The sequence below is a fragment of the Marmota monax genome, unplaced genomic scaffold, assembly GCF_021218885.2.
Source record: "Marmota monax isolate L192 unplaced genomic scaffold, Marmota_monax_Labrador192_F-V1.1 WCK01_AAM20220418_F8-fsc00071, whole genome shotgun sequence".
NCBI classification, from domain to species: domain Eukaryota; kingdom Metazoa; phylum Chordata; class Mammalia; order Rodentia; family Sciuridae; genus Marmota; species Marmota monax.
The window spans coordinates 9,513,304-9,630,803 of record NW_026695217.1 but is presented as its reverse complement, the minus strand read 5'-3'; the positions used below and the strand labels follow the sequence as shown (position 1 = coordinate 9,630,803).

Sequence of the window (117,500 nt, the reverse complement as noted above, 5' to 3'; positions counted from 1 at the left end):
GGTTGAGCAGGAGCGAGAGCGGGCCGAGCACCTCCGGGCACGGGTGTGGGCGGCCCGCGGCCTTACCTCTTCAGGCCGTGGCGCGCGTGGCGCAGCAGCTAAAGCGCGGCTGCGGTCCCTCGCTTCCTGACAAGATGTCGCCGACGGCGGGCAGTCGGCGGCCCCGCGGCTGCGACGCCAAGGCGCCGCCCCAGCCGGGAGCAGACGCCTCCCCGCGCGCCCGCCCGGCCCTCGCCCGCGCCGTGAGCCCCGCCCGCCAGCCCAGGCCCCCCTGCCCGCACTCTGCGCGGAGCCCGCGGCATCCCAGCGCTGCCCCGGAGGCCCAGATCAGGAGTTAATCCGCCGGAGGGAGCGGTCAGCCCAGGCCAAATTGCCGCCGCCACGCTCAGCGGCCCATTCACATGCCCGTCACCTTGCTTCCTCCTGGTTCACAGTATCTGTTGCTCTGGCTTTCAACCTTTCTTTTAATACAAGCCTTTCTTATCTTTAACACACCAGTATTCATTAATTGATTAAAAGCCGCGTAGTGCCAGGCGCAATGGCATACTTTGTAATCTCATTGACTGGGGAGACTGAGGCAGGAAGATCAAAAGTTCCAGGTCAACCTGAGCAACAACACCGTGTAGCCCGCTCAGGAATGCATTAGCACCCAGAAGCCTGTGGCCTGTGGTTACAGTGTGCAAAAGTGTCTGATGTTGCCCGGAAGGCCTTACAGTTTCCAAAAGCCTTCCCCTCTTTCCTGCTTTTATAGAAAGAGGCCCTGATACAGTAGCACAGAAAGCCTTGAAAGGAAAGACCTTCTGGGAAATTGCAACATAATTAACAAGCAAAAGCAGGCCTGTCTATGGATGAGCAACCCAGATCCAGCTCCCACACTGGGATTAACTGGCTTCACTGCCTTTTCCTTGTGTCTGTGCCCTCCCATCCCCCATCTCAGATTGAAGACCCTGAGAGGGCACTGGCCCCAATGAGATGGTTTGACTGTCCCTCCTGAGAACCTGAAGTTCTACGTTCAGGGCAGCTTCCAGAAAGAAACCACCATCTGCTGCTCTGCAGTCCCCACCAAAGCTCACCTCTCCTCTTACTAATGTCACCTTCTGCCCCTTGACACACCTCTGGGACATTTTAATTCATTCCCCTTATGCTTAGGCAACCAAAAGAACCTTGGTGGATATTTAATAGTGAGGAAGAAATGGTGACATGCAGTTACACAGTTGATCTCAACTTTCACTGTATAACTCTGCAAAACTTAGTGGTTAGAGCAACTATGACTTGACTTGTTGGGATTCTGGGTGAGCACTAGTCTCACCACTAGTGCTGGAAAGGCTCAGGTAGCCACTGCATGGCAGGTGGAGCTGACAGCCTGGGCTGCCTGGGTCATGTACAGACAGCTGGAGCAGCCTCAGAAGATCAGGGACATCTGCTGCCTTATCCTAAGATGCTAGCTAAAACTCAAGCTGTGAATGCCAACTCAGGCTGCAGAGAGGCCCTGTGCTAAGCCAGCTAGCAGCCATGTTCAGTCTGCAACAGCCACACCCACACCTAGTGTGATACCAGTTTTTTTATAAATATTTTTTTTAGCTATAGATGGACACAATATTATCTTTATTTTATTTATTTATTTTTATGTGGTGCTGAGGATTGAACCCAGTGCCTCATTTGTGCAAGGCAAGCGCTCTACCATTGGGCTACAACCCCAGCCCTGTGATACCAGTTTTTCGGTAACTCAGAAATGGAATTAGAAATAATCTGATTTTTTTAAATTTGTCCCTATTTTCCATAATTAAATGTTTTGTTTTTATTCTTTTAAAGGTGTTATTACATCAAGACTTTCCATTAGAAGTGACAAACAATTCATCTTGGGAGGTCATCTACTGGCTCAGGTAGTTAGATACAGGGTTTCAATAATATTAGGACTTGGCTTCCTTCTGTCTTTGAACTCTGCTTTCCTGCTAAGGGTTTCCCTCTTCTCAGTCTAGAAATAGACTTCCTCCCACAGATGGAGAAAGAGCCACTTGTGTCCCCAAAAGATGTTGTCTCAACTAAGGACCATCAGCAAGAGAACTTCCAGTTATCCAGTCTGCGCTCAGGTGGTGGCAGGTACCTAAGTGGAAAGGTCAGCTATGCCCAGGCCATGTCCCCATCCCTGCAGATGGTGCTAAGGTGGAAGGCAAGAACTGACAGTCCGATGAGACCCATATGGAACAGAGAAGACAGTGTGCATGCAAATGACAAATATCCATCAATATATTTGTCTTTGTGTTTAAATAACAAGGATGAGAAAGATGGGATTTGATAGTTCTTGGGGGTAGGGTTCCTGGGATATAATTGACCTTAAGAGGGCACAAACTATTAAGAAATCTAGCTGGGTGCAGTGACACACACCTGTAATCCCAGCAGCTCGGGAGGCTGAGGCAGGAGAATAGACAGTTCAAAGCCAGCGAGGCACTAGGCACTAAGCAATTCAGTGAGACTCTGTCTCTAAATAAAACATGAAATAGGAATGGGGATGTGGCTCAGTGGTCAAGTGCCCCTGATTCAATCCCTGGTACCCCTCAAAAGAGAGAGAGGGAAAAGAAGGGGCAGGGGAGAGAAAGAAAGAAGGAAGCAAAGAAAGAAATTTACTGTGATCCGAGAGTTACCTATGGAATTGTGTCCTCTATCAGGGATATGAAGTGCTCTAGAACCCACTCATGCAGCGCTACACAAGCACCAGTGTGGAAGAAGTTCAGTCTGTTCTATGGGTGAGATTAGGACCCATGAGCAGAGATGACCAGCTGTAAGTAGGGTAGATGTCACTGGCTGGGGACTGGGTAAGCAAGAGAAAACTGTTATGAATGACCTCAGGGGCTCACAGTAGACATGGAGTCAGTAGGAAATGGACAGACACCAAGGACTCAAAGCAGGTCCCAGCAGGACAGGTGAGAGAAGATCTGCTCCCTCAAGCATGGGGGAGGGATATTGTTTTAGCTTTCTCACTGCTAGGACTGAAAGATCTGACCAGAACAATCCTAGAGGAGGAAGAGTTTATTTAGGGGCTTAGGGCTTCAGAGGTCTCAGTCCATGGACAGCAGGTTCTATTCCTCAGGGCTCAGAGTGAGGCTGACCATCATGACAGAAGAGTGTGGTGGAGGGAAGCAGCTCACATGATGATCAGGAAACAGGGAAACTCCACACTCCAGATAGAAAATATATACCTCAAAGGCACACCCCCAGGGACCCGCCTTCTCCAGCCACACCCTACCTACCTTCAGCTACCACTTTAGTTCATCCCATCAGGGGATTAATTCACTGATTGGGTTAAGGCTCTCATAATCTCTCATTTCTCCTTTAAACCTCTTGCATTGTCTCACACATGAGCTTTAGGGGGACACCTCACATCCAAACCATAATAGAGACTTCAGTGAGAGCAGCTTGGGAGGCTACCCTGGAAAGGAAGTTCTGATGCTGGACTCCCTAAGGAAAAGGAAAACAACTGATATTTGCTACACAGGCATAGAGATTCAACATTAGAAAACCTGCTGGCCGGTCATGGGGGCGCACACCTGTAATCCCAGTGACTTGGAAGGTCAATGCAGGAAAATCACAAGTTGGAGGCCGACCTCAGCAATTTAGTAAGACCTGGTCTCAAAAATAAAAAGGGCTGGGGATGTAGCCCAGTGGTAGAGTACCCCAGGTTCAATCCCCAGTTGTGAAAAAAAGAAAAGGAAATGGGAAAACTGCTGGAGACTAAGCCTGACCACAGTGGGCCAGACATGAGCAGCGGGAGTTCACCCTCCATGTACCATCCTAGGCTCCCACCTCCAAGAGCCCTCCTGCCTATGCCTCCAGCACTGCCACTCCCCCTGGGTATCACCCCATCCTGTCTGCAGGACTTGTCCTAAGTCAGTGAGGCCATAGTCCATGAGCTTCCTCCACCTCCATTTCTCTCCTTCTCAGAAAGCTCTTCTCTATGTGGCAGGCTCTGCTCCCACCTCTCCTGGTCTCTCCCACTCTGCTCCCTCCATCAGCCCTCCCAGTGTCCCTCCATGTTGCCGAAAGCTCAATCCTTGTCCCCAATGCTGATCCAATAACAAGGACACAGTTTTGAGAAAAAGGAAAAAGGTTTATTGCTTTGCTAGCAAAGGAGAAACAGAGGGGACTCCTGTCCCAAAGGCTGTGCTTGTGCCCATCAGCAGGAACAGGGGGCTTTTAAAGAGGTGATTCAGAGAAAATGAGATTAGGGATGAGAGATTAGGAAAAAGATCAGGGAAATGAACATCAGGGAGGAGGTCAGGGAAAAGAAGATCAGGGAAGAGATCGGGGAGAAGTTGTTTGGGAAAAAGAAAAAAAAACATGTAAATTTCAAAGCCATAAGAGATATAGTCAAAGCATCAAGTGAACCCCTGTTACATCCAAAGACGCCTCCCTGCTTCTCTCTGAATATCTGTCCCTGTCTCTGTCTCTCCTTTCAGTACCCCCAACAAAGACATCCCCAGGAGCCCCTGTCCACTCCACCCTCTTCAGAACCCTCCCCCGTGTAGGTGCTAGAATATTTCCTCAGCCTCCCTTGCAGCCAGGGCGCAGTGCTGAGATCCAACCTCTGCTCCGCAGCGGCTCCTGGCACTTGCCTGGATCCAGGTCGGCCAGGGCCAGGAGTAGCTCCCTGTGAGAAGAGGACACCACAGCTGAGTCCCTACAGCAGCAGCTGCAGTACAAAGACCAAAGTACAAAGTGCTGCAGCCTCAGAGCAGAGGTGCTCCCAGAGCCAGAGCTTCCTCTCAGAGCCCCAAGCCTGATGCTTCAGCCCTTCCAGAGGATCTGGGAGCCTCAGCTGGATTCAGCCAGATGGATCTCTGTGATGTGCCTGTAAGTGCTTTCTCTCAGCACGCTGGACTGTCCCAACCCCTTCCTCTGCGGTAGGCTTTCCAGCGCGCTGGGCTTCCTGCATTTTCCCCTTTTCAAACCGCCTCACCTCTCTTCACTCACCATCCCTGTTTGAGGCCAGGAATCTGCTCAATGTCCAGCCCCTCGCTGGTCTCCCCACCCTTCCAGCCCTCTGGCCACTGGTCCTCCAGCTTAGCTTGTCAACCTCTCCTGCTCATGCGTCAGAGCCACCTCTCCCTCCCCACACCCCAGCCCTTCTGCTGTCCCAGTTTCTGCAGACAGCATCATCATTCTCCCAGGTCCAACCAGGGAATCAGCAGTCTCTGAGGCCTGCAACCACATGCTGGGACCACCACACCCCCTATCCTCTGGTTGGGGCTGACCAGCACAGTTCCCAAGTGAGGGCACAATCACAAGTATTGAGCACCTTTGTGGGCCTGCAGAGAGAGAAGCCAGACCTGAACAGAGGGTCTGCATCCAGGCAGGCATACCTGAGTGCTGAGCTCTTGAGGATTCCTGGTCCACATCTGCCAGAGAGCTGCAGCTGATCCCGAAGGAGCTCACCTGGGACTGGAGAACCAAGAAGACGAGTGTTGAAGACCTTCAACTGCAACACGAGCTGTTCAACTGCCCCTTCTCTCCTGCCTGCAATGCTGGAAGTGCCCCAGCCAGGACTGGCCACACCTGCCAGATGGTGAAGCTCTCAGGGGACGCTGGATGCAACCCTCTGTTGACAAACTGACTTTCCTTCTTACTGGTGGACACTGAAAACTATTTTCCTTCTGCTTCGGCTGTAGAATGTACAAGGTGGAGTGCGGCCTGTTTGTGTGCACAACTCTGCTCTGTTTTCTACTCTTAGCCTTTTCTTGCTTTGATTTCCTCTTCTAATGATTCTATTTTCTTGTATTATTTCTATTTTTGGAAGGTTTAAAATAACTTTTTAACTGCTTGAAAACTGTTAACTCTCCAGAATGAACATAAAAGATTGGCATTTGCAATTTTAACTCAATGAAACTTGCAGAAGGGCTGGAGATGTGGCTCAAGTGGTAGTGTGCTCGCCTGACATGCGCGGGACACTGGGTTCGATTCTCAGTACCACATAAAAATAAAATAAAATAAAGATATTGTGTCCACCTAATACTAAAAAATAAATATTAAAAAAAAAACTTGCAGGAGTTTGTAATGTGAAACTCACATTGGAGGCAAACATGTTAGACATTTTAATTGGAAATCAGTACCAAAACATTTAAATTCTTCCTAAGTTGAGGAGGGATATGAGTAAAAAACTAAGGGGTATGAGTAAAACAAGGAATGAGTAAAACTAAGAATCAGTAGTTTGCGTTCCCTTTCTTCAACACGGCCTGTGACTCCTATAGGTGCTGGGACATGGGCAGGCCAAGGTTGGAAGGAGCCGCCTCTGAGCCTCATCCCCTGCCCACCTACAACCCTGAGGGGCGTTGTCTACCCCAATGTGAATTTGGAATACTCAGCTTTGGAACCCCGTCATTGCACAGAACGGCTGGTGTGGGATCTCTTCCCAGTGAGCATGGCTGTGGGGATGAGGATGGACTGGCAGCACCAAGGTCCCCACCATCCCTGGCCTCAGGTGGCTGCCAGGTTCCAGGGGTCACTGGAGTCCATGCACAGTGGGTGGTGAGAGCTTGCAGTGTGCATAGCCGTGCCAAGAGCAGGACATGGGCCACCCTGGCCTCAACCTCCAGGCTCACTGAAAGGTCCGTGGCTCCCAAATTTGAGAATTGCCAAAAGATACAGACTCCACTCCAGAAATCAGAACCAAGCACTGCCTGCCTGCCTGCGCGTGCACCCCTGCTGCTCGCAGGCCCCAGGTAATAAATAGCCTTTATCCTGTTCCTCAGACAGCACCTAACTACAGCCGCTACACAGTTTTCAACAGAAGCTTGCCATTTCACACCTGCCAGCAATGCAGGGGGTGGGGGCCAGCCCAGAGGGCCCGCAAGGGGTGGGGGCCAGCCCAGAGGGCCAGATCGAGCACACAGGCCCCAACCCACTGCACCCCTCACTGGTGACTAGACGCTTCTAGAAGCATTCAACCTCAAACTTATAGTGATTTGTCTTGGGTTTTTTACTTTACACCAGTATGAAAGCAATATGCATGTAGAAATAGTACTTCAACTTTTCATTTCACCTTTTCCCAGACTGGCCATAAACAGTATGAAGCTCTTAGGGCACTGGAGAGCAGCCGATCCTGGTCAGCTGCCAGCACAAGGCACAGTAGCCTTTGGTAGGACTACTCTGCTGAGCCTGGATGTTCAGGGTCAGGTGCATCCAAGGCACTTCCAGTTGAAGATATCAGGATGAAGCCAACATGAACCCAGGAGCATCTCCCCCACATTCTATCACAATCCTATAAACAGCTCTGTATGCTTCCTGGCCTCCTCAATCTTGAGTTAAATAAATCTGTGGCATGATTATTATTGATTTTTTGGTGTGTGTGGGGGGGACCAGGGATTGAACTCAGTAGCACTTGACCACTGAGCCACATCCCCAGCCTATTTTGCATTTTATTTATATACAGGGTCAAACTGAGTTGCTTACCACCTCACTTTTGCTGAGGCTGGCTTTGAACTCATAATCCTCCTGTTTCAGCCTCTCGAGCCACTGGGATTACAGGTGTGTGCCACTGTGCCCAGCTGAGTCATGTTTGTTCCAATAAATGAAAATTCTAACTGAAAATTGGGACTTAAGTGAGTCAAACAAAAATATTAGTCAAAGACAGAAGTAACCTGCCCACAGTTGCTGAGGAGAAAAATAGGTACAAGGACCTGGTGCACTGCAGAGGATGTGTCCTGGGAATTAGAGAGGCACAAGGCTCTAAACCTAAGAGTGGGCCTCTGAAGGGCACCAAGACAGTTGAGAATCAACCAGACTGCAGTGACACACATGTGTCATCCCAGCAAGTTGGGAGGTTGAGGCAGGAGGATCACAAGCTGGAGGCCAGCCTCAGTAATTTAACAAGACCCTGTCTCAAATTAAAAAATAAGAAGTTGGGGTTGGGGCTGGGGCTGGGGCTCAATGGTAGTGCACTTGCCTGGCCTGTGTGAGGCAATGGGTTCGACTCTCAGAATCGCATATAAATAAATAAATTAAGGTCTATCAACAACTAAAAAAATAAAATAAAATAAAAAGGAAGTATTTCCTCAATTAGTTGTAACCTTTAAAAATAAATAAATAAATAATAAAATAAAAAGTTCCAAGGGTGTGACTCAACAGTAGAACGCCCTGAGTTCTATCCCCCCAAACACACACAGAGTCATGAACCAGCCTCTCCAGTGAAGACCTGGGGCTGCTCTCAGGGCCCAACAGGTGACCACCCCACTCTCCTCCTGCAGCCAGTCTGCAGGCCAGTCTTGACCTTCCTTTTTTTTTTTTTTTTTTGTATGTTCAGGGGATTGAACTCAGGAGCGCTTGACGACTGAGCCACATCCCGAGCCCTTCTTATTTTTTATTTTGAGACATGGTCTCACTAAGTTACTCAGGGCCTCGATAAGTTGCTAAAGCCAGCTTTGAACTTGCGACCCTCCTGCCTTAGCCTCCAGAGAGGCTGGGATTCGAGGTGCAGCCAGCATATCTGACCGTTTCCTGTTTCCTTCTGGTCCTGGCAGTGGCCTGATTGGCTCCACAGCAAGGGGGACTCACCTGTGTTTGGGAACAGTCCAGCTGCACCTGGCCAGTTTGGAGTTCTGAGGGCAGGGAGTTTATTGGCATTGTTTTCCAGAACAGACCCAGGCATGAGGCACAGCCCTCCTGCCTTCCTCCCACTCTCAAAGCAAAAATGCCCATTAAAAGAGAGAGAGCTGGGGAGGAGGTGAGGTGTGACTGGAGGCCCCATCAGCTGCTTCCTGGGGTCCAGCCACTTTTGTTGCCTGCATCTGGGATTCCTGTGGTGATGTCAGGTTCCACTTCTCCACATTTCTGCCGACACCCACATAGTTAGTCCTTCTGCACTGGCTGGAGGCTGCGGAATGCCAGCGTCTCCACAATGACCGGGGTGTTCAGTGTCAGGCGCTCACCAGCCGTGTCACAGCCACTTGTTTAGAGAAAAGTCCATTCAAATCCTTGGGCCTTTATTTATTTATTTATTTTAAATTGATTAATTTATTTTTATTTCATTTTATTTTGGTATGGGGGATTGACTCCAGGGGTGTGCAACCACTGAGCCATGTCCCAAGCCCTTTGAATATTTCATTTAGAGACAGCTAAGTTGTTAGGGCCTTGCTAAATTGCTGAAGCTGGCCTTGAACTCGATATCTTCCTGCCTTGGTCTCCCGAGCTGCTGGGATTGCAGATGTGCACCACCATGCCCAGAACCATTTTTTAATTAGTTTTGGGTTTTTTTTGTTTTTTGTTTTTTGTTTTTTTGGTGCCAGGAATTGAACTCAGGTGGGCCTTGCTTTTGCTGAGGCTGGCTTTTAACTCACAATCCTCCTGTCTCAGCCTCCAGAACTGCTGGGATCACAGGCGTGAACCAATGCACCTGGCCAATTAGTTTGTTTTTTATGTTGGAAATGAAGAATCACTTTCTTTGGATACAAGTCTCTTATCAGACATACAATTTGCAATCGTTTCTCCCATCCTGAGGGTCCTCTTCTCACTTTCCAGCACAGAAGTTTTAGTTCTGATGAAGTTCACTTGGTTTCTTCCTCCTTTTGTTGCTTATGTTTATGGAGTCAGAGCCCTGCACCTACTCGATGGCCACGGCTCACTCTCAGTGGCTAGGTGGCTGTGTTAATGTTGTGACCCATCCCGCCGATCGCATGCATGGGTGAAGGAGGACTCCAGCTCCATGCATTGGCAGGGGATGCCCAGCTTCCCCAGAACCATTTGATAAGAGTGCTGTTCTTCCCCTTATTGAATCGTCCTCACACTTTTGTGGAAATTCACTCAACCATCCACCAAGGACCACAGAGGATGGAAGCTGATCCAGTCAGCATGCTGTTCAAGGCCAGCACCAGAGTGAGGCAGGCAGGCACCCAGCAGGGCAAGCCATCACTTCTGAGCACCTTGCAAACATCAATGCCCTATGGGTAAAGCCATTATTCCTTCCTGCAGGAGAAACAGGCACAGAGAGATGACATGATCGGGGTGAGGTCATCTGGCTGGTAAGAGAGAACTGGGGTCAAACCCCAGGGGGTTGGCTCCCAAACATGCAGAACATGGCTCCAGCCATTTCTCCAATTCATGGAGAAGAAAATGCTACTGTTTTTAGAGAGGGAACAGCAGCATCTATATGGCAGGACTGGGTGGGCATCAGGGTCCACCTGGTGGGACTGGGTGGATGTCAGCATTTCTGTGGCAGGACTGGGTAGGTGCCCAGCTCTGCTGTCCTGCTCAGCTGCCAGGTCCCAGGTCAGCAGAGGGTCTCACAATTCAGGCTCTGCAGCTGGGTGTGGTGGTGCACGCTTGTAATCCCAGAGGCTCAGTAGGCTGAGGCAGGAGGATCACAAGTTCAAAGCCAGTTGCAGCAAAGTAGCAATGTCCTGAGCAACTTAGCAAGATGCAGTCTCAAAATACAAAATAAAAAGGACTGGATGTGGCTTGTGGTGAAGCACCCTGGATTCAATCCCTGATACCAAAAAAATAAAAAGAAAGAAAGAGGAGGAGGAGGAAGATCTGGGGCTCAGTCTTGAACACAGCAGGTGTCTGGAGGCTTCTTCAACCCCACTTAGGTCTAGCCGCCTCTCCTGGAGGGGTTTGAACACAGGGAGCCACAGGCTTGGTTGGTGGCCTATGCACAGACTGTGCCCTCATTAACACTCTGGGGCTGTGGGCCCCTCGAATGCAGTCTTTCCTGAAGATGCTCTCACTCAGACAGGAAAAGTAACATGTGAGAGACCATATGCAGGACACTGTGGTCATCCATACTCAGGAAAGGGAGACACTCCAAACAGTAAAGGCTGATGCTGGCCAGCTGCCTCGTCGGAGCGCAGCACAGGTGACCTTCAATTCCGAAGGGGAGGTGGTGGGTGCCCAGCACCAGCGTCCACCTGACTACCATGGGATAACAGGTTTGTAATATAGGCCCAGAGGAAATCACACCCATCCCTACAGGGTCTGTTGCCCTGTAGAAAGTGCCAAGAAGAAATCGGCCAAAGGCCCTTTTCCACATGACACACCACTCGCGCCCTTGTACTGTGACAAATCACCACAACTAGTGGCTGACCACCAAGCTTACCAGCCCACACCTTTCAGGGTCAGGCCTCTGAATTGGGTCTCGACTCAAGTGGCCACCAGTTTCGTCCCTTCTGAAGGCTCCAGGGAAGAAGCCAGTTCCTTAAAGGCCATCTGTTTTCCGAGCTCATGGCCCCTCCTGCCAAGACATCACTCTGACCTCTGCTCCCCTGTACCCCCTCAGACTCTGAGCCTCCTCCTCCCTTACTAGGACCCTGTGGATACTCCAGGATATGCTCCCATCTGGGAAGTCCATCCTCAGCCACTCCCAGAGAGTCCCTTGGTACACAAGGTCACGTCCCAGGACTAGGGGGGACATCCCTGGGGGCCACTGTTCTGTCCTCCACTCTTCCAAGCAGCCTTCCTCTTCCAAGCAGCGCGCAGAGCCTGACTTGCAGAGGACCAAGAGCCGTGCTCCTCTTCACAGGCCTGGGAAAGACCATCCCCCTGGGCGAGGCCGAGCCTCCAAGCTTGGCCCCGCCTCCAAAGGCACTAGGTCGGGGGAGAGCCCGGTGGCTTTGTTCTCGCTGCTTGCATGACAATGGCAGCCACCCTTTGATGAGCCCACACCACTGGAGCAAACAGTGTTTTCTTTTTATTCACCAGGAAGTGAAAGCTCAGGGGAGCAAATGGACACCCTGTTGCTGAAAGCTCAGTCCTTGTCCGGATGCCAAGCCAGTAAGGAGAATGCGGTTTTGAGAAAAAGGGAAAGGAGGTTTACACAGGGGGCTCCTGTCCCAGAGGCTGTGCTTCTGCCCATCAGCAGGAACAGGGGGCTGTTAAAGAGGTGGCTCAAAGGCGACGCTCTAGGTGGTCTCTGTTGCAGCTGTAATTCACTTGTTAATTTGGGAGGTCTTCTGCTGCCATCCCCAGAGTCTGGATTACCCCATTCCTATGGTGGGTGTGTGCTCAGGGACAGATAGCTCTGCCTGGATGGGGGAGAAGTCATCCTGTTTCCCCTGAGATTATGGAGGGGAGAGGTTAGGGAGGAGCAAGGGGAGAGGAGGAGAAAGAATCAGGTCCATTTTAAAACTCAGTCGCAGTGGCAAGGGCTAATTCAGAGCATGAGTGGACCCTGCTACAACCCCAAGATCCTACATTTGGGGGCCCTCAGGCCTGCATAGTCCTTAGGCTTGGTCTGCTCTCCCCATCCGGGCTCACCTCGGTCCTGCAGTCCTGCGGGTGCCAGCCAGAGGCCACTGGGCCCTCAGATCTGGCAGATGTGGGCAGTGGGTGCAGCCCACTCCAAATTCTCCAGAATGCAGGAGCCCTTTGGGGCAGGAGCCATGCTCCCCTGACCTTGCTCAGTACACAATAGGTGTCCCAAAATGGCATGTTCCTCTGCCTTATTCACCTCTGTGAGCACAGCCCACCCGGAAGGTCTTCAGCGGTTCCCAAGCCTCCTTTACTCTGGAGAGGGAAGGCCAGCCTCTCAGACCCTTGGTGCTCCCCCTCCAGGCTGCTGTCAAATCAAGATTCCTTTGCCTTCCACCTGGAAGCTTCCGGGATTTGTGAGCCTATGTGCACTGGATGTGTCCTGGGCTTGGACAAGGAGCGATCCCTATGGCCCTTTGTCCATGCAGGGAGGGGAGGTGGTGGAGCCGGTCTGCTCCCTGCCCAGCACTGAGCAGGCATGGTGGCTGGTGGTCAGGTAACTGCTGTCTGCCCAGATGTGGGGCACAGCTTGGCTGAGATACTGAAGTGCAGTCCCAGTGGCTTTCAGATCAGGAGATCAGGAAGGCCACCTCTCCTGGGGCCCTGCTGCAGGACACAGGGGAGGCTTCTCAGGGTTCTGGACCTGTGGGCTGTGGGGCTCTTCCTGCTCAGGACAGGGAGTGGGCACTGGCAAACCCACCAGGTACCAGTGGATTCAGAGCAAGGACACTGCACCGCGGCTTGGGAGGTACTGGTGTGAGCCCTGCTGGGGGAGAAAGGGGAGGTGGCACCCAGAGACCAGAGAGGGCTCCCAGAGCCACAGGGTGCACAAACCTTCCTAGGGTGGCTCTGACTCTGGGGCTATGGGTAGTGCTGTCCCCCCTGCTGGATGCTGTGTGTGAAGGGGGTTGGGTCCCCTTGCCTAGAAATGCAGTCACTTTTCATCACCCCCCCAGCCCCCCTCCCTCCTGCCCAGTGCTCACAGGCCCTGGTGTGGGGCAGGAGGTATTGAACCCCCATAGTCCCACTTCTCCAGGGCAGCCCCTCTCAGTCTCCAGAACGAACATTCCTTGTTGAACTGTGACGTGGCCCAGCTGTAATGTGCCAGGTACAGGGGAGGTAAGTGGGCTCTGCCAGCCAGAGCTAGGCAAGTTCACAGGAAGAAGGAGCCTTGGGTGCAGGTCCCTGTGAGTCAGTGACAGCAGGATATTACCCAGCACATGAGGCACCTCCACATTTGGCCTTGAGGAAGCTGGGGCTGCAGGACCCCGACCAAGCCCAGGTCCAGGGACAGGGTCCCCTCATAGACAGTCGCCCCACCCTCCCCAAACTAATAATACACACGAATCAGAAGGCAGGCTGCAGGCCCTGGCCATGCAAGGAGAGAAGAGCAGAGGCCTGCCCTGGCCTGTCCCCGCTGGCCTTGCCCGAGAGCAGCAGGGCTGCTGGGCGCCAACAGGGCCTATATTGAGAGGATGAGCGTGCTGGGGGGAATGGCAGGCATGTGCCCAGCTGTCCCTGCCCGCCCTGCCCTGGCTGCCCATAGAGAGGGCTCTGCCGCAGCCTCTTCCTGCCCAGGCTCCCAGTCAGCCAAGGGCTACAGAGAAACCCAGCCCTGTGCTCTCACCCAGCTAGGACCAGGTGGACACTGCCCTCAGGGAAGGACAGGGATGCTCACAGGGACCAACAGCATGAAGGGGAACCCATGGAGGTCATGGAGGACAGAAGAGTCAGAAGCCTGCTCAAGGAAGGGGCAGCCCCATCATCAGGCAACTGGCTGAGGGATCTAGAGGTGACCCCTGCCTCTGTCCCTCCATCCCAGGAAGGAGCCTCCCAGGACACCCTACTGGACAGCAGCAGGAGATGTCTGCTTGACAAGACACTTCCTGGTCCCCCCAGCCTCGATTTCCAGATCTAATAAATGGGCTCCCAGAGGGAAGTTCCCCCACCTGTCAGCCAGCAACCCTGGTGTAAGGAACTGTGTAGGTTCTGGGGCCACAGTACAAGAGAAGCGTGAGCCCTGTGCTCAGGGAGCTCTGCAGACCAACAAGGCCCAGGTGGGAGACCTGGGCCTGACAGGGTGTCCAGCAGCTCAGGGCCCAGCTGCCTTGCACCCTGGGCAGGTGCACCATCACCTTCTGCACAGGGGCCAGTCAGGAGCACACAGCTCTGTGCAGAAGTCCAGACGCCCAAGAGGGGTGGAGGGCTGGGAGCCTGGCCTTCTGCAACAGGCGTGGAGGCACAGGCGCAGGCGCAAGGGCTGAGGCTCCTGCCAAGCCCCCAGAGGAGGGACAAAAGGAGGACAGCCTGAGCCTGTACCATGGCCCCTGGGCCATCCAGGTGGGGTTTGCAGGCTCCTTCTCCCCCAGCACGAGACCCCGGAGGTGTCTCCAGGGCCTCCCTGGGCTCCAACATTTGTGTTTAAAGCTGTGTTTTCTTACCCCAGGAGGTGAGCAAAAAAATAATAGGACATTTGTCAGTGTCCCTCTGCTTCCTTCTAGGGTCAGGCAGAGCATGTGAAAGAGGTCAACTGGGCCAGGAGTCTCAGAATGGGAGCCTGTGCCTGCATGGGCCTGACACTGTTGGCCGGCCCTCAGGGTTCAGGGAGCTGTGCAGGGGTCCTGGGCTCTGCCACCCTGTGCAGGCAGGCTCAGGCCAGGCTCCAGCTCCTTGTTTTGAAGGCGGGGCTCTTCTGGAGGACAGACCAGACCCAACAGGCCTCTTCCCCATAAGGCACATGGGCCATGAAATGGCAGAGGGCCAGCGTCCAACCTGGGGACCCAGGCGCACACCTCAGCTCTGGCCTTCCGTCCCCCCAGGGTGTAGCAAGAAGGTGACTCCTGGGCCCCTCCCAGAAGGAGGGAGACCAGGATCCTTCATCATTCAACACCCACAGGAGGACTCAGCATGGCCTCAGGGCCCAGGACTCCACACAGCTGGTTTAGAGGCACCAAACACCCACTGAATTACAGAGCCCTGGGGAGGAAGAACCTGATATTTCCAGTCTCCCTTTCTGGAAGGGAGACTGGGCCCCAGTGGGGCTTGAGGTTTTGACCCCTTGGCCCTCTTCAATGACTTTGGAAAGGCTTCTGTACCCATCTCAGGCCATAAAAGGGCAGCACCTCACTCCCCAGGAGCCAGGGGCAAGTGCTGTCCCTGGTTCCCTCTCATCACAAACAACAAGACCAGAGCCCCTGATCTGTTGCTGTGATCCCCCAGCCAGCAAAGCTGGCACAGCACCCTCTTTACAGATGAGGAGACTGAGGCTCAGATACACAGACAGATGGCGTGAGGGAGTGCCACCTACCATCATCCAGCTGCGTGTGTGCTAGCCCGTGCTCCCCTGGACTCCCTTCCTGCCACCATCTGCTCAGGAGCCTGCTACTGGGCGGGGCAGCTGTGAGGCCACCCCCAGGTGCCTGAGCACAGCTCCCCAGCCCTCCTGCAGCTGCCCGTGCACCAGGCCAGTGGGTCCTAGTGGATTCTCTGCTCCCTTCCCAGCTGACCGGCTGGAAGGCTGGCAACTCCCCAGCCCTGAAAGGCTGCAGCCTAAAGTGTCTGGCTATTAAAAAGGCAGAAGAGCCCCTGATAAGAGAGGGATGGCTTTACCATTCCTATTTAGACATCCGAATCACTCCCTCGTCCTCACCCTCTGCCACCAGATTCCCCTCCACCCGCAGGAAGGCTCATTTCACCACTCAGACAGGAGCAGGCGCTGATGTAAAAATAGAGGCTGGCGGAGGGAGCTGGCACTGTGACTCACGGGTGGCAGGCTCCGGGACAGCTGTGCCTCCCCTCCCCCCTCCTCTTCCACTTCCCATTCCCCGGGCCCCTCCTCCCCTCCACCCTCCTCCCCTCACTTTCCTCTCCCTTTCCCATCCCGCTCCTCTCTTTTCTGTGTCCCTCCCTCTCCCCTTCCTCTTCCCTTTCTGCCCCTTCTCTCCTCCCACTCCCACCCCTCTTTTCTATCCCTCCCTCTTCTCTCCCGGCTCGTCTCTTCTCTGCCCCTTCCCTCTCCCCACTTTGCTCTAACCCTCCCCTCCCCTCCCCTTCCCCTCCCTCTCTCCCTCTCCCTCTCTCACTCTCCCTCTTCCCTTCTCTGCCCCTCTCCCTCCGTTTTCCCACACAAAGCGGGGACTCCAGGGCAGACAGGTGAAGCCTGCTGCCCAAGCAGGTCTCTTTCTGTTTTCTTTTTAAATATTTTTAGTTGTAGTGGACACAGTACCTTTATTTATTTATTTATTTTTATGTGGTGCTGAGGATCAAACCCAAACCCAGGGCCTCACACAGGCAAGAGCTCTACCACTGAGCCACAACCCCAGCCCCCCAAGCAGGTTTCTTCAGACATTTACTAGTTAACATTTCCCCCAAATTATGCATGATGAGGAAGGAGACCAAAATAGCACAGGCTTTCATCCTCCTGTGGTCTTTTAGGGTTTTCTATAGAGAATATTCTGGCTCTAAGGACACTCCTGCCAGCCCCAGGGCACCAGTGGACTTAGAGGAAGTGAAAGGGCTGAGACCCAGGCTGCCCATTCCCCACATTCCTCCAGGGCCCCCAGTCTCCCTGGCCAGGACCCAATGACTGAAATAGAGGCCCCAGAGTTTCATGCACCAGCCAGCGCTCACCCATTCCCAGGTCAACAGCTCTCCATTTCTCTTCCCATAAAGGAGTATGCACTCAGCAAGGGGGCCTGCAAGCTGCCCCTATCCTGGGCACCATCCCACACCCCAGCCACAACCTCCCTCCAAGGCTTGGAGGGCCCACCTGAGCCTGCAGGAGGTACCTGTGCTCCACCTGCCACCCGACTGGCACTCCTGAGGGGGCTCAGTGGGACTCTCCTTTGCATCAGAGGTCCAGTTTGCAGAGAGGATGATTTGAGTTGCTGTTTGATAAGTGTCTGTCTCCCAGATGGGATGGTAGCTCCCCATTCTTCTGGCTAATCTTTGTACCTCCTAGGTGACTGTTCCTTAAATAAATGCATGAATATCTGAGGCCCGGAGGGTGTCAATAAGCAGGTCAATAATGGGGTGACACAGTTCTAGATCTGGCTGGAAATGAGCTGAATTCTGGATGTCTTGATGCCCCACCTCAGGCTGGTGAGAACCCCTGCCTGAGCACTCAGAGAACCAGAAAGCTGGGTGCAGGACACAGATACTCCCTGGCTGAGAAAAAAAATCCACCATTCCTTGGAAACAGGACCCCCCATCCCCATTCAGGACTGGGACTGGTGCAGCCGGCAGCCCATCCCAGCAAGCTGGTACAAGGTCCTCCCTCCTCAGCCCATGTGAGCAAGAACTTGGAGGTGCTGCGGGGCCCCAGCTCTTTCCTGGCCTACACAGACAGGTGCAGTCAGGGAAGAAACACAATCTCCCCCACCCACTGGGAAGGCAGATCTGGTAGGCTGTACCTGGCACCCCTGGAGTCTCAGCACAAGTGTCCTAGGCCTCACTGGGCCTGGTGTCCTGCTTTCCACCTGGCTGCCTACATGGAGCACTAGAGGTTGAAATAGGGGTAACTCAGAGGCAGAGGTGACATGCCCCAGCCACCTTTAAGGCATCACTGGAGAAGTTCAGGTACAGCCACCCTATGCTATGGAGTGATAGTGTGCCTCACACCACAGTCCAGAGACAGCAGTGTGTGTTCAGGGAGGAGTGCTGGACACGCGGCCCTGGAAGAGGCCCCTGTAACTTGAAGCACTTCAGAGCTTCACAAGGAAGACCTCAAGTTCCCCTCTCCCACAGAGCGGGCTCTGTGAAATCCTGTAGAGCAGTCTCCTGGCCCTTTCCTGTCATGAACTCTGCCCTCCAGACATGGAACTCAGCCTCCTAGGCAGCTTGGACTGGAGGCCTGAACTCAGCCTCTGATCTGGGTTCTCAGTGCACTATTGTCAGTCAAGTGTGCAGGGCTCTGTGGAGCCCAGGGAAAAAATGAGAGCCACAGGTGCCACCTTGCACCCTGCCCAGTTCAAGCCCCTGCCACAGGTGACCAGCAGGTGTGATGAATCTGCCCACATTCCAAACACCCTCCACTAGAAATGGAATTTAGGGCTGCCGGGCTAACCTAACCTTTTCTCTTCTGTTTATTAATTTTCGTTTTCCACTTTAATGCTTTTAATATTAATGGCACGTGTTTGTTGGAAATGAAGTTAAAGAGACACAGAAATATAAAAATGGCATAGTAATCACCTGTCACCCCCACAGCGACTGATTACTTTGGCCTATTTCCTTTGTCTCTTTTTGCCCTTCATTCCTGTTTTCCACAGTTTAGTGGATCCCTGTGGGCCCTCAGCATGTTACCCTCAGGCTCCAGGCCCTTGGACATCCAGCTGGTGTCCTGGACACTTGTCAAACTCAGTGCATGTTTGGGCCCAGATGGTTTGTGTCAGATGTGCCAATGTGTACTTCATACTATCAATGAAAGCTGGGTTCCTCTGAAACTCTAGAATTTAGCCCATCTTAAACCTTTATCCAAACTGGGTAGGGAAAAAATATGTTTTTTAGTAAACATGCTGTCATGCACGTGTTTTATTAAAATCTTTTTTTTTTTTTGGTGGTTACCAACTGAGCTATTCTCCTGCCCTTGTTTTACTAACATCTTAAACTTTACCAAGTGTCTGCTTCTCCTGATATCTGGATTTGGCAGCATCAGTCTTGGAGGCCTCCAAGATTTCTGATACCAGGCAGCAGGCCTGAAAGGACAGGTTACTGTTCAGTACGAAGTACCACTACCACCTTGCTCTGTCACAATTGCACCTACAGACCTATTTCCTTATGGGTTTATTACCTTCATTGTGTCAGAATCTGTTAAATTTAGGGACCACAGCTCTTGGGATTATTGACTAGTTACTTAAAAAAATAGGTATTGCATTCTCCTATAGAAATTAAAACCTTTGTTGTGCCTTTAAAGCATGGGTAAGGGGTCCTCCTCCCCTTACCTACATCCCTTCTCCAGATGGGGCTCAGCCCAAGCCTCAGCCCCAGGCTTCCTCACCCTCCTCCCACCTCGGGGGTGGGGGGTGCTCCTCTTGGGTGCAAAGCAAAGTAATTCCCAGTTTGGAAGAGATGGTGACTGTCTTAAAACTGGCTCATTAGGCTGACTTTGAACTTCTGATCCTCCTGACTCAGCCTCCTGAGACCCTGTCTCCGAATTTAAAGACAAATTAAAAAAAAAAAAAAAAAGAAAGACTGGGGATATGGGTCAGTGATTGAGCGCCCCTGAGTTCAATCCCCGGTGCCAGGTGTGTGTGGGGGTGCTCACTAGACGCAGAGCACAGTTCCTTCAATTAGACCTGCAGATTCAACGGGGAGCCCCGTGAGAACAGTGGAGATGCGCTCTGGGGACACGGCCCTAGGCAGCACCATGGCCAGCGCCCGCCGCCTGTCCCGGCTCTGAGAGGAGGGAGGGAGGCAGCTCGCCACCCCTGAGGGCATGAGGCCACCGGCGCAGTGCCGGAAGGGGCGGGAGATGATTTTGTCTCCTCTGCAGCCCACCCTGGTAGACAGACGACAGACACGTTGTGCAGCAAAACAGGTTTTAATGCTTCGAGCTCCCATTTCCTTCCACAGGGCTTTGTTTTAAATATAACAAAATGAGGTAAATCACATTGGGTATGTACACGTTATGGACAGGCGCCGGGCTGCGGCGGCGGCGAGGGAGCTGTCTCAGGGGTCGCCGCCGCGGGCGGCCGAGGCCAGCCCCGCAACGCGAGCGCGTCCATCGTCCTGAGGAGAGTGCGTGCACGGGCGCGGGCGCTTAGAAGCATTTGCGGTGCACGATGGAGGGGCCCGCCTCGTCGTACTCCTGCTTGGTGATCCACATCTGCTGGAAGGTGGACAGCGAGGCCAGGATGGAGCCGCCGATCCACACCGAGTACTTGCGCTCGGGAGGTGCGATGATCTGCAAGAGAGCGAGTCAGGAAGGCCGCCCGCCCGCCCGCCCGCGCACCCACCCACCAACCCGGCCGGCCGCGGCCCACCTTGATCTTCATGGTGCTGGGCGCCAGGGCCGTGATCTCCTTCTGCATGCGGTCAGCGATCCCGGGATACATGGTGGTGCCCCCCGACATGACGTTGTTGGCGTACAGGTCCTTCCTGATGTCGATGTCGCACTTCATGATGCTGTTGTAGGTGGTCTCATGGATTCCTGCCGACTCCATGCCTGGGGTCGCAGGAGGCAGCGTGAGCGGCAGGGCAGGGGGCGGCGGGACCTGGGGGCGGCGGGGCTGGGGGAGGGGTAGCGGCGGGAAGGGGGAGGGTGAGAGGAGAGGGGTACCCCGGGCGGCGGGGCCGGGGCTCACCGATGAAGGAGGGCTGGAAGAGCGTCTCCGGGCAACGGAAACGCTCGTTGCCGATGGTGATGACCTGCCCGTCGGGCAGCTCGTAGCTCTTCTCCAGGGAGGAGGAGGAGGCGGCGGTGGCCATCTCGTTCTCGAAGTCCAGGGCCACGTAGCACAGCTTCTCCTTGATGTCACGCACAATCTCGCGCTCAGCTGCGGGGGACAGGGGTAGCGGCGGCGGCCTTAGCACCGAGCCCCGGGGCGCGCGCCCGCCCGCCTGCCCGCCCGGGCCGCCCGGGCTGCGCACCTGTGGTCACGAAGGAGTAGCCACGCTCCGTAAGGATCTTCATTAGGTAGTCGGTGAGGTCGCGGCCGGCCAGGTCCAGGCGCATGATCGCGTGCGGCAGGGCGTAGCCCTCATAGATGGGCACGTTGTGGGTGACACCGTCGCCGGAGTCCAGCACGATGCCTGCGCCGGGATGGGACAGCGCCTGAGCCACAGGTCCGCGAATGCGGGTCCAGGGCGCGGCAGGAGCGCGGGGCGGGGGCGGGGGCGGGGGACGCGGGGCTGGGCGCCCGGAGGGACTCACCCGTGGTCCGGCCGGAGGCATAGAGAGACAGCACCGCCTGGATGGCCACGTACATGGCGGGCACGTTGAAGGTCTCAAACATGATCTGGGTCATCTTCTCGCGGTTGGCCTTGGGGTTCAGGGGGGCCTCCGTGAGCAGCGTGGGATGCTCCTCGGGGGCCACGCGCAGCTCGTTGTAGAAGGTGTGGTGCCAGATCTTCTCCATGTCGTCCCAGTTGGTGATGATCCCGTGCTCGATGGGGTACTTCAGAGTCAGGATACCTCTCTTGCTCTGGGCCTCGTCGCCCACGTAGGAGTCCTTCTGACCCATGCCCACCATGACGCCCTGACAGAGGAAGAGACACCATGCACCGGTTACCGCGGCTGGCATCCGTAGGACCCATAGCACTTGGACCATCCCAGCTCCCTCCGGAAGAGAAGCCTGACCTGGTGGCGGGGACGGCCCACAATGGATGGGAACACAGCCCTGGGGGCATCATCACCAGCGAAGCCAGCTTTCACCAGGCCAGAGCCATTGTCACACACAAGGGCGGTGGTCTCATCTTCGTCGCACATGGTGTCTGGTTTCTGCAAGGTGGTGACCAACAGCAGTCACTGAGAAGCCTCTGGGGAGAAAAGGCCCCCATGCCCCAGGACCTTCCACTCCAAGGACCCAGGGACACCCCAGTGCTGAGCCTCAGTGCAGCCAGGGGAGCCTGGGGCACAATGGCAGGGGCTCAGGAATGCTGTCCCAGAGGAAGGGCACACTGAAAAGTTCTCCAAGGTGGGTCCAGAGGACACTGCCCGCCAGGCCACACTGCACTCCACCTGCTCCAGGAGCTGGGCTCTAGCTCAGAGGGATTAAAGCTGGACTGTCTGCTCCTGGCCAGCTAGAGGTGTAAGGATTGGCCCACAGACCAGCTTTGGTGCCCCATCTAGGGAGAGGTGGTCTGTTCTGGACACCCTGAACAATTTCTGACCCAGGAGGGACACTTGCATTTGTCTGCCATCCTGAGAAAAGTGGTTCTTGCTGCCACTGGTGCTAGGGTAGGGGAGCTGTCTTCAGAAAATAAAGCAGTGGTATGAATCTCCTTAAGCACATCCTAAAATTGATGTCCTCAGGCATGTCCTGAACACTAGGGAGAGCAGTCCGACTGGAGAAGTTTCCAGCTGATTGTCTTCTCCTTAAAGCCCTTGAAATGTGGAGTGCCATGGCACATGCCTTTAATCTCAACTCCCCTGGAGGCTGAGGCAGGATGGCGAGTTTGGGGCCAACTTGGGCAACATAGTAAAGCCCCATCTCAAAACATAGAGCACCTGGGACTTGAAAGAGGCACAGGGTGGGGCAGGCCTGGGGCTGGACAGCTGGCTCTGCCCTTGTCCTTGGAGTTCCCCTTAAGTTCCCATCTTGTCCTGTCCCCTTTCCCACTCTACCCTACCTGGGCGGGTGTCTACACCTGCTGTTCTTCGGCTGGGGCCCTGGTCGCTCCAGGAGGGAAGCGGGCTTCACTGGGAGCTGTCCGCTGCAGTGACCGCTTGTCCCCTTGCTCAGGTTTTATATAGCCCGTGGGCGCTCCCTCCACGCCGCCCCGCAGGAATGTTGCTGCCCTTCTCAAGCCATATTTGGGTGTTGGACACTAGAGTCCCTTCCTTCAGCTGGTTCTCCACATGGGCCACGCCCGGGTCCCCTGCACTGACCAAAGAAGGAGCAGGCTGGCCCTGGCCCAGGTAACCAGGACCAGGCCGTATATGGAGTGTCTCCCCAGCGGGCTGCCCCTCCCGACCCGCCCAGTTGCCTGCCAGAGTTGGGTGGGGCAAGGGCCCCTGCGCACCCACTGGGCTGGTTAGTGCCCCTGCTCTGGAGCTGCACCTGTTTCAAGGCCTCCCTGCAGTCTACCTCACACCCACTGGGCACTCCAAAGGTGCTGACAGCTGACCTCCTGCTCCCCTCCCCTCCCAGCTCTCTTCCAGGTCCCATTGCTGCTGCAGGCAGCTTCCTGAGGAGCTGGCAGCCAGGTGGGCTCAGAGGGGAGCCCTCCAGGCAGGAAAGGAAGGGAACCCTCCAGGCAGGGAAGGAAGGAGCCCTGCGGGATAACCCCCTCCCTCCCTAATCCAGAGGCCTGACCCCGACAGCCCCTCCCCACCCTGGAGGCCACTGAGGGGAGGGCGTGGGGAGGGCGTGCAGCTGTTGCCGGCAATTGGCGTGCAGGGCGGAGCAGTGGGAGGAGGCGGGGCTTGGCAACAGGCCTTGAGGGAGCCAATGGAGTGTCACAGCCTCCAGGAACTCTTGAGGGGTGAAGGGTGGCGTGTGAGCCCCCTCCTCCAGGACCCCCAACCCTGCATGGCTGGGCTGAGCTGGCATCCTCCTCCCACCTCCTCAGTGGCCGCTGAATGTGTCCCTCTCCTGGGGTTGAAAGAAGGGTCCTAACCTACAACTAGCTAGGCCTGGAGGTGGAGGAACGGTCTGTGTGGGGGGCGTGTTCTCACTGAGAGGACCCATGCTGGGTTCCGCATGGCAGCGGCCCTCTCCCGCAAGGGCTGAACAAACCCTTTATATTTAGAGGATGATGTCCACTGGCCAGGCTGCTCCCAGTCCACCTTGGAGTCACCACCTGCCAGAGCTGTGCTGGGGCTATTTATACCACTGATATATGGGGATCTGCCTTTGCGTTTCTAGGACTTGGATCTGCTGTGACAAGGTGGAGCGGGGTCAGCGGAGGTCATCAGTGGGAACTTGGCTTCATTTGGTGGGGTACAAGGACAGCCCAAAAGGAAGTGTTCTGTGAAGAGCTCAGTGATGGGTGCAAGCCAGAAGGGAGGCCCTGGCTTCTTTGCAATTCAGTTCAGGCTTGGTGTGGAAGGAACAGCGAGGGTAGGAGAGTGCCCTGGTGGGAGTAGCAGCCTTCCTCGGGTTGGCACTGCCATCCAGCAGTGGAAAGGGGCCGCCGAAAGCTTTTCCAATTACTCTGGAGAATGGGTGACCACATTTCACTTTTAATGCTAAATCGGCCTGCAAGAGTGGGTGGTGGCCAGAGTGCACTGTATGTACCTCTTAAAAGTAAGTGCTGTTTGGGCCCTCGCCAGGTAGACCTGCCTCTCCTAGGGCAAGGAATCTGAAGGGGGAGTCCCTGAAAGGCAGACACTGACAGCCGTGAAGAGAGGCCCACCTGGCACTTCATCCATGTGACTGCTGGCTTGACAGGCCCCTGACAGTCACCCAGGGCCCCAGACCACTCTGGCCTCTCAGTGGCCAACAGACCAGAGACTGGTGGAGGAGCACTCAGGTTCAGCCACACAGCGCAGCTCCCCTCTGCTGAGCAAGTCACTCCCGCACAGACCCCAGCTCAGGGAGAACCCAGGCCTTGCGTGTGAGGGAAGGGCTCCAACACTGACCTATACTCTTGGCACTTTGAACACTTATATTTTGACAGGGGCTCACCAAGTTGCCCTAGTGGGGCTCTGGATCTTCTCCAAGGAAGAGGCAAAAGCTTCTTGAAATGCAAAGAAAGGACTTCAGGAGCAGTTGTCCCCTAGAGAAGACACTTTCTCTCACAGGCTACCCATCCACAAGTGCAGGGGATGGAGGCTCCAGCAGAGAAGGCCTGGTCCTTCTGGCCTCTTCTTCCCCTAGGATGGCTACCTCCAGACTGAAGATTCAAATGCAGTGGGGCCCTCTGAGCCCCTTCCCCACACCCAATGCACTCTGGGGTCAAGCAGATCCTGATCTGCCTCCCCTGACTGCTAAGTGACCTTGGGTAAGTCATTTCTGGAAGGTTCCAGCATCCGCAGCTAGATCAAAGTGTTCCATGGGACTGAGCCCAGTTGCACTAATGAGTGCCTGGGCCCTGGGTGTCCTTCCTCCAGTGACTGGGAGGGCCTGCGGGGGCGGGGGGGAGGGGGAAGGGGCTGGAGAGGTCAGGGACAGTGGTGGAAGGGCCAGTGCAACATTCACCGTATTTAGAGCTTGCGCAGATAATTCTAACATTATTAAAAGTGACAAAACCCAAAACCAATAAACGTCCCATGTTTCAACTTTGGGAGTGCAAACTATGGCACACGCCTATAATCCCAGTGGCTCAGAAGGCTGAGGCAGGAGGATCACAAGTTCAAAGCCAGTCTCAGCAATGGCGAGGTGCTAAGCAACTCAGTGAGACCCTGTCTCTATTAAATAAATAAAATGCAAAAATAAGTCTGGGGATGTGGCTCAGTGCTCCTGAGTTCAATACCCAGTACCACTCCCCCCGCCAAAAAAAAAAAAAACACCCTCTTGAGGACTAAGGCATGCATTCCCAAGGGCCAAGGGCTGTTGTCAGGGAGTGCAAAGACCTTGTGGCCCACAGAGTCTATGTACACAGAGGACAAAGTGGACCTGCAGGGCTGAGCTCTCCCTGGGGTGGAGATAGCTGGAAGAACATCGAAACTGGCTCTGCAAGAGGGGTGGTATCAGTGGGCTGGGGCTCAGCAGCAGAGTGCTTGCCTAGCAAGTGTGAGGCACTGGGTTTGATCCTCAGCACCATATAAAAATAGACAAATAAAGGCATTCTGTCATCTACAACTATAAAAAAAAATTAAAAAAAAAAAAAGAGGGGTGGTATCAGGAGGGGCGAATGGGGACCAGGGCTGCAAAGCAATGGCCAAGAACAGAGGAGAGCTCACACCTGCTCCCACAAGAGGCCACAAAACAGAGGTAGACAGTCCCCGTCCTCCTTCCCCATGGAACCACATCCCCTTGAGGGGGGTCTCCCATGTGGCCCAGGTCAGCCTCAAGCCTGTGATCCTCACAACCTCCTGAGTCTATGGGTTTCCTAGTGTACCTGGCTCCATACACTATAAGAAGCATTTCAGTTTCTTCTGGCTGGGGGATTGCAGGGGGTTATGGGTTGGATGTAAGGTGTCCCCCAAAAGCTCCTATTAATGCCAAATTGTTCAGAGGTGAAGTGATTAGATCCTGAGCTGTCATCTAACTGCCCATGCCAGTCTGAATGGATGGACTGGGTGGTGACCGCAGGCAGGTGGGCGTGGCTGGAGATGGGCATTGGGGCTGTCCTGGATGGGTCCATCTTCCCTGGGCCCACCCCTGCCCACTTCTTCCCTCAACCACACCACTCCTCTCTTCCCAGCAACCGAGGAATAAATCTCTGAAACCTTGAGCCAAAATACTCTTCGCCCCTTTGTTGTTCTTGGGTATTTTGGTCTCAGTGATGGAAAGGTGACGGATACAGAATCTTGTTTCCTTCCTACTTTTAACTTTTTATTTGTGTGTGTTTGGGGGGGGGGGGGATACTGGGAATCAAATTCAGGAGTGTTCTACTTCTGAGCCACATCTCCAGTCCCTTTTTTCCCCAAATGTGTTTTCTTTCTTTCTTCACATGACTTTCCTAAATACAGGCTTTCCCTTCCTCCAGTGCTTACTGGGCACCTGGCGTCTGGTGAGTGCACTGCTCACACGCAGCAGGCACTCAGGGTCTCAATAGCATAGGAAGAGAGCTCCTCAGCAGGCCCCAGTGTGCTCGGAAGGTGCTGGAGGCCTGGGATCCAGACCCGGCTCCAGGCTTCAGGCTGTCAGACAGCTCCTCCACTTAGGGCCCAGCTGGTCTGCCTGTCCTGGACCCCCTCACATACCCCCAAGGCCAGCTACTGGAGTCACTGCTGCCACCCGAGGCCCCCAGTGGGCCTTGACAGTGTGTACAAGGCAGGCAAACACCCTCCACAGGATATGGGTTGCACCCAGAGTCATTGTCAGTTACTTGATTTACCCAAAATCATTTATGATAAAGAGTGATATGGAAGGCAGAAAAATGTATTTAAAACCATGTCTCAATTCCATTTTTACTGTTCTGTCCACTGTTCTGGAGCTTCGAAGCCCAAACAGCCAGGGAGCAGCCTCCCTCCCTGCCAGGAGGGCCACACCTCACCACAGAACCCTGGGGCCTGGGCATAGGCCTGGCTTCCCGTGGAACCCTTCCCTCCTCACACAGGGGATGATTGTGATGGCAGGTGGAGGTGGGAGGAGCCCGTGTCCCCAGAGCACTGTGTCATCACAGTTAATGTCCTGTGAACTGAAGCTTGGTCTTCTAGCCACTAACTTGTGACAGTACCTCCAACAAGCTCCTAACCTGGCTCTGACATGGGGCTGCCAAGTTCCTTCCCAACAAGCAATGGGCAGGAGGGACCGCAACTGGGCTCTGCACCACATTTGACTTCTGACCTTCTCAGCTGTCGGGCAAGCAGCTAGTGAGACTCGCCTGGCCAAGAGTGGCTGGCCAGCAATGACTGCTATTTTGCTTTTATCTAAAGCCAGACAGTGCCCAGTGACAACTGGTTAGGACAGAGAGCTTGGAGAAAACGAACCCCAGGGGTCTCCAGCATGGTGAATGGTGGTGACAAGGGCAGCCACGGTGAGGACTGAAGGAACTCCACCAGCACCAGACGACCACCCACAGCGACAGCAGGGTGTGGGAGGTGGGGGGGGGGGTCAGAAGGCAACACCAACTGTTATCCACTGAAGTACTTTCACTGAAACTCATTCATTTATGTGCAAGTTAAAAATGCTCGCAGTGACTTAATTAGTTATCAAACTCACATGACTTAGGCCCACTGTTTTTTGCTTTTAATTCTGTGTTAAGTCAGTAAAATTTGACATTTATCTTGCTAGACAGGTATTTCCCACTAGTCCCAACCAAAACAGAAGTCAAACACCCCAAATCCTCTCCAGTGTCATAAACATCAGAGATACTCCAGGGCCCTCCTCACTTTTAAGGGTCATGGACCCCCGAGGCCTAGAAGTGATATGTGTACGTGCAGCCAGAACCAGGATGAGAGCTGCAAAACACACTGGACCACGTTACAGAGAACAGAGAGAGGGTCAGCCGGGTATGGCGGCCTATGATCCTAGCACCTCAGGGACTGAGGCAGGACGACAACCAACCCAGGCAACTTAGGGAAACCCCATCTCAAAATTTTAAATAATTAAGAAAATAAAAAAGGCTGGAGATGTAGCTTGGTGGCAGAGCGTCCCTGCATTCAACTCCATTACCACAAAATAATGAAGAGAAAGGGCAGTAAATGCACAGACAACTGATATAGATTTCAGTGGAAAAAGAGAAAATGCCACATAAAAAGCCAAAATCACAGTACAGCAAATTATATCAGCTTTCAAATACAGCACAGAGAAAGTTCTGCTGCACGTGCTACCACAGTGCACTAGCTCCCCAGTGTTTAAGGCCTAAAATTTTTATAATTGTACTCAATTAATTTTATAATTGGACACACTTTTTTTTTTAAGACACACTTAAAATTTTATAATTGGACACACTTGTACAGATCTTAGAAAGTGACCAGTTGTAGAAAACTTTACATTTGTCCCTGGACGTAATATTCATAATTTGCTTTCAAAACAAACTCAAAGTACGGGTTGGACTTGAGGCTTCCCAGCTGGTCTGCCTGCAGCAGGCCCTGCACCTCTGGCAGGTACTCACTGAGCCGGACGCCTGTGGACAAGCACAAAAACACTTTTACTGCACAGAACTCTCTAGCATACTGTGGCCCGTGGACCAGGACCCATGCCTGTTCGAACCGCCCCCCTGAGGTCTCCTCTGCAGGTGGACAGCCCCTCCCTGCAGGCTTCAGCAGATGTGGAGTCTCTTTCCCACAGTGTAGGTCACACTTAACAATCACTTGAAAACAACATTGAGTAGTTGCTTCCCCAGCTGGGAAACCCTTTGGCAGAGAGGCTGTCAACAGCACTGGTACAGTGTCTCTGGGGTAACAGCTGGGGGCTAACCAGCAGGCAGCACAGCCTCTGTTGGCCTGCAGAGGCCACACCAAGGAGAACCAGCCAGATAGGCCAGGCAAGGTGAGGTCTCCATGGGTACAAGAAAGCATGAGAAATTTCTTCATTTGACAAGTGAAGAAAAATGAACAAAAATTTTAAATTAATAAGACAAAGATATAATTTGTTACAGCACCGTAAGTTCTGAAAACCAGTATTGGTTTTAAAAACAAAGTCCTCCCAGTGTCTAGCACCATTTTTTTTTTGTATTTCTCACAGAAAGAAAATATGGATTAATAAACGTTAGAGGCTAAATCTGAAATGTGTATGTTACTTACTGCCATTAACACACTTTTAGCAAAGACCTTTTCTCTGTAAAGCATTATTACTCTTGAGAAGACACCGCCTGGGTGTCAGAAGGTCAGCCTCCAGAAAAGCCCACCTTGCATCTGGCTTTAGGGCACGAGGCCCGTCCTCCTCCAGGGCAGGGGTTCAGGAGGCTGCATATCTCCTTCCCCGTGACTGTGACCAAGCCAACCCTTGGCCTGCTGTATACAGCCTTCAATCTTCAAGAGAAGTCAGGAAACAATACTGATAAGCACCCCCAATGAGCAAGTGTTGGCAGCTGCCTAAACAGAAACCTCAGTGCTCCCCAGGGGACATGGCATCTCACTCCACCAGGCAAGGTGCTTTGTCACCAGGGTCACTTTCTCATCTGTAGGATGAACTCAGCCATAGGTTGTAGCCACCCTGGGCCCCCAGAGCCCACACTGCAGTGTCAGCTCACATTGGAACCTGTTCTTACTTGAGAGCCCTGTGTGGAAAGGGCCCCAAAGGCAGGACAGCTACATGCCCCTCTAAGTTATAGGAGCTTCTCCTGGTGTCCGTCTGTGTACAAAACTCAACAATTCCGTGTACAACCAGGACTTTCTGTTCTTGCTCTCTCTCTCTGTTCCATCATTTACTGGGTGTGGGTGCTGAGCACCAAGAACTCAGCTCTACACATGTCCATGAGCACCTGCTCACAAGGCTGGGCCCGAAGGCCTCCCGAAACTTATCAGCTCAGCTAGAGCCTCTGCAAGTGCAGAAAGCTGCCATGTCCAGTGTCTTCCCAACTCCAAACACGGAGAGAGAAAAGGCTCACAGACACAGGTTAGCTCTCATGAACTTCCAGCAAAAGGCTCTGCAGCTCAGAACACTGGCTGTGGGGCCTGGTGCTTCTCTGGGGTCCCTTCTTTATGTGGCTAAGCCAGAGACCCTGGCCTATGGGAATGCCACACAGGATAGAGGCATGGCAGGAGGACCTGGTCTAGAAGAGCTGGGCACACTGATGTGCACATGATTCCACATTTAACAACCAACATTCTCTGAATGACTCCCACATGCCAGACAGCAGGCCAGGCATGTTGTGTGAGAATGCACCATGTATTTTGCAGGTTTGTGCACTGAAGGCGTTCAGTGCATGGATGTGCTGACTTGATGAACAGTTCTTTCATGCAGGAGGGCCCTGGGCTTACCATTGTGCACCCCTCCCAATGATGATGGAGTGTCTCTGCCTGGAGCTCAGTCTGTTCTGCACACTGCCTGGATTCTGGCACCCCACACCCTGACCTCATGATTCTACAATAAACATGAGTCATATTTGTTTTCATGTATAAAATGTGCAGTCTCTCATCTCTTGACCAATATTCTGAATATTTTAAGCTCCTGGAACGTGAAAGGCAGTTTATAAAAAGCTTGTTTTCTCAAATTCACCTTTCCCTCAAGAATGAGCACTGGGGGCTGGGGATGTGGCTCAAGCGGTAGCGCGCTCGCCTGGCATACGTGCGGCCCGGGTTCAATCCTCAGCACCACAGACCAACAAAGATGTTGTGTCCGCCGAAAAACTAAAAAATAAATTTTGAAAAATTCTCTCTCTTAAAAAAAAAAAAAAAAAGAATGAGCACTAGAGGAGGAAAAAAAAAAGAATAAGCTTATTTACCTATTTATCACCAAATGAAATTTTGCTCACTGCCTTCGGCACAAAATACACAAATAAAACACATCCCTGTCTTGTTTGAAAATGAATCCTAGTCTTAAATGGATTTGTACAAATATCTTCTAGTTTGTTCTTAAACACGGTATGGCCAGTGACCCCTCATAGCTCATAATACACCCCAGAGCTCATAGCTAATTCCAAACCTTCAGCCTTCAAAAGATTTAAATGGAAAATCAAGAGAACTCTTACTGCCATCAGTTGCAGGTTTGGGGAGTCACACCAGTGGTGGCCATGGTGTCCCTCCTGTATCACTACTTTGCTTTTCTTCTTCTTTTTTTTTGGCATTGGGAATTGAACCCAGGGGTGCTTTTACCACTAAGCTACACTCTCAGCCCTTTTCACTTTTATTTTGAGATAGAATCTCACTAAGTTGCTCAGGTTGGCCTCAAATTTGTGATCCTTCTGTCTGAGCCTACTGAGTTACTGGGATTACAGGTGCATGCCACTGCATCTGGCTGAAACTGCTTTATCTTAAATCCACTGTCATTTGACATCTTGGCAAATACCCATTATCCTAAGACTTGTAAACTGAGAAGTGATACTGTGATTTTAAAAAATTTTTTATACCAGGGATTGAACCTAGGGGTGCTTCACCACTGACCACATTCCCAGCCTTTTTTATTTTATTCTTGCAAAGTTACCTAGGGAGGGCCTTGCTAAGTTGCTGAGGCTGGCTTTTAACTTGTGGTTCTCCTGCCTCAGCCTCATGAACCACTGGGATAACAGGCATGTGCTACCATGCCTGGCTGATACTGTAATTTCTTTTCTTTTTAACACAATACCGTTGTTTTATGTATTTATTTTTACGTGGTGCTGAGGATTGAACCCAGTGCCTTACATGTGCCAGGCAAGCGCTCCACCACTGAGCCAAAAAACCCAACCCCTGATACTGTGATTTCTAATGGTAACAAAATGCTTACCATCTTTTAAAAGTTTCTGCAGGATTTTCACAAAGACACTGTCTTTAGACACTTCAATTGGATCATCTTTACCATCTGAACTGGACCAGCTAGAAAACAAAACACATGAAGAAAATAGCACCATCACTCTTGTGTCCCCATATGGATGTAATGGGGATGGACAGCGCTCTCTGTGATGGTGGTCAAAGCTGAATGACAGGCCTGCAGTGTGGACATGCTTCCAGACACCACGGACCTCTGACTTCCAGACACAGGAGGAACCTCAGACAGCATATTCCAGTACATGGGTGACGGTTACGAATTCAAGCCTGTCTTCCACTGCCTGGGCGGCAGAAGGGAGTTCCTCCTCTAGGGGCTCACATGGCCCTGCTGTGAAGTGCTCAACATGCAAGCCATCAAACACCAGCACCAACAAGAAGCAGGACAAGGCTCCTCTTGGGTGCCTGGGATAGGACAATAAACTGAGGACCACAGAGCGGGTGCTTGAGCGCCCCAACAAAGCTCCTCCAGGGCCTGGCTGCCACCTCCCAGGACCACACCTGGGCCCAACTCCCCTGGGGCTCATGTCTGACCAGGACTGCCAGGGGTGGAAATCCCCCTCTGCACAGGCAAGAGGGCTGTGGCCTCCCAGCCTGACTCAAGCAGCAGGTCACATTCTGTGGCAGCATTGCAAGTAGCAAACTGCGTGAGCATTTCCTGCTGTTGAGCACCGGCACCCCCACGAAGAACAGCTGGATCGGGACACGTACTCGTCCCTCTGCAGGGCTCTGCAGAGGATTTCCAGCTTCAGGTCGTCAATGTTCACGTCTTCATCCTTCATAGCAAAACAAAGCATCCTGGTTATATTCTGGCTGTCACAAAGAAACAGTCTTCAATTTTATTTATGTCAACTCCTAATCCTGCATAAATAGTGTCTTTGCTTTTAATATTGATACTATAGTTTATCATTTTTAAAAACTCCCTTTGAGACATTAGTTCTGTTTAGAAAGGGAAGCCAACTGCATTATGCAAGTTAGCTTTGGATCACTACACTCCAGGTCATCAAGAACTGCAAGAGATAGATTTTTTTTCTTTCTTTCTTTTTTTTTTTCATGGTGCTAGGGATTGAACCCAGAGCTTTGTGCATGTGAGGCAAAGCCTCAGGTTAAGGTTATTAAATGAGCTTGTTCAAAAGCTAACCTTGTGGGACTGGGGCTGTAGCTCAGTTGGTAGAGTGCTTGCTTAGCATGTGTGAGGCACTGGGTTTGATCCTCAGTACCATAAAAAATAAAATAAAGGTATTGTGTCCATCTGCTATAAAAAAATATTTTTAAAAAACTAACCTTGGGGGCTGGGGCTGTAGCTCAGTGGTAGAGCACTTGCCTAGCACCTGTGAGGCACTGGGTTTGATCCTCAGCACCACATATGAATGAGCAAAATAAAGGTGCACTGATAACTAAAAAAGTGTTTAAAAAAAAAAAAGAAGCTAACCTTGTGTTTTTAAGATCCACCAAACAACTCCCATTCACCCTGCCCTAACAGAAGGCCTTCCTACAGAGCAGCACCATAATCTTTTGAAAGTGAGAACACTCCCCTTAAGGTGAGCGCTGTGAGGAAAATACCTCAGAATACTGAAAAGCTGCAGTTATCTATCTGTGCACTAGAACATGAGAGTTACCAGGAACCAGAGCCCCATGGCAGCTCTACTCCAGGCTGGGGCCTGAGAGCCGGGGCAACTGTCTCACCTCTTCGATATACTCTAGCAAGTCCAAAGCCTTCTTGAAATCATACTCGTTGGCTCTTCTGTTTTCTTCACAGATGTACAGCTGCAGCAAGTTACACGAGGCAAGTCATTCTCAGCTATCAGCGTAATGCCAGAGAACTTGGGAGAAGCCACCCTGTCCTACAGTGAGCTAGAGGCTTTTAAGGCCAAGAACCACGACCCAGGTGGAGGCCAGCGAGCTGTACCACAGTAGGCTGGCCTGGTGAGGTGTGTGTGTGGGGTGCTGGTCTTCTCAGGAGGAAAGAGCACTGGCCAACTTGCCCATGCAACCCCCTCCCAGCCATACCCTCGGGAACACTTGGTTCCCAGAAAAGGGGCATAGGCGGCACCTGTGAACCATACAAATCCTTTTCTGAACTATTTTGCTACGGAAAACTGAAGAGTGACATTGTAGAGGAAATATCAGTTGCACAGTGCACTCTTCCAGGAAAGTGAACTACAGGTGACTCCTCCTGGTCACGAGAGGTGGATCTGGAGGGCCAGGGGAGCAGCCCGGGGAGGTAGAGGCTGGCCAGCACACACTGGGGTGTTATGAGCACGGGAACAGGAGGTGCAACACCTACACTGATGAGCTGTGGAGCTGTCAGCACGGGCATGGCACCGAGGCGCAGCTGTCTCTCTGCCAGCAGCTGCTCAGGCAGGGTCTCCTGGTGCAGCAGGAAGCGCTCCTGCTCAGCCATTGCTGGTGTTCAAGGACAGAGAGGGAGAAGGATGAGACTTTCACTTCTGCAGTCACAAAGCAAAACCGACAACAAAGAGCTCTAGAGCCACAACATTGCTACGTCACAGCACTGCTGCACAATGACCTCAGGATGCCACCAGTACTGCTTTTTCCTGGCTGCTTCAAGAGGGGCGGGGCCCAGACTTTAGCCCCAGTGTGGCCCAGCCTCATCCACACAGGGGAATGGGGCAAAGCCACCAGGGCACAACAGGAGAAGAGCAGTGCCTGCACTGACATGAGGCCAGCCTACTGGCCAGCACACAAAGCCTCTGCATGCGCAGACTCTCTGGGCTGCTAGGTAGGCATTGCTGTGCAGTCAAAGTACCTGCAGCACCACACACACTCAGTTTTTTAAAAAGCATGTTTGTGCACTTCAATATCTAGAAAAGCAGATCCAGAGGGCAGCTCAGGGAGCGAGAACCTATTACAACACAACTTATTTGGTGTGTTTTTTCTAAAATTTACAGATTTCCCATATGGTTATTTATTTTCCCATATAGTTATTCATATAACTTTAAAGTCATTACAACAGTCTGCAGGGAATCCATCCGAGAGACCTGAAAATAACCACTGTGTAGACCTCAGCCTGTCCACACAGCAGAGGCCCCTCCTCCAGGCCTATTTACTTCACTACTTGCACATGTGTGACAGTGGTGCTAGGGGCTTAGCTTGGAGCCTTGCACATGCCAGGCAGGCCCTCTACTACTGAGCTACACACACTCCGGGCCCTCTTCAATTTTTATTTTGAGAAAATTACAAATCTGTAGCTTCTGCGGGACCTGGCATGTCTCTGGGCGTTCTGCCTGGCCCGCTGCTGGACGGTCTGACTACACACATCCCCCTCTCATGGAGGGTGCAGTTGTCATGGCACACCACGTCCACAGACTTCAGCAGGTACCACCCGATCACCATGGTTCAGAGTCAGGCCCACAGAGTGGACACAGCATGCTACAGTCACCTAGTATTAAACACATCCAGGCTCTCTCAGTGGTTCCCAAATCAGAGGTGTGACCTAAGAGCCAACTGCAATCTCTGGGTGATGGCTCTTGGGTTCCTATGATCTAGGGCTGCCTGTCTTTTGCATTGCCGAAATGTTAAGTGTCCAGCTGAGTACGCTGTAAAATGTTCTGCCCTTGAGGCACACTGGCTGCCCCCTTGTGACCAGATTCAGGATGAACACTTCAGGCAGAAATAGGCAGGCGACAGCAGGTACCACTTGTCACACCACCCCAGGAAGCGTGGGATGTGGGCTGTGTCTAATCTGTGTACCAACACTCTGAAACCCGGCAACATCTTTCACCAGACCCTGAACTGAACGGGCCTGCCATCTTTTTGAGATGGGGGCCTTGCTAAGTTGCCTAGGATGGCCTTGAATTTGCTCCTGCCTTCGCCTCCAGAGCTGGTGGGACTGTAGGCATGTGCAACAGTACCCGACTGATTCTAGTGTCTTTTGGTGACCAATCATTTGCTGTAATTGCAAAGTGGTGACATCAACCACCCTGTCCATATTAGCTGTCAATTATTTGTAAAGAAGCATTTTACTGACCCCCCCCTTTTGGGGAACACTGTGGATTCATGGACTTTTACTTTTTTTTTACACACACACACACACACACTCTCTCTCTCTTTTAATTAATTAATTAATTATTCTGAGACAGTGCCCTAAGTTGCTAAAGCTGGCTTCAAACTTGTGGTCCTCCTGCCTCATCCTCCTAAATTTCTGGGATTATGGGTATGTGCCACCATGTAAAGCCCTGGCTTTTCTTTCATAAACTGTGACATGCAATCCTTCGCCACCACCTTGACACTGAGAAGGAGCTCTTCAAGGCTCTTGTACTTTCTGACCCAGCAGAACCCTCCTAGGTCACCTGGTCAACAGCCCCGTTTCTTCTCACTGGAAACTGGAAGAGACACCAGACTGCACAGGGCTCGTGGCATGGGACAGTGTGGGGCCCTTCAGACAAGACCCCACCGAGATCTGCAATTTGAATATGTAACAGTTCTCTTTCATTTCACACTTGTGACTCCCTTCTCGGTTCTCAAAAACAAAACAGTATTTCCTCACTTCTTCTACAAAACAGCTTCAGAACTGCACCAACAGCACGGCCTATGAGAAGCCCCATGTGAAGCCCGAGCTCTCTCTGCAGTCCCACCTTAGAATACTGTTGCCAAGCGTGCATAACCAGCCTTCCAGTCATGCTCACTTGAACATACACACATACATATATATATATATATGTATATATATATATATATATATATATATATTGTATCAGGAATTGAATATAGGAAATGAAGGGCGCTTAACAACCAAGCCTCATCCCCATCCCTTTTTAAATATTTTTATTTAGAGACAGGGTTTCACTGAGTTATCTAGGGCCTTGCTAAGTTACTGAGGCTGGCTTTGAACTTGAGATCATCCTGCCTCAGCCTCCCAAGCTGCTGGGATTACAGGCGTGTGCCACTATGCCCGACTTTTTATTCTTTAGGAATTCTGGCTTAAAATACAAATTCTTTCCAAAAAATAAGGATTTCAAGCACATAACCAAGTAACTGCAGGAATGTGGAGTACACAGCGCCTTATATGAGAGAGGGCTACGCACACTCCAGGCGCTAAGCAACATTGTGACCTTTACCAGGCTCTCCTCCAGTTTCATTCTTACCTTCAATTTTTTCTTGCAATACATCCTCTGAAAGGTCCGATGCTAATGCAGCCAATTTACTCAAGCCAAGAAGTGTTTTTTTCTTGGCAAAATAACGAGTCTCCATATTTGCCAAACCCAGAAGCGTTGCATGAGCCTACAATAAACCACAAGAGGCAGGGTAAGGTCCTGGTGTCAACCTGACTGGGAAGCAGGGCTCGGCACACCCTGAATGCTGCCTCCCCTGAGCTGAGCCCATGATGGCACACCAGCAACCAGCACAGCCAGCCTGCTTGGAGCCGCAGTCTCAACTAGGCAGGCCGCTGGGTACCTGCCAGGGGAGTGCTTTACTCAACCAACTGGAATGAGCTAGCTCTGAGAATATTCTCATTACAATAATGGTTATGCACGCTTGGCAACGACTGCTCCAGAGATTACTGTTTTGTATCAGTAGCCAAAGCACAACGGCTCACTTTTTTTTGAGGTATTAGAAGTAATGACAACGTCATCATAAATCAATAATGCCAAATTTATCGAATTATTCCAGAGTGGGAGGATTTAATAACCTGTAAGTACTACCTTCTAAATTTGTAAACATTGTTTATTATAAGTTGACAAAAACAAGCACATACATTTATGGAGTGCAAAATGAGGTTATAACACACACATACAATGTGGAACTCTTAAATCAGACCAATGAACAGCTCCTTTACCCAAGGACTTATTTTCCAGGATAAGAATACTTGAAGTCTACTCCCTGAGTGCACCGCTGTCAACTGGCAGCACGTAAGCAGCACCTTTCCTCCCTGGGCTGCAGTTTGCATGGTGGCTGCAGCCCTCTGCCCCTCACCTTAGCCTCTGCTAGAGTCTGCTCTCTGCTTGAGTGACTCCGTGCTGGACCCTGTGGATGGGAGACTACAGTACTCGTCACTCTAGTCCCAGCTTATTCCACTGAGCAACAGGTCCACCAGGGTCACCCATGCTGTAGCCAATGGCAGATTTGTTTCTAAAACTGAGTGTCGCACCACCATGCACGTGCCTGTCATTCACCCACGTGGATGCAGCTAATCCCTCAACTTGGTCGCTAATATAGTCAGTGCACAAGTGTGGGTGGCACACTGATGTCACATTGTCTGGGGACACCCAGAAGTCAGCAGCAGGATGTGTGGCCACTGCTGATCTCTGAGCAGCCCCAGCACAGCCCCCACTGGCTGCATGGGGGGACACTCCCACCGAGACCAGGCTGAGGTTCCTTCTGCTGCCTCCTCCCCAGCACCATTCTCCTGTGGTGCTAAGGAGGCTGCTCTGTAAGGCATGCACTGGCCTGCAGGACTGCCCTGTACTCGCTGTGGTGATACCAAGCGTGCTCCTCTGTGGCATCCATACCACTTCTCTTCAGAAATGTCTACTCAGGTCTTCTGCCCATTTTTAAGTTGAGTTCCTTGTATATGTCTTAGACACAAACCCCTGCTCAGGAGCACAGCCATAAATAGTGGTTGAATTACTAAAACCAAATGAATTCAGAACACACCAACAGCTGCACACACCCATTTCACACAACCGGGTCCTTCTTACCTTTTCCAGCTCTTGGCTATTAACCTCGTGTAGCCAGCTGAGATGTTCATGAGCTTGCAAAAAACTTGCCAACTGTCCATGTTGAGAAACAGGCTGAGACAATAACTTGCCCCGCTTTCCTTTTTCCAGATACCAACGGAAGAGAAAGTCTGAAAAATTCTACAAGTCACAGAGGTGAGAACCCATTACTGCTTGTCAGTGCAGCTCTAAGACGCTCTGGCATGACAACAAAATGCTAAGCAGCTTCCAAAGCCCAAAGTAGGTTCTCCTTTTAAGCAATAATTTCCTATGCTGTTACCACATCGATACGTATTCCTACGATAGTGATTTTCCTGTTTGCCTAATTCAATCATCTCACTGGACAAGCCAGTAGGCTCAGGTTCAGAAGGAATCTCATTTCATAATCACTGGCTTTGCTACTGGCAGAATTGGAATGTGCACAGGTTGGTGAGGGAGCTGTCAGCCATGAGTAGTAGTTAAATTTAACTAATGTTAAAACTTCAGTTTCTCAGGCGCCGGCCAAGAGCCTCAGTGGTCAACAGCCACGTGTGTCCAGCTGCTCTCTCTTGGACAACGGATATAAACATGATCTCCACCATCACAGAGCGTTCTACTGGAGAGCATGGGACTGTGCCATCCCCCAGCAAGGCCTCGCAGGCAGTGCCATGCGGATAGCCACGGGGGCTGGCATGGTGAGTGGGAATCCAGGCAGGCCCCCAGGAACCTTGTGCTGGGCACTGGAATGCGGTGCACATGGACTTGAAGACCAGGGGAGAGTTAGGAGATATTCGCACCAGAGGTCTCTTCCCAAAAGACATGAGACCAGAAATGAAGCACAATGGTAGAGGTGGTGACAGAGCCCTGGCCACCTCCCTGCCGCGCTCAGCCTCGCACTGCAACTGCAGAAGGAAAGGGCTGTCCCAGGAGAAAACACTCATCCCACCACACTGCTCTTTCACCCCAAAGTCCATGCCACAACTAGAAACCACAAGACCAAAGAGGAGGTCAGCTGAGGCTGACCCAAGAGTGAGCAGGTTGTAAAGTCAGCAGGGCTTGAAGATAATCACAGAACACGTTAAAGGAAATGTACACACGGAGGGAAAATGCCCACAGATGATCAGAATCCATAACAAGAATTTAAAAGTCACAATGGGTGGAAAGCACACAGTTCAGCACTACTGTGAAATTCTGTACATGAAGCGCCCCATAGCTGGGCCCTGACCACACAAGGAGCCAGTGAGGTCCCACAACACCCTATAGATGCCTGGGCCCTGAACACACAAGGAGCCAGTGAGGTCCCACAACATCCCAATAGATGCCGCTGTGGGTCACAGGACGCACGGCACCTGCTTGGGCTGCACTAAGTACAGGTGCTGCTGTAGATACAAAACGATGGCACCTACCCCAAGGCCCCAGGGACAGATGGAAGAGAGCAGCCTGACCACAGGGTGGCCCACCACCCACATGCCCAGCGCCTTACCTGATCGGCGAACTGAGTCATGTAGCGCTGGAGCCTGCTCTGGTTGTCAGTCTGCTCACACAACTGTACTAAGATGTCAAAGTCACAGTACTTCTCTGCTAGAGAAGCAGCCCACAAGTACTGGCCCAGTGTGACTGAAAATGAGAACAGAAGGAAGAAATCCTGTTAGCAAACATTAAAGACATAGTGAAAACAGTACTTGAAACTTCCCTGTGTTCATACTGCACACTAAGAATAACCAAGGGGACGGGGACCTTTCTGGCTGCTGGCACTAGTTTCCTAATCCATATGCACTGCCAAAGTGCAGACACAGTCCACTGCCTCCCTGCAGCTTCCAGACACGATGCTGTCTCCCACTTCCCGGCCAGCATGCCTGGCCCTCAGCTCCACAGCATGCCTGCTTGGCCCTCCCCAGTCATGCCACACTCTGCTGTGAGGCTGCTCCTGCAATGCCCGAGAACTGGGCTCTTTAGGTCACTGTTTAATCAACTGCCCTCTTTGGTCTATCCCTTGGGCCTTGGGGTGGGTGCCATCTTTGTGTGTCCACAGTAGCATCTGTATGTACTTGGTGTAGCCCAAGCAGGTGCCGTGCCTGAAGAAGGCTGACTAAACACACAGGGACAGCAGTAGTGTCTGCAGCACTCCGAGTTCTTGGATAGGGCGGGGAAGACACCACCACACTGGCCAGGCTGCAGATCCACTGCTGGACACCTATAAAAGCTTAAATTGGGCAACAAAGAAAAGGAAAGACCCTTGGTACTCTTGGTTTTAGTTGCTCAATTTAGGTTTTCCCAAGGTGTCCCATATGGAGGCACAGGGACATATGGGTGTCTGACCCCTCCTTTGGTCCTGCACACTCAGACCCAGAGCCTCCACAAAGCACCCTGCACTCACGTAGAGGAGACAAGAGGTCTGAGCGTCTCTGCAGGTACTCCATTTCCAGGCTGTTATATCTCTCCTGGTCACTGGACCTGTCCAGAGACTTCAGCTGTGAAACATAGCCATCCAGAAAGCAATCAATCAGTGCAACCAGTTGCTCCATTAGGATGTTGCGGAGATTGCTGTCTGCCTGCGGGTAGACAATCTTCAGGATGATCCCGTGCTGGCGCACGATAGCGGTTCGGATGCCAGCGGGCCCACTTGTTGCTGTGGAGTCACAAAGAGTTGTTGGCTGTCAGGGTTTCCCAGTGGCTGAGGGAAAATCAGTTGCCTAAAGCCCATGTGATATCACTGCTACAGGGAAGCATGTTTGTGTGCAGGTGACACTGGCCTGTGCCCTGAATGAGCCGCATTCCCTGTGGAGCTCCCCTCAGCAGTCAGGCAAACCGCACCTTCTTCCTTCTGAACTCTGCCAAAGCTTCGGCACCTCCTTTGTGGTGCTACGTCAATGTAACATACAGCCCATTGCCTAGGGCCAGGCCTGTTTTTGGGAGCAGCTACTTGTACTGAGATACCAGTGGTATCTACTACTTGTACCAGTAGATGTACAGTGAGTACCAGTTAAAACAAATGCTGGGGGAGTTTACAAGTGCATGCGAAGGAATGAGTAGCAGACCAGCACTGTCATGCTGGAGGTGGCACTGGGGTTTATTCATGCCACTCACAAACCTGTGCTCAAACATAGCTGCCAGCAGGTCAGGCTGTCAGGAGCACACTGAGCAGGCCCACCATGTGCCATGGGGCACATGTGGCTTCTGCTCCTACAGACTTGCTCTGGGGATAACGGGCTGTAAGGAACACCCTGTGAGCAGCAGTATTCTACCTGTCCATGGAACATATTCCGGTTCTTTTCCTCCTGCGTCTTCTCTCCTGTACAAGGAGCTTCTATTTTGGCGATAATGACTAGCAGCCTGCAGCATGTCCTGAGAAAACGAGACATATTATCACAGACAGATGTGACATGGTTTTACTTTTCCTTTTTTTGTGGTTCTGGGGCTTGAACCAGGGCCTCACATGTGGCAAACAAGTGCTCTACCACTAAGACACAGTGCAGTCCAGATTGATGAGCTTCAGAAGGATGATCTGAAACACCAAAGTCTATTCTCAGGCCAGATGTGGTGGCCACAACTTCGATCTCAGTGACTCAGAAGGTAGAGGCAGGAGGATCACAAGTTCAAGGTTAGCCTTGGTAACTCAGCAAGACTCTCAGTCTCAAAAATATATAAATTTAGGGCTGGGTATGTGGCTCAGCGGTACAGCGCAGGCCTAGCATGTGCGAGGTCCTGGGTTCGATCCTTAGCACCACATAAAAATAAATAAATAAAATAAAGGCATTGTGTTCAACTACCACTAAAAAATAAATATAAAAAATACATAAATTAATTTTAAAAAAGACCCTGCCTAAAATAAAAAAGGGCTGGTGATGTTCAGTGGTAACTCACAGAATTCAATCCCTAGTACTGCAAAAACAATAGATACTCAGCACTTTTGGTTCTTTCTGCGTTTTTTTTTTGTACCAGGGAACCTGAACTTGTGATCCTCCTGCGTCAGCCTCCTGAGCCACTGGTGTGTGCCACCATGCCTGGCCTCTGCCTTTTTATTGTGGTACAAGAGACTGAACTCAGAGTATCATACATGTTTGGCAAGTGCTCTACCACTAAGCCACACCCCCAGCCTTTTTTTCTCTTTGAGACGGTCTTGCTAAGTCAATTACAACAGAGCAGGGACAAGGAAACCACCTTCTCATCTCTCCCTCTCAGGCTCTGGGCCACTGATGCTGATGCAGCTGGACTACCTTGAGAACAGTGTTGACGTCGACGGCCACCTCCGCCCACTCGAGGGAGTCCAGCGCCGTGTCCCTCAGGACCTGCTCCTCGTGCTCCAGCAGACATTCGCAGATGGTATCCACCTGGGAAACCTGAGGGCAGAGTCACTGCTTAGCACAAAGTCATGGAGGCTTGGGGACAGCTGTGCCATAGCCTTAGTTTCCAAGAACGTCCTCAGATCATCAGACAGGAGAAAACCTACTACCCAATAATATTGGACACAAAGTTGAGAGACAAGGAAATTAGAATCTCCCAAATTTTAAGATTGCCCAAGCTTGTGCTGTGGCATGTGCCTGTAATCCCAGGGGCTGGGGAGGCTGAGGCCCCAAGCAACTTGGTGAGACCCTGTCTCAAAGGGCTGGGGATGCAGATCAATGGTAAATGCCCCAGGTTAAATCCTCATTACCAAAAAGAAGAGCCTCCGAATCACCAAGTCTTATAAATAGGTGAAACCTGGATTGCTACCAAAAAGATTTTTAAATTCACACTCCAAGTAGCTAAAGTACTTGCTACCTGCTGCTGTGCCTCAGGGTGGGATGTGACCTTCACACAGCCCTAGCTACCAATGCTGTTCCTCTGCAATGGCAGTAATGTGCTCCTTCAGGCCCAACTGTGTTGGGTGAAGAGCTGGGAAACCAGCTCCTGGTTCCTTGCCTTCTGGTCCACACAGGTGCTGCAGCAGAGCACTGGACAGGTTCAGGCTTGCTGCCCCAGGGAGCCCCCCCCACCCCCCACTTGGCCCAAGCAGAGCCACTCTTGCAAACCGGAGCCTCCACCTGACCCAGCCACAGGTGCTGGAGTAGCACAGTTACTTTTTGAGTAGAAAGGTAAGAATGTTTATGCTGTTGAGATGGAAACAATGGAGCCATTCACTGTTGGCTGCCCACAGCACAGATTTCACCTTTGTGCACTCAAACCTCAGACTAAAAATGATGGGAGAAAAAAAGTTACAATGTTGCTCAAGGTAGTATGCAACAGGCCTACAGGGTTAGGACTGTACCCAATATGTAGACTTTAAAAAAATTATTCCTTAGGGGCTGGGGTTATCCTCAGCACCACGTAAAAATAAATTTAAAAAAATTATTTCTAAAACAATACACTACTTAATAGTAAATAACTGCACTGGGTTTTATAAGTAACCAGAGAAAAATTAAAGTGAGTGGGGAGGATATGTATAGGTTCTATGCAAACATTACCCTGTATTATACCAGGGACTTGTGGATTTTGGCATTCATAGGGTCCTGGAACTGCTCCCCTGTGAACACTGAGAGATGACCAAGGTAAGAAATCAAGCACACTCACTGTACCCACATAGCAAGTGTCCACCTTGGTGCTCTCGAACACACGCTGGCCTGAAGCTGCTCCCAGCCCCAGGCGGTGCCACTTCCCCAGCTGCAGAGGGGCCATGCGGGAAGAGAGCCAATAGTGCAGGCTGTCAGTGCACTTTCCATCAGGCCGCCAAATAGGACACGCTCCACGTGTGGCCCTCCACCAGAGGCCATCAGGGCTACATGCCTACTCAGAATGCAAACTCACCACCCCACATGGACAGACTGCACATGTGAGGTGTTCACACACCCCTCTTCCAGCAATCCCTGGCAGTGTGGCCATGCACAGGGAAGGCGAAGGAGGCTGGAGAGCAGCACACCAGGGTGATGGGGACGTGCTGAAGACACCTTCATGTGGCACAGTATTGTTTTCAGTTTGGCTGCATGGTGCTCCTAAAGAGCTACTCGTGAATTATGTACCCAGTTAATGACCTCCACTCAGTTGGCGGGAAGCTATATATGCCTTACTATAAATTCCCTACTGTGCTCTGCCCTGCAAGCCAAATGCAGGAAAGGAACTAGACTCTTGCTCAGGTCTTTATGATAGTTTTAAAATCTACTATTAATGATATTTTTTAAATCTTTGCTTACCCCATAAAACCATGCTGGAATAAAGACCAAAGAAAACACCAAGGTTACAATTTGACTTGTTAATTAGGAAACCTGAGGTGGATTATCTTTCAATTTTCTGCCAAATTTCTTACATTAAAAATTAAAACAGAGCCAAAAAGTGCTACTGGGACACAGCTTAGAGGTGGAACACTTGCCTGGCACACACGAGGCCCTGGGCTCCATGCCCAGAACTGCAAAACAAAGTGCTACTCCTCACACTCCTTAGGAACTAACCAACCCAGCGTCTAAAAACAGGAAATTCAAGCTCAACACATTCCCAAGACTGAACAGAAAGTCTGAGTTTAGGTGAAAGTGCAGCAAGCACTAGAGAAGAAGAACCCAGCCCAGCCTGATGGACTCGGACACAGCCTGGCTGCAGGAGTGGAGAGCCAGAATCAAGGTGCCAGCAGAGCCTGATATTCCAGATATCACAGGGGTGAAGGAGGAGCTGCCCCCACATCTAAACAGACAGCACTACAAAAAGAGATGGCATGAAGTGGGCATCAGCAGGAACCCAGGAGGGAGCTGAGGTGGGGTTCACTACAGTGACCACTACATAGTGGCAGATAAGATCCAGGGTGCAGCCTAGGATGGGTCAATGCTCCCGGTGAGCATGATCCACCCAAGCGGAGGGGGACAGCCACTGGGAGGCAGAGGATATGCAGATGTGGCAGGTGAGAAAGCTGAGAGAACAGCCACTCCACCTCTGGCCTCTGCAGTGACCCACATTCACAAGGGGCCAAGGCTGGAGTCCCCAGGGAAGGCTAGCTTTCCGAGGCAGCCAGGAGGGGCTGTGGAGGCAGGAACCCCCAGGTACCCAAAGCAAGCAGGGAGTACATTTAGGTCAGCTGTGCAAGCTCTGTTACAGAGCAGGTAACAATGAGTTGACACCTGAGGGGCAGTGACCATAAAACTGGGAGTTTAATTTAAAATGTACATAGGGTCTTCTAAGATTCAGTTTATCCTCACTCTGCCCTGTCTGAGAACGATCAGCAAATGGTGCCCTCTGCAGATCCAAGAAAGCCAGACAAGGATGCCTCTGACCTCACGGAAGAAGACGTCTGCAGGCGTCAGGCTGGGTGGGATCTCCCGCTCCCTCTTGCTCAGCGCCGCCTGGATGGCAGTGTTCACAAGGTCTGGCCGCCGTGAGTGGTGGTTCTTGAGAGCAATCGCTGCAGATAGCTTTTCCGCGTGTTCACAGAGCAGCCGGCGGGTTGCCATTGGTGTCCCTCTGACTGGAGATGTGTGCAGACGCCCAAATAGGCCAACCTTGCAAGAAGACAAGCACGTGTCCCTGAGACGACGCTCACTGCAATCTGTAGCCAGGGCAGCTTGTTCCCTGCACCTGCAGCCACCTGGTCAAGCTTTACCCAGGCAAGGCTGCCAGGAAGCCTGGACATGCCTGTTAGGGCCACCCGAGTCCACCCTAGATATCCTTAGTTCCTGGTCGTAGTTTTCAAAATGGTCAAACTATTCTTTCCCACCTATGCCAATCACCTCTCCTGTACCTTCAGGGCTGGCTCCAGCTCATGGCCTGGCATGCTGCTGCCCTGCACACCTGCTGGCTCCCACCTGCTGAGGTGGCTTCTGGTGGGTTCCTGGAATCCAGCTTTCCTGAGCACTAGAGGAACGACCACAGAGGAACCAGGAAGCAACCAGGACACCGTGGCCACTTTTCCCTCTCATCAATTAGCACCTGCTCCTCTCACTCTCACTTCCTCATCTGCTAGCAGCTTCCCTTTTCTAAAATACAAGAGGTTTCATTCCACACTGCTGTTCTAAGGATTTTATTTTTTCATAACATTTAACGACAATAATGATGGTAAAGATTTTTCTGGCACACAAGGTTAAACCCAGGGTTCCTACTGAACCCAATCCTACTAAGTCAAACCCCATCCCCTTTTATTTTTTGTCTTGAGACAGGGTCTGGCTAAGTTGCTGAGGCTGGCCTTGAACTTGGGATCCTCTTTGCCTCAGTCTCCTGAATAGCTGGGAGTACAGATGTGCACCACTGTGCCTAGCTAGATATCTTGCGTGTGTGCATGTGTATGTGTGTGTGTGTGTGTGTACCGAGGATGGAACTCAGAGGCACTTGACCATTGAGCCACACCCCCAGCCCTATTTTGTATTTTAGAGACAGGGTCTCACTGGGTTGCTCAGCACCTCGCTTTTGCTGAGGCTGGCTTTGAACTTACAATCCTCTTGCCTCAGCCTCCCAAGTTTGCTGGGATTATATACGTGTGCCACTGGCCCAGCTAGAAATCCTTTTTGTTTTAAAATATTTATTCTTAAGTTTTAGGTGGACACAATATCTTTATTTTACATTTATGTGGTGCTGAGGATCGAACCCAGTGCCCCCCTGCACGCTAGGTGAGCACTCCACCACTGAGCCCCAGCCCCATATCCATTGTTTTTAACGAATGGAATGTTTTGCTGAATCTAACTGTTGTAATTCAGTCAACCTGTTCACCTGATTACCTTAAAACATTATTTTAAGAGTCACTCAGTCATTTATGATTTGAATTTATCCCTCAACATTCTGTCAGGTGCAGCTCTTCTATAAGGCTCCTGATGCCTGCATTTGATGGCCCCTGCATATAGCAATAAGTGAAGCAGGTGGGGCTGGGCCCACTTCTGCTCCTGATAGCAGACACAGGACCCTCCTTATCAAAGTGGGTAGTGGTGTCCTTAGGTGCTGATCTCACTCCCACCCTCAAAACAAGGACATAGCCTCATTGGCCATGTACTGGTTCAAGGGAGGCAAGAGCTCTGTGCCAGAAGTGTTTCCTTAGAGGTCCTGGTCCCACATACTTCCTGCCTGTTACCACAGCAGTTCCTCATCAGAGACAAGATGTAAAGATGGAAGGTAATGAAAACATAAAGGCAGAGCCAGAGAGGGGCTTCCAGACCCTATCAGGTGCTGCCAGTGACTGAGCCTCCATTCGGGTCTCTGGGCCAGCAAAGCCACAAGGCTCATGTGGTGGCCTCTGATAAGCAGCCTGTCCACATGTGGTGCCCCACCCAGCATTCACACCCTCAATAAGGTGACTCCGCCCTGCAGAAGATGCTCTGGAGATGTGTGCTCTGCTGTGACCAACATCACCTATCAGCACAATGGGAACAGACCGAAGTTCTTCTATGAAGGCACGCAGCAAGCCTGCATGAAACCCTGTTTTGAAAGAAGCTGGTCTGATGAACACAACAGCATCAAAGCTAAAATGACAAAAAAGCTGATGTGGCATTTCTTTGGAAAAGTGCTCCTTTCTTCTCTTAACCTAATTTTCAAGGCAGTGGTCACCCTGGAGTAGCAGCCTTCACACGCCCTGGCTTGTTCATTTCTGCGTCTGCACAGGGAATGGGAACTCGAATCAGGCCACTGGGAGTGCCAGAACAGAGTGGGCACCCTGGGTGTGGGGCACCAGAGCAGCCCGAACCCTCAGGGACTCTCACCTGGTGCAAAAAGTCCACCAGGAGGCCATGGGCTTTCATCTTGTCTTCCAGCTGGTGGAGGATGATCAGGGAGGTGTTGCTGAGCCCAGGTGCCTCTGTGAGAACACAGAAATAGAACCCAACAGAGCTTTCAGAATCACCACGGCTAGTCAAGTAGGGTGTGAAAATACCTGAGAGGACAGGGCCAGTCCTTCGAAATAATTATTTACATTACTCCATTGTTTTAAAATTTAGAGAGAAATTTGAAGGGTTTGACAAAATTCATATTGTACTTACTCAAAACAAGAAGCATGCTCTGTTTAGTTTAAATACTGTAGTTATACGTTTGACAGCTTCAAAGAAACAGCTATGGAAAGGAGCTGGGCAGCAGGGCTTTCATCCCACGTCTGCCTAAAGCAGGACCATTAAGGATAGCACTCTGCTTCCCATGAACCACAGAGGGGCCTCCATGCTGCAGAAGAGCTATGTGTTAGGGAGGTCACCCAGGGCAGGCTGGAGGACATGACATGCCCATCTCTGGTACCAGACTCGCTGGTACCTAGGAGAGTCTGCCATTTCTGTTAACCAAATACACAGTCTGCCAAGACCATCATCTGATCTGGAGCCTACATGCCATTGAGTTCCTCCAGAAATAAAATGGAAGGTGCAAAGCAGCCTGCCTCTGAAGGAGCAGTCAGTGCTTGCACCCATGTTCCCCTAGATGCTCTTCTGCTATCTAGATCTACCTTGAGTCCTGTTCAAGATCTACTAATGAGGACAGTTACAACTTCTAAAATAAAATCAGGCGAAAATTCTCAATTGTTTGAGAAACTAAAATATAGTTTCTCCTCAAATGGGTCATTCCTCAAAGTCAAACTCTTCTTACCTTCAGGAACAGACTCAGCCCACCGAGGGTCAGAGGCTGGGTAGTCATCCACCACATCTACACTGATTTGGGTAACGGCCCTATCCAGCTCAGAGTCAGAATCCAAGTCGGAGTGGGAGGAAAACAGCTCGTCAACCGTCATTTGAGCATGACCCAAGTCTTTCCTGAAACAAATTGGAAAAAAAAAAGTATGAAGGGAGGCAAAACATTTCCAAAACTTACCATGGAAAATTCCTCAGGAGGTTCAAGTCCTATGTATGGGTTTCAGCCTTTAAAGTACTGTCAATTATAACTAATTACAATGGGAAACCTCAGCTGCAGCCATGAATCCAACAAACACACTGAATGCTTGCAACATGCAGGCACCAGACACAGGAGTTTGAGCAATACACCAAGGCCCTGGGCCTCAGAACGCACAGTGTCAGGGGGAATCAGGCAATAGCCGGCGATGGCTACATGTGTGTAGCACCGGGACAGGGAAGGACAAAGGCCACTGAGCCTGCAGAGGGGCGGGAAAGCTGCCACCTGAGGCCTGGCAGGGCCGGGAGGAATGCAGCAGGGTGTATGCTGCTCACAGCACACATCCTCAGGGCAGTAAGGAGGCAAACTGTGGCAAAAAGTACCAGGACCATGGAAGGCAGTAGGCAGAGCTGCCATGGCCCATCCTTGTTTTCCAGGCCATTCTGACTCTCACCCTGACAGGTGGATAGCGGATGAGGTGGAGGTCACTGCAGGAATCCAGGCTGATCCTGCTTTGCAGCCTAGATCTGCTCGTGGTGAAGAGGCTGCTTCCCCAGGACTCCTGACTGCCTGAGCTCCCAGCCAGGATCACCAGTGGAGTCAGGAGTCTAGGGCTCAGACCAGCAGGAGGCCCTCAGGAGCAGGTGCTGCTCCTGGGGCCCTCCCAACTCAGGCTCACATCTAGCCATCATCTTATGCAGTGTCCACTGAGGGGGCTGAATAGAGCCCTCATTCTTGTCCAGAAGAACCTCAGAATGAGACCTTGTCTAGAAATAAAGCATCTGCAGAAACAACCAGTTAGGGTAGGGATTAATTTGGCCCAAATCCCACAGTCGGTGCCCTTACAAGACCCTGAGAAGATGGTCACACTGGAAGGATGGGCTGACACACCAACAAGCCCAGCAGCGGCCTTGGCAGCCAAAAGCGGGCAAGGAGGGGCTCCTGCAGAGCCTCAGAGGAAGCCTGCCCCACAGTGCCTCAATCCTGGGCCCTGGCTTCTAGAACTGAGACAACACACTTCTGGTGTTCTAAGCCACTGAGTTTAGAATATTTAGTTTAGTTCTAACCGCCACACATTGACAGGCTGCTTATCAGAGGCTATCACCAGCAGCCACAGCAACTAAAGCAATCATGATGGTGGCTTGCTGCCTTGTTTATATCTGATGGAACAGTAATAAGTGCAAAACTGGTAAGATCAGATACTCTGAATCTCCCAGGAAGCCTGAACCACGCAGCACAATGAGACTAAGGGGACCGCTTTAACAAAGCAGAAACAAGCCTGATGGTGCCCGCACATCACTAGTGGGCCTGCAGCTTCACAAGTACCACAGTACGACTGTCCATGGCCTTCAGCTGCAAGCTGGGCTGCAGGGTCCTGGCCTGAGATCTGTAGGCAGCAGACACAGTGAACTCTGGGGACTTCAAAACAGACGCATCAGCTAAACCAAGCCCTGCCAGCACCACACCTGCACTCGGCCAACTCCGCCCAGGGGTATTCCCAATCTGTCCCAAGGCTCAACAGCTAACTGGGGGCAAAGCAGGGCTGGACCGCAATCCTCAGGAGTGTCTGTTCAAATGTGAATTCACTGAGCCTTTTAAGGAAGGTACCAGAACACAGAAGTGTACAGGAAAACGCTAAGATGAACTGAGATTTGAGCCCGCCCCATGGGGCTCAGCCACTCACTGTCCCCATAGAGTACCAGCAAACCTCGTTGCACAGTGCAGACACTGGCAGGCATGGCAGTGGGCAGCAGGTCCAGTATGTCCTCTCTACTGGCACCTGCAACCTGTAAATGAGGTCATGCAGCCAGTGCTGAATGAGAGAGAGAAAGAGAAATGGGGCAGAAAGACCAGAAAAGGGCTAAAATGCTCTCCTGGTAGAAAAGCAGATAGAGCTGATGAGGGAAACACAGAAAACCTCTAAAAGCACGACTGGCCAGGTGGAACCTGGAGACCCAGGCACATTGCAGGTTACGGGGAAGAGAGAGGCAAGGAAAGCAAGATCCAACTAAAAAGCCACACAGCAATGGGGTAGGGGCAGGGATGCTGTCCTCTGTGTTTCCGTGGTGCTTTCAGGAAGCTTGGCAGGCTCGCCCTGGTGGTGCCCAGGAGCCCTAGGCTGTGTGCGTAGCTCACCTTCCCGCCCTGCGTGGTCTGGTCCTGTGCTGAGGCCTGCTGTTCCAACAGACCTGCCTGCCCTCACGATTAGGAGCTCAAGCCTGGGACAATGGTGTGCACTCCTTGTATTGTTACTCCAATTCTGCTCTGGATCTACAAAAAATTCCTGAAGCCATACATACATCCTGATTTCCCCTTTTGCTAGTTGTATATGGCCTAGAAAACCCGTACAAGAATCCAATGATACGAACGAAGGCAGAGTAGACTGTAAGGTTATGGGCAGAAATGGATTACCAACAAAGACTTACAGAAATCTAGATAAAGACAAAGACAGGGCAATTTCCCCAAAGGATCTCAATTGTTTTAAAAATGGACCTGATACTATGAAGTACTTTTTTTTGTGATTGTCTCTGACCTTTTTCTCTGAAACCAGAATTTAGGATAGACAGTTTATTTACCGATACTTAGAGGAAACATATAGTGTTTACATTTAAAACACACTTAATTACGTTTAACGACCTCATTCCCTAGTTCCACTTTTATCACGGACGCTCCCATTTCTAGTGCTGCTGGGTTAATAATATGAATGAACAGGCTGTGCCAATGAGCACTCAGTACTTCAAGTCCTTGGGCCTATAGCACTCAAATTCTGCTATCTGCTCTAATTCCAGAGGTCCTTTTATTTCACAGCACAGATGACAGCAATGTGGAACATCAGGAAAAAAACTACTGCCCAACACAATGAAACAGTTTATCCATGACAGTCAGTAACTACTGCTCATTATTCTGACCAAGATGGAAAAGATAGAAACAGGAAACTTCTTTGAAAAATGAAACATCTTTTACATAAATGTCTGATGTATTTTATAAGATTATAAAGCTGTTACATTTCTTCCATTCCTACAAATGTGCTGTTTGGTTTTTTAAAAAATTACAGAGCAAATTTCCCCAAACTCTCACAAACAAGAGTTTATATCTTCTGAGCTAAGTAAAATGAAAATCCAGATAACATGAAAAGCAATTTTAAAGAAAATGTGCACAAAAACAGTAATGCTACCTTAGCAAAAAAAAGAAACTGCCACGTGTCGCTACCCTCTGTGCCAGGGCACCTGGCAATGTTTGCAGGCAATCTGGGCGGTCCCTCTTGGGGGAAGAGGGACGGGTGCTACTGGATGGCCTGCAATTCACAGGTAGCTCCGCAGTATGCACTTGCTCCCTCGTCAATGTGCTGAGGAGCCATGGGAAGCAGAGCTGGCACTGGGTCCTAGGAAGGTGAGTGGGCCCAGCCAAGAGCAAACAGCTAGCCAGCCGAGGCCCCTCGCACAGGCCCAGTAGGGACAGTCAAGCAGCCCACCTATAGGACCCCAGCTATGCTCCAGCAGCCTCAGCGCCGGGGCTAGCTTATAGGCGGCAAAGCCCAACCAAAGACCAGTCTCATCAACGCCAGAAACTCCTGTTTGCCTGCTACACGAGGAGCCTCTGAAAGCTGTCTTCGTACACACTGCTCTCCAGGAGGTTGCGGGTGTGTTCCATAGGAGGCCCTGTTTAGCGAGCCCTCTGTGCCCACCAGGTTCAGTGACCCCCAAGTTGAGAGCCAATGCTGGCAAAAGCACTAATGCTAAAGAAAACCAACCCTCCTGATGACCCCACCCTCCATGTTGCTCCCATCCCAAACCAAGAGGTCAATAGCCAGTGCTGGCAGCAGGATGGCCCTGGTCTTGAAAACATCATACCGTACCTGCAGTACTGCAGAAAAGCAGCTTTCAGCAGCTTGGTCCTGTCTTCCTGGGCTACTGTCCCATTCTTTGTGGTAGGCTCAAAGACCATGCTCTGCAAGGACACAAGCCAGAGTTCAGAGACGAAGGTCCAGAATATTCATGATGGCTGACGGAAGAACCAGATCACCTGAAGCCCCAACACTGCTGCCTGTGCTCCAAGCTAAGGCACCTTACACCTGACAAATACACCCCACCCCCACCCCTATACCTGACACACATGCTCACACTCCCATGCCTGACATCCCTACACCTGACACACCCTACACCCCTCTAGAGATTGTACATGTACTCGGCATCCAAACACATGGCCAGTGCTGACCAACCCCCCAGGTCCTGCAGGAAAGTGGACAGCTCAGTGATCACACCCTCAGCAAAACTCCCTGGGGAGCTCAGTAAGACCAACACCATCTATAGGTCTGCTCTCACACAGCGCCACTTATCACACACCACTGAGCATGTGGGTAATTAGTACTGCCTAGCACATGTGAGGCACTGGGGTCGATCCTCAGCACCATATAAAACAAAATAAAGATATTGTGTCCACCTACAGCTATATATATATATATATAAACATTAAAAAAAAAGAGAGCATGTTGCTTTCTCTAAAGACTGTATCAAATCACTTTAAATTACAAAAATAGCTTATGTTTCATATACAATTCAAATGGAAAACATCCAAAACAATACCAAATATTTTTAGTCTCCTATAAAAGATTTAAAAAAAAAAAAACTTCACAGAAAAGGATAGGTATCTCAGGTTTCAAGATTACAGGGGAAAAGTGAGTTTTTCACCCCACTTTCTCCCCTAAAACTCATCCCAGCAAACAAAAAACAAGCACAATCTGAACTCAAACTCTTGGAGTCTAACTACCCAGGAAGAAGAAACCAGAGGGCATTGGCAGTGCTGGGACAAGCCACTACATGTGGAGAGGGTACAGGTGTGAACGACTGAGGAATAGTGCAAGGGAGCCCAGGGTGATGGCTGTGCAGATGCGGCTTCCTGAGATTTGACCATAGAAAGAAGTACCCTGAGAAGCGTTTTTCAGAGCTGCTGGAAGGTGTGGGGTGATAGATGCAGACATTTAAATAAGCAAATATGAGCTGACACTTTTCCATCCTCCAAGACCCACAGAGAGTCCTATGATGCAGGAGATGCAGTCAGCATGTTACCAGGCTTAGGAAACCAAAAGCCACGTTCACTGTGTCACTATGACGAGAGGTTCTGTGTTGAGATGGCACAGGAGGAAAAGCAAATCACCTGAACCCTCACCCCTAAGGTGGCAAAGTGGGAGACAGCAGACACACATACTGCTTGAAAGTGCAGAGGAAAGTGTCAGAAGGAACAGCGCAGAGACTTAAAAGCAGTTGCTCTGGGAAGGAGGACCAGGGCATGATGCAGATCAAAGAATGAACGTTCTCATCTAGGCTTCTTAACACATGTCTGGCTTCCTGATGGGCAACATGGGATGGGAAACCACATTACATCACTGCTTGGTCCAGCAACTGAAGATGCCAACGACTCCTCCAGCTCTTCTGCCAGCAGGGACACACTCTCCCTGCAAGTGATAGACACCAGCCCGCTGTTTCTAGAGAATAGGAGGGGAATGCAGCCACAGGAGCCCGCGCCCAGGATGCCATCTCCTGAGGGAAAAAGCACACACAGACAGGACGCTTTGTGGAGCCCACCTTGTGGGGCAGAAGCCGTGGCCATGAAGCACCAGCATACTTCCCTCCCTACTGTGTGCACTTGGCTTCTCAGCTCCAGAATCAAAGGCCAAGGACCAGCCACTGCTTTAAGAAGCAGACCCTGGGGGCTGGGGATGTGGCTCAAGTGTTAGCGCACTCGACGAGCATGTGTGAGGCACTGGGTTTGATTCTCAGCACCACATAGAAACAAAATAAAGATACTGTGTTCACCTAAACTAAAAATATGAAAAAACAAACAAACACAAAAATAAACCTCGTGCCCTCACTTCAGGATGATAAAGCCAGCCCTGCAAGACAGCAGAGCAGGGGCTCAAAGGAGTACTTCCTCTGGGAGGCTGGGACGGCAGCCCCTTTCACTCTGTGGCGCCCTCTGGCCTGATTCTGCCTGGTCAGCCACTGGATGGGGTGACTAGGCCTGCTGGCCTTAGCACGTCTGCCTGCTGCTGGTGCTCGGGGACTAGGGCATAGGCTCCATCCTCCACATAGCCCTCTGGATCACCTGGTGGAGTCGCTGTGGCCTGCCTGCACTGTGGGTGCCTCCACGCAGGAGTCCAGCATCTGGACTCCAGGCAGACTGGTTTAAAGAACATCAACTCATAAAAGCCACCCTCACTGGCACAAGTGACCTTCTTGGTCTCTTCCCCTGGAGAAAACTATCTTTCTCCATAAATGTAACAGTCTGGGGATTCTACTGTCCTTGTGGTTTCTCAGGAAGATCACTCCAGCTGCTCCAGATGTGATATGAAGTCTCAGTGACTCCTGGAGGTACTATGCCCAAGCAACATGTGGGGAGAGAGGGAGAACAACAAGGCTGACCAAGAGCTGGCAGCTGCACCTTCTGTGACCTCTACTGCACCTTGTGAATTAAAGCTGATTCTCTCCTGAGGGAGAGAAAACTTCCCAGTCCCAGTGGTGCACACGTGGACAGCGTTCTCAGTGTACAGGTAGGCGGTCTGGCTTGAAGAGTCTGGGACCATCAACCGGCACATGACCAGGTCTTCAGACTGAAAGGAGAATTTAGAAACAAAAGTACATGTTTGTATGATTTCATAATCGCATTCCTATGACAGCAGTCCATGAAATGACAGGCTAGTTCACCAGGCTCCTTGTGAAGACTCAAACACTGGCTATCAGATGACCTACAGAGCATAGCAGGACAGTTCTGTACACACTGCTATGGATGGTCCCAACCCTGGGACCCTTCAAGTTCCTGTTAAAACCTGACCCCACAGTGAGGGGTCAGGAGGGGCCTTGGGCTACTCAGGAGTGAGAGATCAGGGCCATGGTGAACCCGCCTGCCCTCCCACCACAAGACGATGCAGCAAGGGCGGCCCAGAAACCCTGGGTGTGGACCACTTCCAGCACTGTGTGTATGATTCACTATTACCTGTAACTCATGCTACATACAGCAGCCCAAAACTTTGACAAACATCAGTCAGAGCAGTTATTTGCTGAGATGCACATAATCAGCATATTTGGAAAATGTTTTCAGGTATTCCAATTACAAGGTGATGCCCACAACGAATGTGAGAGAGAAAACAAAGCTTAACCCACCACACTATTTATTGTAGGATTAGAAAATCCTTACAAATAATCCCCGGTTAACATTTAGGTTCTGACTCTTCTTTCACTGTCAAGACATCACATAGAAGCTCAACCTCATTTGGCATGTGAAGGCTTCAAGGCCAGCATCAAAATAAAATAAAACAAAAAGCACATCAAGCACAAGAAAACTGAGCCAACTGTTCATGTACAGAACCAGAGGCAGAAATGGAAATAAAGACCAAATTAAATGATAAAATTAGCAAACTGCCATTAAAGAAATTATGTTACAAATGTTACATTAAAGTGGGAACCTAAGATTTTATTTATTCTAAAATTGTTTTCTTTATATCCCTTTGCACTAGCAGAAATTTTTTTCTAACAATGAATATGCCTTTCTTGTAAAACAGGAACATTTGGTAACATTCATTTCCATTTGAAATAAAAGAACAAACGAGCCAGGCTTGGTGGCGCATGCCTGTAATCCCAGCAGCTAGGGAGGCTAAGGCAGGAGGATCGTGAATTCAAAGCCAGCCTCAGCAACAGCAAGGCACAAAATAGGGCCAGGGATGTGGCTCAGAGACTGCGTGCCCCTGAATTCAATCCCTGTACCAAAAAAAAAAGAAAAAAGATTTTCTTGTGGGATTCGGTTAATGTCATGCAGAGAAAAAAAAACAGAATTAGAAGAATACAGCGGGTAAATGCAGGGCAAGCAGCTGTGAAGGCTTCCCTGAGAACACACAGCTGAGGGCACCAGGAACTCAGCGGCATTTGCGAGCTCTGAGGAGCGCACGTGCTGCTGCCTAAAGTACAAGCCCTCTGTGGACCCTCAGAGCTCCCTGGAGTTCTGAATGGAGCCCTACCACCTTTGGCCTCCTCCTGCCTTGCACCAGTGTTTCCTGCCCACTCGGCAACGCAGAAATGGTGACCCAGGGCTGCAGCAGGGGTCACAGACTACCTACAGCACCTCTACTCTCAGTGCTCAGCCACAGGTGGGAAAAAGGACGTTGAGATGGAAAAGCCAATGAGGCAGTGATATTGGAGAGCATTTCCAAGACCTACAGATATAACTCAGAGAACAAGATCCCAAAAGTGTTCAATGGTTAGAAAAACACTCAAACGTGTTGAGCCACTTTGTAACTTGACTTACCTGAAAAGGTGGATTGTACTGAGTGACTTCTACTGTAATTGCATCTGACATTTGGTAGCCGTTATCTTCCACTGTCACAAGGGAGTAATAGACCAGGCAGGGGTTGTCTGCAGGATGCCACGCAGCTGCCAAAATCAGGAGCCCATCACTAGCCAAGGAAAAAGAGAGTCTGCAGCCTCTGGGGAAACAGCCTGGCAGGTTCTTACTAACTCAGACATGCTCATCGTGTACCCTGGCATCCCCGCTCCCAGATCCTGACCCAAGAGAAAAACCAAACACGCTCACATCATAAACTGTGTGCAAATGGAACATGACTGAGCAATGCAAGAAATCAATCCCAAATGCATTATGTTAAGTGAAAGCAGCCAAACTCAAAAGACTGTGTAGCATATGATCAATTATATGGAATTCTAAAGAGGCAAAGCTATGGAGAAAGCAGATTGATGACCACCAGGGCAGAGGGGAATTTTTGAGGGTGATGGAAGTGTTCCTCCCCCTCTCCCCTCTTCTCTCTCTCTCTCTCTCTCTCTCTCCTCCACGAGGCTCAGCAAGCACTCCACCACTGCCCAGTGCACCAGTCCTGTTTTATATCTTGACTGAGATTGTGGTTGACTGCCACATTTGCCAACTCAGAATCATACTTTAAAAATGATAAAATGAAGAAAATGATAAATATTACCAAATGTAAATGAGGACTCAATAAACTTGCCTCAATAAATCAAGAATCAACACGTCACCTAATTCAGGAATGGCCCAGAATAGTCCTCAGGCCAAAATGAGCTCAGGCCCAGAATGTAACAGAAGTTGTTCTAGGAAGCAGATTTAATCACCACAGGGAGACAGTATGCCTAAACTCAGGGCAGAGATGTTACAGTAAGGACTCAAGGGCCCAAACCCAAAAGCTATGCTCTAGCCCGTCACAGGACAGGCCTGCCAACCGGCAATCTAATCAGTTCTTCACAGTTTAGTCTTTGTCCAGAGGAATAACATTGCTTTTAATTTTAGGCACAAGTTATTGAAATGCCAGGCTGCTATATTGTGAAAAATCCTTGTTCTCATTAAAGTTATGTGCTGTTCTTACTCCTCCAAAGCTGTTGCCCCAGCAGACAACACAATGCTCTCTGATCCCAGCCTTTTCCAAACACCAAGTGGCAGTGCCAGCAACCTTCCCTCAAGCCTCAGAAACACCAACAGGGAGGCCAGCTCCCCCCACGAACAGTCACACCCAAGAACATGGACGGGCAAGTGCCCAGACGACGTGGCACTTCACGTCGTGCAACTGTCCTCAGTTCTCCCTTGCGCTCCACATCCACTAGAACTTTTCAAAGAATTAAAGAATTCTGGCTTAAAATTGTGACATACTGGCAGGGTCCTATGAGGCCCAAAGAACTTTCCACACAAGAGGGGTTGGAGCGAAGTCTCAGAGAACGGAGCCTCTCCGGTAGTCAGTCCTGCCCAGAGAGACCATAGGACAGGTACTTTACAGACTGCCCACCCAATGAACAGCCCACTTAGCAGGGAGGGTCAGGACCAATTTTCTTTGACATAGTTGTAAAGCAAGCTTCTTATATGCCAGTAAAAAAAGCTTCTCATCTGCCAGGCATGGTGGCTGACGCCTATAATCCCAGTAGCTCGGGAGGCTGAGGCAGGAGGACTCTGAGTTAAAGGCCAGCCTCAGCAAAAGTGAGGCACTAAGCAACTCAGTGAGACCCTGTCTCTAAATAAAATACAAATAGGGCTGGGGATGTGGCTCAGTGGTGGAGTGCCCCTGAGTTCAATCTCCCATACCAAAATAAATACATAAAAGTAAAAAGAGAGGAAAAAAGCTTCATATCTGAAAAACCTTGAAGCTACTTCAGGTAGCAGAGATAGGAAGATAATTGCAATTTTGTACATCAGTAAAAATTGACAAGTTATATGGGAATATGTAAGGTAATAAATTTAAGATTAAAAAAAATCCAAGCTTCATATCTGAAATGAAACTATACGGGCTTTGTTATTGCAATAGCCTCACAAAAGAACTCATAAGCCTGCTCACTGAAAACATAAACCAGGCTGCAGCACTAAATCAAAAGTGTCAAGAGCACTGAGGAAGAAAAACACTCTGGAACAGAAGTAGCCCAAACGTGGCTGGAATTTCCTGTGCATCCTGGTAACTACCCCCAAGGGCCTGAGTGAGATCTGGACTGTGTGGAGCTCAGGAGGGCAGGAAGATCAAGGGGTGAGCCAGTCTCCGAAGCCTCACAAGGATGTGTCTAGGACCACACTGGGAGCAGGAGCCCCCAGGATGGCAATTCCTGAGCATGCTCCCTTCCCCATTCCCAGCCTCTGCCTCCAAATCTGAGAACGGTGAAGCCCATGGTGAGCTATATCCAAGTAGCAGTGCTAAATTTCCAAGTCTGATAATGGAAACAGGTAAACCGTATTTAATTAAAATGCCTACAGAGATACGTGGCTTTTCCAAGGTTTTCAGAGACTGCAAGGAGGAGAACAGCGAGTCTAAGTGCCCAGCTCACACAGCAGGGCAACAACCACAGGACAGGCAGAAGCTGTGGCACCACTCTAAGAAGCAGGAGCAGGAAGGATTGCTGGATGTGGACAGACTGTGCTGGAGGGCTACAGTCCTGTGGACCCCCAGACAAAAAAGGCTCCACAGACTGTAGGAGGCAGATTTAGAAGAGCCACCAGCTTATTTCCCAAACTGTTTCTATCTTTCTTAGGACAATTTAATTGCTTACCAGTTTTGCTTCAAGTCCAAATACCGAATGTTGACCCCTTCTTTAATAGCTTCATAGTTACTTTCAGATCCCTAAGTGGAAATATCAAAAACATAAGCTTCCCAAGCACCAGAAGCACTCCTTTTCCCTCTGTGCCCCCGGCACCTAATAAAGCCGCTCACAGCTGCTGCGTGAGTGGTGCATACACCTGGAAACTGATGCAGCAAGTGACTAGGGAGCACCCACCATGGGGACACAAATACCTCACTACGCTTGTAACATCCAACTGGTGTTCAAATAGCGAAGGGGGAAGCTGGTATAGCCATGGGCGTGAAGTGCCATCCTACCCAGATAGCATCGGTGACGTTCTCCTTCAGGGCTCGGTGCACATCCCAGCTGTGTGCCTGCTTTTCTGATGACTCATCCAACTCCCATTTACTGATATTTGAGCTGGTGAGGCTGTAGAAGCTGGAGCTTCCACTGTCCCAGAGAACACCTGCAAGCTGCACAGAGGGAAAGAAGTCACGCTTCCTAACGGCTCAATGAGACCTCAGACCCCATGTGCAGGATGGCTGAGCAATCAGTGCTCATGATGGACTGAGGAGGGAGGGCTGACTGAAACCCAGCAAGAGCAAGGTGGGGGCACAGGCCAGGAGAGCAGAATGGAGTGTGGAAGTACAGGGTCCTTCAGGAAGATGTCCTCTTCAACTGTAAAATAAACCTGAAAAATAGCAACATATAGCAAAGTCCTGGAGGTGGGTCAGCAGCTCTGGTAAGCAGAGCAGATGTAATGGCTTCTGAACCCAGAGCCATGAGGGGACCAATAGCAAGGAGGAAGGCAAGGCTACACATGGCCGTGCAGCTGCAAAAGCACAGTCATGATCATCAAGCCGTGTGTGAGGTTTACCTGGGTGTCCAGGGTGATTCTAAATGGGGCGGGCAGGGCCTTCAGAAGTACACTGGCCTGGTCCAGCAGCTTGGGCAAAGCTTGCCAAGTGCAGGGGCTTAAACTCAGCACCAGGAAGAAAGGAATGGAAGGGGACCCAGAGGGGAGTGATTGATTTGCCCCAATGCAGACAGAGGCTAGGAAAGCACCAAGGTTCTGGGTGGTCACTCAAGAAGTGATGATGCCTTTAGCAGAACAGTCGAGAGACGAGCTCTGTACACTTGGTCCAGGGCAAAGAAAGAAGCTGGTAAATTTGTTTTCAGACATGTTCTGCTTTACAGTAGAACACTCAAGAAACTAAGCATGGTAGTGCACACTGGGAGCCTGAGGAAGGAGATTCCCTAGTTCAAGGTCAGCCTAGGCAATTTAGCAAGACTCTGTCTCAAAATAAAAACATAGAAAGGGATGGAGAGGTAGCTCCATGGTACAGCACCAGGTTCCATCCCCAGTGTTGGGGAAAAAAGGAAACTCAAGGAAGCAGGAGAGAAAAGCAACCAGCAAGAAGAGAACTGTGGGGGTGGGCGCGCAGCAGATGCCAGCAGGGGAGCCACCACAGACTCTGCAGCCTGGGCACAGCCCCCAGCTCTGCCACTCAGTGGCACAATGAGGAGGCCCTCTACTTCACAGGCTGTCATAATGATGGCATGACATGATAGAGCCTTGGCAGAGAACGACACTGCATAGTGTCAGCTCCCACCTCCCCTTCCCTAGCTATGCACAGGTACGGACTTCCAAAAGGGTTGGAGCATCAGTTATGAGAGAGAGGATACTTGCAATAATTTTAAAACGTCAACTCAATCCTTATGAAACACATTTTAAATTTACAAACTAGTTTAAAATCATATGGAGGCAAAACCAACTTCGTAGGAAACTTTCAGCTAAGAAATGAGCTTCCAAAACAGACATTTTATAAACTTACCATGAGATCACTACTAGCAGACAAAATTCCAAAAAGGGAGGAAACCCTCCGACCAATCCCTGAAAGCATGCCTTGCCCCTGTGGCAAGAGGTGCTGATGGATCTTCCCCGAGCTTTCAGGTATCAACCGAATTAGCTGGCTTCCTGCAGAGGACAAGATGAAGCTTCCTCCCTGTGAGCAAACAGAGAGATTACATAAGCGTCACCACCAAGAGGAAGAGAACAAAAAATACTTGAAGCCAAGTAAGGTGGCAAAGGCAGTAAACCCAGCTACTCTAGAGGCTGAGGAAGGAGGATGGCAAGCTCCAGGGCAGCCTTAGCAATTAGTGAGACCCTGTCTCAAAATGAAAACTGAAAAGAGCTGGAGATGTGGCTCAGTGGTGGAGCACTTGTCTACCATGAATGAGGCCCTGGGTTCAATCCCCAGGACCACCAAAATAAACAACAACAAAAAAACCTCTTTGATGCAGAGAAAAATCATCCTCACCTTAAACAAATTTAAAAGAACGAGTAAAAGCACAACATTATTTTATTGACATAATTAAGAATCTGTTCAATACGATGACATGATTATCTTGGTGGTACTAGGGACTGAACCCATGCTAGGTGAGCATTCTACCAATATTTACACCTCCAGCCCTTCTGACCAACATTACGAATTCTACACAGAAAAACTTTTGCAGCAGAAAAACAATTAATTATTTTTAAATTTGATTTTTAAGTAATAGGTTCACCATAATGCAAGTTAAACAAGTCAAGCGTTGGGCATCAGTAGTCATTCTTTACATCATTCAGATCATAAAACACTTCTAAAAGATGTGAACACTACTCACCACCACCCAACACCAGCCCCTCAGAACTCCCAGAGGGGTCTCGCTCCACCAAGTGTGCAGTGGCAGACTCCCACTCTTTCTTCCTCGTTCCCTATGGGTCCTGGCCCTACTGTGCGTCTGCTCAGGAGCCATAGTCCCAGCTCACAGCTCTCCCGAGTCATAAAGCAACACTCATCTCACACCTTGACTGCTGTGAGGAACCTGCAGATCTTGTCCCCTCCCAAGTCCACGCATGTTTCTGTGTAGGTGTCCTCCCCCGCGAGACTTGGCCAGTAGCGGATGGACCCTTCTCTAGTGGCAACCATGACAGCAACGGCCTGGAAACAAAGCCACAACAGTCAGCAAGGAGGCCTCACAGGCAGAGTCTGATGATGCTGAGGAAGTCAGAGCAAGGACTCTTTATCTTAAAACTGCTTTTAAAGTGAATGAGCAGTAAAACTGCCTTTCCTTTGTTAGAACGATTCTAACACTTATGTAGGTTTGCCTAGCTAGCCACAGTAAGGATCCAGAAAGTCCCACCACCCCCAAAGTGGCAGCACCTTCCCACCCTAACCTCTGGCAACCCATTTCTGCTGCTGCAGTGAGAACATGACATGAAATCACAGAGAAGGACGCTGACTGCTCCTCAGTCTCCCGCCTCAGACACACTGGGTCACTGTAGGCATTGCCGGCTCAATATGCTGTGTTGAGAAGCACTCCACATGGAGGTACCCCTTCAGCTGCCCTGCTACCTGCTAACGGACATCACAAAGGAAGCAGCTGTGCCACCTGTGTGGTATTCCTCCCTGACCCCAGTTTTCACTTCTCCAGGGTGAAGAGCCAGGAATGGAACTGCTGCGTCCACAGTACGAGCCTTGACCCGTGAGAAAGGGAAGCCGCGAGGCTGTCCCACCCCACCCCACCCCCTGTGAGCAAGTGCAAAGAGCAGAGCCCCCGGGTCACCAGGTCCTTGCCAGCACCCGCAGGCCAGCTCTGTAAGTTGCAGCCATCTCTGGGGTGAGTGGTATTTCATTGCTGTTTCTCTAAGGTGAAGCTGTTAAATGCCTTGTGTGCTTACCTGTACCCTACATCCTGCCTGGAAAGTTTCATTGTAGACCTGTGCTGCCTGTTTGGTTTTCTCCCCAGTGACCCTTGTTAAACTGCGCTGTTTCTTATCCAGCTTTGAGATCTCTTTTTATATTCTAGACATAATTTCTTTCTTGGATGTGTGACCTACGAATATTGTCTCCCTGTCTGTAGCTTGTCTCTTCATTTTCTTATCTTAAGCAAAGTTTTAACTTCGATCTTATTTTAATATTAATTTTCTCAATTTTTTACTTTAAAGGATCATGATTCAAAGATTTCTAAAAACGGTGCCCAATCTCAGATCATGACAATTTATCTTCTTTCTTTTTCTAAAAATGTTTTCTACTTTATATTTAGATCTATGATCCATTTCAAGTTAATATTCACGCAACTCGTTTTTTAGAATTACAGATTGCCAATTGTTCCAACACTATTTACTATGTCACCTTCACTGAAGTGCTTCTGCATTTGTCAGAGACCAGTGTAGTCCTCGAGTGGGTCTGGAAGGTGCCCTCTGTCCTGCTCTACACCGTGGGTTTGAAAGGCACTCTTCACCCTGCTCTATACAGCCCCCCCCCCACCTCTTTGTCAGTGCCACAGTCTTATTTCTGTAGGTTACAGTAATGTCTTAAATTTGGATTGGATGTTTCCTCATTCAGAATGCCCTCATTTCAATAAGCATTTAAGTCACCTACCTGAATGGAATGTGCTTCACCTGAGGGAACGGAGAAGGACAGGGCCACCAGGTCAGCACTCCAGTGGAAATCACTAGGTGGCAGCTGGAGTTCTTTGCAAACAGATAACTAGAGACCACACACAAACAGAAAGTCTTTTGTATGAAACCCAAGTCTTTGAATGTGCAAATGATTTCTCTATTTCCTTTCTCTGCATATTGCATATTCTGATTTGTTGCTAGAAAACAACATCTACAAATATTCTGTCCTTTTGTAGCTCTTTTTGACCAGGCTACAGGAATTTAACAACATTCACAGAATTGGGACAACTTAAGATCCAGGCTGAACCTTGAATACCAGTGCAGTTCTAGATCAGACCTGTGGACAAGAGTCCTTGGGTGAAAAGAAGCTTCCTATGCACCTTTCCCAAGCTTGTGTGATTTGAAAATTAGCTTGACCAGAGCTGGGGTGTGGCTCAGTGGTAGAGCGCTTGCCTAGTGCATGCGAGGCCCTGGGTTCGATCTTCAGCACCACATAAAAATGAATAAATAAATAAAATAAAGATTAAAAAGAAAATTTGCTTGACCAAAAAGTAACTAAACCAAGTTGCCTTGACAATGCCTCTTTGACTCTGAGCCAAGTATCAAAGCCCCTGCTGCCTCAGAACCATCCCTGGGACCTCCCCATCATGTACACTCCTCATCACAAGCGCCGTCTTCTAGGCAGCATCATAGAGGCCAATACACACGCGGTAAGGAGGGGTGGCAGAGACACTGCACAGGAAGAGGCTGCTGAGGGTGAGCCACCGCCACACCAGACACTGACCACACTGTCGGGGCACACTCTGAAAGCCACCTAGCAAGGGTATCACTTTTCCTATTTTATTAAGCACCTTGTAGTAGATTGAACAAAATATTGTTGTCTCTTCTTGAAAATAAGCACCCTCAACTCATTAGCTGATGTGGGCAGCGTTGTAACCTCAGACTTCACTAAGCAGAAGAACTGACATCATGTTTTGTTTGTTTAATATTTATTTTTTAGTTTTAAGTTGGACACAATACCTTTGTTTTATTTATTTTTATGTGGTGCTGAGGGTGGAACCCAGGGCTTCGCACGTGCTTGGGGAGCGCTCTACCACTGAGCCACACCCCACCCCTGGCATCATTTTTAACTTCAATGTCTCTGATTTTATGAAAGTAAATAATGTGACTCTGCTTAAAATTAGTGCACAGGTGTGCTGTGCTGACAGTGCTCCTGTGGACACAGGAACCATTCCACAGACCACTGACTTTCCCAAGAAGTGTGGTAAGCATCCACCCCACAGAGCAACATGCACAAGAAGTGCAAGGAATCGTGCACCCAGGGAAGGCATGAAAGACGGGAAACCTAGCAGCTAAGGGGACACACTAGAACAGCTGGAGCCCCACTCCCAGAAAAAGGCTAAAAGCACACAAGACTGTGCTGAGGCTAGAGCACCCTGAGCCAGCAGTAGAGCTGAGAGAACACTGGGAATTGGAGGAACAAGGTGGAGGAAGGCCCAGGGACCTGTGTGGAGCTTACTCTTTAGTAAGACGACAGTAACAACTTGAGGTCATGTTCACTTTATTTGGTTAGAATGGGTCTTTGGGGAGGGAATAAAATTACAGACTTCAATTAAAAAATTACTGAGAGAACACTTTGTTCCCAGGACACAAATGTGATGTGCACTCAGCATTTCGTACACAAATCCCTTAAGCCCACGTAGGCACAGACAACCATCCTCCACCAACTCTGAAGAACTAGGGTAGAAACAAAGAACCCACCAGTACTCCCCTTTACCTTGGTGACAGGTGACAGAGTAATCTTCCAAACAAGCAGTTTCTCTTTGCTGACTAGGCAAGCCCAGCCACCTTCATTTATGTGAACAGATAGCTGGTCATCAACTGTGGAGAAACAAGGATGCAATCAACCTTAAATCCCAAATGAGGAAAGCTGATCAACATTCCCTGTGCCACAACGGCCACTGCCACGTTTCACAAGATCAACTGACAACAGGAACTCACAGGAGATCAACTGACAACCAGGAATGCTCCTGCATATTCAAGAATCACTGACTTCTAAGCAAGAGATCTTTTAACTTTGATATTTGCCTTTAGAAATACATAAAGGTAGTAACTGCATTTTGGGCCTAGGTTTATGATTTTTGTTATAAGTAAATATCCCTACTTTCTATTAGAAATATTTAGCTGAATTCATAATTTAACTGAAAAGCAACACATTTATTATTTAATAACCCCCCTCCCCTCATTAACTATGAAAAGCATTTCAAGGAAAAAAAAATCACATTCCTTCAAAACAATATGCCTTTCAAATCAGAGCCCCTGGAAGTAGGATGCAGGCCCCACCACACGGAGCCAAGGGTATTCCCCACAGACAGGACAAACCTGCGGCGCCTTCCGCACACATGCCAGGCCTCCACAAAGGGACTGATGGCCCTGGAAATGGCACTGGTTTGAACTCTGTTCTCTGAGTTAAGGTGGGGGAACCTGAGGCACCCACAACTTACAAGCTAAAATGTCGGAGCATGCCCAGGCTGTGCTGGGACTCTGCTGAACTGGAGCTTCTGCCTGCTCAGGAAGCCCTTGTCATCAACACACTGTAAGCTCCAGGCTCGTGGTGGCAAGCCTCCGTGGCCTGACTCAACACTGGCCATGGGCATCATCCACAGGAGAAGCCTGGAGTTTACACCTCTCAGTGTACACATGCCCATTTCCAGGACCGGCTCTTCTGAATGCCTAGATTTGAGGCCAGTGTTGTTTGTTATCAACAGGTTGGTAGCTTGGACAAGCAGTGTGTTCAAAGATTTAAATGCAATGCAAGCTGAAGATTTTCAGGGGAAAAGAAAAGCATATTTAAAGCAGAGCAACATATAACAGAGGTTAGTAATCCCTTCATTTAGAATGGGGTAATATATATAATAATATATATAACATATTTCAGTACCAGGGCTTGAAACCAGGGGTGCTTAAAAACTGAGTCACATCTCCAGCCCTTTTTATTTTAAGACAGGGTCTCACTAAGTTGTTGAGAGTTTCACTAAGTTGCTGAGCCTGGCCTCAAATGTGTGGTCCTCCTGCCTCAGCCTCCCAAGTCACTGGGATGACAGATATGTGCCACTATGCTCAGCAAGAATGGAGTACTAAAAACTCTAATGCTATTCACAGTAAGCGATACACAAAGTTACTTATGCTGTAATGTACTCTGATGCCGTGATTCTCTTCTATTTTTGTTGTTGTTGTTGTTGTTTTTAATGCTAGCTGTGAACAACTAAACTGATTTCAGTAACAAGCTGCAATATGAAAAACACTTTCAGAAAAGCCAGAGTCAAGGGGTCCATAAACAACTTAGGTACATACAGAGAGCAGTCTAAACTGCACGTCCCACTCTGCTGGAGACTGAACCCCGGCACACTCTACCATTGAGCTACATCCCCTGCCCTGTTATTTTTCACTTTGAGAGAAGGTTCCATTAAGGTGCCCACTGGCCTCAACCTTGACATCTTCCTGCCTCAATCTACCAAATTGCTAGGTTTATGGGCACACACCACCATGCCTAACCCAATTCCTCACTCTTTAATGTTGCTCTTCCAACTTTGTGTTGACCACATCTTCTGAACTACTACAATGAATCTCAGCCAACAGAACCTTCTGAGATCACGCTACACTGGTAATTCCATGCCACTGTACACACAGCCTCTGGGACACCACAAAGGACCCAGAAATGGAGTGTGACCTGAACTTACTGTACTAGTTTTGGGAGTTGCTTTTTAAAGCTAAATTCCATATATCTGATCAGTTTTTTTAATGGGACTGAATTCTGCACAGTACTTGAAACCACTGGACTTAAATGTGATAGTGTCAGAATGATGCCTTCTGTTTCTCGAATACATTGTGTGTCTGACTGAAGCAAAGAACCAGTCAGACGCTCTGCCCTCCTGCAGGTCCATCCACACAAGAGGCCTGCTTCGCTCCCAGATGTTGACAGGTGAGTGGAGGGAAACACCTACCCTCTGCCAGGGTCAGGGCCTCCATGACCTTAACAGGGAGAGATGATCCGAATGTCTTCACATCGTAGTTCACAGACTCAGTTACGGAGTGGTGCGGGAATGCTCGTGTAGGTGTTCCTCTAAAGAGAAGAGACCACATTACTTCACTTATCACTTAGAACTTTTCGCTACCCTAGTGTTTATACATGTATTTACGTGATGAAAGGATCTTGATAAATAAGGAGGTGAGCTTAAACACTGGCACATGCATACTGTGTGAGTAAATTCATTCAAAAAGGGCTGACAGGATTTAGGAAACCCTGGCTCAACCAGTAATGCTCAGTAATTACTGTGAGAGCAACATGCCCCCAACGAGGGGCCAGAGAAGTCACTGTAAGAGCAACACAACTCCATCCCTGTGATGTTCCCTCTTGGCTTCTACTCACTGAATACCTAGAACTTTTCAAATAAGATGAAATACTAAAACATAAATTGCTGAACATTTACGTTTATCAGTTTAGGCTTCTTATTACAAAGAAATTAAAAATTGAGTCTATTAGTACTGTGTCCTATCACAATGAAAAACCGTCCTGTACGCTTGTGTATGTAGAAGCTATAAAATGTATGCTCATAAAATGCTGGTGTATGATGAACTTACTCCCGGGCTCTCACTAGCAATTAAAGTTACTAAGTACTAAAAATCCTACTTTCTATATAATACTTAAAATAATAAAAGGAACAACTCTACATACAAGGGAAGCACATGTTTGTAAGTTAAATGAAGCTCTGAGGTATGACCTGAGGTGTGTCCTTTCTGTTTTGATGGGGAGTGGCTGATTGTTGAAGAAGAGAGGGGTGCGCAGGACAGAAATGGGTGGGTGAAGCCATAGACCTCCTCTCTGGTGTGAGATCATTGTTGGCTGAGATGAGATGATCGATCTCTCAGGTATGATGAGTGTGAATACTAGCAGTGCACGGAGGCAAAGCAGAATTTGGTCTCCTCTATTAAACCAATGAAATTTTCTTACACTATTGATCTGAGAATGGGAAAGGTTTAGGAAACATATTTAGTTTCTTTCAAGATAATTTGTATTTCATGTTGTCTTCTATTGGGTCTTTGCTTATTAACAAAGGGGAGTCTTCTTAATATTTTAAATGAACTAAGTTTTTGCTCACAATTATATAACTTTTTGTACTTGCGTTTAAAATAATTTATTGTCACTGACTAAACAGATGACTAAGATATTTGTTTTAAGCCTTTTGACATTTTTGACAAACTTTCCAAAATCAAACTCTAAATTAGATCTTTTTGACCTTGAATTAACTTTGGGATTTTCTAGTTGTGTCTCAAGAAAGCCATAAAAAAGATATGTTTCTCATCTTGTAAGACAGATGATGCTGGCATGGTGGCATACCTTTCTAATCCGAGCAATTTGGAAGGCTGAAGCAGGAGGATCATAAATTTGAGATCAGACAGAACAATTTAGCAAGACCCTGTCAAAAAAAATTTTTTTAAAGGGTTGTAGATGTAGTTCAGTGGCAGAACACCCATAGGGTTTATCCCAAGTACCGTGAAGAAAAAAAAAAAAGATTAATTAGGCTTTTTTTTTGGCAGCGGGGTGGGGGTGGGGGTACCAGGGATTGAACCCAGGGGCACTTAGCCACATCCCCAACCCCCTATTTTTTCAAAAAAAATTTTTAAGAGACAGGGTCTTGCTGAGTTGCTTAGGGCCTCACTGAGTTGCTGAGACTGGCTTTGAATTTGTGATCCTCCTGCCTCAGCCTCCAGAGCTGCTGGGATTATAGGTGTGCACAACTGCACCCAGCTTATTAGGCTTATGTAATGTTAAGTTATATGAGAATCACTGTCAAATAATAAATGATGCTCAATCTTCAAGATATACTTAAGGGATATTGGATACCAACAATAGCGGGGGACAGGAGCTTTACCAGATTGAACAGAGCAGAGTCGGGGGAAGGAAGGGGAGATGGAAATGGAAAAGAGTAGATGACTGTTTTCATACATAAATACACAACCAATATAACTCCACGTCATGTACAACCACAAGAATGCAAAGTTATATTCCATGTATGTATGTCAAAATACACTCTACTATCATTCAGGTATAACTACAAAGAACAAAAATAAAAAATTAATACTTAAGGATAGTTACTGATATGACTGTTTCAAAAACTGTATGAGTCCTTGAAATCCAGCATGCCATCAGTCACAACTGTGGTCATGTTAAAGTGTTCCAGGCCATGGAAGTATATTTCCTGGCTGGCTGCTGGCTATGTTGATTCTCATCAGATTTTAACCACATCTATTCTGTCTCTGCTACCCATAGGCAGAGATGTTGATTCTGCTGCAAAGCACTGGGCATCAGCCACAGTCAAAAACTGCTTCTTCTTTAAGCAGAGTCATAAAAAAAACTCTGATAGCATTTACATCATATCACGGAACTGGGTAAGAACTTCCAGAATCTTAGTGAAGAAAGAGATGATCCTAAGTTCAAGTAGAACAAGAATTACTTTTTCTGCCTACTTTCCTGCTACTTCTGCCAACTTGATCCCTTAAAATTTTGGAAAACTATTCAAGAATTTTCTTATTTTTTTTTTAAATATTTATTTATTTATTTTTCGGTGGACACAACATCTTTGTTTGTATGTGGTGCTGAGGATCGAACCCGGGCCGCACGCATGCCAGGCCAGCGCGCTACCACTTGAGCCACATCCCCAGCCCCACGAATTTTCTTATTTTTATGGCAATATAATTATTTATATAAGTTCAGTAAAAATCTGCTCTTTATGGGAGGGTATACTGGAAATACTGGCTCTATCACTAAGTCCATGGGGTATCCCATTTGAGGGTATACACAGAAGTGTACCTTAGTGTGGTACACCTAACCCCGAGGTTAGCCAAGTCCAATCAGACTCCTTACCAAAAGTTCCAGCAGAGCAAACTTAAAAGGTGTCTATGTGGTCAATCACAAAAATCCTTAGAGACCTAACGTAAACAGTCTGGCCAAGTCTGATGAGACCGACTGGTCCCACACCTGCAGTGGGAATGGGGTGACTGTAGAGAGAAAAATCATTTTTTGGAGAAAAACTCCAGTACACTTGTTATCAGATCAGTCCTGTTCACTGTTTTCAAGTTTTTATTATCTGTCTGTAACTGTACAAGATCCTTAATTTTCTAGGTTCCTCCAATCCATGGAATCATGGAATCACTAAGAACAAAATTCCTGTTCTTGAAGCCTTGTAAACTAAAGCTGGAAAGCTTCAAGGGATAAATTTCATGTCAGACATGAGTTCACCAAGCCACAAAACCATAACCAGAGACATTCAAAGGCAAACCAGATAAGAAGTTGATGACTTCATGCTGTGGACAGCTTTTCCCAAGACATGGGAACAAGATTTCCCACAATAATGAGGTGCTGATCTCTTCTGACTTTTCCTTGCTTATGCCTACCTCATTCACTTGGCAGGATAATCCTGTAACTAGAATTTCATTCAGTGGCTACTGTGGTAAGGTGATAGCATGTCAAGTTCACCCCAAATCTATACATGCCTTAAGAGACTTTGGTCCATCTAGCAGGTAACTTTAGCAGCACCTCTAAGTATCTCTGAAAATTGTACTTGTGGTTCCTTTTAGTTAGACTTCTAGACCCAGTTCTCACTCTCTGCTTTAATTTAAGTTGGTCATGGAATGCTAGATAAAAGAATTTTTGCTACCTACTTGCTAAACAAGGAGGAATCTGTGCAGTCACGAACACTTCTTGTTGCACATGGATGAATACATCAGATATAGTAGATTCAGTTACAAAGAAAGCAAAGAAGGAAGGAATTGAACAGGCTACTTGGTTAAAATGACTCATCTGGCTCATTCTGTGATCTAGTTGACTTTAGTTGGTTTGGTTCATGTGGACCCTAGTAAGAAGCATATTTCACATTTTTGGTATTATCCTCCAGTCCTAACAGTAGTCTTCCTTCTCTCCGTTTGCATGCAGCCATCTATCAAATGTCAAATCTCTCTTCAGCCAGAATGACAAAAAACCTGAAGGAACTGTTGATCACAGGGACGTGGTAACCTATGAATGATGTGTCGAAAAACTGGACACCAGAATAAAGTAACAAAGTAGCGTCACACCCTTAGTGCTGGTCCCACTCTCACCTAAGTGAGATCCTGACCAAACGGTGGGAATTGTTAAACAAAAATGATGGAAAGCCGCCGTTTTGTACTGAGCTCCTGCACCAGGCCCCAAAGACCAGACCACACCGAAATGGAGTCGCACAAGTCAAATGCCACATCATTAAGCTGAAGCTTTAAGGGCAGGCAGATCCCAAACCCATGAGTTTTTCCTGAGAACGAGAGATTCGAATCTGAGTATTTAAAGAAATCCCCTTTCCTTTAACGCTCAAAAGAGTAACCTGATGATAACCCGTCAACCTTTCCCATTAAGCTGCTTCCTTCTTTCCGCCTTAAGAGACCCACTACTGTGCTACTGTAGGCTCCCTTCCTATGTTGCAGAATGGAGGCTGCGCGGACTCACGAATCGCAAATAAAAGTCAATCAGAACTGCAACTAAATTTGTTGCACTTTTGTCTTCTGACACACGAAAAGTGCAAACTGAGGACTCAAGCGACAACCAAAGCGGAGCTGAAACAACGGCAAGAGCGAGACAGGCCACCTCCCAGGCGCCGCTACTCACCGCGAGCTGAGCGAGCTCCGCCGGCCTACAGGCGAGAAGGGCCCAGGAGTGCCGACCGCAGAGCCCAGGGACGGGCCCCTCCTGCTCGTCGCACGGGGCGTGGAACCCCCGACTCCGGCCAGCGGGCCCCTTCGGGACCCGGGACCCGGGGTCCGCAGTGAAGGGACGGCCGGGAACATGACCGCAGAACACAGCGATGACCGAGACACAACTAGAGACAAGCACTGTTCTCCCGCGTCCAGAGCTTGAAAGCCCCAGCGCCGGAAGGCGCGCGGCGATGACGTCAAACGCCGCGGGCGTGGTCAGAGGGACCGGAAGGCGCGTAAAAATCTCATCATCACTAAGCCCCAGGCGTGATCGGAGCCGGGCCGAAAGGCGCGTAGAAAGTACGTAAAACGTTGCGCCGAGGCGCTGGGCGTGGTCGGAGCGGGTTGGGAGAGTGGTGATGACGCTAAGCGATCCTAGTGCTGCAGCGCGAATCGTGGGCAGGGGCTCTGGCCTGGTCTCGCTCCCTCCGGCCCTCCACATGCCGGCAGGTGCACTGCGGCAGGCCTGCGCTGCTCTCTGCGGCGGACTCTAGTGGCTGATCACCGCCCGCAGGTTGTTGAGCTGCTTTGATCTGACTGGCCGGCTTTGCCACGCCTGTCCATCCACCATTCCCCCCTCACCTTCCGAGAACTTGAAACACTCTGCCCTTCACGTTTCTGTTCCGGGGTTGCCTGCCCTCCTATCTTGGCCCACCAGCCCCTTCTTTCAGTGCTGCGTCCCAGGGAAACCTGGATGTCCCTTTATGCTCCTGTATACAGACTGGTATTTTTATTCGGCATAATAGTTTTGTGTTCATAGCTAACTCGCAAGTAGCTACGTTCAAGTGTTTTGACAGAAGATATTCGTCACACCCAACAGATATTTAGTAGACGTTCATCATGCCTTTGTTGAAATAAGGGAATGGCTTAATGTTGCGAGGAGGCAAAATTGCAACGTATGCAATTAAGGGGAGAAATAAAGAATGTCCACGCGCTTCTTCCCCTTTCAATGCTTTATTCACTCAATATAATTTCACTCTATAGTTCTTAATGAAGAAAACGACAATTCCTAATGCTAAGCACTGTAATAGACATAATCAATTCACAGCAAACAATTCTAGATTAATTCTAAGCCCTGCAAAACACACTTAATCATGATAGGCTAATGACAGACACTTCCTCTGCATGCTAAGTTCAAAAGTCTTAAGCCTTAGGCTTTATGTCCAGCAAATGCACACTCACTCAGACCGCAGTGATCAGGTCCGGAACCAAGGCAGATTTTTCCTGGCATGGAGTGGTTGGCCATTCAGGAGAAAGGAGAGAAAGGATCAGTAGGGAGAAGTTGCAGCTCTCATCAAGTCCAGATGAGGCTGTAGAGTTTGAGGGCGATGAGGATCACGCAAAGGCTCAGGAAATGACAAGTGATGGGGTATCAGGTCCTCATCAGGCTCTCCAGCTCGAATGCATGCTTGTTTCAACTGGCTTGAATCCCTGTTCATTTGCTCTATAATTATTTATACTAAATTTGGGGGGCGGGGTTTGACCCCCCCTTTCACTCCTTATCAGCTACCACCATATTTCAAGGACATCATTTAACCTGGGGTCAGAAACTTTTGGTCTGGTGGTCTCCACCTTGATCTTCTTGGTTTCCTCTTATCAGGCAAGGATAGCCTGCCAGGGGCTTCACTGTTTATCAGGGTGAGGGGAAGTAACTTGTTTGTGGCCATAGTGGAGGGCTCTTGGGTGTGCCTGGTGAAATTGCAGGTTTCAAACTGGAGTTTTTAAAATGGAGTTGCTTAGGCTCAGGCCTAAGGCCATTCTAACACTTAAGTAAATTGCTTAGGCTCAGGCCTAAGGCCATTCTAACACTTAAGTAAATTGGTTTTTGGGAGATAAGAGCCCCAAAACCATCTGTGCAGTGTGGAACCTGGCCTCACCTTGTTCTACTTTCTCCCTCCTGAGTTTCCCCCCTGGCTTTGCAGCTTGCTTTCAAGTATTTCCTCTTTCTCTGGGTCTTACTAGGAAACACTGAAAATATGCTAAGAGGTTTTAGGTGCTCTTGCAACATACCTATGGAAGGTGACAGTGATTTGCTTGACCCTATTTCACCCATCATTTCACCACATGTATGTGTATCAAAACGTGCTGCACACCTTAAATATACACAATAAAGAACAGTTTGTGCAGTGATGGGGTTCAGGACACACTACCCAAAATATGTCACCTTGGCACTTAAGAAGACAGCAAGCGCTGGGCACAGTGGCCATGCCTGCAATCCCTGCTTGGGATGCTGTGGCAGGAGGATTGCCAAGTTCAGGGCCAGCCTCAGCAACTAGGCAAGGCCCCAATCAACTTAGCAAGACTCTGTCTCACAACAAAAAATAAAAAGGACCAAGGATGTGGCTCAGTGGTTAAGCACCTGAGTTCAGTTCCCAGTACCAAAAAAAGAAGACATCAAGCAAGAGAAGGACAGTCACTCTGACCTGCCCTTATCCCTGAGGCAGGTCATAGGACCCTCTTGTAAGAGGTGCCCTCCTGTACTTGGAGGAAAGGATCATCCATATCCCTGAAGACAGGGACACAAGGAAGACCCTGGACCAAGAGGCCTTGTCTAGAACCCCCGTAGTCCCTACTGTATTGCGTGCCTTTGTCCAGCATGCTCATCAAAACCAAGCATTAGAATGCATGATGGAGCTGGGGTTGTGGCTCAGTGGTAGAGAGCTTGCCTGGCAGCTGTGAGGCACTGGGTTTGATTCTCAGCACCACATATAAATAAAACAAAGGTCCATTGACAACTAAGAAAAAAAAAAAACGAACGTATGAGTTCCCATGTCTTTGGATCATTTCCTGAGGCTCCCAGATCACAGAAAGTTTGCATTAAATAAAAGTGTATGGGGCTGGGGATGTGGCTCAAGCGGTAATGCGCTTGCCTGGCATACGCAGGGCGCTGGGTTCGATCCTCAGCACCACATAAAATAAAAAAAAATAAATAAAGATGTTGTGTCTGCCGAAAACTGAACAATAAATATAAAAAAAAAGTGTATGCTTTCCTCTTATAAATCTGTCTTTTGTTATAGGGGCCTCAGCCATGAACCTAGAATGGGAAGAAAACATGCGTCTTTTCCTCCACGTGTAGTCTACACCACTTTTGTTAAGAGAAATATGCCTCGCTGGTTCAGACAGCTCTGTGTGAGGGCCCAGCCTCAGGTCCCATGCAGATGGGCCTCGGCTCTGTGCCCTTGCAGTGAAGACCAAACATTGATTTATGTGGTACTGATCACTGCAGTCGGCAGCCAGAAGCAGCCAGGTGGGTAGAACTGTCAGGTCCCATTCTCAGCAGGCTGGTAACAGATGCTGGAATGGAAAGGCAGGAAATCATCCATACCCAGACACTTCCAGGCATTCACCTGACCCTCAACAGATTGTAATGACACCAAATGGCTGAATTTCAGCACAGAAGTCCTTCCAGAAGTGCAGAACACATATTTTTCGCTCGGTATGGGGTCAGCAGACTTCTCATCCAGCCTTCAGGCCTAGGGGTCTCACAGCCACTCCCCTCTGCATTGTAGGGAAAAGCAGCCATGGATTTTCCTACATGGACAAGAATGGCTGTGTTCCAACAAGACTCTATTTACTGCCACTGAAATTTGAATTTATATGTTTAATGTATTTTGAAATATTATTCTTTTGATTTTTTTCAACCATTCAAAACTAAAAACCACCCTTAGCTTGCAGTCCATAAATACATAGGTAGCCAGGTAGCTTGCTGACCGCTGCACTAGCTTTGTGAGGTAGGTGCAGGCAGAGGATCTAATCAAGTGGATGCTCAGGGTTTGTTAAGCAAACTCCACAATGCCTCAGGTTCAGAAGAACACCCCAAAGGAATACTGATAGTGTAGTTTTCATACATCTTTCATTTATTTATTTAACTGTTTTATAACATTTATATTTGTTTTTATTTATTTTTTTTTATCAGCTTGGCATTTTTATGGAACAAAAAGATTTCCCCAAATGGAGCCCTGCTTTATAAGGAGTGTACTTCCAGGGGTTTGGCCTATTTTATGATGGTATAAATTGTGATTATTTCCTGGGAACCTGCAGGGTCCAAGGCCAGGGGAGACCCTGCCCACAGAGATGAGCCCCAGAGGTCATACAACAATATGCAAACTCAGCAGGATGAGACTCTAACACACCTGTCAAATCTCAGGTGACATTCTTTTCTTTTCTGCTTATTTTCTAAACTGGTTCCATGTCCTCCAGGGGTTCTGCAAGGAGGTGAGAGGCAAGGTGTTCAGCAGCTTCCATGCATACACCACCAGCTCCTGCTGCTTCCTGCCATCGCCCTTCCCCACTCTGCCGGAGGCTACACACAGTGGTGATGCTGCTGCATTAATTTACAGCCTGCCATGCTAATTTCCTGACCTGGGAAGTGGGACAATAGGTATTGGTGTCACCTGCAGGACTGCCAGAGCATCAACTCTGGTGCAGTGCAAACACCCTGGGGGTGGGGTGGGGGATGACGTGGTACCAAGGTAAGGGCTGGTCACAACTCTGTGTGACAGGTGGCTGTTCTCATACTAGGTTTGCCTGCCCTGCCCTGCTAGGCTGGAGACCCCTGAGGGCAGAGCTGCTGACTCTGTCCTCACTGTGTCCCCAAGTCCTGGTGGGGCACAGGACACTCCCTGATCTGAAGCAACTAGACAAAATATTTATAAGTAGCACAGAAGTGATGACAGTCTTCAGTAAGGAAGGAAGGAATGGAATTATATGTGTTTTCAATTCTCATTATGACTTGCTTTTCTGTATTTGTTATATTTTTATTTATTCCTGAATCTCTATAGCAAATTCTAGTAAGAAACCTAATATGGTGGGGCTGAGGTTGTAGCTCAGTGGTAGAGCACATGGCTAGCATGCATGAGGCACTGGGTTTGATTCTCAACACCACATACAAATAAATAAAATAAAGGTCCATCAACAATTAAAAAATATTTAAAAAAGAAACCTAATATGGTATAAAGTTGTGCAAGTGACAAACACAGATAAAGTTCACTATACATTTTAATATATGATATAAAATATTACTTAAAGACATGAACAAGATACGGGTACAGCAGCACACACTTGTGTTCACAGTGACTCGGGAGACTGAGGCAGGAGGATGGCAAGTTTGAAGCCAGCCTCAGAGGCTTAGTGAGACCCTGTCTCAAAATAAAAAATTTAAAAGGCTGGGGATGTGGCTCAGTGGTAGCACACCCCTGGGTTCAATCCCCAGTACAAAAAAAAAAAAGTAAAAAAATCAAACATTTTATATTAGAAAGCAAAAATAATTATCAAACTCAATCTTGTAAATCCCTGTGAGGAATAAAAGAAACTCGCCCACACTTGACTTGTGTTTTGTCTGCCTTCTGAGAACAACATTGAAATAGCAAACTATAGAGAATACACACAAAGCTTGTTAAAATGATCACCACAGATGTATTGTTTATCAATTCAAATAACACTACATTCACTCATTCACTGAATCATTTTATTCATTATTAAATTCCCTTTTGTCGAAAAAAACGTAACACTCTAAGCCTCTACTGAAACGGGCTGCTTCTTCCAGGAGGATCTGGAGGGAGGCCATCTGGGCACCAGGGGCTTCCAGTCCACACCAGCATAGCAACTCAGGCTTTGGCATCATCGATGTAGAAAAAGCACTTTTTCTAGAGGCAACAGCAAGTTACCAGCACGAATCAGAACATGGCAAACTCGGGGGCTGTCACTTTGTTTTAGCGACTGAGTCATTCAGGTGAACAAGACTATTCTCATAAATACAAGAATGGGGGCCACTGGTGTCCTCCTCAGGACAGTGCCACGACAGAAGGTTCTGGGCTCTGTGGAGCAGGAAGGCTTTCAAATTTTCTTCAAATATCTTATGGCTGAAAATGATAGCCATGTTATTCAGATTTTAGCTATATTCATGAAAATTCAAAAGTATTATAAAAACTATAAACTTTAGTTTCTCTGGGAATTATAAGCTTTTGACAGATAATTTTCAAATGCATGCCTCATACAACTGACATGTAAAGTTCATGTTCATCCCTCTTTCTTGTGATACCCAGCAATTTGTGCCTTGCACCAAGAGTACTCACAGAAACAGACATGGGAAGAGAGAACACAAAGCTTTCCGGTTGGAGGAACCGCTTCCTTCCCATGTTCAAACCAGTCAGGCTTCCAAGTGCCAGGTTGTTGGAGACTGTGCACGTCTGGATGTCGCACTCCAGGATCACACTGCAGGAACTCCAGGGCATAGGTAGCGTGGATGTCCCCTTCCTCTACCTGACGCTCTGCCTGGCAGCTTCGCTTCCGTAAAGGCCGAGTGGCACTTCTACTACCCAGTGAGAGGACACTGGGTGACAATGTGTGCTAAGCTGGTCCAGAGTCCTTGCTCCTTATTTATAATTCCATTTCAAGAGCTCTCTCCACAATAGTTTGAATATGCGAGGTCAGGCAAAGAGCACGAGGTGCTGGGCAACACTGTGCTCCTGTCCATGAAGGGGAGCGCAGAACCAGGAGAAGGCCCTGGTGCAGGGACACTTAGAAAGTCACACTGCTAAAAGGTCTTGAGAACAGGGATGGTTCAAAACAGTATTTTTACATACTTTGGAAAAATAGACATATTTCAAGTATCTTGAAGTGTGACTTGTGGATTTCATTAGTCTGCGTTTTTCCTGCAGTGCCACCATGCTTTAAAGCCTCCCAGGCTCAGTGCATGGGGAGCTGCTTCTTCACGCTGAGGGAAAGCTCTGTTTGCTCATTAGTCTTCTGTACAACCCGTCTGGTCTTGAAAGTAGTTCTTCATGCTTCCCGTGTTCGGTGATTTTTCCACGGTCAAGAACAGCGACAACGTCTGCATTCTTGATGGTGGACAGGCGGTGGGCAATGACTAACACTGTCCTTCCCTCCATCAGTCGATCCAGAGCCTCTTGCACGAGGTACTCATTTTCGGCATCCAGCGCACTGGTCAGGATCATAGGAGCACAGACTTTAGTGCCACAGCGGTGCACAGCCCCAGGGCCACACTCTGGCCCTCCTTATGGTGAACTTCTATTCTGACACAAATTTCCCTGCTGGGAGCAGGGACAGAAAGGAGGCAGGCAGGATCTCCCACCTCTAGAACCACACTGACATCCAAGCAGAAGGCCCTGTTCAGGTGCCAATGCAGGGATCAGGGCCCCTCCCAAGCTGGGTGCCCACTGGCTCTTGACTGCCATTACTGGCCCAGACTGCCTCACTTCACTGTGCAGAGTCCCTCCTACAGTGGGACACTCCTCAGTACAGTCTCGTGCAGAACACAGCCCCATACGTGCACACACTCTCACCTGGTCGCTTCATCCAGGAGAAGAATTCTAGGATTCTGAAGGGAAAATATTTAAAAGAAAAGAAAAAATATGGTTTTAGTGGAAAATACAAGTTTTCAGTAATAAGAACCACATTTGATATGTGCCACAGTGTGGGTGGACCTTGGAGCATCATGCTCAGGGAGGGACCACACTGGCGTGGTTCCACCCAAGGGCAACTTTACCAGGATAGAAGTACGGAGGACAGGGCAAAATCAGTGGCCAGCTGGGTCAGTGGAGGGAGAGAGGAGGGGCATGCACAGCGGAGGTGCCCACCACCAGGGCAATGAAGGGTTCTACAGTTGATTGTGGGTTCTGTCTTCAGCCAACTCTAAATTTACTAACAGTCACTGAGAAGTACAGCCAAGATGGGTGAAGTTTATGCTATGGAGATTATGCTTCAGTGAAGCTGTCTTTAACTCGCCGTATCCCTGAGGGGAACTTGTGGCAGGGGCTGTCCTCCAGGACAGCTCTCTGACCTGCAGCCAGTGAGGCCCTTCCCGGTCCTGAGGTTTCCTGGATCTCAGCTCTGCACTGCTCGACCAGCAGTGGGTATGCAGGCCCAGTGTATGCTGGGTGCCCTGAGTTGGGATCACTGTGTGCAGATGGTTCTTGAGGATGTGACTTGCTTGCTCTGCTTTCCCCGACAGCCCACAGTCATGACAGCTCCCGACAGCTCCCGGCCCTGAGAAGCCCTTGTTGAACTTGAACATGGCCCCTGGGGCTCTGCTTACCTTCCACAAGAATGGTCGACCACATACCCACCCCCCACCCCCCCACCCGCCAAACACAAAAATCAAAAATAAGGAAGACGGAAAATTACAAACTGCAAGGTGTCCAAGTGAAAATGGCACCAAACCCAGTCGAGAGGCTTAACGCTTACCTTAAGCAGGGCCCGGGCAATTGCAATCCGCTGTTTCTGTCCACCTGACAAAAACAAACAAAAAGACTTAACAAAAACTCTAGGAATTCGCTTTCCTGATGAGGCATGTGGCCATGTGGAGGTACCTTCTCCAGCTGGCCACAGCTGGGATAGAGGGGAGAACAGAGACCTGTTTTTACAATAGCTTGTCCTCCCATCAATCTCAGAATTAACAGCAACAACTTTTATCACAGCTGCACTGAGGATGCCCCACCCAGTAGGTGTCTTCTAAGTGCGTTACCCTACGAGGTGGATTCCAACTTACTCCCACTTTATAGAGGAAAGACTGAGGCACAGGCAGGACCAGGTCTCAGGATCAGCAGGTGCAAGCCTAGGCTTGACCAACACAGTGTAGAGGGCTCTGCCTCCTCCCACGCACTCCCCCACAGGGGGTTAGGAGCTCAGATATGGGAGGCTTCTGGACAGCATTAGAACCATCCAGAATAAAGGGCACCTGCACCCACTGCCCCAGTTGACACTGGTCCTCATTCCTCCCATGTGTGTAGTCTCCTCTTGACGTGGAGTCTGTGGTGGCCCCCTGCCCTTCCACCTCCTGCCCCTCCCTTCCTCCAGGACTCCTCCCCAGCCTCAGGACACTCACCTCCCCATGTGGCACTGGCTTTGTGATAAGGGCACTCCTTTCTGGCTGACTCACCCAGAAGTTTACCACCTGTAGCTGGCACCATGGTACCCTGGACCTGGCCCCTCACAGAAGCTAGCACACGAGGACACCAGGATGGCCCTCCCTTGTCCAGGGCCTGGAGTAGCCGGCCATGGGCTACCTGAGCTTAGAGGCATTCTGGGTGCAGCCAGTGCTCAAGGACCGAGTGCCGGGTCCTCTCAGGACACAGGCGGGCTGGAGCCAGGTGTCTATTCTATATTATAAGGTGGAGCTTAGGATCCTGATGGAAGGAAGAATATGCAGAAGCTGGTCCACCGGGAACAGGTGACCCATGCTTGGGTCCGAGCTGCACACCGCCCTGCTGGGCAGCAGCTCAAACTGGTTTAAACTAGCCAAGGACAGGTTTCAGAGATGGCAGCTGGTCACTGTCACCAAGCAAGGTGTGAGTCTACACTGGAATGTCCAACACCCACCAAAAACATCTGTTTACCCTCTGCCTTTGGTTAAAGAAGTCATGCAAGGTACACTCAACTTTGGTTTTTAGTTCTCTGTGGCTCAAAGAGATATTTAGAGGTAGACAGGACAACTGCCTTGGTCTAGGTTGAGGCTGCATGCCCAGGAGGAGTGGGAGCTCTCAGCAGGGAGCTCAGTATCTGTGGAGGAGACATTCTTGGAAATTTGTAATAAGGAAAAAAAAATCTCTGTTTAACCAAAAATTTATTTATTTTTCAGTTCTACTCACTGGTCCTACTTCTGCATCCTAAAACAACATAAAATAAGTCCTCTTTCTCTCCTGGATTGTGGTGCCAATGTGCCTAGGGCTGCTGGACAGGTCTGGGCCTGCTGGGACGGGCCAGCTGTGCCCGGAGGCTATGGGGCCATTAGACAAGACTTCAGGTCAGGTCTTCACCAGCGCCTGATTTTGCACAGCCCTCAGTTGAGTGCTTTTCCCATTTTAAAAGGGCTGTTCAAAAAAAAAAAAAAGAAAAAAAAAAGCAGAAGAACACGTAATGGAGGTGATGTGAATAAAACCTAAATCATTTACTCTGCAGTCATTTATGGAGAGTTCCTTGGCTCCTGGTCTCACCCACAGGGCACAAGCTGGGCAGTAAGAACAATTCCCCTGCTGGCTTTGCTGGAGAGCATCTCTGCCTCCGCGGGCGGGCGGATCACCTGCCCCTCACAGATGCCTTGCTCTCCAGGTCTCTGAGTTTCCGGTCACAAAACATTTCAGAAGAGAAGAAACCTTGAGGAGCTGAGTACTGCCCAGCAGCTGTTGGGACAGCTCTGGGCATTAGGAGAGGGAGACTGTGAAGCCATCCACAGAGGTCAGAGGCCGCGAGGCTCTGCCGTGGCTTTGAGGACAGGACCTGGCCTGCTGCAGTGGTGCAGTCTGAGGCCAGGGAGCAGGGCGCTCCTGTGAGGCCAGCACACGGTTGGGGTGGGGGGGAGATGGCAAACAGGAGACAACAGGCCCACCTGACAGCAGCACACCCTTCTCCCCCACCACCGTGTGGAAAGCTCGGGGGAACTTCCGGATGAAGGCTGCAGCGTTGGCGGCCTCTGCAGCCCTCTCCACCTGCTCTGCTGTCACGGAGGAAGGGCAGTCCGCACCGTAAGCGATGTTCTCAGCAATAGAGCAAGAAAATAAAACTGGCTCCTACAAATTGGAACAAAGCATGTGTGTCACAAATTCCAAGGCAGAATTCAATCGCACCTCAGTGCCTTGGACTCTGCACAGCACTAGACCCAAGATGGGCCCTCGGCACAGAGGACGGACTCTGCTGTGGCTCTATGTCGTCCTCCTGCTCCGGCCACCCAGCATGCCCCTGTCTTACCCTGAAAGTGAAGCCAGATTTAAAGATAGGTAGTTAGTGTAGTTAGGTAAATCTAATAATGAATAAGATAAATAAAATGGAGGTCATTATAGAGAATGGAGTCCAGGAAACCAGAGCAGCACTTGGGGAAATTGAAATGTTAATGTCCCCAAGGCCTGGAGCCCATCCTAAGGAAATGTTTATAAAGCAGCACCCAGCAAAGAGGGAAATGCTAATCAAAAGCTGCCCCAGGCCTTTCCTACCCAGATTACTCCTTTAGCCCACCTATCTCCCACCTTTTGGGCCTTCCCACATGCATTCTATCACTGCAAGATAAAGGGAAACAAAAGACATGAGTGTGGGAAAGCTGAAAGAAGACGTTAGCTATAAAAAAGGGAAGACCTTCCCCTTCCACAGATTCTGCCTTTTGGGTCCTCTTATTCCTCCGGGAGAAGTCTTTTCTGCTGTCCTTTAATAAAACTTCTACTTTCCACTCTAAACTTGCCTCGGTGTGCTTCTCTGGTGTTATACTTCAGCATTCGGGGAAGCAAGGCCTGTCACCATTATCACCAGTAAACTGATAACAAAGGGGCCTGATCTGAGCACCTGCTATCCTCACCATGCTGCAGATGAGACCCTGCAGCAAGAGCCCACAGGGGCCAGACCACATACACCTGAGCACCTCCCTCAGGACTGGAGGACCCCTGTCCATCCCCTCCCAGATGACTCCCACTGAGGGTAGAGGGGCTCCTCCTCCTCCTGGGTGGCAGCATGTGAAGGGTTCCTAAAGAAAGGCTGCCTGCAGCTTCTCTCCAGTGCCCAGCGGACACTCTGCTTAGCACCCGTCACTGCGCCACCTGCCCCAGCCCAGAACTCTGAAACCTGAACTTCTCACAAAGGGCCTTTGCTTGCTTATTCCAAAAACCTGTCTCTCAAAGCAAGAGAATGGTGGGTGGTGACATGGGGCTTGGGACAAGCCCCTGAAAGCATCTGCAGTCTCCCTGCATCCTCTAGACTACACGTGTTCAGAGAAGCACAAGCCCCAGTCCTGGATGAAGCCACTGCTTCAACTGGTTGACACTTGGGATGAGGCAAAAACCTGTCATAGGATGAGCCTGACACACCTAGAAATTTGTGTCCTTCTCTCTTGAGAGGTGCAAGTTCCATAAAAAGCAAGGGGCAGAAGCAGCTTCAAAGGGTGAATGATGGACAGAGGCCTCATCTCACCTGACTGACGGTCCCAATCTTGGATCTCAGCCAGGCTGGGTTCAGCTGGCGGATGTCATGGCCATCGAGAAGAACAGCTCCTTGTAGGGGGAGAACAAAGTCGCTGAGCGCCAGGTAGCCAACGGCTAACAGGAACACAGACTGTGCCCGTAAGAGAGTTCCAAATACAGGTTTGTGAGGCTTAATGACCCTCCCCAAGTGGAGCCCAAGCCAGCATGTGAATTTCAGAGCCAAGAGGGGCCTTCTGGGAGGCCAAGTCTAGGGCTCCCTCAGCCTGGGCGAAGAGCCAGGCCCTATCACCTTCCTCAGCCTGTCCAAGCTCCTCCTCCTGGTGACTTGAGGCCCCACCATCAGATGCCCTGGGAAGGGCCTTGAGTCAAAAGAGAGCTACAAGGGAGAGGTGAGCTGGTCCACTACTGGCCCTCCCAGGGGTGCAGTGCTGATGGTGGTGCCAGATCCCACAGCCACCTGATGGGCCAGCACCAGCAGTGGCCTCAAGCTCTACCTGTTTTGAGGCAAAATCTCAGAGTGCCTTGGAACTTCAACTTGGAATCTGCTTTGTCAGCCCAGCCAGTGATTTTTGAGCTTTTATTACTCCTTAAAATATCCCCTGTGCATGAACCTAATCAAGGGGAATCTATTATCTGCCACTGAGAATCCGACCCACGCCACGGCAGAGATCTTAATTGATCAGAGGCCAACTTCACAGTCCTCACTAGCAGAAGTACTTCTGCTACTTCTGCATGCTAAGGGTACTCAGGGCTGAATGCTAATAACACCAGGAGTGCAGCTCCTCTCCAGCAGAGCTGAGACACTGAGGGCCAGCTGGAAACCCACGGGGGCTATGCCCATAGAAGACGGAAGAGGCTCAGGTACAGCTCCCTCGACCTTGATCTATTTGCTCTGCAAGAAACCAGACTCAACTTATTTTGATTTGATTTGTATCTACCTGGCTATGATTATTTAAACTCAGAACTTCACAGCATGTCAAGAGTGAATCCCAACAGCAACTCTGGAGGCAACAGAATGGTCCCCCATCCAGAGCAGATGGGGCTTCCTGGCTTAGAATCTGCAAGCCAAGTGTGCACAACACCTCACCAGCTGCATGTGGCTTAAACAAGAGTGCTAGATGAGAAATTCTTCATGAAGTCACAACTCTGGTCACTGACAGTCGTTTACTTGCTGACAACCGTTTTTTTCAATCCAAATCCAAAGAGATACACACTAATTATCTACTATGGGAAGGATGTAAAAAAGTGAAATCATGTGCTTTTGCTCTTAAGGACGTTGTAATTTGGGGCTGGGGTTGTGGCTCAGTGGTAGAGAGCTCACCTAGCGTGTGCGAGTCCCTGGGTTCGATCCTCAGAACCACATAAAAATAAATAAATAAAACAAAGGTATTGTGTCCAACTACAACTAAAAAATAAGTATTAAAAAAAAGATGTTGTAATTCAGTTAAAAGTAAAATTAAAACTAGAATGACAGCTGGGCACGGTGGTGTACACCTGTAATCCCTGCAGCTCAGGAGGCCGACACAGGAAGAACACAAGTTCAAAGCCAATCTCAGCAACGTAGTGAAGCCCTAAGAAACTCAGTGAGACCCTGTCTCTAAATAAAAAAAAAAAAAAAAACCAGAAAAGGGCTGGGGATGTGGCTCAGTGGTTAAGTGCCCCTGGTACCAAAAAACAAACCAACAAACCCAAAAATCCATTACGAAAATCCCTCCTAGTTCAAAACATTTCAACAGGGCTATCACATGGACATGAATCACTGATGGCCAAATGGCCAGACTAAGTGTTTTCTCATGACCAATGAACCACCCCCAGGAAGGAGCGTCTCTGGGGCTCCCAGGGCTCCTGTGCACAGCACCTCATGCTGTGAGGGGTGCCCAGCAGCCCATGAGCCCCCTGGCTACAAGCACTGCCTCACCTGCCTCACTCTTGTCCTCTCAGGGAGAGTTGGAGTTCTGGGCTTGAAGAGGCAGAACACAAAACCTGGAAAACTGAGGATGCCTCCCACTTTGGGGAGGTCCTGCCTGGAAGGAGCAGCTGGCGTAGAGCACCCAAAGCTCTGCAGTCAGGAGGGTGCCCTTGCCCACAGCATGGCGACACTTACCAGAAAGGGGGTCATACAGTCGCAGTAGAAGCGAGACCACAGTGGATTTGCCAGAGCCACTTGGGCCAACCAGAGCTGTGACAGATCCTGCCGGGATGGAAAGGCTGAAATCCTGAAATATGGGCACCTCTGGACGAGCCGGGTAGGCAAAGTGCACGTTCTTAAACTGCAAGGCGCCTTGGAAGCTCTTCTCACGTAGAGTGACCCCTTCTGAAACACAGGAGGGACCCAGGTACTTAAGGCAAAAACCAAACTTGTCTGAAGATGGACGGGGATAGGGGGACCCCTGCAGCCACTTAGAGGGCACTCCTGGGGAATGAAGGTACAGACCTGTCTCTAAGGCTGGCTATGCGGCCACCCTCACCTGCTGCAAACATAGCACCACGTGTATAAAGGCTCATTTGACCTCACAGCCCAAGAGTCCAGCTTTTCTGTGGTCATGGGGTAATAGAGGCCAGCATGGCTGGGCTAGCAGTGCAAGTGAGATCCAGCCTCTGAGCAGTCTGATGTAAACCCACTGGCCTCTCCCAGCCTACTCTCCTGGTGCAGGGCATCATGTCACCCTGAATAAATACTCGATGACTGGAGTGTTGCACAACAGTGGAGTCAGAGGTCTGCTCTGCCAGTGCCACTTGCCCTGGTGTGGGAGACAGGGCTTAGCCTCTTGTGGGGTGTGTGTCCAGGGCCATCACACTGGAGAGCACCATCTTGCTGGACCTGCCCACCCCACAGTGCCTAGGAGCCCATGAGAGTGAAGAGTGGTCACAACCTCTGCCAAGTCTGCTGAGTCTATGAGCTGGCTCAGGCCCAGGGCGGCAGGAAGCTGCCCACGAGCAAGGAGGAGGCTCCAGCCACTCAGTACCAGGTCCTTCACCCCACCCCAAGTGCCAAGAAATACAGTCTTTTAAATGTTAGGTCTGGCCCCTTCCTCCCATCCCAACCCCTCACAGGTCTGCTTGGTAAACTGGCTGTGGCCCTTCTTGGAGGTCAGTGTCCACACATCTAAGGATGGTGGCCTGTAGCAGCTGTCCTTCCCTCATCCCCTCTCAGAGGAAACCTGAACCTTTCCCTGCTGTGCATGGGGACCATGTCCTTGTAATGTGCTGGACTTAAGAAGCCAGACTGCCTCACCCCCAGCAGACAGCAGCCCATTTCACACCCACCGTCAATAGGCATCTGGGGCTGCCTCTCCAAGAGCTCCCAGAGCCGGCCACCGGCACCCAGGCCCTTCATCAGCTCTGAGTAGAAAGAGCTCAGACCTGCAGAAGAGAAGCATCCATCAGCATGGTCAGGAAGGACACCGCAGCTCCATCCCACGGGAGCCCTGCAGAGGTGCACTTTAAGGTGAGATCTGTCACTTCTGAGTCAGGAGGTGAAACCGTCCTCACCATTCCCTGACCCCCCCCTTGCTTCTGGGCAGCGAGCCGAGGCTGGTGTGCTGAAGGCACTTCCACTTTAGGTGTTTTCCAGTTTTGGTTGGTTATAGGGACACAGCCCATCCCTCAGTCAGGGAGTCTCTGTACACAAAGCACTCTGAAAACTGAACCACAGGAGGGTGCGGTGCCCACGTCTGTCATCCCAGCTGCTCAGGAAGCTGAAGCAGGAGGATCACAAGTTCAAGGCCAGCCTGCACAACTTAGCATGGCCCTCAAAATAAAATAAAAAAGGATTGGTGTGCAGTTCAGTGGTGGAGCAGGACAGAAGAAAAGCCTTTGCTTTCAAACAACAAAACCTTCAAGTCAGACACCAGGTCCACTGACAACACAGAACCAGCATCTTTTAACCAGACCTCAGTCACTTGCCTGGCCTTTCCACCACAGGCTGGGAGGAAAACAAGGCCCACAGCCATCTGCCAGGCTGGCCGGGGTCTTGTGCGAGGTGCAGAAAAAATACTCCAGACTTCACAAAGGCTTTTCCCCTTCCAGGAACGGACAGCAAAAGCTAAACCCTGAAAGACCCTCTCTCCCTTTTCTTCCTTTTTTGTTTTTGAGACAGGGTCTCCCTATACTGCCCAGGATGGCCTTGAGTGATTGGGCTCCAGTGATTCTCCTGCCTCAGCATCTAAGCAGCTGGGACAGCAGGCATCCAGCTCTGAGAGAGTCTTGGCAAAAGCAAGCAAGTCTGTTTCATGCACTTGATAATATGTCAAGCAAATATGTCGAGATATATATAAACATATATATAAAGACAAACACACACACACACACACATTATACCTTAGATTGAACCCAGGGGCTCTTAACCACTGAGCCAACCACTAAGTCACATCCCTATCTCTTTTTACTTATTTTGTTTAGAGACAGGGTTTTCCTAAGTTGATGAAGCTGGCTTTGAACTTGCAATCCACCTGCTTCAGTCTCCTGAGCCTTACAGGCGTTACAGGCGTGCATCACTGTGTACCTCTAAAGTTGATATTTTTAATTGTTCATTTTGAGTATGGTTAGCTTTGTACAAAAGGAGCTTTATTTCCCAGTGATTTGCCAGTAGTATAACTATCGCCAGCACAGGACTGTATTTTCTGTGTCCACAGATGTTCAGCACCACCCTGGCCTCCCTGCATCTGTGAGCAGTGGCAGCTGTTTAAACAGCAGGGATAGAGGGTTCCCAGCAATGCTGAGCTGCAGGAGGCCCACAAAGACCCTGAATGTCCCAGAGGGCCCACTGGCTACTCTCATGACTGCATTTTCTTTTAAAGCCCAGTTGGAATAACATCATAAGGAATGTCTGTACAGATGAAAGCCTGATTTTTAATTCATAAATCCCCAAATCACTTAAATTATGTACCTCCAATGCTCAGTCCAACCCAGAAGGCATACATGAGGAAGGAAGAGAGCTCGCCCACCGTCATGTGGGCAGCACCCATCAGCAGTCCTCCCTTGTACAGGACGGATAGCACGATCAGGTTCCCAGACAGTCCCGTCTGTGGGAGGAGAAAACACAGAGTCAGGGAAAACCAAGGGCCTCTTTGGACACTAAAAGCAGGGACCAGGCCTCTGATTTCCTTCTTCAGACTTAAAATTTCATCTGGATTTCAAACAAAACAATGATTCAAAATACTGAAACAGTATTGCCATAATCTTATCACCATGAAAACCTAGGTGCTGAGACACCCAGCAGGCTCCCATTCCACTCACTCTGTTCCGCCTGCAAAGGAAGACTGAGGACCCGTCGCTCACCTACACATCTGATGCTGTGACTCCACACTGTGCTGGCCCTGGTGCCCTGCTAGACCATCAGGTGGTGTGGGGCCTCGGTAAGGGCAGCCTTCTCTGGGTCACTGTTTCCATGTTAACTGTGGCAATCACCAAATCACCTCTAAAGTTCTTTCCAGTTTGGACATATCACTGAAATGTGTCCTATTTAGGTTTATGGCAACCGAGTTCTTACACTTGAAAGACTCTGAGGTTATCCAGGTTAATCCTTAGTAGGTATCAAATTCATCTGTATCACAATGACCCAGAGCCCTGTTCAAACACAGACTTGCTGCCCAGCCCTGGTCGAGGTCGGGAAAGTGGGAACTAAGGGCCCCAGATGGGGCTCACCCTGAGAACCAGCCCAACCTGCCCAGGCCACCTTCTCCTCATGGTATTTACTTGTTTTCCTGATAATGACTAACTATTTTCTATTGTGTCAAGAGCCACAGAATAAAGATCTCTCACAATCCTAGCACCTGACTTTCCATTCCTTCCAGAATGACCCACTTACTGCTCCGAAAAAGCCAGCCCGAGCAAAGGCCTCCTTCCTTGCCAACTGCATGACATGGTCCACTCTGTGAGAGTATTTCTCCACCTCAGCCACCTCTTTGCCAAAGGCTCGCACAGTTCTGATATTTCCGATGCACTCCTCTGCTAGCTGCAGGGACACAGGTGCATTACAGGGAAAAGGGGCACACTTGAGTCCAGAAGCAGAAGCAAAATGTGATTCTTATTTAAAACACTATCAATGGAAAGACACTCATGAAACCCAGCTAGGTCAGGATAGGGCCAAGTACACAAACCACCCCACTGTTGAAAAGCACATCAGACAGACAGAGCCAGATGATTGACAGAGAACAGGCAGATGACACACAGGCTTATGCAGGTAAAAAGACAGACTTCAAAACACTGATGGTATTAATTCTGAAGCAGGATTATCCACGTTTTTCTCTTTTCTCATATTCTCACATTTTTCCAATGATAAGCAAGCATGGCTTTATAATGTGAAAATATCAAGTTATTTTCATTTTTTGCAAACCTGGTTTCACACAGCACTCTAGAGCTTGCTTATTGACTTAATGGAGGGCACAGTATCGTCTAGAAACTATTACTAGAACATGACTAGCTTTTTGGCCCTGTCAGAGACAGCAATAGCAAGACATGAGAGAGTGGAACAGTATCAGGTCAGGCTGGACATGCTCTGTGACGCGGTGCAATGACCGCAGAGGCTGTGTTTGGGGCAGGGTCTGACGTGAGGAAAGGGAGAGCTGTGTCCTGTGGTCCTTGCTCCGAGCCTATTCCCCTGGACACCATAGCACGGGAAGGCCATTACCTGAGTGGCTTGTGCCAGAGAGTCCTGTGTGGCTTTGGATAGGTTCCTCAGGTATCGCCCATAAGCCACTGCAAGGATGGACATCGGAGGCACCACACTCAGGACAAAAGTGGCCAGGGCAGGTGAGACAAAAAACTGTGGGAAAAGTGGGGGTGCTCGTTAGGCAGAGCTGTAGTCTTCTCTGCTCTGTGCCAGGGAAGCGGCTTAATAGCGCTATCCCCAGGCCAGGCCGCCTGTCTTGGGAGAGCTTATCAGACCTCTTTAATCTTTATAAAACCCCATGAGTGCTACGCAGAAGTAAAGTGGCACAGAGCCAATGGAGAAAGATGAGATGCTCGTGCTCAGGCCAATCCGGGCATGTCAGGGCAGCGGGTCCAAAAGTGGGGGCAGATGGGCGTCCAGCAGGGAGAATGCCACCTTTTTTGTGCATGGCAGAGGTGTTCTGTCAACTCTGCAATCCAGTGACCTGCGAAGGGGCACTAGTGCCTGCTCAGCACATGACAGAACCCACTAGGTCCCATCTGCACAGAAAGCAGGTCTCCTAACTGTCCCAGGGAACACCAGGGACTGACGGGAAAGTAATGAGCAGATCCATCAATCGGCTCTTTTCTCTCAGGGGAAACTCCTGCCAAGTGCTCACACAGCGAGCAGCACCCAGGTGCTAGACAGAGGCTTGGCCCACACGTGGGAGTTGGATGATGAGGAGGAAGAGGGGCACATGTCCAGGGCCACCGGTCTTGGGAGGCCTCTCCACCACAGGGCCAAGCAAGACACAGGACTTGAGGAGGAACGAGTATGCTCACAGGTCCCTGAGGTACTCGGCTCAGGGAGCAGCTCACATCTGATAGTGTCCTCCAGGTAGAGAGGCACAGGCCCCCGGGATTCTCCAGGACTGGGGTGAGCCCAGACCACCCTCCCACCTTGTTCTGCATCCAGGCTTAATAAATGTCCTTCTGTTGCCTAACCAGGGTCCCAGCACCAGAAAGGGGCATTTTCCAGGGCAGAGTACACATTTTCACACAGGGAGGAAATGGCAGGGTGGTGTGGGCAATATCCGCTCTCAGGGGGTGGACCCCAGCCCTGTGCAGGGGGATCAAAGCCCACCACTCCTCCAGAGCTGAGGACAGATCCCAGTGATGCTCCACAAGAGGACCACTGTGGCTGGAAGTTTGTTTTTACCCCAGACTCCTGTGTGGGAGCCCTAAACCCCAGGGTTGGAGATGAGGCCTGAGGAAGTAACTAAGGCCCAAAGACGTCAGGGGAAGACCTGGGTCAGGGAAGCATGCTTGCCAGGAGGGGCAGCTTTCTCCTATGAGCACATGGCAAGATGCTGGTTACTGACAGGCCAAGGGAAGAAGCTTCAGACTGACCCTGGAATTGCAGCTTCCAGACCACAAGAAACACATGTCTGCTCTCTAAGCTTGTGGACCTCAGCTATGGCATCCAGTGAAGGGGGCAGGCCCTTCACACAGGACTCCTACTACACTGGACTCTCCCTCACAGTACAGAGCTTCCCCAACTGCCCTCTCCTGAGCCCCAGGACCATGAAGGCACTTGAGTGTGGGAAGGCATATGTTCCCGGGGTCTATTTCTCCTGCAGCTATAAAACCATGACACTTCAAAGCTCTTTTCCATCCTGTACATCAGATCTAGCAGGTAGATGCTAGCAATAGGTCCTTCCAATCCTCGATGCTACGTGGAATACAGAACAAGACCAAAACTCTTCTTCTTGTGAGAAAGCGTTAAAGGGTATGCCCTCAGCCCCCCATTCAGATACCGCCCATTCAGAAACTGCCGTCAAACAAGAGCCTCAGGTGGCCCTCGGCCCGTGAACTGCGGCAGGTGTGGCAGGAAAACCGAACTGCTAATTTCACTTAGGATTGATTAAGATCAATACTCCAGTGATTGGCAAGCTTTCAAGTATGCCTGCAAACCCTCCACATGTCAAACTATTGTTTCACTTGCAAATTTTAGGAAATCTAAAGCTGGATCAGGCCTTGCCAAGGAAAATTCTGCACCCATATCGAGATGTTACTTAAGTGGAAAACACACATGGAGCTTGGAGTTATAATATGAAAAAAGTAAAATACAGTTCCTCACTAGTGATTGTGACAGGAATTACACGTCAAGATGATAACAGTCATTCACACTGTTAAACAAACACCATCATCATCAGCCTTATGTCCTTTCGCTTTTCTGAGCGTGGTCAGAACACTGAGGTCAGGACGCAGCTTGAGCCACAGCCATCAGGCCCGTTGTGCTGGTCTGAGAACAAACACTGGCTGAAAGTGAGGCGAGCCAACTAGACAGGTCCAGCCAGCCACCAAGGACAGCACAGCCAGGGGTGCAGAGCCCCTCGCAGAAGCACAGCTGCCACCATGCAGAATCGGGTCTACCCCCACAGGCCCAGCTCCCTTGCCTCCTGCTGCTGGGCTGCCAGGGCTCCCGCATGCTCAGAAAACCTAGCAATGTCGAGAGGGGCTGTTCTGTGGAGCTTCTGGAGAGATGCAGGGAGCCCAATGGGAGAGGAGACCCCGTCACTGCAGCCTCCAGGACAGCTGGCCTCCACCTGTCAGGATGCAGAGACCTGGCCCAGCTGAGCCCACCCAGCCAGCAGGTCCTCAGGAGAAGCCCACCTACCATCATGCCAATGCCAACTGAGGCCTGGGCTCCAGCCCTGAGCCCGTCCGAGAGGTTTTCAGTCACCGAGCGCCCCAGGAGCGCAGTGTCTGAGGACAGGCGGTTGATCAATTCTCCTGTGCGAGTCTTGTCAAAGAAAGCAACATCCTGCCTCAAAACAGAGGAGAACAGCGAGGTTCGAAGCCTGTTCACAATGCGCTGACCTGTGGAGCAAGCGGAGGGCTCTCAGAGTGCTGCCCAGCACCTGGAGGGCTCTCAGCATGCTGCCTGTCACCAGGAGGGCTAGAGTGGGGCTGCCCGTGAGGGCTTTCAGTGTGCTGCCCATCACCAGGAGGGCACTATGGCTGCACGCAGCCCGTCACTGACTTCCTCCTAGGATGGACAGTGCTGCTGATGAGGAGACAGGAGGTGAGTAGAGAGTATCATGAAGAAGCTCGAGTACATTAAATCTTTCCCTTTTTCTTATTTATTTTTTTGGTACTGAAGTTTGAACCCAGAGGTGCTTTACCACTGAGCTACATCCCTGTCGTTGGTAGTTTTTCATTTTAAGTCAGGGTTTCATACGTTGCTGAGGCTGGCCTTGAACTTGTGAGTCTCCTGCCTCAGCCTCCCCAGATACTGGGTTTACAGGTGTGCACCACCACACCTGGTGATTACACTGATCTTTAAAAGGTAATTTTTCTCCTTCCTGGCACCTCTTTTGCATTGAGCTTCCGGTGCAAGAACTAGTGAATTATCCACACAGTGTTTTATTAACGGAGCGGCACAACAGCCCTAGAGGCAGTGCCCTGGCATCGGCGTTGGGTGTTTTCCTGCCTGCTAAGAACTAGACTACTCAGAAGAAATACAGCAAAGTTGCTGCCCCCGCCACTACATAGCACAGAGCAGAAAGCAGGGAGCCGTCCTTAAAGCCAACCTGCAGCCAAGGGCCTTGTTCTCAAACCTCCTATAAGACCCACATGGCATTTCCCTTACTGCTGAGCCCAACTAGGCAAAACAGAGTCAAGAAGAGAGCGCTGGAGCAACGGCAACTCCAACGTCGTTTCTGGCTGACTGGGATCTGCGGCCCTGAATGTGATGCTGGCAGAGAAGAATAGCTGGGCTGGCTCAGTGGGCCCCTGGCCTCTCTGGAGACTCGCTGCCTGAGACCCACCTGAAGACTGCATGAGGTAGACGCGGACGGCATTGGCAGCTGCACCACACAGGAACACGCAGGTCAGCCCCAGGCAGAGGTCGGTCAGGCTGGCACTACTGTCCATGGTGGGGCTGGCATAGATGACATCGATGACCTTCCCCAGGAAGAAAGGGGCAGACATGGTGACAACACTGGACACGGCCAGAAACCCAACAGCGGCTGGAAGACAGAAGGCGGCTCAGTGGGGCAGCTGCTGGGGCTCCTTCCCAACTTCCAGACTGCAGGGCGACCCCAGGGGCCAGGCTCTCCTTTTCACCCCTCACCAGGACAGCTGAGAGCCAGCAGGGCACCCCGGATACCATCCTCTCCCCACCCTGGCATTCTGCTGCAGCTGTGCACACCTGCCTCTCCCTTGGCATCCTCTCTCTCTTAGCTACAGGACAGATTCCAGGTCAGGGCTGGACTCTGTCTAGTATTGCAGGCCTCTGAATGACTTTTGGGAAGCAGTCTCTGGACCCGTTACACATCATTGCATCCCAGGGAATCAGGCACTGGGGCCTCAGCATGTGCTGAGTAATAAGGACACGCGGGTTCGTGTTCCTGAAGACAGACTAGGGGAGAGTCCTGTGGGAAGAGGAGGTACTACAAAATCAAATCAGGAGCACACAGCACAGACATCTGAACCTGTGGGAGGGCGGCAGTGAAGCCTGCACCAGAGCTTGCCGCTGTGGCTGTGGCAATGGCAAAGGGCACGTGGTGTGCCAGCCAAGCTACGAGCTGTGGAGCAAGCCCCTCCCACTGCTGAGAATGCAACTGGCACGATCTTGATGGAGAGCAGCCTGGCCCGGAGTCCCTCAGACTGAGAACGCACAATGCCTTTGATCCAACAATGCCGGCTCTGAAAACTTCCTGCAGACACACTTCCACAGGGAGTCAAAACAGACTCAGTTGGGTGCCATGTGCCCACCTGAAATCACAGATACTCAGGAGGCTGAGGCAGGAGAATCACAAGCTTGAGGCCAGCCTCAGTAACTGAGTGAGGTCCTAGGTAACTTAGTGACACTGTGTCTCAAAACAAAAAATAAAAAGGGCTATGATGAGGCTCAATGTTTAAGCACCCCTGGGTTCAATCCCCAGCACCAAAAAAAAAAAAAGAAGAAGAAGAAGATGATGATGATGATGATGATTCAAGAGTGTTCACTAAGGCACTGCTTATACCAGTAAAAAGAATAAAAACATCCTACTCTTCTGTTGGTGGGGAACAAATGAGATCTACTTTGCAGCATTGATTTTACGAATGCTGTGCAGTCGTTAAGAGGACAAGGTAACCTCACAGGCATGGAAATGGAACCTCCACCAGGATCACTATTGGTTAAAACAAATCTAGGACACAAATGCCCACGCATGTGCCGTCCAGTCCTTCTCCCCATACTTCTTATTGGTGCCTTACAGCTGTACATTTGTCTTTCACTTCTTGGTTTTTCAAGTTTACACATGTGCAGGACACCTGCAAGAGTGATATCTAACAGCCTCCCAGGTTCCGTCCAAGAGCAGCTCTGGGCAGGTAGGTACAGCATGGCTTCCCATTCGCTAGGTGCCTCTGGCTTGGTGATCAGTGTACACGTCACCCTTAAGGAACCCACTAGGAACCACTAGTCCCCGCCAGGCTCAAGGTGGACAGAGCCCTGTGAAGAGGAGCCCCAGCACTGGGCAGACGGACTGTGCTGGCTGGTGGCTGGCACTCACAGTCACGGGGTCATGGAGAGCGGAGTGCAGGCCCCACAGCGGCTGGTGTGCCCTAGAGCTCTGGGAGTGCAAGCCTGGAAGTGCAAGCCTAAGAGCTCCAGGAGTGCAAGCCCGAGAGCTCTGGGAGTGCAAGCCAGAGAGCTCCTGGAATGCAAGCCTCCCCTCCCCAGGCTCTGCTGCCCCACTGCTGCTTCCTCCTCTCCTCATGAGTCTCCACGTCTGCCACTGTCTGCCACCAGCTGGCCGTCTAAGTGTGCCTGACTTGCTCTGCGTCCAGGAGTGATTTTGGCCTGCCCTGCACCCTGCTCTCCCCCACCCCTGCAGGGATGGGCACAAAGCGAAATTTCAACCAACACCTGTCGAATGAATGAGCGAATTGACCTTTGGCAAAGGCGGTAGCAAACGCTCATCAGCCCAAAGCCCTCCTGTACCCCACCAGGAACGTGAGGCCGGGTTTAAAAACCAGTGCGTTTATCTGGCTAGCGTGACACTGGCCAAGGCCAGCTCACCTTGATGTAAGGCCAGGTCTTCTTTCAAAGTACCCTGCGCCTGGCCACGGGGCACCGAGGGACTGCAAGTACAGAGAGCTCCCTGCTGGGAAGAGCTGTCCCAGGGCCCAAGACCAGCACAGAACCCCCCCAGAAGTACAGCACACATGCAGTGCGAAGGTCCGAAGGTCTGTCTCCTCCCACCACGCTGGTTTCTCACTCCAGTGAATGGAGCGCCCTGGGGTCTCACACCATCAAGGGGCTCAACACAGAGGAAGGAAAGGCTGGATTCAAGCCCCCTGCAGGGTCACACACCCTCAGGTTTGCTTGTCATTCATTTGAACAGATATCTTAAGGGTGAGTGTGTGTTCGGCTGGTGATCGGGTCTCACTATGCTACCCAGCTGGTCTTGATCTCCTGGGCTCATTTGATTCTCCCACCTCAGCCTCCCAAGTGGCCAGGACCACAGAAGCATGCCACACACCCTGCTTAAAATACACAGCAGCATGTGTTACTGCCATGTGCCTCTTTCTGTCACAAGTCAAATGTAGGTAAAGTGAAGATTCTCCAGCTTTGGGTTGACTATATCCCTGTGGTCATGGCATCACTGCGTGTCACTGTCTCTAATGTTGACAGTCAATCTAACTTGCATCTCAGGCCCTTGTGAAACTTGTCCCCACCCTTCCTCCAGGACTAAGCCTCTCCCTCGGCCCATCCATCCCTGCCTGACAGGGCTCCAGCCTCTTTAGCTGCATCTCCTGGCATCTTCAGTGCTGCTCTCTCCCCTCCTCCCCCAGCATGGCATTCAGAGACAAGGGAAATACCCTTTAGAAGAGAGGGGAGCAAGTGCAGACTCAGGCTGCTAGGGCAGACACCAGCTCTCAGAAGAACAGGGCTTGGGGCCAAGCGGCTGGAGGACAGAATGAGGCAGGTCTGGCAGGATCCCACGTCTGGCTGAGCTGCCTGACCCTGCACAGGTCACTCAACTCCCCTGTGCCTCAGTTTCTTTTTTTTGTAAATGGCAGTACAAATGACACCTCCCCATGGAGTTGCTGCGAGGCACAGACTGGACGTGTCTGGAGAGCCTGTGGTCCAGAGCCAGTCCCAGCAAACAAAACCAGCTGTCACCTGTGGTACCATCAGTGCAGGAATGGCCCCACCTGGCCTGGGCCACAGGGGAAGGCAGCTGGGGAGGGAGCAGCTTTGGTTTTCAGGCTGTTGGGAGACATGCTGTGGAGGAGGTAGTATGGTGGAGCACAGGAGGGGAGGCCAGGGGCCCTGCATGCAGGGAGGGAGGGGAAGGCACAAGGGGCCAGCAGAGGGGCAGAGGGCTCAGCAGACTCCACAGGTTCCTGGAGGGAGATGCAGATGAGCCCCCGAGCCGCCCCCCGCCCCCCGCCCCCTGCGCCGCTGCCTCTGCCCACACTGGCTCCTGCTCACAGAGGCCAGACCTGCCCCACCAAGAATAAGGGGCCACCTGGCAGACCATGGGAGCCACCCATGTAATGCAATTTTCTAGTTGCTACATTAAGAAAAGGAATAGGGCACCAGACGCAGTGACACACACCTGTGATCCCAGTGTCTCAGGAGGCTGAGGCAGGAGGACTGTAAGTTCAAAGCCAGCCTCAGTGACTTAATGAGGCCTAAGCAACTTATTGAAACACTATCTCAAAATAAAAAGGACTGGGGACATGGCTCAGTAGTAAGGCACCCCTTAATTCAATTCCCAGTACCCCTCACACCAAAAAAGAAAAGAAAAGAAAAGAAATAAAGCCAGGGCCAAGGCTCTGGGTTCTAACCCCAGTACCATAAAAATAATAATAATGCTGGGCACAGTGGCGCACGCCTGGGATCCCAGCAGCTCAAGAGGTTGAGGCAGGAGGATCACAAGTTCAAAGCCAGCCTCAGCAACGGTGAGGTGCTAAACAACTCAGTGGGACCCTGTCTCTAAATAAAATTTTAAAAAGGGGGCTAGGGATGTGGCTCAGTGTTTGACAGCCCCTGAGTTCAATTCCCGGTACCAAAATAATAATAATAATAATGTTTAAAAATAGATAAAATTAAATAACATTTAATTTGACCCAATATATCCAAACCATTATTTGCATGTAACTGACGTTTTACAATTCTCTGTCCTTTCAGAACCTGACAGGTGTTGACACTGTGCTCAACACCAGCCACACACCTCACAGCTCTGTTGTGGAAGGCCAGCATTGTCTCTGAAACAGGTTTCTGTGGCACTGGAGGGTGCTCCATGTGGAGGGCTCGCCCTCCCTGTCCTCAAGCCCCATCCGGGGTGGACCCTGCCCTGTCGGGCTTTAGGAAGCAGCACCCTGAGCACTCCCTGGCCTCCCCTGGCTCCCATGCCTAGTGGCATAGCCACTGTGTTCCCTGTGCTTGCTGCAGGGGCAGCTCAGCCAGTGGCCCCCTCTCACACCACCCAGCCCCTTGGTAATTCAGGGAGCAGTGCCCCTGAGCTCTCCACCCTGGCACTACCTGAACACATAGGGTGGGTAGTGTCCACAGCCTAACCACAGAGCCACCAGGACTGTGTCCCCCACCCCACCCCCACCCCCGGGAGAGATGGGCTGCCTCCCAGGGCTGAGGCCGCACAGGAAGAGCTCTGGGCTGGAAGCGCCTTCTGGCAGCACAGCATCCTGAGCCCAGCCTGCCTATCTGCCTGTCAGGCAGGAGGCCTGAAGAAACACTTCCTATCTGGAAGCACACACCTGCTCCTCCTGGGCCCCGCACCCTCTGAGGCTCCTTGTGGTCAAAGTGATAAGAAGAAGAGTTATCAGTGCAAAAGGCTCTGGCACCTCTCTGCCAAGGGAAAGAGACAGCAGCATGCAGAGCAAGTCAGAGGACAGCAGTTCCCCTGAGGCGGAGTGGAGACAGCTAATCCTGCCTAGCAGGCATCTGCAAGCATGTCTAAGGGCAGGCTCTGGTGTGCCAGCTCCTGGCACAAATCGATGACATCAAACAGAACCACACAGTTCAGGAGCACACTGAGCAAACTGCTGAGACATGGGGAAGGGTTTTTACTCAAATATAAACCTACCTTTTGGGAGTGTGTATGGTGCTGGAATGGAGCCCAGGGCCTTGAACGAGCTAGGCAACTAAGTACTCTGCTACTGAGCTTCAGCCCCAGCTAAACCTACATTTTTGGATAGGGATTTTCCCACTAAAATTAACAAATTAACACTGGAATTCCTTCTTGTCACCTCAGCTATTGTGGCATCTCAACTTGAAGACATACAATTACTCCATACCCGTGGCACTCAGAGACGGCCAACACTGGGATGCTCTTAGGATAATCAGCTACCAATTAATAGTGATCCCCACTAACCCCAAACACCAACCACAGATGGCCCTGATAAGTTATCTATGACAACTTCTGAGGGGACCCTATGGTCTAATAAGGGCTTTTCATCAATTTCCTCAGGACATAAAACATGCCCTGTTCAAAAAAAATTGGTGTGCTGACCACAGGTTTATTCCTGAAATCACACATTCAACATTTCAACAAGGCAGACCACAACAGCTCCCACGAGGAGGAGCAGTCCTTGGTTGTCTAAGACACTCTTTACAACATGCCAGCACAGGACAGGTGGGGACTGTGGGAGTGACAGGAGCGGTTACAGGACAGGCAGGGCTGGCCCCGTTGATCCCAGCACACTGGACACTTGAAAACCCTGACATCTGATGCTTCAGAAATAGAGCAAAACTGGATGTCTCCACCAAGCCCCAAGCCACTTACAGGAGCACCGGGCACACCCTGATGCCCCATGGGGGCCTGGGTCATTTGGTCCTTTATGTAAGGTGCTCCCCCTCAGCCCCACACACTAAGAGCTGGACACTGGAAGATGGACCAGCCCCAGCCTGTGGGACGGCTCAGCCCAGGGAGACCTCTTTTCTCAAAACTCTTCTAAAAGAGGAAAAGGATCTTTTCCATCAAAATCTACAACATCAACTGAACTATGAAATGACTCTCTTTATACCTAAGTACCCCAAGAATCCCTTAGACTCCCAAGATGAGAGGTGGCACCTGCCTGCTCCCCTCTGGTGCAAATCTGACCTGAACCCAAACTCTGGCCCCAGGAGGGCACTTTCCATGGCAAGGAACTGCCAGCAAGGAATTCTGTGGCAGGAACAACCTCACAGGCCCTTCTCTCCAACTATAGAGATGTCCTCCTTAGTCTCTTCACACTGAGTTGGAAGCCCAACAGGGGCAGGGCCCTCCATCTCTGCCTGCCAGCTATGTAGACATCCCTCCAAGACAAGCAGTGGCCTAGCAGTAACCCCAGCCACTCCAGAGGCTGAGGAAGGAGGGAGGCTGAGGAAGGAGGACAGAAGTTTAATACCAGCCTGGGCAACTTGGTGAGACCCTATCTCAAAGTAAAAATAAAAAGGGCTGGGATGTACTTTAGCAGCAGAGCACCTCTGGGTTCAATCTCACTACCATAAATAAATAATAAATTAAATGTTCTCTATTTGCATGTTGTTTCTAAAATCATTCATTTTGATTTCTTTTTTAAAAACCACTTCGATCACAATTCTATGGAATAAGGTCCAGTTTCTTTGCCAGGGCAACCCGGGAGTCCTGGCCAGGTGGTCACCGATCATCACTCAGGGTAACCAAGAGGTGCATCGGGGTTCGCACAGCTTTGTATCACCTGTTGAAAGACTGCTGATTGCGTGATTAAAGAGCTCAATCCCGGTCACGTTTTTAAAAATGGTACAAATGCTAGTGCAAAGTAGACATATTTCTGGCAGAATTAATTTTTAAAAAGAGGGAAACCCCAATTCATTCAGAGAATGACCCAAAGGAGATGCTCCCACGAAGCCGGTGGCTGGGCGCGCCAGCCCATGGAGAGCCCAGGGCAAGCCCTACAACAGGCGCGGCCACCTGCGCGTCTCCACAGCCCCGTCGGCACCCAGGCGAGCCAGGCCACCCCGCGCGCAGCGGCCCCTCGCGGCACGGCTCCCTACCTGCCAGCCTCCCGCGCTCGGGGCGCACCAGCCCCAGCAGCTTCCGGGCTTCCGAGCGCCCGGCCACAGCGGGGCGCGACCGCCAGTCCTCCCCGGGGCTCGCTGGTGGCCCGTGCCGCCCAGCCTCCGTCCCAGCCCCGGCCGCCGCCGGGGGGCCGCCCTGGAGCCCGCTGCCCTGGGACCCGGCCCAGCGCCCCGGGGCCCTCGCAAGGCCCGCGCCGCCCGGCAATCCCGGCCGCGCTGACAGGAGAGTAGGGGCGCGGGCGGCCCGGGTCCACTCGAGGGCCGACGATGTCCACGCGCGGGCAGCAGGGGTCCACGAGCGGGCGGCCCGGGTCCACTCATGGGCCGACGCTGTCCAGGTGCCGGTTGCCGGGGTCCATGCACGGACGGCTCGAGTCCACTCGTGGGCCGATGATGTCCCTGCGCGGGCGAGTGGGGCCCGCCGCATGAGCAGCAGCAGCGGCCAGGCTAGGGGGCCACGCATGGCGCCGCGTCCGACCGGAGCTTCTCAACCGCCGGCCCCGCCGCGCGCCCGAGGACCCCTCCGGCCCAAGCGCAGGGCGTGGACGCAGCGCCGCCCTCCCCTCCCCGACCGCTGACACCCGCCCCATCAGGCCGGCTCCCCCAGGCCGCGCCCGCCTCCCCCGCCGCCGCCGCCGCCGCTGCGGCGGCAAGGCACACCCCGGGGCGGCCCCAGCCCGCGCCACCCCGAGCGCCCCCGCCGGGCAGCCAGTGCCGCGCAGCGGCCGCGAGACTGGGCGCCCGCGCCTGCGCACTGCAAGGAGCCCGCTCGCGCCCCCGCGTCCTCCGCGTGTGGCTCTGGGGCGGCGTGGGCGCGTTCTCAGGCCGGAGACCGGCGGAGCGCACCGGAGTGGCGCACCCGGCCCTGGGGGTCTGGCGGCGCGGGGGAGGGGAGCTGCGGGGAACCGATGCGGGAACGCGGCGGAGCGGGACAGGGGCGAAGGGAAGGGGCAGGCGGCGAGCGGGTCACCCTGAGTGGTGCAGAGTCCGGGCGGAGGCGCGGAAGCCTCCGGGAGGACGCGGCTCGGGGAGGCGTGGAGGAGAGGGCTGGCAGAATGAAACTGGGATGACCTGGTGTAGGGTCACGGAGCAGCCGGAAGACCATGGGAAAGTTCCATGCGCTCTCCTCCTGAGATTTCGTGAACATCTGCGCCGGCACCGCGGGAAACCATCCGGCCCTCTCGTGGGCGCTGGCGGGGTGGGGGCAGTGCAGAGTTCTGTGGACTCCTAGGTATTTTCACCGGACTCACTTCAGTTGGCTCACAAAACGAAAGCAAGCAAAAACCTCAACAATCAAGATAAAATTTCAGTGCAATTTTAAGAATTTTAAGAAATCAAGAGCAATGCAAAAAAAAAAAACGTTCATAATGAACAAAAGTTCAAAATCCCAAATGCAGGATCCAGCCCACTTTATCATCTCTTGCCTCCCAATCCAGTCCTGGAAGCTTCATTTACAAAAACCTGTAATCTGTCATCTGATATATTTTTTTTAAATGTTTATTTTTTAGTTGTAGTTGAACACAATATTTTTATTTCATTTGTTTATTTTTATGTGGTGCTGAGGATCGGACTCAGGGCCTCCAGCATGCTAGGAAAGCGCCCTTCCGCTGAGCCACAGCCCCTGTTATCTGATATTTTAAAAATTTGCATTAAAATAATTTTTTCATTGCTTGATTACTGAGATACAAGGGGTGGAAGTGGAAGGGCCAATAATAGGAAGGCAGTGTAGGATTAGGGATTAAGTCATGGCTTCATCTTCCTGTGAAGGAGGAAGTATAGTCCTCTGAAATCCAGTCCCTCAGACCCAGGGAGACGCAGAGTCCTCCCCTGCAAGGTGAAGTTGACCTTTGAGTAGGCAATGCCTTCTGGGGTAGACCTTATAAGGTGATCTTATGATGCATCCTGCCACCTTCAAACCTTCCCAGATGGAGAGGAAGTGGCCATCTCAGCCCAAACCTAAGTTTCCTCTCTTTCCCACTTTCCAGAAAACACTTGCTGTGGAGGGCCAGGGAATGAGGCACTGGCCACAGACTCTTGCCCTCAACAACATGGAGTCTAGTCTGCCCTGCATTCTCAGCCAGTACACACTAGGCCTGGAGTGCATGGGAGAACAGCTCCAGAATAGCTGATTCATAAAACAGGCTCTCCATGTTGTTACACTTCTAGAACTTAGTTGGGGAAGTAATCTGAAAACAGTTATCCCCCAACAAAAATGTCAGGCTTAAAAAAAAATGTTACCCAGACAACCACAATAATATACATAGCCAGCATTCTTCAGTAGCATAGAATACACAGAAAATGTCCAAGCTTTTTAGAAAGTATTGGAAGTGGAGGAAGTTTCTCTGAAAAGGCAAGGATGCCCCAGGTGCATGGGGAGGATCACATTGCTTAGGGGTGGGTGCTGTAGCACCCAGCACAGCAGCTGGAATAAAAGCCCATCCTGACCTCAGAACAAGGGCATTTGGTGGAGGTGTAGCTGACCTCAAACAAAATCTGACCCTCAGGGAGCAGGGTCAGTAGGCTTAGCAGCTGACAGGTGTGAATTCAGAAGGGAGCTCTTCTGAGGAAACCCAGACAGGATTACCTCAAGGGCAGACTTTTTAGGTGTCTGCCACCTCAGCAAAGTGGAAGCCCAAGTGGACACCGGAGTGCTGGAAGCCAAAAGCTGCTCCCTGACTTGCAGCCTGACCCTGGGTCAACTGACCCTTCCCAATGCATTTCTTTCCCCATAACTCAAGCTCACTGTGTGGCAGGACAGTGCCTGGCAGAGGGATCAGTGAGGCATGTACCATGATGGTGTGGAACTCACTCTGCAGAAGCACTCTGGAAGTTGTTCTGAAGGAATTCATCTGCCCAGTGTTCTCATGGTGAATGCTATGGGTGCACTTCACTCCTCAGCCATGTGTCAGTAGGCAGTGCAGAGTTTGTGGAAGGTTTCAGTATTGTTGGTGTTTTGCATCCCCCAGCCCCTGCTGGGTACTGGGAATTAAACTCAGGGGGTTCCACCACTGAGCTATATCCCCTGCCCTTTTTGTTTGTTTGTTTGTTTTTGAAATGCTGCGGATCAAACCCAGAGCCTCATGCATGCTAGACAAGCACTGTGCAACTGAGCAGCATCCCCAGTCCCTCTTATTTTTTATTTTGGGAACAAGTCTCACTAAGTTTCTGAAGCTGACCTCAAACTTGACATCCTCCTGCCTCAGCCTCTTTAGTCACCAGGATTACAGGTGTGTGCCACCGTGCCCAGTGCTTTTAAGTTCTTTTTCTCACTTCTCAAAAAAAAAAAAAAGCATTGTTATGGATTGCATACCTATTTGTATCCCTCAAATATGTATGTTGAAGTTCCAACACTCAGTGCCTCTAATGTGACCTTACATACATTATTAGTTAAATTAATATGAGGTTACATTAGAGTAGTGTCCTTGTAAGAAGACAGCTGTGTGAAGACAGAAACATGGGGAAATTCCAGGGGCTGACCAAGGCAGAGCTGTGAGTCACCGAGCTGCAAGCCGAGGGAGGACAACACCAGCCAATCCTTAGAGACCTGCAGGGACCAGGAAGGGCTCCCCAGCAGGATCCAGAGGGAGCTCAGCACAGCTGAGCTGTGACTGCTGTTTAAAGCCACCAACTTATAATACTGCATCATGGCATCTTAGCTGACTTACACAAAAGCACCCTGGCTGTGTGCGGTGGCATCTGCCCATTAGTTCAAGACCAGCCTGGGCAGTACCACAAGACCCTGTCTCTAAAAACAGAAGCGAGCAGCCTAGTGAGACCAGATGGTGAACCTGATTCTTGACCATTTACCATGTTGAGGTTCAGCATTTTTCCTTAACACCCTGGGGTTAGACTGAAACACAGGAGAGATCATCCATACTGTGTCATTCTTTTGGTTTTTAGTTATTATTTGAGCTGGGTTCTCACTGTGTTGTCCAGGCTTGTTTCAAACTCCTGGGTTCAATCCGTCTGCCTGCCTCAGCCTCCCAAGAACTGGCAACACCACACCCAGCTAATGCAGTTTTTAATTGACAAGTTGTAATTGTGAGTGCTCGTGGGGTGCAGTGTGGCATTCTGAGATATGCATGCAGCTTGAATAGGCTGAATCCAGCTAATCAACATTGATTTGCTCCCTTTTGTGGTTAGATGTTTGAAACTTTCTCTCAACTGTTTTGAAACACGTGACACATCATTATTACTCTGCTGAACTAGCCCTCAGGAACATCTTCCTCCTGTCTAGCTAGAACCTCATGCCCTGTGACCAACATCTCCCAGTCCCTTGCTCCTGCTGTTCAGCCATTGGCAACCACTGTTTTCTCTGTGCAAGAGTTTGACTTTCAGGTCCACATAGAATGAAACCATGTAATATTCCTTTCTCTGTGTCTGGCTTACTTAGAATCTTCCAGTGTCTTCATTTGTCATAGCCAATGACAGAATTTTCTCCTTTCTTCAGGCTGTAGAGAACCAAGTTGTGAGCACACATACCACACTTACTTTATTCATCCACCCAATGCTAGTTGATCCCCAGTCTCGGCTATTGGGGACAGTGCTGGGACAAGCATGGTAGTACAGGTCTCTCAGTGCACTGATTTGAACTCCCTTGGATCTATACCCAGATTATAGCCCGTCACTTTCCTCTATTCAGATTTCACCTCAGGCTCAAAGATGCAAGGTTGACTGTGATATGTGTGTCAACTCTATTTTTCAGTCCAAAACATGGGACCCCTTGGCTTGAGAGAGAACTTCAGTACACATTCCCACCTCAATTTGTGTATTTCTAACTATAAAAATATGTGCTCCATCTGATTGTTCCACAATGTACACATGTATCAAAACATCACATTGTTGTGCAAAACCAAAGCAAAACAAAAAGGCAGTTCACTCAAAGGCTCAAACATATTAAAAGGCAAAAAGAGGACTGGGGATGTGGCTCAAGCGGTAGCGCGCTTGCCTGGCATGCGTGCGGCCCGGGTTCGATCCTCAGCACCACATACAAATAAAGATGTTGTGCCCGCCAAGAACTAAGAAGCAAATATTAAAAAGACACACACACTCTCTCTCCATCTCCCTCTCTCAAAAACAACAACAACAAAAAAAAAGAAAGAAAGAGATGTTCTAACTTCCAGTAGGAGGCTTGCAAGTGAGATTACAAGCTGACATCTTTTCCCTTCCCTCTGCCAGTTTAGCAAGAAGTCCAGTTAGAGTGTGTGGATGGGGATGAGGTGTAAAACCAGGCACAGCAGATGATAATATGAATGCTACATACAGTCTTGGTGGCCCAAAGACTCTGCTATGTCACTTTTAGAATTCTTTTAATAGACTTAGCTTTTAGAGTCATTTTAGGTTCACAGAAAAATTGAAAGAAGAGAACGAGGAGTTCCCACACAGCCCTGCCCCTCTCCCCTACTCTCAGCTTCCTGTCCTAGAGTGGCACCGTAACTACAAATCCACAGCTGGTGCTCAAGTCCCTGGTGCACAGGAGGGTTCACCTGTTTTGTTTTGGAAGGTGCTGATGCACCCAGGGCTTTGCTAGCCAAGCACTCCACTTCTGAGCTGCCTGCCTAGCCCAGGGTCTGCTCCTGGTCCTGCAAATGGAAACAACTGACAGCTGACCATAGCTTCAGGGTGGTGCAGTTCTTGTAACCCTAGTGTTCACTGGTCATTTCCAAACAGCCTCCAAAAACAAAGAACATCTTTCTTAAGTTTTAAAAAATCTTACTTATGCTGGATGTGGTGGCTACACTTGTAACCTCAGTGACTCAGGAGGCTGAGGCAGGAGGATTATAAGCTCATGGCCAGCCTCAGCAACTTAGTGAGACCCTGTCTCAAAAAAAAAAAAAAGTTCTTGGGATGGGTTCAGAGGTTAAGCACCTCTGGGTTCAATCTTTAGTAACAAACAAACAAACCCAAAACCAAAAACCAAAAAAACCAACCAAACAAAAAAGAGAACCCTTACATTTTCCAATGGTATATAGTTGTATTCTATTCATTCTATTTTATTCAATTAAAAAAATGTTGAATCTTTGGTAAGTAACTTAGCATCACAGTTTTTTTTTTTTTGTGTGTGTGTGTGTGTGTGTGGTTCTGGGGATTGACCCTAGGGCCTTGTGCAAGACAAGTACTCTTTCAGCTGAGCTTTATCCCCAGCCCACCATCATAGAATATTAAAACTTTATTTCCAAGGTACCCCTTTCTCCCTCTAATCCAATTGCCTTGCTGTCACAATTTTATTTTCTTGACATCTTGAAAACCTTAAAGCTACATCTTAAAATATGATAATCCTAAAAATGAGGATAAATCAATGTAGTATTAATTCTAGAATCATATACCTAATTTATTGAATAGTCCCACTGCCAATGTAATGTCAAACCATAGGTTTTAAATTGGTTTTGATTTTCTATTTAATTGATTCATTTAGAATCTCCCATTCTGTCAGATTGCTCCACATACCTACAGATTGCACACACGCACATAAACATAAACACACACACACTCACATACACATACACAAGGCAATGCAGATCAGACTGGTTGGTGAAAACCTCCCTCCCCTTGGCCTCCCCTTGGACACGCATGGAGAGAGAAGTAAGCCCAGCTCACGTATGCACTGTCTAAGGCAAGAGTGTGAATGTGGCACTAATTACTGTGAATCCATCTCAGAGTCATCAAGATAAATGTTAAATTACACATGCACCTTGATATTTATGATGACATTTTTTAAATGTGCAAAGTTACGGTTTTTACATAAAAGTAAGCAAAGTACCAAACACCATTGAATTTGTTACTACACATGTTTAGGTATTAGGAAATAAATGAACATTATGATTCATAAATGAATGTATATTTATTCCTAAAATATTGATTACTGATGTTGTTATGACCAATGAACCAATGTATAATGATCATATAATTGCCCTCTTATTGACAGTGACAGTCTAAAGGGTTCAACAATTGTAATTGTACTCAGATCACCCAAATTTGGATATGATCTCAATTAACATGAGTTAGCATTGATGTAAATGGGTTGGTTTTTTTTTTTCTTTTTGTACTGGGGATTGAACCCAGGGGTGCTTTGACACTGAGTCACATCCCCAGCCTGTTTTTTTATTTTGAGACAGGGTCTCACTAAGTTGCTTGGGGGTCTTACTAAGTTGCTAAGGCTGGCTTTGAACTCATGATCATCTGGCCTCAGCCCCCCAAGCCACTGGGATTACAGGCATGCACCACCATACCCCGCTAACGTTGATGTAAATGTAAAAATGATATTTTTATGTATTTAAAAGTTATATTCTCAAATTTTAAATTTGTCTATAAATGTTAAATGAAAATACAAATTATGAATTCATCCTGAGATTTTAAATAAAAATAAAATGTTTAAGAATTCTTAAAAAAATTACCTATTTTACACATGCTCATCTGTGTGTCTAGCCTAAGGTTCAGACACCTAATTGCATATCTGAAGTGAGGATGTATGCGTGAGTTCCCTGGTCCTGAACAGCAGCACTCTGGCTACCCTCTGGGGCTAGCAGGCCTTGGAAAGACCATGTGAACGAGACACTGTCTTTCTAGTCTGTTTCAGACAGCCTGAAATCTTCCTCTGGCTTCTCTGTAGTCACCATGCCACCTGCCAACCAGACACTCCCACCTCCAAAGCGAGTTCCTTGAAGGGCAATTCCCAGGGCTGTGGGCTAGCCTAAAGGAGCAGAGCAGTGCGTCCCCCTGCCACCGGGTAAGCGCTGGGAACACCCAGCAGGTGGTCAGAGTTAAGAGGTGTCCAAGATTGACTTTCAGGTCACATTTGCGGGGACAGGCAGGAGATGACTGCTCAAGGGGCAGGGGGGGGTGTGGAACAAGATGGAACCGCAGACTCAAAGCTGGCTGATCCCCCATGACCAGATGGGATAACCTTTGAGGTCACCTTAGGATGGGTGCCACTTCTCTCTCCTCCAACCCCTCTCCCTCAAGCTGTGAACACCAGATTAGCAGCATTAGCTGGCAGGCAGAAGCCGGAGCCCCCAGACAACTCCCAGCAGCCCCTCTGCCAGTCTCCACGCTTTGGGCACTTCTTAGTAAGTGGTCAGAGCAGGTCAGACAGGTTTCCTTCCTGCATGTCCTGGGAAAGCAGGTGGCTGTGCCAGCCTCTGGTGTGCTGAACGGTGCCTCTGGCACATGTGCCCTCTAAGGGTGGCTGAGCGGGGCGCCTCTTCCCTCTCCTGGGAGGGACACCAGGCAGGCACAGGCTTTTGTTAGGTCAGGATCCTATGTTGGCACCAAACTTCTGACCCTGTCTTTGCCATTGCTTTTCTCCTTTCTCCACCCCCCCCACCCCAGGTTGTCCAGAGCTGGAGAGCAGGAGTGGGAGAGTGGTGCTCTGCTGCACTCCGGCTGGGCTGTCTTCTGGGGAACCCTAGGATCCCACTCAGGGTGCCTCCTGGGCCTCTTTCTCAGCCACCAGGAAGCCTGTTTTGTCCTTCAGCATCTTGCTACTGGTCTGCTCCCACCCTCCTGGTGTCTGTGCCACCCACCACAGCCCCGCCCAGTGCAGTACCCTGCTCCTTGTCCTGCCCCTCTGCGGGGACAGGCTGAGCCCAGCATAGCCGCTTCCACCTCTGCACAACAGCCTTTGGCCACTTCAGAGGAGGGGCAGGGCTGCTGTCCCCACAGTGTAGAGCAGGCTTCCTGAGGTCAGCTGCAGATGGACTGTAGTCCCCAGTGTGTGGCCTGCTGCCTCCAGAGCCTGCTGAACTTCTTTGTGGCAAGGGATTTGCTTTCTACTTGGCAGGAGGTCCGTTGCGCTCCCATGGCACCCCAACACTGTCCTAGTGGGGCAAGATCCTCTCTCCACCTCCAGGGCTGCAGCCTGCTGGTCACCCCATGCTCGTCCTGCTGGGTCAGCGGATGCCTTCATCCTAACAGTCCCTTGTTTGGAGGAGGGTGAGGGCTCTGAAACTAGGGGACACTTGTGAGAGGATGAGTTATATTCCCCTGAAGGTCTTTTGTTGAAGACACGGGACATTGGGAGAAGAGTATCTGAAAGCCAAAGGGGAGGCCTCTGCAGAAGCAGCCCTGCCCCACCTGGACCCTGGCCTCAGCCTCAGGCTGGGACTAAACAGGTGTCTCCACGACACTTGTTGCCATCACCAGGCACCCAGGAAAACACCACCTTCACTGGACCACTCCTAGAGAGCACAGAGAGTTGGCCAAATCAAGGACTGTGGCTGCGTGCGGAGGAGAGGTGCCCGTTAGTGCCCTGCTGCACAGAGGTCACAATCACAGGCTTCTGTCATAGCTCCCAGTGGCTTCTGGGATGATTGCCTGGACTTTCTGATTCACATGAGAGGAAACGGCAGTCGGAGGTGGCACTTAGGGAGCACTGCCCCACATGGCACCCCAGATGCCAGTCTCAGCAGCCCCACAGCACGGCTCACTGCCTGCATTTTCCCCATGAGGGAACAGATACAGAAATTTTTCATGTCTCTGCCCACCAGGTGGTGGCTGTGGGCTGCAGGTGGTCTAGCTCCGAATGTGCATGGTCAGCCCCAGTGCTGCCCTAGCTGCCCAGCTGCGGGCAACCACTCTTCCTGCCACCCCAGCCCCTTCAGAAGCTGCAGCTTGAGCTTGGGAGTTTGTATGTTATTTAGTAAATGGATCTCTTGAGGCCCGAGAACATTCGAACACTTGTAAGGGTTGGCCACCTCCTACTGGTGAAGCCCTAGGTTTTAGCCCCAGCACCACAAAGACAGACAAATGAAACTTAAAAAAAAAAATACACCATACAGAAGCTCTCTTAGTGTTAACCTCCTCAGATGTGATTTTGCTGGGTGTGGTGGTGCTCGCCTGAAATCCCAATGTTTGAGAAGCTGAGTTAGGTGGATTGCAGGTTTGAAGCCAGCCTCAGCAATTTAGCCAGGCTGAAAGCAACCTAATGAGACCCTGTCTCAAAATAAAATATAAAAAGGGCTGGGAATGTGGCTCAGGTTAAACAGCCTTAGTTTCAACCCCTAGGAATTTTTTTTTTTTTTTTAGTTTGGGCAAATGCCAAAGAGAGGACAGTGCTTACAGCTGGCCAGTGTCTTGCCAGGGGTGGCTATGGTATGACGTGGTTTCTAGTGGAGGTGGCAGCCAGCATAACTGCCACCTCTCCATCCCAGGCAGCAGAACACCTGGGTGCAGTCTGAGGAAGGAGCGAGGCCTGCATGGCACCTGTTGTGGGGACCCAGAAGAGCCACCACAGTGCAGAGTCTGGCCAGCCCTCAGGTGGGTCCTCTGAGGCCACGTGGTGCAGGGACCTGTGGGACCCATTGCAGGGATCTCATTCATTATAAAACCCCCGTGAGTCTAAGTGAGCTTCCACCAAAAAGCACAGCTAAGCAAGCATCGCTCACCTTTGGAGCCTGTTTTGAGAAGGTGGCACATAAGACAATGGTGTGTCTCCTCATCAAAAGCAGCTGTCTGCAAGACGCGCACGAGCCCCAGCACTGGAGACAGGCCCCACTCCAGGCCAAGGCCTGTGAGTTCCAAAGGCCCTGGTCAGACGTGCCCCTGGAGCCGCAGACGTGGGCCCTGCTTTCCTTCCCTCCTGCGGGCGGGGAGGGCTGCTCGAGCTTCCTTCCCCACCTGCCTGGCACGACTCTTCCCTCTGGTCTTTTCTTTCTTTTTAAAATTTTGGGTGTGGTATTGGGGAGGAACCCAGAAACACTCCACCACTGAGCTACACCCAGCCCTTCTCACACTCACATTATTGGCTCATTGTATATAATGCAGAGACTCCCACCGTGACATATTCCATACGTGCACATAACACCATCTGGTCAATCCCAGCCCCGTTCCTCCCCTCCCCCTGCACTCCTCCCATCTGCAGCCCCCTCCTCTGTTCTGTTGTATCCCTTTATTTTCGTAAGATCCTTTTTACCCCCGTTTCCTCTCTAGTTTCCACATGATAGAAAACATATGACCCTTCACCTTCTGAGTCTGGCTTATTTCTCTTACATGATGGTCTCCAGTTCCATCTATTTTCCTGCAAATGACAGGATTTCATTTTTCTTCACGGCTTAGTAAAACTCCATTGTGTGTATATACCATATTTCCTTTATGTATTCATCCATTGATGGACACCTGGGCTGGTTCCAGTTTGGCTATTGTGAATTGTGCTGCTGTAGACACAGGTATGCGTGTGTCACTGGAGTAAGAGAGCTTTACTTCTTCAGGATGAATACCCAGGAGTGGCAGAGCTGGGTCACATGGTGGTTCCATGCCTAGTTTATTGAGGAGACTCCATACTGATTTCCATAGTGGCCATACTAATTTGCAGTCCCACCAATAGTGTAAAGTGGTCCTTTATCTCCACATCCTCTCCAGCATTGATTATTGTATGTATTCTTGATGACTGCCATTCTGATTGGTGTGGGATGAAATCTCAGTGTAGTTTTTATTTGTAATGTCCTAATTGCTAAAGATGTTGAACAGTATTTCATTTATTTGGGGGCCAATCGTATTTCTTTTCTTTTTTTGGGGGGGAGGGGGGAATTGAACCCAGGGATGCTTAACCGCTGAGCAACATCCCCAGTCCTTTTTTATTTTGAGACAGGGTCTCGCTAAGTTGCTGAGGCTGGTATCACACTTGCAATCCTCCTGCCTCAGCTTCCCAAGTTGCTGGGATTACAGGTGTGGGCCGCCATGCCCAGCCATCTGAATTTTTCCTTTTGAGAAATGTCTGTTTAGTTCACTTGACCATTTATTGATTGGGTGTTTTTTTCTGTAGCTGGCAAAGATTTTCTTACAGTTGATTTTGTAATGTATAATGAGGTGGGTCCAGGCTCATTGTTTTCCTTATAGATAACCAGTTATCTTAGCAACTTTCATTAACAAATCTTTCATTCCTCCTTTCTGAAGGGGTCTTGCTGGACTGGCAAAGCTGGTCTTGAACTCCTGAGCCCCCAGACTGCTCTGCCTCTGCCTCCAGGGTCTGGGACTAGAACCACCTCCTGAGCTTCTGTGTCACCTGTTGCAAATGAGATGTCTGAGTGGGGGTTCCACTGCCTTTCCACTTGCCCACCCAGCTCAGGACTCAGTACCCACTGCAGTACAGATGGTCAGCCCCCACATCCAAGGTATACTCCTGACCCTCACAAGTGTGTTCTGAGCAGAGCAGCCCAGGGACTCCCCCTTCTTTCTTTGTGGCTTGCTCCTTCTCACCCCTGCACCTTGGAGAGTTTCCAGGCACAGTCAGCTCACCTCACCCCTGTACCCTGGAAAGCTTCCAGGCACGGCCAGGCTCACCTCATTCCTGCACCCAGGAGAGTTTCCAGGCACAGCCAGGCTCACCTCATTCCTGCATCCAGGAGAGTTTCCAGGCACAGCCAGGCTCACCTCATTCCTGCATCCAGGAGAGTTTCCAAGCACAGCCAGGCTCACCTTACCCCTGCACCCTGGAGAGTTTCCAGGCACAGCCAGGCTCACCTCATTCCTGCATCCAGGAGAGTTTCCAAGCACAGCCAGGCTCAACTTCTCACCCCTGCACCCTGGAGAGTTTCCAGGCACAGCCAGGCTCACCTCACCCTGTACCCTGGAGAGCTTCCAGGCACAGCCAGGCTCACCTCACCCTGTACCCTGGAGAGCTTCCAGGCACAGCCAGGCTCAACTTCTCACCCCTGCACCTTGGAGAGTTTCCAGGCACAGCCAGGCTCACCTCCTTCCTGCACCCTGGGGAATTTCCAGGCACAGCCAGGCTCACCTCACTCCTGCATCCCAGAGGAGAGTTTCCAGGCACAGCCAGGCTCACCTCACCCCTGCACCCTGGAGAGCTTCCAGGCATAGCCAAGCTCACCTCACCCATGCTCTTATCTTCAGCCACATAAAGCTTTCAAGTCCAAGGGCCTTCCAACCACTCCTGCAGTAACCTGATGTTCACCTTCCCAACTGAGAGCAGTGATGTTACTGGGGTAGGCCTCTGATGGGCAGACCTGAGTTGAAGGAAGTCAAAGGGTTTCTGGGAGTTTCATCTGGGATCCTAGAGCGAGGATGGGGATGGTGGTGCCCAGTGCCACTAGCCATGGAGCAGGGTATCTCCCTTAGGTGGTCCCAGGAGCCCCCTTGCAACTATGGGCAAAGCCAGCCACAGAGCACAGAGTCGCTGCAGAACAGGTGGGCCTCCAGACTTGCCAGTATGTGAACCAGTAAAATCCTCCATCTAGAAACCACTTGGAGTCCATCCAGGCCACCCTCGGGCTCCAGGCACCTCCGTCCAACCTCCCATAGGACATTGGCTGGGTTCTCTCATAAGCACCTCAAGTTGAGGAAGCCAGTACTAACCCAGCAGGGTGCAGTAGTGTGCACCCAGCTACTTGGGAGGCTGAGGAGGAGGGTCTCTCAAACTCTAGGGCACAATACATTCCTGAGTAACGTTAAGACCCTGTCTCAAAAAATACAAAACAAGCCGGGAATGGTGGTGCAAGCCTGTGATCCTAGGTACTCAGGAGCCTAAGGCAGGAGGATCACAAGTTCAAGGCCAAACTCAGCAACTTAGTGAGACCTTGACTCAAATAAGTAAAATGGGCTGGCGTGTGGCTCAGTGGTAAAGCACCCTGGGTTCAATCCCCAGGACCAAACGAACACAAAAATCCCAAACAAAAAACCACCAAGAACTCCCCACAAAACACAACACCAGACCCTGGATCCTTTCTCACATCCTCTTCCTCTGCCTCTAGTTTGGCTGGGATAAGTGGTGCAGGTGCAGCTCAGTGGTGGAACACTCAGCATGTACAGGCCCTGGGCGCCATCTGGCGTCAAAACCAAAAACAGATGGATGCTTATGCCAGAAACCCTGGGCCATCATTTGTCCTCCTTTTCTCCTGCTGTCCGGTGCTCGGGAAGTCCAGCAAGCCTGCCCCTGGAGTGGGGGCACCATCCCAGGTCCACTGTGGCCAGCAGCCCATCACCACCTCCCTGCCTCACCCTCACACCCTCCAACCTGGGCCCCTTAAAACAATCAGCAATCCTTTCATTGTCTGGAAGAGTGGCTGTGAGGCAGGGTAGGTGGGGCGGTTACCCACTGTGGGATGAGTTACCTCAAACTTCCCTGGCTTAAGACAGCCTCATGTCACAGCCTTTCTGGTCAGGAATTGGGCCTCTGCTGGGTTTTGCTGCCTCAAGGCCCCTGGTGCTGCAGAGTCAGCCAGGACCTCAGGCTTGCTGGAGGCCCCCGGGGGCAACATTGGCACCCAAGATCCCTGCTGGCTGGCAGCAGGATCCATGTCTTTGCAGGCTGTTGGAGTCCCCATCATCTGTGCTAAAGGCTTGGTTCTGATGGGCTCAGGGAACACTACAGAGTCATCCCCATGCTGGAGCAGAATCCCTGGCCACACCAAGGTAGACACTGGACAGCACCAGGCCCTGTCCTGCACTACCTCAGT

General features: G+C 50.3%; 3 protein-coding genes and 1 long non-coding RNA gene across 8 annotated transcripts; 1 reads left to right on the top strand and 3 right to left on the bottom strand.

Annotated features, from left to right (window-relative positions):
- Positions 1-19,749: 19,749 nt before the first annotated feature.
- On the bottom strand, positions 19,750-22,666 carry Acta1 (actin alpha 1, skeletal muscle). The gene is made up of 7 exons (XM_046432077.2): positions 22,519-22,666; positions 21,527-21,667; positions 21,101-21,425; positions 20,818-20,979; positions 20,532-20,723; positions 20,211-20,392; positions 19,750-20,131 (listed from the first exon to the last, which is right to left on the bottom strand). Exons 2-7 carry the CDS (start codon positions 21,653-21,655, stop codon positions 19,988-19,990), a joined length of 1,134 nt encoding a protein of 377 aa, XP_046288033.1. The 5' UTR covers positions 21,656-21,667; positions 22,519-22,666; the 3' UTR covers positions 19,750-19,987.
- A 5,001-nt stretch (positions 22,667-27,667) lies between these two features.
- Nup133 (nucleoporin 133) lies at positions 27,668-73,703 on the bottom strand. 2 transcript variants are annotated; one of them, XM_046432074.2, is made up of 26 exons: positions 73,433-73,703; positions 68,742-68,860; positions 66,515-66,618; positions 64,718-64,825; positions 63,140-63,274; positions 62,126-62,296; positions 60,608-60,763; positions 60,282-60,352; positions 57,544-57,691; positions 55,708-55,855; positions 54,628-54,785; positions 53,105-53,196; positions 49,009-49,172; positions 48,144-48,238; positions 45,738-45,962; positions 42,723-42,845; positions 41,751-41,850; positions 40,883-41,134; positions 39,989-40,122; positions 38,509-38,667; positions 36,955-37,090; positions 34,134-34,252; positions 33,533-33,613; positions 32,558-32,622; positions 31,809-31,897; positions 27,668-28,569 (listed from the first exon to the last, which is right to left on the bottom strand). In XM_046432074.2, exons 1-26 carry the CDS (start codon positions 73,609-73,611, stop codon positions 28,433-28,435), a joined length of 3,468 nt encoding a protein of 1,155 aa, XP_046288030.1. In that variant the 5' UTR covers positions 73,612-73,703; the 3' UTR covers positions 27,668-28,432. The 2 variants fall into 2 exon arrangements, with proteins under 2 accessions (XP_046288030.1, XP_046288032.1); XM_046432076.2 differs by lacking the exon at positions 33,533-33,613.
- A 41-nt stretch (positions 73,704-73,744) lies between these two features.
- Positions 73,745-78,839, top strand: LOC124084709 (uncharacterized). Its single transcript, XR_006849195.2, has 3 exons — positions 73,745-73,818; positions 76,536-76,765; positions 77,719-78,839. It is a non-coding gene; the product is annotated as an uncharacterized LOC124084709 (long non-coding RNA).
- A 128-nt stretch (positions 78,840-78,967) lies between these two features.
- Positions 78,968-103,643, bottom strand: Abcb10 (ATP binding cassette subfamily B member 10). Of its 4 annotated transcripts, none has more exons than XM_046432052.2 (13): positions 103,069-103,641; positions 95,864-96,064; positions 94,711-94,913; positions 92,071-92,205; positions 91,249-91,395; positions 90,328-90,463; positions 88,707-88,802; positions 87,544-87,753; positions 85,429-85,508; positions 83,864-84,044; positions 81,724-81,767; positions 80,823-80,857; positions 78,968-80,460 (listed from the first exon to the last, which is right to left on the bottom strand). In XM_046432052.2, exons 1-13 carry the CDS (start codon positions 103,553-103,555, stop codon positions 80,229-80,231), a joined length of 2,187 nt encoding a protein of 728 aa, XP_046288008.1. In that variant the 5' UTR covers positions 103,556-103,641; the 3' UTR covers positions 78,968-80,228. The 4 variants fall into 4 exon arrangements, with proteins under 4 accessions (XP_046288008.1, XP_046288012.1, XP_058431040.1 ...); XM_046432056.2 differs by lacking the exon at positions 103,069-103,641 and adding an exon at positions 96,247-99,431; XM_058575057.1 differs by lacking the exon at positions 92,071-92,205 and having other exon boundaries at positions 103,069-103,643.
- Between the last annotated feature and the right edge of the window lie 13,857 nt (positions 103,644-117,500).

Coding starts and splice junctions, on each gene's coding strand:
- Acta1 (XM_046432077.2), bottom strand. CDS start 21,655: ATGTGCGACGAAGATGAGACCACCGCCCTTGTGTGTGACAATGGCTCT. Junction 20,724..20,817: donor CTACTCCTTCGTGACCACAG/GTGCGCAGCCCG, acceptor TGTCCCCCGCAG/CTGAGCGCGAGATTGTGCGT. Junction 20,132..20,210: donor CCAGCACCATGAAGATCAAG/GTGGGCCGCGGC, acceptor GCTCTCTTGCAG/ATCATCGCACCTCCCGAGCG.
- Nup133 (XM_046432074.2), bottom strand. CDS start 73,611: ATGTTCCCGGCCGTCCCTTCACTGCGGACCCCGGGTCCCGGGTCCCGA. Junction 66,619..68,741: donor GGCCCTGACCCTGGCAGAGG/GTAGGTGTTTCC, acceptor GTTTCTCCACAG/TTGATGACCAGCTATCTGTT. Junction 31,898..32,557: donor AGAGCCCTGCAGAGGGACGA/GTACGTGTCCCG, acceptor TTTGTTTTCTAG/CTGGTCCAGTTCAGATGGTA.
- Abcb10 (XM_046432052.2), bottom strand. CDS start 103,555: ATGCGTGGCCCCCTAGCCTGGCCGCTGCTGCTGCTCATGCGGCGGGCC. Junction 96,065..103,068: donor CGAGCGCGGGAGGCTGGCAG/GTAGGGAGCCGT, acceptor TCTGTCTTCCAG/CCGCTGTTGGGTTTCTGGCC. Junction 94,914..95,863: donor CTACCTCATGCAGTCTTCAG/GTGGGTCTCAGG, acceptor CTTGCTCCACAG/GTCAGCGCATTGTGAACAGG.